A 144,179-nucleotide genomic window follows, 5' to 3' on the forward strand; every position below is an offset into this window, starting at 1 on the left:
AAAGTTGTGGCTCATCTTTTGATTTGTCTAAGCCTGAAGGCTCCCTGGTGCTAAGCTCTCTTGGTTTTGTGTAACTATAGACAGATTGTAAATGCTGGGTGCCTTTAAGTTGGATATCAAGCATAAACATAAAAAAATGCATTTGTGATTATCATTTCCTCATGATGTAGTTATCTTAAAGATTTCTTGGTAGCAAGCAGAGAGTATACTGACATACACTGCTAAAGTAATTCACAAGCTGACAAGTACTATCTCCCTATGTCTCCTCATTAGAGGATTTTTAAGACTAGGAAAATCTGACTTAACATGCTATGGAATCCATCGTTCCTATTACACAAGTGAGTTCTTTGTGCTAGTGCAAATGTGCTACTTTAACTAACCAATGCCTGCTGATACACATATTTTTGGAACAGCTACTGCTCTGCCCTAGATACATACTGGGTAAATACAAAGCACTTAGGAATCTCACTTGGGCACTCTAAATTTATCTGTTGTACACACAGATGTTCTCCATTGAACGGTGAATTAAGATTCTAACTTATTTCCTCTTAAATATGTATTGTTTAGGTACCTACTGGAACTGATGTGAATACTTTTCTTCCAGTAAATAAATTTCTGAAGTATATATGTATCCCTCACTACTGTGGCAACTGGGACTTTGCAATCATGGGAATCACATACCACAGAGAACACATTTTGCACATGCTATACTGGGAATGTGTATTTCTTTTTGTCAATAAGTGGAGGGTCCTGATTAACCTAGGAAGAATAAGAAAAGTGGGAGATGGAAAGTTGATGTTTTCAAATATGCCTGAGTAATTCAAAAGCCTAAGGATTATTTTCAAGAGTAGATAAATTGGATTTTGAAAATTTCAAAACTATTTTCTATTTGGAATTGGAGTGGGAGGAAGGGAGAATTTACCAGTCCTGATACACAACATTCACACAAACTAGTGTGAAATTTTGAAAAGAAAGAAACTTATGCTACTTTACAATGTCATCTTTTTTTCTCAAAAACAGAAAATGGACTTAAGAAGTTGAATATTTTATGTACATTAAAAACTAGAACCCCAAGGGCTAGAAAATAGGGAAGCTACAATTTTATAACACATCCACTTAATTTACCTTTTCACCAGCCCAAATGTGGTCATAGTAGGCAACTTCACTCCTAGTTCCCTGCACTTCAGTGTTAGCTGAATTTAGACTATATCTAGTGTAGATGAAGGGATGTGCCATGTGTTCAAAAATCACCTTTTATTTTTCAAAACATTTCAAGAAAAACATTTTCATCAATTGCACTGAGTGCCCGGCCCTTCCCTCTGTTGAAACATATGTGGGGAAGAATAGGCAATGCTCTTCTCGTGTGACAGCCAAATCAACAGTTCGGTTGGAAGAAGACAAGGATATTGACACCCAAGCAGGTATCTAAATGAGAATTGGATGGATTGCCCTCTGGCAGGGCCAGCCTCTCTTCACAGAATATAGAGGAAGCTAGGATAACCAGCTTAGGGTATATGCCTAATGCTTACATGGCTGAAATTAAATGAGATGGCTAATTCTTGCCAGTTTGTGGCAACTAGATCATTGTTAAGAAAACACAGCTCTGTCAAACTTCATTCCCTGGCTTGCTTCATAGCCTAGAATCAGTTTAGCAGCTACATTTCGACTTTTAATGTTTGCATTGGTAGGATTTCCATAATGAAAAGTATTTCCTATTTTGTTTTCATACTCAGATGAAGAAATCTTTTTGATTTTTCTGATAGTGAAAATTATAGTTAACTTGAATTACATCAACTTGAATTACCTTTACTGTCATAGACAGTTATTTTCACACCTTTTTTTTTTTAATTATATCTTTAGAGTACCATATTCTGTGAAGGGATAATGGAAGATGGTATGAACAGAAAAATAGTGTAATATTGTGCTTTGTGATATATATTTGCATATATCTGGAGATATTTATTGATAATTACTCACAGAAGAAGGAAAAATTTCAGCAGTAACTGATGTTATGGTTACTCCTAATCTTAACAATACCTACAAAATATCCATTAATTCACAAGGCCTGACATTTTAGGGGTATATGGCCCTGATTCTTTGTCTAACATTTCTTCTAGCCTGAAATTATAACCACTGTAACATGTGCTTTAGTTGTCATGCAGAAAAAGCTCTGAGGCTTGTATTCTCTTCCTTTTCCATACTATATCTCTGCAAGGTGGAAAAGTAGACTGTAGTTATGATGATAATAATTAAATATACTATGAAAAACACTACACTAAGATGTAAGTATTACTTACCAGATATGTTCAGAAACAAGCAAAGTTAAGGGATGAAAAATTTAATTCAGTAAACATTATCTTTGTTTTGTAGATTAAAAGCTCTTTTCTCAGAGAAACAGTCTGCTTATGGTTACTGTGGAATAAATGTTTTCCATATAGACACTAGAACTATTATTAGTTCCTGTTCTTAACTACTAAGAAAAATAATTATGTGATCTTATTAAAAATTAATTGTATATCTAAATATGGAGATATCAAGGACTTACTTTAAACAGGCATGAAATTAAAAAGCTCAAGCAGCATATTCCTTTGATTTCCTTCTGTGCTCGGTGTTGCACTGCCTTATGTGCCTTAGGTCTATAGTTGCTGTACTGCAGGCTTCAGCGGCAGCAATGCAGCCTCTAACAACTTCTGTCAGTTATGGAAGGGTATGGCTGAGGTTTAAGTTATTGCAAAAAAGTTATGTGACAGAAATGCATGAACAGCACATGCACCATGCTGCCTAAAGTTATTGCCTGAGACCAGAAGGCTATATTTACTCTGCAAAGTGGAGGGCACAAGAAACTTCATAATCAATCTCCTTCCTTCTCCCTTTTTGTTTTTGAGCTTGTTAGTTGACTTGTAGTTGATGCAGAAAGCAGCCATGCTCCGCTTCGGCAAAGGCGAGCACGGGATATGTGCTTGTGGCCTGAGCTTTGTCCTTCACTGACACTTAAAACCAAGATAAAAAGTTTTCCTAAAAGACATGCTCCCATGCAAACATGAATAAGTCAGAGAAACGCCACGGCCTTATTATACAAGAACAACTGATCGCATAACTTCCCAAACGATTCACATATGTGAAAAAGAGGCAGATGCACAAAGGACCTTTTCTACAGCAGCCCAATGCAAGGAACCCTAGAAAGTTTGCAGAATTTTCTAGAAGGGGCCTTTCTAGATTTACAAATGTTAATGTCAAAAAGACTCATTTTAATCATCTAGCCCAACCTCAGACCAGAGATGCCTGATGTTCACACAGAAACTTCTGGATAACTTGTGGTTGCATTAAGCATTCTTGCTGTCTGGGGTACCAATATGCTGTGGTACCAATATGCTGTGGTAACTTTGCTTTTGAGCACTATCTATTGCAAGAGCTCAACCTAATCCAAAGCCCACTCGGAGCAGGGATAACAAATGCGATGTCTACCACATAAATGTCTACATCTGAGCTACTTATTTTACCGCCTCCATAGTTAGTGAGCATAAATAGACACTGAGGACAGTTTATTTAGATATCTAAAAAAAATCTATAAGAATCACACCTAGAAGTGCTGCTTTCTTTTCATCAGCTATAAAGGAAGCTTCAGATTAATAGTTCAGATAAACACATCTGCACTCTACACATCTAAAGGCAGGTGAAATGAAACTATAACTGAATGTGGTTCAATTGCATTGTTATTGCATATGAGAGGACTTAGCAACACGACAAACACTGCAATAATTCTTCATAGAGAGAAAATACAAAAAGTTCACCTGAAACTATAGAAGTTTGATGGGTTTTGCTGCAGATAACTTTTGAAATTAAAAAAAATCACTTGTATGATAGCATCATAGCATTCTTCTGTGAAAATACTGGCTAAAATAACCTTACAAATCTGTTTCAGTGAAGAACTGATAACAAATGCATAGTATGAAATCTGAACAAAATCTGCTGATTTGTAGCAAGTTACAATATATTAACTGATCTTTTACAGGCTACAAAATATTTGTGCTTATGATAGCAGGATGTTTTGAGTCAATATTTAGTATCCTGGAAGAAACAGAAATAAAACTATAAAAGACATATAGATAAATCATAACTGTAACATTTCAAAGTCCTGTGTTTAAGTAATCTGCACATGCAACTTCTCTAAACTGGAATGTTTTTAATTTCTTCAACATACTGACTATAAATGTTATGTGAGATTGATGACATTTTAGTCAATGGCCTACACTGGAGATAAAAAGCATGCTGATATGGCATTCTGCTCAAGAAATTTTCATTTTCATCTCCCTGGTGTTATCAAAAACTTGACATGCTTTAAAAACTGTTAAAATTAACTGCAGTGCTTCCTTTGTGTACAGACATCTTCATAATTTACAGTCTATCTGCTGAACTGAGAAAGTCATTTCATATCAGGTCTAGCTTGTCTAGATGTGAAAAACAATCTCATCTGGCTTTATTATATAAAAAAGCTTGTGCAAGACATTCAGTTAAAATGAAGTAAAGAATGTGGAGTTTCAGAGTAATGATAATAATGTCAGCTATCTATATTTATCGACTGGATGAAAAATCATTATTCTATTTCAAAACTGCAGAGGAATGAATTTTCTTAAATCTCAGAGCTGTATTTTTTATGAGTACTTTATGTGGCTAACGGCAATACTGCTAGATTTAATAGGAATGTTATGCTCAGTATTTCTAAGAACTTAAATCAACAATATTAATCCGATAATGTTAATTACAGAGCTACTTTTCAAACTCTCATAATTATTCAGGATCAAGATTTAGTTACACCACAGTAAGTAATTTATTCTTCTGTCCTTTTTTTAAATAATTTTGAAAGGATCACCGTAATATAAAATGGCCTTCGTAACTGTTAAGCAAGTATGTTGATCCAGGGTAAAAAAATCCTATTTTTAAGAATGAATTAGGAATTTAGGAGTAAGAAACCCGTTCACAGTTAGTGAGATTTACCGAGGCTTATTAGTTCCAGTTCAACACTGCAGTAATGTAGCTATACAACTTCTGCACCAGAGCTGGCTTGCATCCAGCCAGCTCAGAGCACAGCAAAAGCAGGAGCGTCTGCTGCAGTCCGCAGACATGCACCATTCGGCACTCAGCTTTTAAAGGCTGCATTCAGGCCGCCCACCTCAGCACCAAGGGTGGATGCTGGCTCCTGCCATAGCATGCACATTCAGAGCAGACATTAGCAGTTTGCGCTGCGCTATTGGTTGGTCTGTCAAGTCCTTTACACATTCTTTCTCAGCCTTTTTGGGAAGACCACATGCAATACAGTGTGTTCCCCTATGTTTGGTGTTTGCAGAAATAGGGCTTATACTTAAAATACTTAGCATGCAGCTCAATAAATGTTAATTTTTTTTTTTTAGAACACCATAATTTTACTGTTAAAAAGAGGATATGTAAAACATGCAAATCACTGGTACTTAAATATCAATGCTTCCACTAAGATTTCCTCTGGTAAACACAGTCCGGATCCTGGGTTTCCCTTCAGTGGACAGCTTTGAATGGAGAAAGCTTACTTTCAGATGACGAGTGCCCCACTCTGGTAGCATCCCTACCATTCCCATTTGCCCCCCGTGTGGCCCTGGACTGGAGGCAGCCTGAATTGCTCACTGGTGTCTTAAACAGAGATGCCTCAGCAAGCATGAAGGCAATTAGCTGAATGTGACCATAAATTATTTTTGAAATTTGGTTGCCTAAAGATGCAGACCAGCATCTACAGGGGTTTTCAAAAGCATGAAGAGATCATTAGACCATTAATTCCACTTAGGCAATTCTGAAAATCATATATTAGGTTTTTTACTTAGCATTAAAATAAATTGATAGAAAGGCTAAACACTTGGAAACAAAAGCAAACCCAGTGTGAAGGGTTTATCCACCTATACCATAGTTCCAAGAAGAAATGAGAAACCATTGGAAAAGAAGAAATGTTTGGAGGCTGAATTTCACTGTAGTTTAACTATATGAGGCTTTTCCTCCATATGAAGCAAATATATTTTTCTGTAATGGCAGGATAAAACCTGCTTTTCTATCTTTCTTCGAAGGTATTGAAACATGCTGCTTCAAAATGAAATGAATTAGTTGCAAAAAAGTTGAATTTACCACAACTGAGGATCTGGATTAGCCTTTTGGAGAATTAACCAACTCCATTTTTTGCTTCCGCTATGCTGGGAAGTCTCTCTTCTGTACTGTAAATCAGTAGAGAAAATATTATTTTTACTGCACATGTAAAATATGAAATATTTGAGGCCAGTTCCTGCTATCCCCAAATGATAAGAGAAAATTTCCTGAAATATTTAGAGCCTGATCTGTGCAGAAAGAATACTAATTCACAGCCACAGAACAGATATTTGAAAGATAGCTCATACTCAGGGAGAACACAGAGGATTTTTTAAATTATAAGTAACAAAAATTATTTTAATCACCAATATACCAGTATGTTGGTGTGGTGATCTGTCGTAAGCTGGCAGTATTAGTGTTTAAGAGGAAAAAAGTGGCAAAATCAGTACTCTTGGAACCTAGAAGATGGACTCTCATGGCTGGAGTCTTTAAAACTATGCTATAATCCAATTAGCAGGGATGAAATAAGCAAGTGTCTGGTACCTACCATCAAAGGTGCAATTCCTTTCTCTGGGTAAAAGAAAACTCCATCCAAGGCTTTTGAATGTTGATGCAATATTGATCTAACTGATATAGTACAAGGTAAGTTTTATGTACAAGTCAAATGTAAATTCCAATCAAATTAGAGAATAGATGAGTGACACGTTAAGTGTCTATCATCTGCAGTGTAGAGAAAAAAGAGATTGCATTAAAATGGGACACATAAATATGAGGCCATACCTCTGGCCATGCCAGAAGCTCTTCCCAGTACTAGTATTATTTATTTGGAGTTTCTACAGATTGTTGATAGCTATTTTCAACCACCAAGGTGAAAGAATGCAATGAGAGAGCTCATTCTGATAGGGAAAGGTGAGCCAAACTACAGCCAATGATCCAGACCAGCTTGTATCAGTACTGTCCTAAAAAAATATTTCCATCTGAAACACAGGAACAGGTTACCCATGATGTATGAGGATCAGTTTCTGAGGAGTAAAGAGCTCAAAATAACAGGTCTAGTGAGTAGGGAGGGAATCCATGGAGGAACCAGATTTTCCCACTGCAAATCTGAGATTCAAAAAATTCCTCTTTTCTCAAGGAAACTCTGTTTCTGTGTTGTTTACAGCCATTCCCAGCAATAAAACACAAATTATTCCTTATTTGGTAAAAAGTAATGGAAGAGCAATCCTATGTTAGGAAATGAATACACCAATGACACTGCAGCCTAATATTTTAGTAGAACATTAGTTATCATGGTCAATTGTTCGTGGTCTAAAATGCTATGACAGTTCAAAAAATAGCAGAACGTATTAAAATAATGACAATATTTCTCATTTAAAATGCACGTTACTTTCATAGTGCACTAGAAAGTCATCATCCCTGCTGTGATCATAGATTACAAAAAATAGAGGATGTGGACTGTTATGCTTCATTGATTACATTTTTTTTGCATTTAATGTTATTTAAATGATTGCAGGGAATACTTGAAAAATAGGTGCTGCATACTTGCCCAGAACACCTAATGAAAGGCTATGACTAGAGCAGTGAAATATTCTAAAGGCTATCCAGTTATTGGCTTCAAGATCACACTTCTTTTTTCTATTATTATTGTTGTCACTTTCAACTGGTAATTTTTAGGCACAGTTTATATAAAAAATGAAATAAAAATAATGTTGCATAAATCTTTTCTTTTTCTTTCCTCAAATGAAATAAAACCCCTATTTTATAATGTGAATCTGTGAGTATGGAAGATAAAATGTAATATAATCTTTGCTACAGACTGTTTGGATTTTTCAGACCTGCCCTTCTTCATGTGAAATAATAGTAAGAAATGGCTACACTTTTTAATGGGCACAGGTAATCAAAAGAAAAAAAGACCTTTATAGTCAGTCACCTTTTACTAACCAGAATAAAGCCTCCTGGAGGGCACAGAAGGCCTGAAGGATTTCATTGGTTTTTGCTTTACAAAGTTTAGGTAGCCATGAAAGGAAAACCAAAAGATCAGAGAGGCTGTGAGAAAAGACAGCAAGGAAACCAATGCCTAGATTTGCATTTTGTTATGTTTGCATGAAAAAGGAATGACATCTAGTGGCTGATTAAATCAGTTACTACTCTGCAGTAGTAGTAAGGGACACTGTAAGGAAATCCATTTGATTGCAGCTGTATGGATTAAATGGAGTAAATCTGCTCCTTGTAACATTTATCAACATGATTAATTTTGCTCCTATCAGTGCAATTACTGACCAGGTCTCTTCTTTTGGCAAAATTAAGGGTGCATCTATAGGACTAGGTCTATGGGGAAATAAAATATAAAAGGGCTATAATCTTGAAAGAAAATATTTAAATTACATTAGCAAATATGACTGTAGGCAAAAACGAACATAAAATATTTGTCTTTGTACATGCAAAACTACCACCAGTCCAAGAAATTCCCTATCTGCAATTTTTGCTTGCTTATGTTGCTTTTAGTTTAGCCCAGGCTCCCTTTTTTAAGACAGAATAACTGGGAATGTTTTCTGGATTCATGTTGCTATTTTTTCAAAAGAAGGCAACATCTTCCCAATACCATTGCCCAATCTAAATATATCACCTGAGGAAACTGCTACTTTTATATTATCACTTGGGGGGGGGGGGGGTTAATAGGTACAACTAAAAAAAAAAAAAAAAAAAAAAAAGCATCCACAGATATTGGCCACTTCTGAAAATTTAGATCAGAACATTGAAGAAATCAGGTCTGCTACAAACCTGATGTTTTTGGAAAGTACACATTCTCTTAATGAAACAGCATTTATGGTCCACTCTGGAATATTCAGTAATTCCCTTGGCAGGTCTTATGTTATGATAGTAAAAGTAGGTTACTGGGCCACTGCCATTTCAGGTGGGAGAAGGAAAAGCAAAGGAAGATTTGGTGTAGTGTAAAACCACAAGTAAATTTATCAGTTGAGATTCTGTTGATTTCTTCTTTGATTGTTTTCAGAAAGCTGGAGTATTAATAGGTAGAAACCAGTGTCTTCAGTTGACGCTGAATGAAACATGCTCTGAATAGAGATGAGAGCCCCTCAAACCTCATTTATTGCCAGAACTTGACTGGTGTTGCAGCTTTGATAAATTACAGCAATTTCCAAATGCATGATTGGGATTCAGGGAGATATGGCATGTATTATCCTGACTGATATACAGCTGAGGACTTTCAGGAAAATGTAAATCCATAAATGCATTATTTTTAGTTCTTGACTTGGTTCCTATGTAGAATATTGGCAGGTATATTTTGCTTGTCATTTTAATCTCTACTTTTATAAATAAGAAATTTTATGAATGGTTTTTTCATACTTTGGAAAAAAAAAAAAAACTAATCAAGGCACAATGACAAGCCTTCCAATAAGACTAGCTGACAAAAAATATGTTTGCTGTCCGTTTTATCTAAACATTATTAAACTTTTACATTGATGTTGTCATTTCATCTGTGAAGGATCCAACTTCATAAAACAGCTTGGATGAAAACTAACAACTGACTGGTCAAAGACTGCTCCAATCCTAATGGTCAATCTGCAGACTAGAACAATAAATTCTCTACATCCCTCATACAAGTGTCCCACTCCATAGATAAATCAGTTCAAAATTACCAGAATGGGCACAGGGCTCACAAAAGCTCAGTGAGGGGTTGCAAAAGCTTGGTAACTAACTTTAAACCTTCTTACTACCTGCAAGTGAAAATCCCCATTTCTCCAGACGGCTGCAATATGAATGCCTAAGTGGGGAGACTTGCTAACACCAAGTGATCATGAATAATACATTCACAGCAATAGCTCTCCAATAGAAGCTCTCCTTAACAAGTTTGGAACTATCATTTTTAAGCTCCATTTCATAAATAACTGAAAAGTTTTACTTAAAATTTAACCCACAGTCTTTCCTCAGGTGTAAGAGTTCTTGATGTCACCTCTGCATAAGGCAAAGCAGTTCTCTGTAGAAGCAGTCGTAACTTCATCACCACCCATTGTCACAGCTGCTGTTACAACTCTTACAGGTAGGGCAAACTGAATGTCGGTTTCTCTAAACAGAAGAACCAGAAAATGGAATTATATTCTTCAGGTCCTTACACCCTAATACATTATTTTCACTCTAAGCCCCTTTCCCATCTAGCTTCATTAGTTCTTTCACATCTTCAGTTCTCTGCTTTTGTCCCCTCATCCTCTTCCTCCACCAAATGCTGATTCAATTCTGGCCTTTATGCCTGCCCTCCATTTCTCCTCTCATCACATCAGTTTGAATCTGAAAATTGTTCTCAGACAGTGCATCAGATTTTTAGGTGCTTCTGAAGTCTATTTGTTATCTGAGATCTATTAACCTGGAATGCTGAGGGCATAGCACCTATTTAGGCAAGTCATTACCAGGCTCCCATGTATCCCATTATTGATCTGATGAGCCTCATATGGCAAAACAGCTTAATTCTCTTCTGAAATGAGAAAAAGGAATACAGATTTTAAAAGATGAAGTCTTATATTAATAGATTAATATCTTCACAGTCTGAAATCAGAAACACACTATCTAAAGGTTTGATCCTCTCCAGCCGAAGTTAATGTCAAATCTTCTCCAAAATTTATTGAGAGAAGACTAGGCTTCAAATTTCAAATGAGGTCTTCATCACAGATGCACAGATGAGAGAATTAATCAGCAATGTCCTTGATTTTTATTTTTCCTATCTCTTTTAATTTATTGCAGCAATTAGCCATTTCACCACAGCAGATGTATGCAAGTGAGATATTTTGCTCTAAACCTTTGGTTTCAGGTTACTACTGATAAAGCTTACATTGCACAACAGTGCTAGACAAACATTTAGTATACCGGCACAGATGTTTGATGCAAGTTAATCGCACACGTCTTTTATTGTGAATTTCTTACAATAGATTAAGCATTACACAAGCTACATCAGAAATGTACAAGTAGCCCACACCCCAACTTTGTAGAAGTAACTGCCTCCACATTTTCCCCCAATTTCCAAATGCTAGAACAGCAACACTTACTTAATTCGAACCCACTGACAGAAGGCAACTGACAGCCAGACATGACAGAAATAAAAACAGTTATACAATGAATAGCATGGACTTCCAAATGCTGCTTCGATGATAGCAATCACTAACACACGTTTTTTAACTGACTTCAAACAATTACTTCTGTTCCAAATAAGCAGGAAACTGCTACATGCATCTTTCCCTGCCCTCCTTTTTTTTGATTTCAGGTGAAGATATAGACAACAGCTGGAAAACAACTCTTTTCTTGTTATTCACAACTACTGTGCTAAGTGGTGAGAAACAATTTCCACTACTCCATTTTTTCATGTTCCAAAGAGGCTGACTTTCAAACATCTAAATAGATACATAACCTTTTCACCTTAGAGGTAAGACGTGTTCTGGATGCAATTATTCTGAATCTTAATGATGTATCTAAAGGAAGATGTAAGCAGCTTATTTTTGTAGTAGTTGGCATATTAAAAGGGCACAGACAAAATTCTTTCCTGCAATGTTTCTGGGGTTACTACACTATTTTACACTCAGAGTGAACCAGGCACAGTAAGAAAGGCCACAAGAATATTTTTGGCTGGAGGTAATGCCACATGAGAACTATCTTCACAGGAACCAAGAAAGCAATGAGATCTATGGGATAGCAAAGTGGACCAGGTGCCAAAAGACCTGGCTATTATTCTTGGCTGCTGCTCCTTACTCAGCTGCTTGCCTTCAGCCAGGTTACATCTCAACATTGTGTCCTGACCCACCTCTCTTGGTAATCTGTTTTTCAGATGGTCTAGAGGGATGAGATTCTGGGATGCAAGAAATAAAAATCACCTTTGCCATACATGCACCATAAGAGTACTGTAACACTTGAATGAAGGAAGTTTAGTCATGCTTCTAGACTTCTCATTTCCCATCAGCTAGCTATAAGGCAACTCACTTCTCCACGTTTTGGCTTCAGAGACAGGTCTTCAAAGACATCTAACTTTCTGTATTACGGAGCCTGTGCATCATAACTTCCATTCTGTATATCAACCAGGTGTCTCACTGCTCAGTGTTGCAACACATAAGCTGCAGGCTCCTTAAAGAGGTGCCCAAAATCTCTCCCTTAATTACATGAGAAGTAGCTAATTCTACTTTTGGTGCTTGCCTGCTGGTGACTGAGTCCTGCTTACGGTCCTGGCTCTGTACTCATTCAACAAAAATTAAATGTTTGTCCCGTTTGCAAAGCTTAGTTGACTTCTTGAATGAGGCTTCTGGTATCAAGCCACTTACTGAGTCTGTCAAAAGATCTGTAAGTCAACACTCACAAGTTATTCTATTGGCTGCTGTCATCTGTGCCCTTGCAGATTGCTACAGGCATATTCCAACATGTGGGCTTGTTCCACGTTCTCCAGAAACCTGTGGTAAACTCTTTGTCCTTCTCCTGCAAATGATGTATGGATATTCAGCTGGAGATCCCTGTCCTAAAACACAGTAATCCAAAAATAATGTAATGGCTCCATCTGAGTTTTATAGTTTATTAGCTACGTGCATATTCTATGTAGAGACTTTTAAAAAACACATTATTTATCTAATAGACTATAATGACTCCTTCCGTGCCTTTATAGTAGAGTATATAATTTCTTCTTACTTCATGGATCATTGACATGATAGATATATTCTCCTTTCACTCTCCTGCAGGCACATAACTTCCATTATCATTAATGAGACTTACAAACACATACTGAGAAGAGAATATATCCCTTATTGGTATTTGTTACCCAAAGCACCACATTTGAATTAACCTCTCTGCTACAAAGCAGCCAAGGACAGACACTAACAATCTGATCGTTCCATGATATTCACTATCCATTGTGTGTTTAGTTTGTTATTTATTATCACCATCATACTTGAAAAAATGAATAGTGAAAGAATCATTAGAGCACAGGGCAATTAATTTCTAATTCCATCTCTAGAACTAAATTGCTGTGTGACTTTCAGCAAGTCGGAACCTCTTTATTATTTGTATAACAAGGATAACATTACTTACCATATCTGCCTCAAAGGGGCCCTCTGATGCTTAATTAATATATGTTTGGAAAACTCTATTAGATCTTTAAACAGAAGGCAATATCTGTGTGGTAAAAGAGCTCCTCATAGGCATCTTCATAATATGAATACAAAGAAATGATGATTTAAAAAAGCATTGCTGCCTGTGTTAAAGCTTTTAATAGCCTAAACAGAAAGTGAGTTGTTGAAGAGGTTTGCTATTAATATACAGAGATAAATAGAGCTAAATGTAGGATAGTATGCAGTGGTTAACCTTTGACGTAGAAGAGGTCAAATGCTTTCATTAATGAAGTAACAAAACTTTCAGTGTATTAATTCATTAGATTAATATATGTAGCACATATAGAGTTGTTTAAGCACTTGAAGTCTTCAAAACATATATCTGAAGCTTGGCTTTGTTGATATAAAAGCAATGAAAGGTATGTGCAAAGTTAAACACTCATAAAGCTGCTGCTAATGTTAAAGTGATATAAATATGATATTAACAAATACAGTTAGGTATCCTAAGTAGATTATGGTGCACGTAGCTCACAGGCAAATAAATAAATTGGATGAATTAGGAAGGGACATGGAGGTTTTGTCCTGGAGCTGTTTTCCCAAATTTCACAGCTATTATTATTCATTTTGGTTCTACAAGATCAAAGAGCCTGTTAGTACCAGAAGAACATGCTATAGACGTTATTTTATTAGAATGGCAACTTGATTTTTCAATAACTTCTGTGAATCTTATTTGTTTGGGTTTTTTTCTGATGTGCAAGTTAACCTTCAAAAAGTAAAAGTGAGGTTAATTTGCTTATGGAAATTTGATATTGCTATTTTATCAAATCCAGGGGCAGTTATAGCCCTTCTCATTTAAAATGTGAATAAATCACATAAATTCTCTCTTCCTGTTCCAAAGCAGAAAGAGTGTTTTTTTCAACTTCTTCAGTAACATATAAGAGAAGGAAACAGAACACTTAAAAAGTCAAAAATAATGTATGATGCTCCTACTATTGCCCTATTTCTCTTTGCTCAGGTTTCTGGTGACATACATTAAACCTGAAATAGAATCTCACCTCACTGTTGTCTTATAAGTAATGCACTGCTTGAACTGTACAAATAACGCTGCAGTAGTCAGCTGTTGCATTAAACAGGTCATCTGGGTATAACGGGGTTCTTGATTCACAACCATGTGTCAGGGATCTCCACAAGAAATCAAAAGCAAAAAAAGTTGAAAAAATAAAGCAAAAAATAAAACTGGGGTTTTTTTCTCCTGATTATGCTGGGGAAAGGATGCAATAATAGAACCACTTACACTGTAATAAAAATCAGTCCAGGTGGCTTTTTCTGGCTCCTAAGTACACATGGTCGTCTTGGGAAGTCAGGGAAGCAGAAGGCATACAGGATGATATTACCTACTTGATCTCATGTTGTCACACTAACTTCAGATTCAAACATAACTTCTGAAATGTGGTTCAAAATTTCCACGGGAATCCACAGCATGCAAATATATTTGTAGGCAACTTTTAAAATGCACAAATTCATTAAAGTAAATAGATTCACAAATAATAGCTGAGGCCCAAATGTATCACTAGTTTAATAACATATCTAAGTACTCTAGTGATGCTGATTGACAAAGAATACCTGTAACTCAGTGGGAAGAAGTAGCACTTTAACCTTTGTATAAGCTTTACAAGAAAAAGAGTATGGAAGTCAGGCAAAATCAGATGAAATCAGTTTCAGAGAACTGAAGATATTAAAGGGCAAGAATGCGTCCTTTGCCAGAATTCTTGACGGGGACTAGGCAAACCCTCACTAAAAATGTTCCAAAGGGTGGCTGTAAACAAAGCATGAACATTACTGGATAGTATGAAAAATTAAGAAACAAGATACCATCTTCTGAATGCTGAAATATTATGCTTGTAACAAGCAGTCTGAAGTTAGTTTAGGGGATAGAATAATGTGTTTACATGTGGTCGACTGCCCCTTGGTTCTCCTTCAAAGCAGCTGGGTGAGAAAGTACAGCTAAAGGTCTCTCTTGTCCCTCCCCAAACGGCAGGTCTATCTAGCCTCTGGGACCAAGAGCGTGCACAATGATCTTCATTTGCTCTCCCCTTCTCCCTCCAGTTCATGCACACGCAGGGAATGTCCACAGTCTTATCGGCAGTGAAGAGGGAAAAACTGTGTTTCGTAAGCTTCGACATTTGTGCAAGATCCAAGAAGTTAAAATGCCCAAGTTTCCCCATCAGGGAAACAGCACAATCAGTTTCAAGGCATCTAGTATACACTCCTGTTTCTGCTGAGTCTTTGGTAAGATACCTATTAAAATTACATTGGTCTAAAAGTGATATTGCTAGGCATGTCTAAGATTCAAATAGATTGATATTTAATTGGATGGGACAGCCTGACACCCATGCTATTTTCCTGAAAGACTGAGAGAGAAAATATCATTACCACTGCAGATCCATCTCCCAAGGAAGGAACACGACTAATATAAAACATCCTCAGCTCTCCTTTGAAGTGCCAGTGACACAGAATAATCCAGGAGTGTTGTGTGTCTGTGACCAGGCTGAAAAGTCTGCTCATTTACAGTGAAATACTCATCACATGATCATCCATCTTATACCCATATTCAGAATTAAAAAACGAAGTTGTTAATGCTGTGGGAACGAGCAGAAACATAGATGGATTTCCCTGATTAATGGGAGCAGCTGCATTGCCTCACTTGTTCCCTAAGCACAGCTACTCTACATAATGCCTAGTTTTCCATCACAGCACATTTGTTGCATTTATGTTAGCTTTCTATATGTATCTATCTAAATGGATTAAGCATCATTTATATTTTACTACTCTACTTAGACATACAGACAAGGTCTTGTATTTTCACTTATATTTATCCAGCAGCTTTCAAGCAATTTTTTTCCTTAATAATAAGCAAGATTAGTCTTAGATGGCTCTGACATTTTATGTAGGCAGAAAATGGAACATCTTTATTACCTCCTCAGGGATGTAGCTTTCTTCACTTATGTTCATCTACCTCCCATTAACTTTAATGGAATTTCCTTTTGGCAATGTGCGTGAGAACAGGACAAATATATATCTCATATATGTAATCCTACATTCAAGGGTATTCAGTGGGCCACAAGCTTTAAAATCATTTATTCTGAAGGGCTTCCTGCATTTAAGGCTATACAGTAGTAAATCCTTCAGGTCTAAACATACATGTTTTGCCTCCTTCTTTTTGCCTTTGTTGAATTACCCTGAGGAGATATATGATCAAATTGATGGCAAAAAAAAAATTACATTAATACATACATTAAGAGCTAATCTACAAAACATTCCAGAAATGAAAGGGGAACTAATGGTGTAAATCTACCCCTTTTCCTCACTACAGTATTGCTCACTACAGTATTGCTCACTGTGCCTTTCTCCATAAGGAGTCAAAATGAAATCAATGAGATGCATCAAAGCACTAACATGGAAATTGGTAGAAATTTGCCATAGTTCCTCATAATTATTTTTAAAACTGATGACAATAATGATTAGTTCTCATCTAGAATCTTACATCCAATGACTCTAAACATTAATGCATTAATTCTCACAGCCCATCACTGAAGCTGGTATCAGCATCCTCATTTTATAGAGGAAACAAGGTTATGCTATTCCCCTCTAGAGTTATCTAAAAAGGGCATCTGAGTATTGAAAGCTCCCATGGGGATTCACTCGTATGCCTTTCCACTGATTCTTCTCCTGGAGTAAGGCCTGCATCTGCAGAATTGCTTCTACCTTCAGCAAAATGGTAAGACCTGTAGAGTTTTCCCTGACAGCCTTAGAATCAAAGTGAAGGTGGATTTTCTTTATGCAGGATAACGTGCTTCCAAAGAGCATTATCCTGCAGTGTAAGGGAGCTGTTGTGCCAATGATGAGGCACAAGAGAACAAAATAAGTACTTATCCCAAACTGTGCGGTTTTCTTTTTTTTAACACATTTAGGAATCACTAAGGGAATGACACCTTTTTTTCTTTTTATATAGATTGGCTAAATACCATGAGATTTTTATACTAACACTACTACAGAAAAACTGAACACTAATATTTTTAATGTAGTCTTCTCAGACTTATTTAAAAGGAACAGTTACTTTGTTATCTAAGAAGTAGAAATAAGGGGTACAATCAGAATGCCCTCTTTCAAGGATTGTTATCTAATTTACAATTGCATGACAGGAAGGATAATTCTATTATAGATAAAACATAGCTTTATAAAATAAATCTATAACCTTTTTATAGACCCATATAATCTATAGACTCTTTCTTTTCTTCCTTCTGACAAGAAACAGAAATTTCACAACTGCAAAACTGTAGCAAGCTAGACAAGATAACTCTCTAAAATCAAATATACTTTTAGCTATTATCAAAAATCCAACTTAAAACTTATTTTTATTTCTAAAGAAGACAGAGCTTCTTAAACAAACTGTACTCTTCCAGATAAACACTAGTGATATTTCCGAAAGTATTTGTATAGTATAAAACCACAAGTCTCATAGATATGTTTGCCAGTCCATCCCTAGTCACTACAAATACCAATATAGACTTGAGAATCCATCCTGCATGTACACAAGTTCTGAAAATATTTCTAGTCCTTGTACTTAGCCTGAGAAGCATTTCTCAGGTATCTCAATAGTCACAAATAACAAAACTTTTGAAGTTCTTCTGAGTAAAAATAAATATATTCATATGACTGCTGTCTCAACAGTGCATTACTATTCATAAGAACACTTGCGGCATGTTGCGGCATTGTGCTTAAAGCCAGATTACATCCATGGCACTTTTCTGGAATTTAAGCATTTTTTCCTTAGCTGTTTTCTGAACCAAAGTCAGAGTCAGAGTTTCTGAAAGACTACTAATAACTGATTTTTTTAAATATGTTTTCTATTGTTATTCCGCAATAGCCACTTACAATCAGTTGTTCCCAGGAATGTAACTGCCACTAAACTTACTTGAAGCATTATTTAGGATGCACATAAAGGATTTCAAATACAATCACTGTGAATCTCTGTTTTTAATACTAGAACTGCATTCATGCACAAGGAAAATAAAAATGAGAGTCACAGACTGAATTGATTTTTATGAATGCAATAGCATCAAGGAGCGGAGAAAAGCATATCGTCATGGCTTGATGAGCCTACACAGCAGGTGTTTTGAAGCACAACATGCTTTTCAGTTCTGCACCTGTGCAATGACAAGAACTCAACAGTATAATGTTAATGAGGCCAGTCATACTGGCATCAGAAAAGAACTTATAGACCAATCAAAGCAATTTTGCACAGTGATACGTGCTAAGTCCTCTAAATTCAGACTATAGCTCCACTGTTGAAAATATCAACATGTAGATAACCACTGAAAATTATATTACTTAAGTTGTATGCCTTGGTATTACTGTTCCCAGGGAGTTCTTTTTAATTTGTTGTCATATATGCAAATTTAGACATAATAATTGGAAAAAATGGTAGCAGCTGAACTACTGAAAACTAGTTCTGGTGGAAAATTTCCATCTAAATTACTCTTTGACTAAAAATACATTTTCCACCAAATTCAATTTGGTTTCCTATTGCTGAATCAAATACTAGGTGTGAGAAATCTCAGGAAAATATTTTTTTTCTGCATCATACTGCATTTAAATGTTGCATTTTAGGTTTCTTCTGTCTTAATCTGCTCTTTTCTGATCTGCTGTAGTGCTCCAGGGGAAGTACATTTTGGTTTTGTCATCACTTCAGTCTCCTTTAAAAGTAAAGATCTCTGTCTAGATTTATATGCCTCTCAGTGTACTGCCATTTTCTTCAGTCTGCACTGAATTTGCTATGTGATTACCCATCATGGACAACAGAGGTTGCCCTGATAGCCCAGTCCACAAAGAGTCGTATCATGAGATATTCAAAGAAAAAATTGTATGAGGCAAAACTGCAGCAAAACACATAAAAACATAGTTCGAATCAAAGGAAGACAAGAAGCCAGAAAAAGCATCTTAATTTGGGAATAGTTAAATGTTTCTATTCATTAATATATAGTGCAAAATGAAAATAAATCTGAATTCAACATGTTTCAGAATTTTCCAGTCTGTGAAAATTTTCAAAATTTATCTTTTTTCCAAATTAGAGAAGAGACGATCTTCGAAATATCAAATTGTCCTGCAGAATACACATTCCAATTTTTGATCTTCACTCTTAAGAACCAAATAAATTCCAAGTTCAGGTCATTAAAGAAGCACTCTCAGAAGTTGTGGTAAAACACCTTTAAGGGGCAGTAAGTCTAAGCTCTGAGTGCTAAGTTCTAAATGCCTCTTCTAAGTAAAGAGAGACTCAGTGTTGTCAGTGTTGTAGTTTCCCCATCATATTAGTCACTGCCTCAAAATGACCACATGAGAATATATTTGACACAGAAGAAATCATTGAAAGCTGTGAATAGCAGATGTTTGGACAGCTGTGGTTTGAATATATTGTTCCAGAAATACTGTTTTGAAATAAATTCTTAAAAAGTAAATCTCATAGTTTTAGGAAAATTGAACTCAAGGTAGCACAATGGCTACCACATGAGTGTACAGAACCGGTACGAAATGCGGTTTTGTCTCGACATTGCTGCTGCTGCTGCAGATCTGCCGCCGCCAAGGTGCATCAGGCAATGCTGCACCAGCGCCCCCGGGAGCTGTCCGCGGGGTAAACAACCTCGTGCACCTGCACGGGGGAAAAAGGGCGCGAAAAGGGCAGAAGGTCATCTCTAGGGGAACAGCACATCTGGCACGAACCGCACATGCTCATTTGCCATCTGCGCATGAGCAGGAGACCCCCAGCTGCCCCCAGCCCGTTTCTGGAAGGTTCCGAGAGGGCGGACTGCGCATGACAGCTAATCTGCATGGGGAGTGAGGAAGCACCTCCCAGAGGCGGGGCAAGAACCTATAAAAACTGCAGACTGGGGGAGGGGGGGGAATGGGGGGCTTGTTTGCGACGACTGGAGATCTTGGGCGGAGGCAGCGGAACACCATCGGACTCAGAGTGGCGATAGCTAGTTTCGCTTCTCCTTTTCCAACTTTCTCTATCTTTTCCCCTTACCCTTGTTCCCCTCTCCCCTTCGCCTTTCCCCACCTTTTCTCCCCACTCTGTTGAAAATAAAGTTAAAAGGTTATACAATATTTGACCGGTTTTAGGGTCTTAATCTCGCCCTTGGGATCGTAACGAAACCTTCCCAATATTGGATCGGGACAATGAGTTCTCTCAGAAATGTGTGTGCTGGATAGGCACTCGTCCCATGTTAAGTGAGCACCCAAGCTTCTGTCCCATCACATGCCATGGCTCCTCCAGAGGCTGGGCTGGTGATCCTAGGCAACGCCACCTCTCCATCTTCCACTGTCCGAACCAGGCAGGAGAGCGGGATGTCAATATTCCAGCAACAATTTGAATCAACCAGCATCAGCCTGGACAAACAGCAAACATGGCTCTCTGTGAGCTGTGCCTCACTGGAGCGGGTGGAGTGTTTCTAGGAGATGATCCTGGGGTAGAAAATCTTGCTAGCGCAGTACCTGTCAACTGCTAGAATTTATATATTTTCATTTTAAATAAGTCAATTATGCTCCTTATTAGCATTTCAACGTGGTATATTAGCATCAGTTTTAAGAATCTATCTAGAGAAATTAATACAGCTTTTAACTACTGTTGCGAAGAAAATTTTTAAATATTTGGAAAACTTTAGCCTACCTTCTCAGTTTTCCCGTGTTTTTTTGCTAACATATCCTCAGTTAGCTAAGGGATGTGTTTGCTGTTATTCTAACATCCCATCTTTTGTGTACAGACTATCTGTAAGATATGAAATTGGTTTGCCAGGAAATTCAGGAAGTGAGAGGAAAGAGGCATTATCAGGATCCATAATAATGATGTGTATTGAGAAGACATTTTAGCCCGCAGCTCAAGAATTTTTATAGGAGGTGACTCCCGGAGCAGAAGGAAAGGGAACATAATACTACTTCTGCACATATGACACATTGAACCCAACAGTACAGATCTAATAGGAAACACTGTCAAGTCAGATAACTGTTTCATAAAGGCTAACATCATCCTGTGGAAAATGATGGACAGCTATTCACACTTCCAAGTTCCCACATTCAGATGCTGTGTTCAGTAAAGACGATATTCCAAAGCCTCAGCAAATGTGAATTATCATATGTCTATTGATTTTAATGGCAATGTATACCAGTTGAGAATGTCTTGTATTGTCCTTAAATTCATGTTTTCTGTAATATAGAAAATTGCAACATTAAGCTTGATATTAAGCGTGGTAGATTACACAGGTATGACAATTGAGAACCCTGTTAGAGATAAAGAGCTGGAACTCTTTTAATAACTGTGGTAGTACTAGTAATGCATAGTCTCACCTCAAGTCTCAATTTGAACTTTTGAATGATGTGCAAAGTCAGATATCCCATGAATTTCTTTAGAGACATTTCACCCTTTAAGTTTGAACATTAATGACTTTTCTTTTGTGCAATGTCGATACATTCTCTAAGACATATGTTTCAGCATTATTGCTCTATAGCAACGATTATGGATAGCCACATTTTCTCTGAATTAAACAGAAATCTGTAACTGAAACATTTGAAATAATAAAAATATTAGGTTTTTCTAGTCTGTCGTCCCAGGGGGTTTTAAAAAGTCAGATGGAGAAACACAGCTAGCTTAAGGCAATAACACTGTGCTTTTGACAGCATTAATGTCTCGATTGCAAGTTTTCACCTGACAAAAACATCTAAAGACAGAAAATACGTTCATTGCATTTGTTCTTTAAATCTGGATGGGGATTCAGTTCATTCAGTCTGGAAAAAGGGAGCAACTCCTTTCAAGGCTGGCCAAGAAAGTAAGAGAGAGAAAAATGTGACTTGAACAACTACACAGACTCTGGCACACAAGTTTGGCAGTGTCCACACCTTGAGGTGAGGCAGCTGAACCTTGTTCCTGCAGCCCAAACTCTTTCTCACATTTTGACTATCAATGGCAAGGGGAGAGCAGAGATTTTTCCGTGGTAACACTGGCTATGGGTCTGTTTCATCTTCATTCAGGGCCTACACAAACCTCAGATGGCTGAACATCTTCTAAAAAAGTCCTCTGATGTGGTAATCCCAAATAAAGCACGTTCTTTGCATCTTACCCATCCTCCTACATATCCAAGACAATGTTAGGTAACCACTGAAGCATTCTGCAATCAATTTATCTATGACTTATACTATATATAACAGAAGTAAAATACTATAACATAGTTAATGAATTCTAGCTAAAGAAGACAACTGCTTAATATGAGAACTTCAATTAAAATAGTGTAATTAATAGTGTACTTCATTGCTTCTAGTTGTCAGAGATGTTTTGGAAATGCAGTTCTTGCCTCCTCTACTTAATGTAACAATAGTATATCCTGATTCAACAGAGCATTAAACATTCTCACTCTTATGAGGAATGGACTACTTCAGTTATGCTTAAAAGAGCTCCTGGTAATCATGAATGATCCTCCTTCACAGAGAGAGTTACTATTTTCCTTTACTGCCTTTTCAAAAGAAGTTTATTCCATACAAGAGTGAATTTGAATATGCCAATGGGCTGGGAATAACAATAAACCCTTGTCTGTTTTATGCAGATTTTATCTTAGAAAGAGATGATGTCCTAAAAAATGCTTAAAAAAAAGTTTTCCTTTGTCACTTGTTAAAGTATTAGGGAAGGAGCTTTATAAGAGCACAGAAGTTATTTCTATCAACAGTAAAGGAAGGCCTGAGGCTAAACAACCAGTTTTTCTTAAATAAATTTTGCAATGGGTTTGAAATGAAAAAAATGTTTGTCTGGATTGCCTTTGTACAGCCAGACCCATTTATCCTTTCTTTTTCCCCTTCAACTGCGCTGAGATTTCCCCGCAGTTTATTGCCTTCTGTGGGTAAATGCCTATAATATCTCACTACCTTTACAGAGTTTCATATATGTTCATTAACTGCTCCACTTTTATGAACAAAAGAGAGGATACGTGCAAGTTCAGATGGAATTCTCCTCAATATACTCCACTTTGCTTACAGTCAGTTTTCAGACTGAGATTAGCTGACTATAAGCCATTCTATTCCAGAAAATAGGGACACAAAGTTTATATTTAACATTATTTAAAGTAAAACAATGAGAAAATAATTTAAATAATCATTTAAAATAAATTCTAAAAATTATGTTGGTTCAATACTATGTATAGACAAGGTCATCTGAACACAGCAAAAAGAAGAAAAAAAATGTTAATAGGTATGTCATGTAATGAAACAGAATGATGTATTCCCATGTAATAAAGTACTTTTATCTCATTAATTACAATTAAATTAATAAATCCTGAATTTTCTTTCATTAACAAAATCTAATAAACAGTTTTTCTTAATCTGAAGGATGAGCTAAACTAAGAATCACAGGTATTAGAAAAGGTCAAAAAGCTGTCTGAATCTGTACTGCTGTTTTTAAACCACTCTGAACACCAAGAATGTTCTTATGAACATAAAAAAGGAAATTTTATACTTCAGAACAGTAAACAGGACAGATCACACGTTAACCCTAAATTTGTCTCTCACATGGCCAATCATGCATTTTGACAAAGGATGCAAGCAAGAGCACATTCAGGGAAGACAACATAATTAATGCAAATCTATGTGGTTTTATGGAAAACAGAGCTTCTCAAACAAACTTTTTTTTTATAAAAAGATCCCAGAGTTGATAGAAGAAAGTATCTGTAACACAGTTTACATCTGGAAATTTCAGAAACTGCAAACATATGGAGGATTTTATGAGAAACTACTAGCTTTGCATGCAACTGACCATGATTCACATGCAACCCCCAGATTTATCTCTTCTCTTCTTAAAAAGACAGCCAGGATATCTCACAGATTCAATGTTAGCGACTCCCTTCCCAGCCTCTCCTTCTTCAGCTCCTTGGTTTCATCATCACTTGGGTTGCCATGTGAGAAGAGAGGAGGCACCTTGTCTATGCACCACCAGCAGGAGTCTTCCAGGCAGATGCTTCCAATGAGAGACAAGTGAGCAAGTTTTGAGAGATGCCCTTGGACATCAGAAGATTTGGCATCTTGGGATCTGCATATCTTTCCAACTTGTGATCAGATGAATTCTTTGTATTCTTTGCAGCTGGAAAGAGCCCTTCCAGATAATAAAAATAATCCAGCAAAGGATCTGGCAGAGAAAGCAGAGCAAATCAGGTTTTGGAAAGTATGACAAAATTTTGCTGCACAAAAAGGGGTGCTAGGCACAGGCCTGCATTCTCAAAAGACTGTTTGAGCATGCTTCCAGGCATGAACTCACCTGCAGCACTCACTCACACCTTGTCCTGATGGCTCAGGTCTACTGCCTGCAGTGAGCGCCTTCAGCAGCACAGGAAAAGCCAGATACCTCTCTGCCAAGTGTTTTGCATAGCTTCTGGACGATAACAAGGTGATGTGGTCATAAGAGTATTGTGCTTTGAACAAAGCCTTTTGTTTGTCCAAGACCACTGCAAATGAGACAAGCAAAGACAATTGGTTAGTGAAGGTATTTGGTTTTTGCTAGAAATAAACTGAAGGACAGCTACTCTCTTGTTAGTTGACTTAGTGTCCTAGGAAACGGCCTTAGCCTAATTCTATACATCTTTAACTCAGGAAGGGTCTTCTTCCAGGTTTGTTGACCTGTGCTACATAACTGGGTAACTTTGGGCCAGGTGTACGGGAGAGGGCGGTGGAGATGCTAACGTCATACCCTGAGGACAGGACAGGGATACTCCTAGCTCTGATCTAGCCATGCAGCCTTGAGTGAAGGAGGTGATTACCTTCTCCAGGCGATCATGTACACCAAGCCTGGTTCATGTGAGTGGTCTAACGCGGGCTTGCAAGGAGCACTGAAAGCCAAGCAGCCCGTGTCCGGCTGCTGGGCTCCCTGAGTAGATACAGGACCCAGGTCAGGCAGGCAAATTTAGGGATATGGCGAGCGCTGGGAGGGCCTGGTGAGGTGCCCTGGAGTGCGCCCACAGGCTATGCAACTTCTTCTCGCCCACTTTCAAAGAAAGGACTTTGCTTTTCCTCAAGGATTCTGGTGGAACAGAGAGAAGAGTGAGAGCAACTAAACAGTTCAAAGTATTTTAAGGGATACAAGCTCATTTCCATGTGTTACAAATCTAATACAACTATGCAAACTATATGTCACAGAAGCACCTCATGCTGTCAGTTTTCATCAGGGAAATTACAGTTATTGGCACTCGAATAGATTAATAAGGACATTTTCTCTTTTCCTTCTAACTTTTATTAAGACCCTATATAACACTTATATAAGATGTCAGATTTTCTTCAAAATATTAATGCTTCCCTAGATAATAGTCAAAATGAAGTTTATAAAGACTTTTCCTATTATCTTTTTAATTACATTCTTTGTGATTGGCTGCATATTCCTGCAGTTAAACTCAGTACTATACATCAAGAAAGAAAAAAGTAAATTATAATGAAAAACATATAAAGAAAAAACCTAAAACTATTAATATTTACATCAGCAAAATCCAATTAAAAATGTTCTTGAAAACTGCTTTTCATAGAAAATTGCATTTTGGCTTATAGCTTTTATTTTATTTTTTCCAAGAAGTATCCAGAAAGACTGCGTTTCCATGACCAAGAGATGATAAGCTGATAGGGAAAGCCATTGCACAAAGGCTAGTCAGAAGCGGTGAGGGCAGCTGGGTAGTTAAAATCTTTTCTTCAGGCAACTGAATATTGATCAAAAGATATGTATGAAACATACAGGCACTGTTCAAGGCTTAAGTTATTACATTTTTAAGACGGAAAAAAACCTTGTTCATTAAAGGTAAGAGGGGCATCCACTGTCTACCTCGGGATTAATATTGTCTGAAGGAAAATCCTTAAGTTGTATAATTGTTATTGATTAAAATAGCCAAAGACTCTTCCTAGAGTCTCAGCTTTACTGTATGTTGAACTTTTGCCCACCTTATACATCAAGATTCAGTATTCTAGGTAATTAAGTTACTAAGGGTCCACTGTTTCTCCATACCAAAATGTCCTACATTTTAATATATCATCCTCTCTCAGAAGAATACAATCGGTGTAAGGGGAAGTAATGCCTTTCGCATCTGAGCAATTCAGAGCCTAGCAGCTAAGAAGAAGAAATCTATTAGTACTTCACAGCACAAACTCTTTAGTAGGGAAGGCTTCCGGGGAGAAGCTATCTTTTATTAGACTAACCAACACAAAAGGGAGCACAATATCAGTAAAAGACAGTGTCTTTCATTTCAAACCTTGCGGTGTTTATAGACAATCACAGCTGCCCTAACAATGCTCTGACTTGCTTAAGAAAAATCATTTAGCAGGCCTGCCTGTTGGGGGCTGCTGAAGGCTCTGAAAGGACATTACCACGCACAACAGAGCTCCCTCCCAACTGGAATATTTGGATCCAGGGGCAGAGCACAGCGTCCCTGTCTCTCTCTTCAGCCTTTCTAGACTAATGTCTCACCAGTAGAAATACATGCCGAGTTCTTCCTGGAGGGAGGTACCATATAAAGAGTGTTAAAAATATATATATATTTTAAAGATGTAATTGGAAGATTAATAACCCTTGTACTATATCTCCCTTCGTTGCTCCAGCTGAACTGATTCCCCATTTGCTTAGTGAGGGGTTAGTACAAATTTCTCAACAAGGTTTCAATTATTTCTCCTGTCCCAAAAGTTGATCTAACAGGGTGGTTAGCCTGGTTAGCCAAACAGAAATAAATGTTGCACGGAGTTTAGGGAGGAAATCCTTATTTCTAACAATAGTGGTAAATGAGGAGAGGGTTGCATCTTTTCATACTTATCTAGGAATCTCAAGATAGCCTCAATAAAGGAATTTCTTTTTAAGCATTTTGGCCTGAGTTTCTCTCTTATTCATCAGCCATTTAAGAAATCCATTTCCTCATAATATTTTCTCTCCATTTTAATCCACAGTTTTGAATAAGCTTTCAAACTGTTTCAGAACATCCTTCACCCAAATTGCACAATAATATGCCACGGTGTTGGAAGTTGCAATACCTCCTATCTTGGAAAGCCTATTTAATACAGATATGCAAATCCTTGTACTCTGTTTTCAGAGGAGCACCGTGCTGAGTCTTTGTAGTGTCGCCTGTGATAAAAATTCATGTGAACATAGAAATAGAAAATGAAATTTGGGGAGCATATGCATTTTAATAGTAACCATTCTACCCACTAAAAAGTCTCTGTACTTTCCCATTTTAAGATCTTTCGGTTTTTTTAGACTAGATGAACATATAATTTGCCTTTAAAATCCTCATGATCTTCTGTGGGATTCATATCCATTTCTTTATCATTTATTTCACTTTTAACCCACTTAAGTTAATAGCATGTTTTATAGTCCAACTGGCTTTTCTCAGAAATTAGGATACCCAGCAACTGAAATTTAGCTATTTATTTCCCAGCATGGCACAAAGTCCACATGTTTGGAATACTATTATTTTTAACTGGGAAATTGTGCAAAACTCTGCTCATCAGAGGACTGCCAAATGTTCTGTGCCTGCTCTCAGCTTTATTCCTTTCATTTGAGGGTCCTCGGGCAGCCAGCAATCCTTGGCTGTAGTAGGCAAAGCAGTGGGACATGAACATCCCTGCCAGGGACCCCTTGCTCGGTGCTGGGTTCCCCTCGGGGACCGAGCGCAGCGCAGGGCAGCGCCCACCCAGCGCACTGAAGACTGAAGCACACTGTAAAGAGTAGGAATGGGAATAGCTCAGCCTCCTCCAGAAGTGTCTGATCACTCACCAGTCACCATTCTGATTTAGGCAATTGCTACCTCAAAAGGTAGTTAGGCTTTAAGCGTCTTTAGGAGTGCTGGGGATCTTTGAATCTTACTTTGTTAGCCTGGAATAAATCTGGATTAACTTGAATGTTCTTGTCTAAATAGACTCCCGAGTCTGCCAGCGCTTTGGCAAGGACTTTTGCATCAATGTTTATCACTGAAATGCGTCTCTATAATGAGCAGTTTATTCACTTGCTTTAGGTATCACAATTTTCTTTCCTTCCTTCCAAGAAAAGGAAATCTCCTTCTTGCATGATCTTATTAAATGTCTACCATTGAGTAGTATAAAATGCTCCATAAAATTGTCTGAAACTCTCATATTTCTTCCAACTAGTTATCTTTTGTCCTTTTCTATTGCCAATTGGTGGGTTTGCTAAAATACCTATTTTCTCTTAAGCTTTTTAGCTAGAAGCATATCTGCCTTGGTGCCCTTTTCAAAGTACTTTGTCATACTTATCTTAGAGTTTATTCTGCTTTACTGACTTGTCATAGATCCAGTTAATCTCAGAACTTTTAAATTGTTGTATACATTTCTTGAAAGTATCAACTTATGTTTGAATACCAAGCCTAAAAAGATACTGTCAGATACTGTTCATCCATGGCTCTTAGGTTTTTTGGGGGGCAGGGGACTTGCTCTAGTTTTTATAGCTTGGGAACTTTTTTAAAACAATACTCTTCATCACTTTCCTTCATTCCGTTTATCTTTTTGATCTTTCATATTTTCTTTAAAATGTTTTTCAAAATTCAGGCATACTTCTATTCTTAAGGGACCACTGACCAACATTCTAGCATGTCTCCACAAGAACTGCATGCTTTGATTCCAAATGTTTTAACATTAAATATGCTATCATGTATTCAGACCAGCCGACTACTCCTATGGACATTAAGGTAACTTGATTTTCTGGAATTTTGGAGTTACAGGATAGAATCCTAGAATAGGTCCAGGTAAATCAACCCTTGAAGCTGAGTCATGACACAGACTAGTACATACAGTCCGTAAATTTCAAATATCATTTAGATCTTCACCTCTGCTTCAACCAAGATATATTTCTTGTCTCAACATTTCTCAAGAATCCTAAAAAAAACCTATAGAACAAGAAACTTAAAAGAGAGACAAAATTGTAAATGTAGGGTTAGGATAGCTATTGCTAATAACTTTCACTATGAATGATACTGCATTAGAATGTCTCTTCATCCATCCATCTCTTCAACAGAATAGATTTGTATAACTAATAAAGCTGCTATTTGACTGGCTTGCAGAACAGTATGGTTGGTGCCTGACTCTGTTATGCTCAGGCAGGTTTTATCACCATCCCACATACGGCTTTTTCGTAACAGCACAGTGCAACATTCATCTTTCTTTACTGCTTGTAAAAAACTTTCTTTTCACAGGGACATTCAAACCTTTTAATGTTTATAGGATATTTTTTATTGGATCACCCATTCCATTATAGTTTAATAGCTTGTATCCTTCTATTATTCTTCTTTGGGGAATATAACTCCATTCCTACAAACATATGTCCTGTCAATATTTTTATGAACTGTTAAGTATTTATCACCACTCATAATAACAGGTACATTTGTTAAAACTTTCTTGACCTTTCTTGATTTTTATATATATACATACGAAACTCACCTGATCCTCTTTATGCAGATTCAGCTCTGTATCTCACCAGTGTAACATAGTACAGAAATAAGGTCTAGCAGTATCCAGAAGAGAATGGCTTTTTAACAAAGATCTTATTTTCCCAGGGAAATATGTTTCGTAACATTCAGTTTCATATGTTTCTGTTTCAGAAATTTCTGACTACGTCTTGATTCTGCAAAGGTGCAAGGTGACTTCATGCGTAGCTGAAAAACACAAGTAATGCCACTTTTCTTTCCAATTAATGAATTTATCTTTTTACCTTTTATATTATACTATTTTACTACCTAGTATGCTGCATAAAAATTAAAGTTAAATCCTGGACAATGCTTCAGTATGCCTTACAAAACTTTTCTGGCTAAGATGTGGTTTTCCAAAGCCAAAAAAAGCAATGATTTGGCATTATTATTTTTATCTAAGCCATTGTGTTTACAGTCTGAACAGAGCGGTATTCCATTATAAAGATCTGGTGTTTGTCCAGTTTCTATAGTAAGTAAGACGATCTGGACCATATGACTTTTTGTAAAAGAATATTCCAATATTATATCTAGGTTTCATTTCCCAAACTGTCGTGTGTTAGGGAGGTGAATGGACTGTTTCAGATAACATTTGCAGATTTGTACATAGGATAGTTTTATTACTGAATTATCCCCATCTTGTCCCTATCTTCTAAAACATAACTCTTTTTTCTAACCCCCAAGCCATACAAGTCAAAGAGTGAATTCACATTGCCTAACCTATCTTGATTTCAACACCTAATGCTATTATTCAAACAAATATTTTTCATAATCTGTTAAAAACGTAGTTGTATTAGAAGTTAAAATAGAACTCCCTCTGCCAATGCTCTTAACACAGGTTCCAGCCATTTCACTGTCATAAATGCACCTTAAGTATATAAAATTATGGGAAGTCCTCTATCTACTGTACAAGTAACCCTTCATTTGAAATGTTGTAACAACCTATAGTGGTGTTACAAGAAGTCAGAAAATTTAAAAGTTTTTTGTTTTGTTTTGTTTCCAGTGGCTATCTTGTTTACATTATTAGTAGACTGCTCAAAGACGATCACCACCAGCCATTGTGGTTGTTTTGAGCTACCCCATAGATTTTAGAACTGGCATATCCAGAACACAGAAAAGTATTAATGGTGTAGCTGGAGTTATATTAGTCTTTGTCTAACAGTGATTATATTTGACAAAAGAATTTGTACAAAGTTGTACCCTATGTTGTATCCATCTACCCCCCTATGCAAAGAAAATAAGTTAAGCAGAAAGCAGTAATAGTGTAAAGAATTTCCTCACTTTCAGGATCAGGAAACTATATGCATGTGATCTATTTTAGAATAAAAGTGTGCTATTCCCTCTTGCTTTTTCCATGCTAAGTTTTTTTCAGAAGCTTTTATGTATTACATATATTCTGTTTATAGAAAATCTTGCCATCCACTTTCTTCAAATCCCTGTAGAATTTAGTTTTAAAAATGATAACACTCTATATATTGCCTATCAGTAACTGTGTTACTGTTCTGTTTCTGAAAACAGTACCAGTTTTCATTTCTAACATCTGTTAGAAAATAGTTCTGTTAGCTCTATTCTACATGAACTCGCAGTATCTGTCAAATTTCATTGTTTGATACAGCATGCATTAATACACATTGTTTTCCATAATCCTGAATTGTCATTTAGTTAATCCTCTTTTGTGATTAGTAACTTATTCATGAATTTATCCTTATGTTTTAGTATGTTTAAATTTCTTGTTTACCAGTTTAGGAATTCTCTGCACATAATTTTGCTGTCACTGATCACATAAGTTACATGATATTGGCACTGCACTCTGATGGAAATAAAGATGGAGTCGTAAACATGGAATGTAACAGATAACGTTTGCTGATTTGTACATAGGATAGTTTTATTACTAGTATCTCTGCTATTAGTTTTATTACAACAATGGAATGTAAACATAAGAATAATGAATAAGGAAAATACATAACTGATACAGATTTTCTTTCTAAACATGTAATGATTCTAGGATATATAACCAACTCAGCTGAGATCACCAATATTTATGATGGGCCTCAGAGTCACAGGAAATCAAATTTTGCAACTATATTCCTTTTTCCTTATAGAATACAAGAAAAGAGGATTTATTGCTTTTGTAAGCTTTCTCAAACTGATCCCTTTTCAAGGGAAAACATTTTATGTGTTACTAGACATTGATCCTGAAGAGGCTCTTTAGACATCACTCAGCCCACTAATAAACCAGATGGTATTCCACCCTTCTGAACGTGCTACGCAAAATACGGAGCCTTCAAAGACCGTAGGTTTTACTGTGAGGCTGAACTATCTATTGACATTTGTCTTTTAGAAAGCTAAGCAGTGTCAGAAGTAAGTATAACAAATTATATATAGCTCTCTTTTTTCCTCCCTTCATGCTGCATGATTCTAACTCATTTATTGTTTATTCCAGTAATTTCAGTTCTTTGATTAGAAAAGATTATTATCTTCTCTGCACACTAATACTAGCTCTCCTTTCTGAGAAGCTGAAGTCTTTTGATAGAACTGACCTGCTTCAAACTTCCGTTTATGTTCATAGTTTGGTGTGGAAAGCAGCAACATTCATTAGTATGCTTAATGTGCAAGACCTTTTATCATGGCATTTATATAATGGCATCAAGACAGATCTCATTAAAATTTTAAATGTCTCTTGTAAATACCCTTCTTGTTTCGCTTCTGTTTTCCAATTTTTTTGCTTCAACTGTAGTGATTGGCATTAAGAGGAATATATTGATCTATCAAAGTGCACGAGGTGTACTACTTAGCACAATTTAAAATAGTGTTAAATTTTACATGCTTAGGGTTTGGAGAATTTTTTTTTTTCCTGTGGTAATTTCTGTTCTTCCGGTAGAGAAGACTCAGATGTCTAACAGCTCCATTTTGCAGTCCGACTGTTCATCATCATTTTCTACCTTTGATCCAGACATCATGAGAATATTTCTTTCCCTACACTAATGCAAAGTAAGTCTTGTTGTCAGTTAAATAAATTCAGATTTTGTTATTGCCGTACTGTCAAAGTGGTGGATAGAAAGACATGGATCAATATTCATCTTTGCCAGTTAAACTCGGAAAAAATTAAGGTGCCTATGATTGTTTCTCACTATGAGCTCAGAGAGTACTTGGTTTTGATTGATATATAGAGCATGAGAGAGGTTCATTAACTAAAAGTCTGAGTACAATCTGACTCCAAAATGTAGTTTGAACAGCAAATTTGGCAGATTATTAAGAATACGCATTATCCTTTCAAAAGTGCTGGCAGCCCCTAGAAATGTTTATCTTTGTCTGATATTTGAGAAGCCTCTTCATGCTTTTATCTCCTGTAGGCAAGATATGTTCTCCAGTGTTCTCGGGCAGACTGCATTCTGAACAGCTTCACCATATGAAACCATGCTGTCAAACAACTTTATTACTGTGTGAAGAAATGTACATACTAGATTCTTCCAAGTTAGGTTAGTAGGACTACTAAACAGTAAAACACAAATCATTTTAAGAATTCTGAGATAACTGCAGAAATTTGTCACTTGCCAGAGACCTTATTAAAAATGGTATTTAGTTTTAGAGAATATTCCTTTCAGGCTTCTTTACTACTATCCTTCACTAAGGATGCCCCCTACAACATTTACTGTTACAAGATATCTTAGTAGAAGTGGTTAGATTAACATCAAAGCAGAAATGTTTAGCAAAGAATGCAGCAGCCAAAAATCAAGCAAACATAAGAAATTACAAACATGAAAATTAATGGTTCAGGGAAAACAGACTTTATGTCTTGACAATTCATACAATATTTGAGAGAAAGGAAATCACATTGTACAATTCAAAACAATCTTAAGCCCCAAGCCAAAAGTCTTCTAGAAAAACAATCATAAATCTCTCTCAAAATTCAGACTGTAAATGTACACTCTCTCATCTGTTCATTTCTCATCTTTCCTACGTATCTTTAGAGTATAGCCAGCCCCAGACCCGAAAGGCAGGCAGATCTTCGCTGTGAACTGGAAACATCATTGTTTCCTTGTATGCTTAGAGTGGAGACTTCGGCTTTATCAGCCCAGAATATCTAGAGGATGAATTAGCCCACGTCTCGAGCAGTTTCCACTTATGAGCCATTACTATGTCCTGGTCCACGTGTCAAGACACAAAACTCAAAGGCTGACTGCAAAACTCTCTTGGGAGATCCTTTTATTCCTCAGGTTTATAAACACCACTTAGATAATCTGCCACAACAGGACAACTTAGATAATCAAGCAGTTGCAAATAGACTGTCACCCAGACCTTTTCCCTAACTGCTCATGTCCATCAAGTTTCTGTCTCTCCCATCAGCTTTTCTTCTTGCTGATATTTAACAATCCCACTTGCTCTGGCAATTGAGATAGGTGATCCTCTTTGCCACAGAGGGTATTAAGGTAATTTTGGCAGGTGTCATCTTTGCACTTTTTTTCACAGATATTTGAAAGAAATAGTAATAACATAAAACTCTTCAATTTTTGTGGGAAAAAAAATCTGTCTTTCAGAGTAACTCTAGAGCTTTTTTCTGACTAATTTTCAAAATTTAAGTTTGAAAGCAACATAAAATAGAGCTTAAAAATAGTCTTGCAGTCTTAACAATGGAACCATGACAAGGACTTCATTAAAAATACAGTGGTAAAATGTGTGTCATTGTAGTCCAAAATTACTGAGTGTGATGCTCTCATTTTCTTCAGAACTAAAGAACACATCTGTTTTCACATCTCATTTGAGAACATATTCCCCTCTATTGCATTTTATTAAATCTTGTCATTGTGTTGTTGAGTAGTGAGACTATGATGCAAAGATGCCACACAAAACAGAGCTGCTTTGCTCTGCTGTGAAGCAGATGTCAGATTTAGCTTGCCTCTTGACAAATTCTTTATTTTCCCCTCTTTTGAGAAAACCAAAACACATACATTGCTGCAGTAGAATTCTACTCATACAGAAATAAGGAAGCATTAGGATGTTTAGTGATAATCTGTTTTGTTTTTATAAAAGAAAACTAAGGACTACCATGGGGAACAGGATGGAGTGAGACTATTTTTATAGTGGTATGAAAAAAATGATGGAATGTCAGTTTTAATTAGAGTTTAATTCCATTTTCCAGTGTTGATCTCACTTACACCAGTATTACTTCATTGACTCCAGTGATTCTCTTTATTGAAGAGTTGATTTAGCCCACTATATATATTCAGCTTGGTCTGTCTATTTAAGCATGCTCTCATCGAATAGTCATTGGGATCCAAACGTGAGCTTAAACTACTCTACTGAATAGGGACATGCACATCTATATGCTCTCTGGAATTGAAGCTTTATGCAGTGGGGAAAGAGCAGAGAGGCAGAGAGACAGGAGAGAGAGAAAGATCACAGTAAGGCCTATGAATAGTGACATTAGTGACAAAGAAAAATCCTAACTTTTTCCTCAGAGTTCATTTCCAGTCAAAAAAACAGCACAATTTTTCAGAGCATAACAATGAAAAGAAAAAAAAATTCTCATCTCTGTCACATAGTGTCACATCTGACTTTTCATGAGATATATTTTTTTCTTATAGTTTCTTCCCATCTTGTGGATGTGCTAAGAGCCTACCCACAGCTTTCAGCCAGAGCTCTAGCAGTTGTCTCTCAGCAAGATACAGCCATTGCACTTCAGGGAGTAGGCGGTTTCTCTTTCACTGGGAGTTTCAGGATTCCAAAAAATTGTTCAACTTGAATGCCGACACAGCCAAAACCTTTGGAAATAGGAGACAGAAAAACAGCCTGCTTACCGCAGAACAGCTGCGAGCCAGCCTAGCTATCTGGAATGGAGGAGACCAATATTCAAGTCCCAGCTCTGCATAACCCAGACCGAGGATATGGACACTGATGATATAGGTGAATGGCTGCTCTGTCTCTACCCGGCCTAATTAACATTGATAAAGAATGGACAGTGACACTGAGATCAAGAGACTGGCTTGATTGCCCACAGTCAGGTCTCTCACTCAGAATATATGAGTTCAAGAAATCAGTCTCAGTCTAAGAAACAACAGACCTGAATCTGCTTTCTGTATTCTGGTTTTCTCTATCACACTTTAGTATTATGTTAGTGGCCACTCTGTTTATACAAGCTCTCCATCTGATGACAAATCCCATCCATCCATTCAAAAATCTGCACAACTTGACACAGAAACTTTCCATCTTGGACTTTTGTTGCCTGATTTTCACTTGAAAACTCCCACTTAGTAATGTCTACTGCCTCAAGTAAACATATCATTTGCCTCACAGGTCTCCTGCTTGAAAATTCAGCCCGTATATTACTTCACCATTTTCCACGCTACCATACACACAGCTTCCATAAACATGGATATCACACAGGCTAAATAGACCTGTCACTACTTTATACAAACAGTCATGCAGAAACATGGATCTTACATTCCACATTAATGTTAAAGTTTTTTTGACAGTGGCACTTTCTACAGAAACTTCTGATTTCTCAACAGCTTTTCAGAAATCCTGTATCAGTTGACTTTCTAAGTTAGGCAAACTATTACTGCCAAAGCAGAGTCTTGAATGTATCTAATTTCATTCTTCTTTGTCATTCTTCCAAAAGTCATTAATTAAGGACATTATTCTGAAGCACTGGTGCCTGAGTACACCAATGAAAATTCATTTAAATGACTCAGCTTCTCAGAACAAATTTATTTCTTTTTAAACAACGAAGCACTAGGCCTTCATGACTGCAGAAAAGCAAAAGGTTTAGAACAATCTGTTCCAATTTTGTGAGCTACTTCTAAGCTTTGTTTGCTGCCAGTTAATCTGTGGCTTTCCCAATCTGCTGAAAGCGAAGTGTAAGTCAAACTCTTCTGCTTTTTTTATCCTGAGAAGTTCATAAATCACAGCTTTACTGATGGTCCCTGCCACAGTAGCAAACTAACTCACTAGAGCACTAATTGATTCTGATCTTCCTATGGAATACTTACATTTTCAGGAAAAAAAAAAAAGAACAGAAACTTTTAGAGGTGGTGTCATTTCCATGTAAGTAGAAAATATAGCTAGAACAAACCATTAGACAAGCTTTGTAACAACTGCCTCCGTGGCAGGAACATAAGGAAAACAGATTAGGTCCACAAAGCACATCTCTTGTAGCTGTCTGCAGAGTCTAAAGAGAATGGATTGTTTCATTTCCTGGATTCATGGATCCCTAATGAAGTATAATTGTATATCCATGATGGCTTCATGCTAATTGAAGGAGACTACAGAGGAAGCCAGCTTCTGAAAGGGATTTTTTACAATGGGTTGTTAGCATAAGTCTTTTTTCAAGGTAGTTACAGCTATTCTTCTCACCACCTTTTCTACCCTCAGTCTCATCTTTTCAGAGAATAATGAGAACTGAGAATATCTAGCCCATAATATATATTTATAATATAGAAATATTAAACTGTTAATATCTTCTTGCAAACAAGTCATGTTTTTAATTGGATTAAAATTTTTCTTTAGCTTTCCTACACTGGTATAAAGTCAGCCTCGCATTTTGATGCTATAAATTTCTATGTCATATTTCCTATATCATCTCTTTTTTCTTTTCATGCTGAGTCTTAACACAATAACTTAAGGTCCATTTATTATTTCTACTTCTGACTTCTTTTTTCATTCCAGAATTGCTAATTGCAGATACAGAAAATAAAGCCAGGCCTTTTCTGGCTATTTTTCTCTCATCTCCTCAGACAGACTAATTATTCTGAGTTCAAAGTTACACCACAGAAATTTTGGGACTCAAAAGAAGGAGCTGCAAAGCAAAGGTGGTGTACACTCAGTTATTTTCTTTATGACAGTCGCAGGTTAAGATCTCACCCACTCACTCGCTTCACTTACTGTGGCTCAGACACTGAGCAGCATCTTGTTATTCTGTGACAGCTTAATCCATTTTCATTGCATCACCATAACCTCGGGCCCCCCTTTATACTTCTCAGGCAACATGAATTAGCCTGAAAGTGTCTGTATATGGAATTCACAGCTATTCTGAGCTCCCTTTACTTGGCCATAAAGTATAAGGAGACCCTAATATAACCAGAGTCGAGCCTGAGCTCTTCTAACTGCACCCCTTGTTTTTCTCTGTGGAGGAAGAGCTCCAACAGTATTTTGAATAAACACAAATCCCTCCCTCGTCCTTGGCAGAAAGCCAGGCTAGCCACTGTCCTTCCTGTTTTACCTCCCTTTTGCCAAGCCGAACTGAACAGCCTCAGTGAGCCACATTCAGCAGCTTGTGGAAAGGAGAAACTTTAAAAAATCTGAAATTCGATGACTAATTATTTATCACAGAAAATCACAAACACATTTAGAAAAACGCTATATTTAGTAGTTGTTACTAGTTACTGTGCCCAAGTATGAGATAGTATCATCCCTCTAGTCCTGAAAAACAGCTCCCTTCTCCCATCACAGTAAATATTTTCTCATTTACCACTTCCTAGGAGCTAGATCATCAGGAAGCCATTTTAGGATCACAGCAAATGTATAGCGCTACATACCTAAGAAAAAAGTTACATGTTCTTAGATGATATTTTTCATGTCACATATTCCAACGTATGCACATCCATAACTCTTATATACAAACCTCCCATACATCATCCCAATACAGAATAAATGACCATAAGAAAAAATACCCTTACATCCCCCCACTGTGTCTTTGGATTTTTCCCTGGAGTGATTGCCTTTGAATACATAAAAGTACTGAGCACAAAGCATCATCACTCTGGCAACTTCCATAAAAATACATTTGCTTAAGAAACAGTCAGACTCCTTTAAAATCTTTTTTCTTATGCAGCTATGCCAGATGACTGGTTATATTGAAATTCTCCCATGTACATGAAAAAAACCTGTACTTTTTTATACATCATTCTGTTACACCAACTTTTACATTTACTCTTTCAAAAGAATGAAATTTTAGTTGTATGGAAAAAAAATGTGCACACTAGCCATTCTGTTCTTTACAATACCCATTTTAAAAGTATAGCTTGCCTAAGCCTCCCCAATTAACTCTCTAGCAAAGTTCAACTTCACTCCTTTTCAAACACTTTTGAGATTTCCTTATTTTTGTAGAGAATTACAGAGGTGTCTCTGACTGAATTGAATTATGCTCCAAAAGCTTTTGAAAAGAAGTTCAGTCTCTCCAGGCATGCAGAATTCTCTTCCACAGGCTGAAAAAGCTGAAGCAAAGGTTTAATCAGGTTTGATCAAAGGACCTCTCTTCCAGTATCCAGATTTCCTTGCATACAGTAGAACTGGAATAATGAACATTAACATAGTCTGTACCGTGTATACATTTAAAAGGAAAATAACTCTAGGTATTTTTATTGTGTCATAAAATGTGTGTATAATCTATACTTCTAAATTTGCACATACAGTTCAATGTCACTATACATCATAAAATCATCTAATGTTTCTATAAACCAGTACAATTTCAATAAAATGTCACATTTAGGATTTACAATTCAGAGATGTAAAATGGAAAAATAATAAAAGCAGACATCATAACCAACTCAGACAGTAAAAATTAGCACTGGTGTTGAAGGGAAAATAAACACCATAACTGTTTCATTATGGATGGTAATTTGTGCATTTCAATTTGTGTTGATTCAGATGTTTTCAGCATTCCTGGAAAAGCTATTTTACTTAATCAGCTCCTGATTCTACCATTAAGATCCTGACCCTGAAAGCACAGGACCCCACTGAAGTCAACACGGCTCTTCCTGGGCACCGGAGCTCAGCTCTACATCATCAGCTTGATGGGTTAGTACCTCCTCGGCTGCTTAGTCGTACAAAGCAATTCCATTTTCTGTGGGAAAACACTTCTCAGGAGTGTGGTGGCTGGAATTATTACTAAAGAGTAGATTGATTAACAAGGGGAAGTTTTATTTTTAAGGCTCCAGAAATGTCTGGAAAAAAAATTTCTAAAAATTTTCAATTACATTTTTAACTATGCATTCCTTAATACGATCAAAAACATTAACATCTTTAGGTTCAGGGTTTTTATGTTTAAACCACTGATATACCATCAAGCAAAGCTTCCACTGCAATTCTTCTATTTTTCCCACTGAAAGATCACCGTAGCTAAGTCCCAGCTACATTCATCTCTCCTCAGTCCTGCAGTCCTGTCAATTCATATCTATGCCACTGCAACAGTTATTTGCATTGGGGTACTCATTTCCAAAGAGCCCATGCATTTATGTGCTCGGATTCCCTTTCAGAGCAAGATCTCTGTGGTTAGTTATGTGAAATGTCTCCACTTTTAGCTATCCCATTTTAGATCAGCCCGAGCAAAGCAGAGAACCAAAAACTTTATTTTGAGTCACTGTGGACGGTAAGTTTTCAAACAAATTCCAAAATTAGATCCAATGTATTTCAAGGTGTGCCTCCAAACCATAGCTACCAAACTGGTATCCATTCCATTAGCGTGTTATTGACACTATTCTTACGGAGATAAAATATTCTCTGCCTGCCTTTCCAAACCAATGGGAACATAAAACAAGCCTGACAAGCAACTTTGAAGTAAGGCTATAGTATTAGTGTTATGCTGGTCTTGGTTCTACACATAAAGTTGCTTGCTCTAAAAGGAAGCTCTTTTGGCATTTAACATCCCCATCCAAAATAGCAAGAAACTTCAACTACACTTAGGGATTGTAGAATACATCATATTTTTATCTAGCCATACAATGTAAAATTATAGGGCTTACTTACAATCTTGATCTCTTTGTTTCAGCAGAAGCAACTGATTTCACAGTTTTTCAAGCTCTTTCTCACCTGACTAGATCTTAATCATTTAAGTAACACCAACAACTTACTTGTGGTGGGGAAAAAAATTCAAACACTGGAATGAGGTTGTTCCAGCAGTGCTGGAATGCGGCTCAGATGGAGTTTGGGCTGATGACACAGGTCTCAGCAAAGCACTGCTCAAATTTGCTTTTGGCAGTCAGAAGACACAAGAACAAGGGAAAAGAATAAATGCATTGGCAGCTGAAAGCTTATCTACAGCAGGGCTCCAGTAACACTTTTTCTGTGGATGGGTTGTTGGAAGTCTGGGGCCTAAGTGAGTAGTTTTTTCCCACGTGGCTGTTCGTTGTACATTGTCTGATGGCTTAAGCAATAGTTTTTCTTTTTTTTTTTTTTTTTTTAACATTCAGGATGCTTTGTCGGTGATATGCAATAACTTTATCTACTAGGCTTCATCTACTACACTTCCATTAATCACCGAAGGTACCTGAGACTTTTAAAGTAGCCACAGGAGGGTTCTCCCATCTCCTCTTTTTCACAACTGAAAAACATCAAAAATTTTAATGAAAATATTTCCTGAAGGAGAACAATGTGGCCTACCAAATATTCCATAATTCCTATTAATTATTTCTTGCCAAAAACACTGTGCATACAGAGGTGCATGCAAATCAAATATAATCTATCTTCTGTGCAAAAAAAAGAGGAAGAGCGTTATGCTCTTTTATTTTCACTCTTCTGTAAGTAAAACATCTGTTAAAACTGTTTTTGTGTAACTGAAAAATGTTCTAATAGTTAATGTTTTAGGATTAAAATCATCCCTTAATTTGCAGCTTTATGAATATTCTCTTATGGGAATAACACTCTTCCCCTAACTACAACTTAAATACTTAACATGGCTCTGGGTTCCCCTTTCATATACCAGGGTCCTGTTGGTAAACTTTCTCATGGTCCTACTGCATATTTTGTTCAGCTGATAATCAAATCCCAGAAGCTCAAGGCAGTCTGGAAACCTGAAGACAGCTCCCAAATTGAAGAAACTCTAGGTTTAAATAAGTGAAAGACCTTGCCTTACTCAGCGTAATGTTTATCCCAGGTAATGGCAGAATTTTCCACAGTTGCCCATGACTAGGAGCTTACTCAAACACTCTATGAAACCAGAGCAAATGCATCACTGCTTTGGATTCCAAGTTTGGATTTTTATCATTGTTTCAAAAATTATTTTCCAGGGTAGGAAATACTGCCAGCCATAAGAGTCTTTGGGCTGTTTTGTGATGGAGCTGCAGGGAGGGAACTAAACGTGGTATTTCCCTCTGGACAGGGGAGCTCGAGCGGCACATGACTGGTTTGGTCGGGCACCGCACGATCTGAAAGATCATCCGTGAAGAGAAATTGGATGGGAGAATGGGTGGTGTACAGTGAGGTACAGTTTACAGTGAAATGTGGGTGACAGAAGTCACATGAGGAAATGTGTATGGAAGTGCCAGTTACTGCCTCACACTTTTGTTTACAAAAATAATTCACAGATATACTGAGTGTGGGTTGCAGCTATTCTATGAAATTGCTTAACTGCATGGCGTTCCTCCCGCTTGAAATTCAGCGGCGAGGTCTGAGCTGTGGGAAAAGGGCAGGGGCAATGGTGGCCAGGGTAACTTTACAGTTATTCACCTCGTTACATTGGCCCAGGCCCTCCACACACAGATGTGGCATCAGCGTGCAAACTTGCTTTTCAGTGCTATTGAAAATAACCAGAATAAGCTATAGGACAGAAGACAAGACATATAAGCTCACCAGAGCATTAAATCTGTTTAAAGGCACACAGACATGAACTGTTTAGTCCTGGGAAAGCAGAGGCAGTCCTACACAAACATCCTTATCCAGCGCCTGATTGGATTAGTAAGCCTATCTGTTCATCATCTCTTATACTTTATGGTAGGTAAGAATACTGTGCATTATCTTATTATATATCCCCCAAAGTTATTGCGTCAGCTGCATTTATCTACTATTGTATAAGTACATATAGACATATATACATAATACGAGTATAAATTCCTATTTGTCCATAAATTATTAGCAATTCAGATGTATCTGAAATATTTATAGTTACACATAATATTTCATGAAAGCTTTCTGCAACTCAGAAATTCTTAACTACTGAATGCAACTAATTTTTGCATTTGATTCAGTTTGCATTGCAGCTGACTTTGCTAGTGATTCCTTAAATTAACATTAAATATTAAACTTTCCGGATTTTTTAAAGATTCTGTTCTGGATCTTATAGTCATGATACTTAATTTTGTTTGCTATTAAATTAGCATGAGAGGCTTAATAATTTCAACTATATTGTCCTCTGATACATAAAAAAATAAGTCCTTTTTAATGGAAATGGTAGATTATGAATCATGAAAAGGTTTGGGCTTGCCAGAGCTATATCCAGCTCCTATTCAGCTCATACACATAACTTGCTCCTGCAACACCAGGTGAGATATTTTCTGCATGCTTGCCTGTTTCCTTGCAAACATTTGTATGTGGCAAAAGTGTTGCAATGTTAATATGCTTTTTCTTTTTAGTAAAGCTCCTTTCTGGCAAATGGGCCTAAGAATTCCTTTAGATTTTTAAGTGGTCCTCCCCTCACATATTTTCCAGTTAATATTAGAAATTATATATGACATTAAGCTATGTGAGATTTATTAACTCTTTTTTTCAGCTGAAACCTGAGTAAGGAAGCGACAGTCGTTGGAACTGCAAAAAGCAGAGTGCAGTGACGACCACTGGACACAAAAAGCAGTCACGTATATTATAGGCTTGCAAGAACATAAAGTCCATCTAAAGGCAGGTGGGGATGAGATGTCTAGCTCTGGGAAGGCAGAGGCGGATATCCTCAAAGATATCCTCATCCAAAGCTAACTCAGTTACCACATGTTTCTCTTTATCTGCTACTATTGTTTATAAAAATACTATGTGTTCTTGTATCTTTATCATTGGATATGTACAATAAAGGTGTTTTATATGTGTTTAAATATATAAAATTTGGGTAAATATCCAGTAAAGATGCTGTAGCTTACTTGAGCCTAGATCTTGATCCTGTTGGTAGGATCTCTTTACTGTTAACAGTAGTTTAGCTATATAGAGAATAATGAGGAAAAATAAAACTTACGATGATTATCGTTACTGATCATAGTGATAGGATATTGGTCCAGAATATGAATGTTTGTGTTTATTTTAATCCAAGAGATCCTGGTATATTTGAGGTAAACCACAGAACATATTTTAATGGCAGGGAAGGTGAGGAAAGTTTTGACATTAGCTCTGCAAGGCAAAAGCCCATCAGGCAGTCATGACAATACACATATTTCTATTTTCTGACTTGCTACATTTGCTGAAGAAGGAAGTTTTCAAAAGAAGCTAGACATCTAAATCCAGTGAAGTTAGATGCTCAGTTCCCTTAGACTCTGGAAAATTCTACCCACAAGCATAAATATTTTAATACAAGCATACTGACTTTATATTACGAAAATCAGATGATAAGTTGAATCTTCACTGATAGTAGCTAGTATAATTTTTCTTCTCTTTCTACAGATGATCAGTTCTCCTGATTATTCTTTAAAAAAGTTAAAACTGAACATTCATAGATTTAGTAAGACTTGTCATGACCATAGAAAGCAATCAATGAAGCAGGGGAATGAGCTGCTTACAAATGCATCCAAAAGATCAGGAAACAAAGATTTCATTTGAAAAAAACAATCCCTGCTTTTCATTTTTGAGCAAAAAAAAAAAAAAAAAAAAAAAAATCAGTGTGGCTGAACTGTCAGGCTTTAATTGTTCGAAAAGTCTAACGACAAAGGGAGAGAAGTGCCAGAAATTCACATGATTTATTATCTTCCTACACTTCAATTTCTAGCAAATGTACAATCCCAGAGGGATTCTCAACCACTTCCTGACAGCCCTCAGCAGTGAATTAATACACAAGGTAAAAGAAAATTTAATGTAGAGTATCAGAACTGATTAATGGAAGTCATGTCAGCTGTCAGTCCTCTGCAAACTAATTAGGCAAAGCACTCAGGAAATCTTGGTGCTGCATATTAAACTTACCAGAAACTTAAGTGGGATCATAAAAATAACAGTAGGTGATAAAAAAAAAAAAAATCCTTGGAAAATGTTCCTTTGATGTTTAATATGTATTTATTTGACCAACTGTCGGATTTGTGTAAAGAAGATAGATATTAGTCCTCCCAAAATTTGTTCTAATGATTTCTGTTTGAGTTTTCTAATCATTGGCATAAATTTTACTTCAAGCTCTTTGCTTGTTTGTACAATGGATTACTAAAATATTGCTGAAGTAATAAAGCCCAAACAATTCATCCAGAGTGTTAGAATTCTTGTCAGCATGGAACTATTTTACCAGAATACTGAACACTGAATTACTCTGTCTTGAAAGATCCCTCCCTAAAAGCATGTTCAAAATCAAACTCTGTAGCCACAGCCACCACCACCATGCTGGAGGTGTCATGTGACAGGACATAATATGCAAGGGAAAATCTTGTAGTTGCTACATACAGGACAATCCAGAACATCTTCCTGGTCTGGATGACCCAGGAACCCAAGGAACATCTAGGTCTGAAGCTGCCTGCTTTTGCCATTGCCTGTCCTATAAAGCAGCACAGAATATTCTGCATCATCAAAGCCTTAGGTCACAACCCAGGACCTTCATGAATGTTATTCTGTGAAAAAAGTTGGGAAAACAGTCCAGCCCTTTCATTTACTGGACAGACCGAGCTATTACACCAGTACTGAGTACTTCCAGAGAGTAACATCCCCTCTAGTACAGAACAATATCAGCTGTGAAATTTTCTGTAGAGAGAGCATGTCCATGTGGAAATGTCAGAAGTTAGTGCTCACTGCAGTCCCACAGCTGTGAGCAGAACTGACATGCCTACCACATCCATGCTGTTTTGTTTTGGTATGTACATTCTGCATATAATCCTACAGGGAGCCCCTGCTGCAGCACTGGAGACCAAAACCCAAGCCCATGGTATCCAGGCAACCTGTACCCTTTTTTATACCATGTTTCTCAGAGGAAAATGGTTGAAGCTCATGGGCATATTGAGCTAGTGAAGCAGGCAGTCACAGGCCACTGGCCTGACTCTGAAAATGTTTCTTTGTCTGCTTAATAATTGCACTGCCTGGGGTTGGGTCAGTTCAGACCTTAAATAGCTGAATCTGTAAGTTTCCTAATGTCGTCCACTCCTACGCAGAGCTATTCCCAGGATTTCTCGTAGCAGCTTCATCAGCCCATTTCCAGTCCTCGTTCATCAGTCAGGTTCCAGAGGAGACAATGCTGCAGGCATGTAAGAAACTGCACATGACCCTGCTATACTTAGGCACAGCGAGGGACTTCATTTCGCACAGAAGTTTCACCACAAACACCCTTCTCACCCTGTTTCTTGCACGGTATGCCAAGTTCCATTTCTGCTTAAACATCCCTTGAATTGGTACCTTGTAGTACATATCTAGAGAGCACAAAAGCTATAAACATAGAGAAAAGGACTCAATGAATGAGAAGATTTTCTTGTAGCTGGTTTTGACACACCCTTTCTCCATCCCCAGATCTTAGTCCCTTGCACGTCCTTTTTCTCCTTCTTAAAGAGACCACTAGAGCACCTCTCAAAGCTAATGTTTGCAAATTCTTCTGTTCCAGGACACCTTAGACTCAAAATCACTGGGGATGCCACACTGGAGTGAAAGAGAGGCTCGTGTAACAAGTTTGCCCTTCTGGGTTTTCCAAGCACATTTCTCCAGTGGAAGGGGCAAGACAAAGCTATCACATTCAAAGAGAGGGATCTCGTGGACATGTCCCTTCTGCCTGTAGATATTTCAGTCCATTGTGAGAGTCCGAGGATGACTGATTAAGTGTTTGCTGTGTTTAGTATCCACATGTCTGAAAAAAGAGCTGGAGAAGTGTCGCCCTTTAATAGTCTTTTCTTTGGCCATGGTCTCTGTAACTGAAGGGAGGAAAGTCCCAGATGGTAAGGTTTGGGGCAAGTGCCATAATTAAGTCTGAGGCATCTAATGATGTTATGTTCTTGGAAAGTAACAGATTCAAATTCACCCATACACACCCAAGTTAAGGAACAACATCCAAGCCAGCCAGTGCCATATCCATGAGTGCTGGCATGCTCTATACCAGTATTAAAATGTGCCAGGCTGATAGGGGCAGGTGCTTTACTTCATCTGCCTTGTAGGTGAAGAGATAGGTCCTGCATGAGCAGTGGAGAAAGGTGGTAACTGAGATGTCATGGTGCCACAGCCCCAACTTTAAACCCTCTTCTGTTTCTCTGTTTGTGCTCCCCCAGCTGTTCCCTGGGAGAAGAGGAGCTGGTAGATAATTGTCCCTGATTTAGGACTGCAGAGGGGGGCATGCATGATAGAGGTAAGCTTGGTATGGCTGGATAGTTAGAAGCAGTTAGGGGCTTCAGAAGTCTAGGCATGGCCAAGGCATCTCACAGGTCATAAAATGTGGACGTGACCAGAGTACGCTGAGGTCACCCGCAGCCCCCAGTGATCAAATGACTTAACAGGTGCCAAAAAAACCTTCAAGAGCTTAGATCTACAGTAAACTTAATTAATTCCCTTAAACTTTTTTTCTAATGCCTCACATGTTTGTGGCAACAAATGTAAAACTGTAGCCAAAATGCACTCTAAAAAAAAAAGCTACCTAGCATAGTCACAAACACGTCAGCTTGAAATAATTAACTGAAACAGCAGAGTAGCTATTAGTTATATTTTTCCATCTGCCAATGGATTATTCTTCATTAATATTAAATATAAAAATGTCTTGGAGTTACAGGCAAGCCCTGCCCTCTCGCCCCAGTTGTCGTATTTTGCCTGCACCACTTGACCCCTTTATAGCTCTCCTTGGCTGTCCTTCAGAGCAAAAGTGACAGAGAGAAACAGCACAGCCACCAGGGGCTATGGCCTGTTCAGACTCCTTTCCTATTTTACAGTTGATTGACATTAAGTTTCCTGGAGAAGAATCTGAGATCAATGCTCAGAAGAGAGTCCCACAAATCACGTCTGCAGAGGTAACTTGGCAACCATAGAGAGGCTGTTTCTGACCGCAGGCATCCTGGTGAAGCTCCATCCTGCTAAGCCGTGAGGGCCAAACTTCAGCCTGCAGCTGTCAGCATGCAAAAACTCAGCACAACACCTTCCTTAAACTCAGTGAAAGGTTCATATTCCCTTTGTATAAGGGAAGCTGCTGTCACCATAACAGTTCCTTGGTCATGCCCACTGATGGCCCAGGGTGCAGGACAACAGATGTGTGACCACCATGTTCTTGCGCCTTGGGCCTGGGGATGGCCACGACAACTGGTTAAAATGGTAGCAGCTTTTAAACCGTTCTAATTTCCAAGAGCAAAACTGAAGTCCCACCCTAAATATTCTGCCAGACTTGTACTTGCACGTTCAGGCATGTTATATTCTTCATCCAGCACGTCAGATGCTGTCAGAGGGATTATGTCGGTGAAGCTGCGCAAACACATCACACTAGGATGAACGCACCCAGGCGATCCTTATTAGGCAATTGCCAGTGGATGAATATTTCACACAGAATAATCATTGTATTTCTAATCCCCAGCCCAGTAGTCTAGGGAAAACTCACAAAATACCTTCCAAAAATGAGCATGGGAGGTAAAATTCACAACTCTACTGGAAACAAAAAAGAGGGACTCCACAGAGCTATCAGTTATACAGTATATTATAAAGCCCCTCCCTCCAGTAAAGCAAGTGACAGTCTGTTAACTGTGTTCCTCCCTCTCCTTCAAAGGTATGAGTATCTTTCCATTTTCTCCCTCTACCCTTTCTTTCCAGGATGGTCTACCTGCTACATACCTAACTAAACTCCAAACAGGTGTTCCCAAAACATGTTTCATTTTCAAATCTTCTGCCTTTATTCGAGACCTGAAGTGTGCCCAAGTGTTTGTCTAATTTTGCAGATGATAAAAGAAATTAGCCTCTACTGACAAACCCTGCCCAGTGTCCACCATCCATCCTATTAATAATATTTTAGCTTCCCTTCAATTAAATGTAGGAGTCTATACAGGCTGGAAAGCAACAGTAAAAGGCCCAGTAGACTTCTATCACTGTAAAGCCATTGCAATAGCAAAATGGACTACATAGACTGTTCCTTTGACAACAGGGTAGGAAGGGGCATTCACAGTCACAAATATTTTCTGAAGTAATATAGTCATGAGCTCTGCAGGCATTTAATTGCCTAACAGGCTGCATCCTTGTAATTACTTTACCTTGATAACAGGCTGTTAACTTAAAGCAATATATCAAAGAACTCACTATCAATTTTTTTCCTCTGTTGCATTGGTGGAAAAATTTCCACACTGACTATTTTGAAGGAAGATTGGATTTTTGACTAAATATTTTTTTCCAAAAAAAGGGGGTGGAGAGGTGACTGCTTTCCTTGCAAAATGTCAGTTTCCAAAAAAAACATCTTCGAAGCTTTCCAGGTAAAAACTTTTCAAGCAAGAAGCAACAAAATTCAGCCTGTGGAGTGGTCCTTCTTTTTTATAAACATCTGAAATTCCTTTGGGCAAAACACTCCAAGCGTATCGATTTCTGATCGCGTCCATTTTGTGAGCTTGTACCACACTGTGAAGGAATACCTAACAAGTTGTGTAATTTTAAGATATCCTTGCAAGCCAGTGAAAGGGCATAAATACCTTTTACACAGCTGACCTGCAAAAAATGAGTATGTTACAGAACTGCGGACGCATTTGGCAGCATGAATCTCAGTCAATATAAAAAGCTCGAGAGTGCCTAATAAGCTGTATGAGAACAAGACTTGAGGGGACATGTTAACTAGCAATATCAGCTATGACTCTGCGGCCGGGGTTGACAGAGACAAGTCTGTGGTTGGTGCCCAGCTGACTGCTACCCTGCTGGCTGCTGCAGCCATCTCTTCATGGGGGTTTGGAGCCAGGGGTCAGCATGTAAGGTAATAATTAGAGATAGCTGCAGCGCTTTCACGGCTAACACCCAGCACCCCTCTCTTCCCTTCCTATATATAGGGAGAACGTCTGGCAGCCCCAGGGCCTGCTGGCCTGAATCTTTTGCCTCTCCTGAGCTTAATAGGCACTTCATTCCACCCTTGACAGTAAGAGACCTCCAGCAGAGTTTTAATTTTATCATCTGCCTATTTGCCACTTAGGAGGTTTAACCCTCCCGCATCTCCTAATGCAGCTGACTAAACCAGACCGCAGCAATCACAGCACTAAGCAAAATGTGTATTTTCAAGCAGGATCTGTAAAATACTTCTTTTTTTTTTCTGTTTTCTTTTTTGCTCAAAAAAAACAGTGAGATTGCAGGTCTCTGAAATTAAGTAAAGGCACAGAATATAGGTGTTGAATGAATGCCAAATGAGGTCTGAAATACTCTCAGCTACTTTGGATTTTGCTAAGCATTGGCTCCAGCAAAACTGATGAGTTGGATAGGACAGCCTGCGAAGCAGGAAATGAAATGGAATTTCAATTAATTTTATTTCATCATCTGCAGCAGATGGTCATGTGCTTTGCTGTAGGGATTCATGCAAAGATGTTTAAAAGGCACGTACTATTACCTTTCAGCTCATCACAGCAGTCCACTGTTCACAATGGCAGCTAAAGGTGCTAATATGTGCCTAAATAAAAAGATCAAAACAGCCAAAAGAACGTAGTAACTAAATCATTCTCTCTTGATTAGTGAGATGTCACTACCAGCCCAGCATTTTATCTCAACTCATCTCAGTCTTATTTTAACTCCTTTTCTCTTAGTTACCAGACAACAGGAGTGTATTTCTTTCAGAAACTTTTTATGCAACTACAAAAATATCCATAAAGAACAACAGAGACAGGATTCTTGCTCAGAGATCACCTAACAAAAGTTATAGTACTATGCTATTAGTGGAAATAGGAGCAGAATTTGATTCCAGAGATGACCCTATTCATTAGGTACCGGTATAGCCACCAAAACATAGCACATCTATAATACACAGTATTATGATATCTAAAATTACATATTAAAGCACATATAAATGTGTTCCAGGGTAAATAAACTTGGAGCATCTGTAAATTTCTTTTATATTCTCTGAAGGGGTATTTTAATATCTTACATCGAGCTCTGAAACAAGCTAAATTTTTTGACCTAAAGCAAACCAGAAATATCATCTTTTGCTTTCAGTTCCTTTCCTACTTTAAAACCATTTACAGCAAACTCTTCTATCTGATCTGCCTCGAACAACTCAACACTGCTGGGAGTTCAGCATATTCGGGAAGAACAGAATGTCAGTCAAAATTGGCTACGCGGGCCTCAAAGGAGGATTCTGACCAGAAACAGTAATTACAAAGTTTTGCTAGCTGGTTATTTTTACTGCTACTCAGTGTGTTACAGAAGATCAGGTCAGAGAAGACAGCTCGGGTCATTTAGTCTAGCCTCTGCACTTTACTGAGCTTTTCCCTACCTCATTCTCACTAATGCCTTGTTACCCTGCATCAGTAGTGGCCCTGGCGGTGCTGCAGTCATTCCCATTATCAATTATAATTCTTCCTTAATGCACCGCTTTAATGCCGGGCTGCAGGGAGGGGGACACTCACAGCCTTTACCATACCTACTACCCTGCGAGTCCCATGCAGGGGCAGGCTGCAAAGGAGACAGTTGTCTGCTGTGGAGCTCTGTGGTTTGATCCTGCCACCCCCAGGGAGGCAATGCCCAGCCCCTTTTGCCATCTGCCACCTTCTCAGGAGTTCAGTTTCCTGCTCATGCATACACTCTTCCCTCCTATTCTCACCAAGCTTTATGGTAGAAAAGACACAAAAAAAGAACACTGTGTATTTTTTTAAATAAACTGAACACTTATATTTCTGATACAATGACTAATATGAAAATAGTATGAAAAATATGAAGAATTCATAATAATATGGAATAGTGTAAAAGTTCTATTGGCCCTCAACTAGAACAAAATTATGGTTTGATGATAGCTAATGATTGTTCTTTAATGCTAAAGAGGTCTGGAAGGGTCCTCCAGAGGTCATCTAGTGCATGTCCCTGCCAAAGCAAGATTAGCAATGCCTAATATTTCTAACTCATGTTTGCATGGAAGGATGTGGTGGTCAGTCTCTTCTTAATACTAAGTAATTTGAACAGGCCCATTGCTGAACTAGGCTTATTATTAGAAACTATTTCCTCATGTATAGACAGAATCACCCTTGCTACAATTTAAAACTCCATCTCTCTTCTTCATACTACATAAATACTTCTACATACCCTTCTTCAGACATGGGGACAATTCTTTCCTTTTTTCTTTGCAGCTTCCTTTGCATAGCTGAAGAGTGTTATCATGCCCCCATCTCTTCTCAGCCTTCTCCAGTCTCCCCTCACAGGCCATGTTTTCTGTTCTTATTGGTCTGTCCCAGATTTGGGGGCATTTGTCCACATCGAGTCACATCAGTTGGTTTTTTTCAGGCCATTTATCCAATCTGCTAGTTATTCTGAATTCTAAATCCTGCCGATCAAAGTCCAACTCCTTCCAGTTTACCATCTATACATGAAATAAATGTACTCTTTAATAGCATCATCAATGAAAACTGTGACTGGCACCAGAAAATCCATTTAGAAATCCATTTAGATCATTTGAAATTTTTTGCCATTTTTCTGGTATTTGTTTTGTGAGCACAGTTCTCCATTCCTTTTTTTTCATATCACAAGAATTCCCTGCAGACAGATTTTGCCTAAGCTTTTATAGGAGAAAACGAGCTATGACAAAGAGCCAAACAGGTTACTGAAGTCAGTTTAGTTCTCTATCTGAAAAGCCTTCTTTGGCTTCTTTGTAGAAAAAAATTCAGTTGGCATGACATGATTTTTTTCCCAAAATATCTGTTCAGGCTGTTATTTGTCATTTAGTTGTTTTCCAAGCATTCTGATTATTTCTTCTATAACCATTCTAGACATTAAAGTTAATCTGACTGGTCTGTAATTTCCTTTTTCTTTTTACCATGTTTAAAAACAGGTAATATGTTTGCCCTTTCTGGAACGTCATCCTTTCTGAATAAGTTTACAGAAAATTGTTAATGGATCTGACGCTGTTTCAGTCTGTTCCTGAAGTACTCTTGAAAAAGTTTTAAGTCCAGTAAAGACACTAACGTATCTAAATATTTGGCTTTATTCTTTTGCCAGTCTGCTATTCTGGGCTCCTTGTCCCTGATGTAAATGATATTAACCATCTGATCAATGCACACTTGTAGTGAGGGCCTAAACAAGCTTTATGTTTAAAACTCTTTCCACCTTTTTAGCATGCTCTCCTGCCAGCTTTTTTTTTTTATCCTTTTGAGTAATTTCTTTTCTTGGTTTTCCCAGTACTATTAGTGTACTCCTAAAATGTTTCCATGTTACATTTTGCCCCCCTTGCTAGATATGTCTCAGTTGGTGCCCTCCCAGGGCTGTGGATACAAAGTCTTCTCATCCCCAGTCAGCTCAACTTGCCGGGCAGGTCAGCATTTCGCTCAGGTCCAGCAAGCATTCATGATTTAGTGAAGTCATTTTCTTATCTTTCCTTTGCACAGACATTGTACACACCTTTTCCTTTCAGAGGCTTTCCTGAAAACTTTGTTCCTTGACCTTCTTCCTGTAGAATGGCTGACTTTTTTTTTTTTAATCTGTGCATTGCCTTTATTCTGCTCTCCTTCCTTCCAAAAAAATCATGCACTTCACCTTTACATTCCCTGGAATTCATAATCAAGAATAAGTAGTTTTTAACTACTTTTTTTTTTAACTTCCTGTATCAAGAAATTGCCTCCAGCACACTGCAATAGTTTTTTATACAGTTTGGCTACATCCATGACTCAGCAAATAAGCTTCTGGTGCTTGTACAGCCTGTGATCTCATTACATATTTCCTTGGAGCGAAGAACGGCCTTCTAGCTGGTGGCTGGAGGTCCTCCTAGGTCCCAGGAAAGCCTGTCTGATGGTATGCATCACATGACACCATTGCAAGGACTTGTGCAGTATAAGAAATTACTCTGCTCCAGGATACTCCAGGTTTTCCCCGGGAGTATCTACTGTGCCATCTCAGAGCTGCCTGCTTCAAATAATTTACAGCAAACTTGGCCTCTCACCCAGTCTGGAAGCCTCTCCTGCCCAGCAGTGTGGAAGCAACATCCATTTCTCATGCTCTCCTTCACCAGGAGATGTGAAACTCTTATTGTTGGATGAAGGTTCATTGTAGAGAAAAAAGCACCCTCTGCTTTACCTATGTAAACTGATCATCACAGGTGACCCTTGCAAAGGGCTGTCTTTCCTCCTCTCATTGCCAGCAGAGGCTTTCCATGGGTGTGTGTTCAGGCCTGTGTCTCCTCTTCCTCTCCATATTCTCAGTGTCAGACCAATATACTTTTCTCTTTTTTATCAGGCCAGACTTCTTGAACTGGCTGTACCCCTGTATATAAATATTGCAGTCATGTGAGTCATTCCCTAGAGCCTGTGTTGTGCCAATTTAGTAATGATTTTGATTATGTGCTGAGATTTCTATTCTTGCTCTTCCTAGAGACACATATTAGACACATGCATCAATCAGTAAAGCTGTCTGTTAATTCTTACAACAATTTAGCTTTTCTATATTTATTACCTTTTGCATTGTCCTTGCCTAGATAGTATACTTCTGTTCCATGCACTCATTGGTCTGTTTGAGCCCTCTAAATGTCCCTGAATAAGAAAACTATATTGTTAATTGATAAGAGTTATATTTTAAATTGAAGAATGCAGTTAGCATATATTTTAAAGATATGCCCCAATAGTTTTAATATTTGCTATAAATAACAGTGCACAGACTCATATAGAAATATCAGAGAATTTTGCTTATGCAACATGAATGGCTGCACATTTACTTTAGTACAGCAGTCCTTCCAAATGTTAAATTCAGTTTCTTGATCAAGAAGAAAAAATACACCTTTGAGAGACCAAGGGGGAAGGGAAGATGATGCTCAGTTTGTTCTATTTCTCGATGACTTTCAAAGTGCTAGAGCAACTTACACCAGTTCAGTTTCTCTTCCTGGATTGCTGTTGTCTTCTTTGTATCCAATTTCCAGCTAGTCAGACATAAGTGGTTTAGGCATAAGATATACCTTAGGCAGCATTCTTTTTGGTCTCCACTAGTGCCTGAATAATGTTGCAGGATAGGACCCTCTTATAATTGCATTTTACTTCTTTTTATTCAATTTTTGCAAGAAAAGGCTCTTGATAAAGGCAGTTTCTCCACACGTTTTGTCTTTAGATTTTAGCTGTGAGATTTTCATTTGAAATGAACCCGTATTCTATAAAGGAAAGTTCTGTAAGTTGTAGCTACAGATGATACGCGGCAAATGGCAGTAAATGTACAGAATACCTAGGGCCAAATTCTGCTGTCAGTTCTTTCCAATTTCTTTGTATCAGTACACTGAAAAAAGATTTACAACCTCAGGACATGTATCAAAAAAGGGTTACTAAAATGTCAAATTGAAAAAGCTAAACAAAAAGATGAAGCAGGGTTTGATGTTTCTGAAATGGTATCTAAAGCATTATTGAAGTCATTAAAGTCATTGGGGTTGTAAGGGTGCTACTGAGGGAAGTGCAAGTTAATAGTAATGTATTGCATAGACTGCTCTGCCAACGTTTCTTACACGAAAATGTATATTCAAGTTATGTTTACTTATGTGTCTTCTACACAGATTCTTATTGAACCTTATAAGAAGTCTTCTGCTTCAAACTAACAACCTCATCCTGCTCTTCTAACTCTTTGTCTTAATAAATCATGCAATTTATAATAACTCATATTTTCATAAAGCAGAAGAATGATCTTCTTAGCTGATTCTCCACAGGGATTATTTATCCAGCTTTCTTTTCCAGGTCTGGAAATAATATAGACAGTAAACTTTTTTCCATTTCTCTTCCACTGAAAAGAAAGTTACTTTTTAATCAAGTGACACTGATCACAGAGAAGTCCTTTTAAAGAATGTTTGTTATTTTTTTAAAGAATGTTTGTTATTTATTCAATTTTCTCATGCGGCACACATATAAGGTATTAATTGTGTTACTTTATACTGACGAATCCCTTTTAGGAGTTCTCTAATCTGCACAGTCATTAAGTATCATAGGATGTACCTCAACAAAAATCTAACACTAGGAAAAAAGTACATGTGGTAAATCCTATTATAGCTAGAAAGATGGGTTACCTTCCCCTGTTTATTTTTTTAATCATCCTTTGGCAGGGACAACAAATTTTCATTTTTTTTTCTTGATTTTCATTTTTACTTTTACCACTTGAAAAGTGTGAAGGGTGAACATCAGGGTTATCAGGACTTGGCTGAACGTCAAGTCCTGCACCTGGATCAGAACAACCTCATGCCCAGTACAGGCTGGGGGCCAACCTGCTGGAAAGCAGCTTTGTCCTGGTGGACAACAATTTGACCACGAGCCAGCAATGTGCCCTTAAGGCAAAGATGGACAAAAGCCTCCTGGGCCGCACCAGGAGCAGCATTGCCAGCAGCGCGAGGGAGGGGATCCTGCCCCTCTCCTCACCACTGGGGAGGCCACAGCTGCAGTGCTGGGCCCAGGGCTGGGCTCCCCAGGGCAGAAGAGACATGGACCTACTGAAGCCAGTTCAGCAAAGGGCCACAAAGAAGCTGAAGGGACTGGAGCATCTCTCTTTGTATGAGAGACTGAGAGCTGGGGCTGTTCAGCCTGAAAAGAAGGCTCTGGGGGATCTTATCAAGGTGTATAAATATCTGAGGGGGGCCAGGGTAAAGAAGGCGGAAGCAGACTCTTCTCAGTGAGTCCAGGGAAGGGACAAGAGGCAACAGGCACAAACTGAAATACAGAAAATTCCTTTTAGACATAAGAAAAGAACTCTTTTACTGTGAGGGTGATCAAACCTGGAACAGGTTGAAACCTTGGAACAGGTTGTCCAGAGAGATTGTGGAGGCTGCATCCTTGGAAATATTTAAAACCTGACCGGACACAGCCCTGAGCAACCTGCTCTAGTGGATGTTACTTTGAGCAGGTGGCTTGGATCAGACAGTCTCCATAGGTGCCTACAAAACTCAGCTTCTCCACAATTCTGTAAATCCCTCATTTAGTTGCCTACAAATCTAACATGAATTACTAGAATAGAATCTCATTCTGTATCACTAATTTCAAGAAAAACAAAGCAATCAGATCCTGTTTCCTTACTTAAAGAACATATTCAGCAGATTTTTCAACTGTCTACCTTACTCAAAGTCAGGTTCATTTTTATTAGAAAACAAAGTCTCCAATATTGATGTCTTCTGTTCCATTACTGCTGCTATAAAAAAAACAACAACAACAGAGCACTTGAAAAAGAATTATGAACTTGTGGCATGAATCAAATACAGGTTATTAGAATGTCAAATCAGAGCAGCTTAACAGACAGATGAAGTGGGTTTGATGTTTCCAAGGCACCATCTCGAATGTTGTTCACTGAAATGAAAAGCAACATGCAAAAAAAGATGGAGAGGCTTCGAAGTTCACCTCATGCTAATTAATGGCAATTTTACACTTTTTTTTTTAATGCTGGCATATTACCTCAACCAATGGACAAAATTACTGTCTCTTGGAAGGGCGGGAAAATGAATTCTTTGTGGTGTCATCCAAAAGTAAGAAATTCCAAGCCTGGCTTCAATAGAAAGCGACACTTAATTGGGCAGCTTCTGTTCTAAGGAACCCAAGAGAATAAAATATAACATGAGACATACAGCTGAAACTCAAACAGGATGAAATTCACTTTGTTGACACATCATGAGGGGTCCAGGTCTTTGGCACTGAATATAATCCTCATTTTCTAGTTTTGCAGTTATCTTCTATCAAAGTGTGCTGTCTTACAAACGAATTCTTAGTTTTTGGCATATGTTCCTGGAAACACCACTTACTCTAGATAGGTAAACAGCAAATATTGTGTAATTTTCATTTCAGTACTTTTTGTTGTTTCTTTGGCTCATATAAAATTTAATCTTAGTGTTACTAAACTTTACTGTTCTGTAGAGGACCAGTTCTCTACATGTGGTTTTGTCTCGACATTGCTGCTGCTGCTGCAAAGCCGCTGCTGCCAAGGCGCGTGGGGCAGTGCCGCGCCGACGCCCCCGGGAGCTGTCCGCGAGGTAAACAACCTCGTGCATCTGCACGAGGTAAAAAGGGTGCGAAAAGGGCAGAAGGTCATCTCTAGGGCACAAACTGCACGTACTCATTTGCCATCTGCGCATGAGCAGGAGACCCCCAGATGCCCCAGCCCGTTTCTGGAAGGTTCCGAGAGGGCGGACTGCGCATGACAGCTAATCTGCATGGGAAGCGAGGAAGCACCTCCCAGAGGCGGGGCAAGAACCTATAAAAACTGCAGACTGTGTGAATAGGAGGGGGGCTTGCTTGCGACGACTGAGGAACTGGAGCGGAGTCAGCGGAACCAGACGGGAGCTTCCCGCTGCTGCCCCCTCCGCCACAGAGACTCCCAAGAGAAGAGGACCAACGGGACGCCGCTGGATCCACGGGTGGTGATACCTATCTTTCTCTCTCTCTCTGTCTTCTCCTTTTCCTCTTTTTTCCCTAAACGTGTGACGCGGGACGTGTCTAGTTAGTTGATTCCTTAATAAATCTTAAAATTGGTTGGCTGGTGTCGTTTCACCTTAATTCAGTCCAAGGGCATCACGAACTTGGTCGTTTGGCCCCAAGGGGAGGGAGGTCGTCCTGAACAACTCCCTTCGGGCCGCGACACTGTTCCTAACTGTGTTTTTAGCTAGTTTTCAAAAGTAGCCTTTATTCATCATGTACATACGATCACATATGATAGCTTGCCTATAGCTTAACTTACCATACAGATAAAGCTTTTATATGGAAATATCTGATCTAGAAACCTTCACAAAAGTTGCCTCTGTAAAAATTAAATTAGCTAAAACTTTGGTATAATAATCAGTAACTGTTTTTTAGAATGATTTTTTTGAGAAGAAATTAATGGAAAATGAAATGCATGCATGAATAGTAGATATAGATGACTTTAGAAATAACTTGTCTTGCAGAAGAAATCACTGGGACTGTTAGAGTAGAAATTACTATTTATATGCAGTACCATAGAATCAGGAGGAAAAAAGCAGGCTTTGGCTCCACACTCAGTAAAACCAGAGACTAAATACCGCTGGTCAGCCTACTCATCCTACTTGCTTCTGAGTAATGTGTCAGCTTCTCCTTAGTCCTTGCAAGCTGAGGAGCCAAAAAGTTGAACCAACAAAGTCCAACAGAAAAAAAGTCCAGCAAACAAACCAAACAATGAGTCCAGCAAGTTGGACTCTCTCTTCTCCATTTGGCAAAGGCTCTTGTTGAGTTCAGAGCTCAGGAAGTCCCTCCCCAGGAGGACTGGGGCTTACTGGAGTCTCTGCCTCACAGCACAGCTAAGCCTAGCTCTCAGATCTCCATCTACTATGCCCACACCAAGAGCAGGAATGGCCACGTATCTCGATCTTAAACCAGGCCATTTTGGCATACCAAAATTTTCAAATGGCCAAGACCATCCAGGCACTTATCATACACCCTGGAAGCTATGGGGAGGGAAATACCACGAGCTGCAAACAGGTGAGGATGACAGCCACTCCCTGGAGGTCCCACATGCCCATTTCAGGACAGGGCTGGGTGTGCAGTAGGGTGGCCTCAGCGACCCCTTCAGTTTACTCTAACAGAAAAGCTCTAATGTCAGCTCCATGGTGGTAGGCACTCTACAGAGATTTTAAAAGGGACATCTTGCCCTATTCTTAGCATGTAATAAGACACAACAAATAAATAGAACAAAGGAGGTAAGACAAGGCAAAAATAAAATAGATGCAATTAGAATAATGAACAGAAGGAAACTATGGCTTTCTCTCCACATAGTTCTCCTACCCTACATTATTAGATCCTGCACAGAAATGATAAAACCAAATAATCCTGTCTGCAGCTTTACATGGGAACCCTTCCTGATACATTTTAAGGTACCAGTTTAATAGCATACACATTCTCCACTGAGGACTATAACCTCTTGTTGCAATGGGAATGAACTCTCTCTAATTGTTTTTTCCATGCCTAGTTATTACACTCTGTGTGTCCATGACCCACTAAAGTATAATAGCCATTGAGAGGAAGCTGCAGTATATGTATCTAGAGAGAATGTGTATACATACACATACATATTTGTATATTCACACACAGTCCATACACTCATATGTACATGCACGTATTATTTTTTACAGTATATATTATATAATGGGATCCCAATGCAGTCCATAGGAAGACTAGCTTTTTGCAAATTAGATTTAAAATTATTTATTATTTGCTTTTTAAACTGGAACCAGAGACACCATAGGAATTTATGGGTACAATTTATACTGCAAGCCTCAGTGGGGTACTTGGATTCTCCAAAATTAGCACTAACACCTGCAGATTGGAATTTTAATCCCTACTCTGTAAAGAAAAGTTACTGAATTAAAAGCTGGGTTACTGTTATTTAGGAATCCATTTCACAAGATAATGGCATGGAAAATACAATGCAAAAGAAAGCAAGGTGAGGTGAAAAGAAGCAGCATTCCCTAAGGCACTATTCTGTTCTACTTCTGTTGTTAGTTTGGTAAATTAGGAAGTTTTTCTTTTAATTGTATTCTCCGTATGTAGCTGTCCGCTGATGAGCTATGTGGTTTTGGTTAATTGTAACATTAGCAGAATGGAATGCTTTATTTTGTGTATGGCATTTGATGGTTACTTAAACGTAGTTTTTAACTAGTGACTCATTTCTGAGTGGGCTTCGCCATGAGTGGGCTCTGTCAGAGAAAGATACGGTGTCATCATCTCTGAAAAGATCATCTTATCATCCTAGGACTCTGTTTGAATACAAGCCAACATGCCTGGGCAGGGGCAGAATGACTTGTGAGCTTGCTGGTTTAACTCCTCTTCCTGCATCAGAAACCCACGTTGCTACTATGGAAGGAACTTCTCCTCCTTTATAATGATACCTCCACAATTTTCAGTGACATGTGGAAACAATGCTACAAACAGTTTGGGGTTATTTAACTGCACTATTCAGCAAATAGCATTCAGTAGCTCTTGCATTCATGAGATATTTTTCCCCTTTTAGCTGTCATTACCTTTCCTTAGCAGACAGCTTATGCAGAGAAGGGGATATTTAAGATGGCCACCATTATCCTCAGTCTGATCCCTGTCTTGGTGATTCCAGAGCCAAGTCCTGTGTGCTGAGCACACGCCACTCCTCCCTCCTGTTCCCTTAGTGCTATTAACCACCCAACCCCACTGAACAGAAATAATTGCTAATAAATATGCTGTGCAGCTGCCTTGTGGATGGGGCTGTTCCCGAGCATCATACTCTTATGCAGACTGTCCTTCTCTCCATTTGCCAAACCCCAGGAGGGGGCAATGACAACTAGAGAACAGGCAGTGTCACAGTTTCCTGTCACCTATGCAGCCTCCAGTGGAGCAGAGAAAATAATAAGGAAATAAGCTGCACCCCACTGAGGGAGAAGCTGCATGTCCAAGGAGCCAGGCAACATTCTGCCTTTAATACTTGTGTAACCAGATTCAGGTCTTTGCGACTTCTTTTTAACGGTTAACTAGGGACCCAGTGGAGTTTATGGGTACTGATGCATTTGCTCACCTCAGCAGTATGTTAACTTCCTTTAAAATTAAGTGTCCCATAATAGAGTTCCAGAGCCTGCAACAGAAAGCTTGTTCCTACTCTGGGGATTTCCCTGCAGGGTACTACACCACAGCACTACCTATTAACACCCTGGTGGTCTGCAGGGTCCTAGCCCAAAGCAGTCACAGACATTCACACCGGGAACTTTTGTTTGACCGTGCCATGAACAGAACAACGTTTCCATCCACCTTCTCTCCTCAGAAGGCAGGTTTCTGCATCTCACAGAGCTGCATGTTCCACAGAGATGCCACCTTTCACTCGAGGGGCACTGAGCTGCAGGCACATAGATTTTAACAGCATGTGTCAGTATTGAAGGAATGCAACTTAAAGAAGAAATGTGATTAGGTCCCACTGGCAGGAAAAAAAAATTGAGTATCATCCAGGAAAAATGGATGTAAGAAAGGAAATTTCATACGATAATGAAATGTAAAAAAATAACGCAAGCAAATAGGGTGTCAATAGAAATCCAACTTTGCACAAGATGTGTCAACATTAGTACTTTGTATAATTTTAGATACAACAGGAGAAATGCCCTATGTGCATTTTATATAAGAATAGAAGCCATTTAATAGATTCATGAAACAGGATGGGAATTTACTATGAACCAGACTGAAGCACTTTCAAGTAAACTTTATGTGTTTTGAATATATACTGTTCTTCACAGTTCAAGATCTATTTCTGAGTTAATTTTAAATCTTTTACTTTAAGGGAATCAAGTGTACTTTCAGTGACCGCCCTTGAAAAAAAAAAATCCCACCTGCTGCTTTGGGTTGTATGCCTTCAACACTGCCACCTGCCTCCTTACAAAATAATATCTGTGTGTGACTGTGTTCATAAACTGACACTCACCTTCTTTTAAGATGAAAGTTTTCATACAAAGTTTCAGAAAGACTTTAATGACATTTTCGTGTAAAACTTCCAAATCAGAGAAAAAGTGATTCTTGGAAGAATATTTTCGCAGTTTGAGAATCCACAGTAGCTATGTCCAATTCAAGGGACAATGAGCTCATATATCACTTTGGAGGTTCATGATCAATCCAAAATTTCTTACTTAAGCTTTGGGATGATTCTAAAACTGAGACAGGAAAGAAAGTTCACAAGCGCTTGAAAAGTACACTCCTGATCCAAATTAAAACAAAAACATATATTCACCCTTTGTGTAGTAAAACTGGATTCTCAGGGATAGTCAGAGAACTATCTTACTTTTGGGGCATCTAGATTCATCATTAGAGGTGAATAGTCACGGAGGTTCTCAAGAATGCCCTCCAAATCAGGTAGGCCACTGAGAACGGTGGGCTGGTAGTTGTCCATATGCTCCAGGATTTAGTCTGCAAACTCATGATATCCTAACTGCCCATACACACAAATGCATCCTAGGCGCTAAGAAAACCTGTGGTTAGCTTTCTGTGTGAAAATTTGTACTTTTTTTTATATCACCAAAAGCAGAGGTTTTCCTGTTTGACATGGCAAGCCTCTTTATCAGTCTGGCATGCTGCCTCATTGAGACTGTTCACAAGTGGATGGAATGGAACAACCACAGATCTCCTGACAGATCTCTTTACGGCTGTGGCCTAAGTCATTCGTCAAGTGGAGTGGTCATTTAATGAGACTGGAAGGCTTTTCACGATTGACAGAGCTGTGCCAGGCTGGAGGAAGCATAAGCTGGTGAGGAACCAGACACGACTGATTTGAAAACACACACTACAGATTAGTAGATTATGATGCTAGACAATTTTCTCCTTCTCCTCGAGCAGTCACTGGCATTTCTGAATCAGAAGAAAGAGCAGTGAATGGCAGGTTACCACTGTTTTATAGACATGACTCCTGATCTCCCTTATGAGGAGGGAGAGTTTCATAGGCCCGTCTGTGGCACTGCTCAGAGCCCTAACCTGGCATGAGGCTATTACCTGTACCAATCCTGCACATAATTTTTCCAATGTATCTACCTCATGCCTATGCTCATCAACACTTTAAGCACGTTCTCCTGATGTTCCTGGCCTGCCTCTCTTTCCATTTCCAATTTCTAAATCCAGGCTGTTAACTCCATCCAGTAAATCTTCCTGCTCCCATTTCAAGCACATGAGAAGATTTTGGTGTTCAACATATCTCTGCAGAGGGCTTCTCTCCTCTGAAACAAAGTCCCCTGATGGAAGCCACAGTGCTTCATAATTTCACACTGACTAGACATATAACGGCATATCCCTTCCCTGGCCCACTCCCATGTTAGAGCTTCCCTCAAAAACAGTAACAAGGATAGTGGATAGGAGCACTGTTTGGTTCCCTGTACTCTAGGACAACTGCAAGTCAAAGCGCTCCTGCAATACAGTAAGGAAAAGTTTATTTTCTATATTCACCTCAGTTTATGAACAGCATACCAGGATGAATAAGATGAGGTGGGTATATATCCAACAGCTGAGCAGAGGAATGAGTAAATAACACAGCATGTGCTTGCAAACATCCATCTGTCACTGCAAATATACCCTACCTGCAGAAGGTCAGCACCCTCTCATGTCTAAATACTCTGCCTTTCTCTGTAGTAGTTTAGGACTCTGCTCATGTGAGTGATCAGCTTTCTTACCTCAGCACTGGACTTTTCTCCTGTATTCCCTAAGGGATCCTGGATGTTGAAATTAGGCAGAAAATTTTACCCAGGAGTAGGACACCTAAATACCTTTAAGGATCTAGCCTTGAAGACCTAGTTCAAACTCAACTACAGACAAAGGAATTACACTCAAAATCTTGATTTAAGAGAAACTGAAGAAATTTTCATATAAATTCATCTATAGATGATCTAACAGATATTGTATTTGGGGAACAAAAGTGACATCACTGTGTACATCAGCAGCTGTGACACACACTTACTATCAAACTTCCCTCCTCATTCCCTTGCTCCAAAGAGCTTCACTCCACTGACTACTATGCAGTATCAGATTTGTCTGAAAATACATTTCCCAACCATAACAAGCAGGTATATGAACAATCAGCTTCAGTGAATATTACTTTCTTTGTTGCTTCTCTTAGTTGTGAAAATTCTCAGTTTTTAATTTCTATACAGACTCTGTGACCTGGACACAGAGGAGAGATGATAATGGAGCAGGTCAGCTTTTCTGATGGTTGCTTTAAAAAAAAAAAAAAAGGTTCTAGTGCTCACTGAACTAATGAACTGTGGTTGCCTATGTTTTTTTGTCTTGTGGTTGATTGCAAACTCTGATTAAAACTTCTCCCAGGACAGGGGCACTTATAAGAGCTCTCTCCAGAATGGGCTCTCTAATATACAAGCTCACACTTCAGCCTTTCCGTTACTCAGGGCACTTCAAGAGTCTCCAATCTATCCAGTTGCCTATTTCCACAAAATTTATAAGAATGCCATTATCTTTGAGTTAATTTAATTTGTCTTTAATTCATCACCCAAATTTCAAAAGTTACTGCCGGCAACAGAAAAGCATAGTGTGATTACATAACAGGCTAGGCTAAAAATCACCAGGGTCCGTCCCTCCTTCCCTCTCTCTCTCATGTGTGCACACTGCACACACACTCAGAGAAAACAAAATACATGAAAATACCAAAATATATGAGAATACCTTAACATATGTGAAGACAGAAACAACCTTCAGCTGAGCAGGATCTCTCCTGCCCATGCTCTCGCCCCCTGAGCTGCAGCCCTTCCCTCTGAAGACCTTCCTACCTCAAGTCAGTGGAGACCCCCGCCCCGCTGATGGCAGCCCCTCTCTGAACATCAGGTGGGGGAAGGAGGTGAGAAGAGGAGAGCAGTGGAGCTGGGTGGCAACTTTGTCCATTCCTGTGCAAATATGCACAGACATGCACAAGCAAGTCGATGGGGGGTTGCTTCTGCTGCTGGCTCCCACCCAGTGGTTTCCTCCCTGCTCTCCTCCAGTGAGGGAAGCGTCTCCATGGCAGACAAGACATCTCACAGCAACCATTACTGGAACAACCTGAATTGTCATGAGCAGCATCGAGCCCTCAAAGCCAGACCCACAAAGCTGAAAGATCCTGTTGTCAATGAACCTGTCAGGAGGGTTTGACAAGCAGGTAAAAATATACTGTGACCTGAGGAAGCAAAAGGACGATGCTAGAAACCTTCACTTTATCTTCTTTTGTTTCTTGCTGGTGTGTGTCATCACAGCTTTTTGTGTGTGTAGAGAGGAGTGCAATTAATTTTTTTTAACTAAATTGCTTCTTTCCTCAGTGTGAAAATAGGTCAAGCACAAATCTAAGGGATGTGCCTTCAATATATTTTCTGCCAGAAATCTAGCTGCTGTTCCACTGTTTGTTGCTGCAGTGTGTACTAATCTATTCAATCTCTTTATCATAAGGGATTTCATTACAGTCCCATTGGTAATTGCTCACAAGTTTTAGAGTGCTGTCTCCATCCAGTGGTATAACTTTAAAATTGCTGCTTTCCTGGAGTTTCAGTTTTTCAGACTACTTGTTAAGCATGATATATGCTAGCACTAAAGTGCTGACCTTAAATTGCACAACTATTAATTGAATAACTACATTAAAACATCATATATGAGACCTAAACATGCACATGCCAGCCGTAAAAAAATGGCATCTTTTTATTATGATAATCTCAACAGCAAATGTTGTGTGTTTAAATTCTTATCCTCCTTCTGTTTTCAACTTTCACTGTGAAAGCAAATATTCTTCTGCCAATATAGCCATGTCTGGTGATAAGGAAACAGGGACTCACTACCTGCCTGTCCTGTCCCTCCTCCAGGTTAGTACAGCTACCTCAGTAACCTCTTCTTTGCTAAGGTAACAGAAGAGCGCTTCTGGCAGCTCACATTTTCTGGAGCTGTGGCTGAACTGTGCCAGCAAAAGAACTGCTACAGACTGTGCTATGTTAGATGAACTAATGCGGTTTCACCAGCAGAGACTGTAATTAGTCAAGCTCCTGCTTCACTGCCTTTCTTATGCTGTGTTGATTTTAGCTGCCACAGACAAAAAAGAGAAGAAAATGCAGACAGAGTCGGCTATGAGAACCCAAAGGAATGCCAGTCTTTTTCCTTGCTGCAGCAGCCTGTGCCTTAAGCCTTTTAGAGACAAGATGCCCCTGCTTGACTCTTTGGGGCATACGCTCTTGTTTTCCCTTCTCTTTGTTTTTGGCACGGCCTGAGCAAACATTTGGTCCCACATTCCCTTCACAGGAAAGAAAAAAAGCTGCTGAGTAGGACAACAGCAACTTTATCAAAAAATGGTGCGAAAGGTTAATTCAGACGATAAATGGTCCGTGCCAGACTCTCAGTGCTGTTACATTGACCTGCTTTTGGTTTTGTTTTGTTTCCCCTAATTGCTCTCCAATATGCCAGGGTCTGGCTGATCTCCAGAAAGCAGGAGCAGAGAACAGCGTAACTCCCTTTCTAACCCCTCTCCTTGGAGTTCCCTCAAGGCAGTGCTGGCACAGTTCAGGCTGTGGGCCTTTATATTCTGAGGACGCTGGTGAAGTCTGTAAAGATGCACTGTATGTCCCGTGTATGTATAAAGCTGCAGTAGGGGACCTGGGGAGAAATCAATTTTTCGAATGTTAGCTTTCAGCATTTTAAATCCAGGTATGGTGCCTTGTCTTTTGATAGTATCATAGCTTTGAAGTTGATAAAAAGAATTGGCGGCATATCTGTGCCTAAGAGTTTTAAAGAAAGAGTTTGCTACTTAATGCTCAGTTGCTATTCCCATCGGCTGCCAGGTCATACCCTTGATTCCAGAAAGTTTTGAAATTAGTCTTGCCAGAAAGTTCAGGAGAATGTAGACCACTTCCTTGTTTTGGATCTGTTCCTAAGTTGGAGCCTTAGAAAACAACTTTATGCATTCAAATGGTCCTTCTAAACTGAACAGGATTGGCAAGCCACTAGGAACACATGCAGTTATGTACAAAAATATGCTTAGAATCTAGTTTTAATCTCTCAGTAGGCCAGAATGCAAACCTGGAAGTAATGAGGGTATTTCTCCTTTTATTGTTGAAGTGCTAAGGAAAACTATTAACTTATAAAGAAGGAAACCTACCTCCCTCAGAGAAAGTGCTAGTTTATAATAAAACTCAGAATTAAAAGATCTTCCTTTTAATTTCACACAGATTTCTTTAAAACAAAGAATCCAATTCTCTGAAAAGACATGACCTTTTGGACAAATTTTCTCCAAACTTCTGAGACCTTCTCAGATGTCTTCCTGGCCAGCTGGCTGTGCAACTCTCCATTATCTTTAGGTTTAAATTTGCACTTTTATTTTGGGAGAAGTTCCCTTTCTCATGATTCCAGCTTCATGGGATGAAACCTGTTGGGTTTTCGCTTAGCACTAGATCCTATAAGGCTATGCTTTCTGATGAGACACACTCAAAAAGATCAAGACAGTTTGCAGCTTTCACCTTTCTCAATGACATGGTACCTCCTATTGCAGTCTCCCTTTAGGAGAGGAGACCTGCTCACGGACTAAATTACAGTGCAAGATAGGAGGGTACAGCTACCCTTAGCACAGTCACTTAACTCCCCACCCCACTCTGAAGAACCCACAAATCGCACATTAGCTCTCCTGTGCCCCAGCATTTTGCAGAGAGAGGAGCATCTCCAGACAGAAGAGCATACCCTGTACCCAACCCTTTTCAGAGTATTAGAGAAGAAAGGCTGTGCATATCATTGCTTTGGCTCTGAAGTAAAGGCTGATTGGAGAAGAGGCTGATCCACAAGGCAGTGCAGATTGTGGCTCATGAATATTGCTTTGCTTAGACATTATTGGTACCTAATCATTTTGATATTATCTGGTTTCCAGTTATATGAAAGTGCTATACTGCCCAAATATGAATAATTCAGGTATATGAAATGTAATAAGGTTTTCAGAGATTTCTCTTAATACTTTTCCAACTGTTGGAACAAGTGGCTTTACACATTATCAATTAGATCTTTAGTACAGGATGCTGCTTTGCTCTGTAATGGGCAGGAGCCAGGCACATCTAAGCTGCTTGAGGAAAAAAAGATTCTATACTTTCAACAAAGCAGTTTCTTTATGGCCTTGTTGATAAGGAACTAGAATTTGGAAAGACAATGATCTTTATTTTTAGATTTCAGTTTTAGATTTCTGTAAGTTTCTGTACACTTCTCGAGAGGTACAAGACCTCTCAAGGTCAAAGACCTACACCCATGCTGTCAAGGCTGAAGGGGCCCTGAGTACCCAAGGTACTGGGTGCTGGTAACTAAGCAAACTAGCAAGGCAGACTGTGGAAAGGAAAGCATTCGGGATGGAATGGGCTGTTGCTGGCTCTTTGACAAAGACGGTAGAGGGTGAAGGACATCTGCGCACCTTGAACAGCCAGATGAGGGCAGCTGAGAGCAGTAACCTCTGTTCAGGAGTTTGGAAATAAGTATGTCCAGCACTGAAACAAACCCACCCTTAGACTTTACTATTATTTAAATATGCCGCATATGAACTGTACTACCCCAAAAGTATGTTTATTTTTCACTTAGAGATAATCAGAAGGGATACAATTTTACTATCCTTATAATTAAGGGAGAAAAGCATGCTGCCAAGGAGATGGTTTAATTATTAATTAATCTTGGAACTACAGACTGCAGAATCATTTCTAAATAGTTTGTATCGAGTGGGGAGGTGACACCAGGCCATAATCCCTACTCATCACATTACTGGCCCCCTCCCTCCTCCATTTTTCATGTTCTTTAACAGACGCATTCTCCTAAACCATTGCGATAAAGAGAACCCTACAATCACCTACCTACATTTCCAGACAATTACAGTGCTTATAAAGGCATATACTCCTGTAGATGAGACAGAGGCTGACTATGAGAGTTAGCTGATTTATCAGTTCACAACCTTGCTGCCTGTGATTCACAAATCTCCTTGCCCTGTCAGCCTGCAATGACCTAAGAATCATTGCAATGACCATACCTTCCATGGAAGCAATTCTGGACAATTTACAATGCCCTTGAGAAAAGGCCCTGAACTGCCCAAACTTTCTAATAAATCATTCACTGTATTTAAGTCCTCCAGTACATGGAATTACACCTTCTCATCTAGATGGGGAAGCCCCATAGCATGTACCCTTTGTCCAAAGAAAGAAAACTTCAGATCACAGAATTCCTTTCAAGGAAAACTTTCCTTTTCTATTAAAACAAAACAAGTCAAGGCAGGTATCATTAGCCTCCTCACTCAACAGTGTGCACAGCTTTTACTGAAGAGTTTCCAATTTCCCACATCTACTTATAGGGCTATGACCAACTCTGTAGGGCTTTTCAACCACACCAGGAATCAGCATCAGATTTCTCCCTCATACTGCACATCCTTCATGTCACAGTCCCACTGAAATCCTTCCTCTCTGAGCTCCTGGTAGGTCTGATCAATCCTCCTCACCTGGCTAAGTTCTGAGGTGACCGCACTCATGTGAAATTGCATGAATCCCTTTCTATGCTCCTGAATGTGCAAAGTGCTGATGATTTTATACATAGGTAAAATTGGTCAGAAAGCAAGATTTCAGAGGGATAGCTACACCCTAGCTGGTTTGTAGCACCAGCTCTCACATCATACCAGTTTTGTTCTGAGTAACCAGAAGAACCAGCAGTCACCATGAGTCACTGGATCCTTGCGTAGTTTTGTTTCGGAATTCTCTCTCTTCCTCATTCTTGTAAATAGCTCTGGGCTCAAGGATAAGCAGAGTTGAAGAGTTTATTTACCTACCCCAGCATTCAGAGATGGGGCGACTTCCCTGTTCTTTCCAGCCAACCTCCTAATCCCTGCTAGGGAGTGCCTTAAAATCCACTGCCTTTTTTCCCAGTCCAGACAGTGACTTAGAGGGTAACAGCCTCTTAAATAGGCAGTAGAGGGTAGGGAATAGGAACCCTGAGTGACCTTCCAAAGAACTCCTCCCCTGGAGTTGGCTGCAATTCAAAAGCCAAGTTTACTGTCTGTCTTCCAGGCCTGCACTGCTGTCAACGGAGCTGTTCTCTGCTAAGTGAAAATACTTTGGGCCTTTCTGATATATCATTAGCTACAGGAGCTGGTAAACATTGACTTCCTTCTTATGCCTAGGAGATTAAAATCTTACAATTACAGTCCATGATAAATAAATGGAACTTGAGGGAGAAAAGAAAAAAAAAAATCAGTTTCTTGTCAGAAATCCTTTCTGACATATCATTATTGCACTGGGAGCTGGGACTTCTCCACCTCTATTCCAGCATTCCGCAGTTAGGACATATTTGTTTCTTTGAAAATATCTTACTAATACATTAACTGAGGAGGCTAAAGTTCATCTTGGCTGCTAACCTCTGCAAATTAGCAGAAGTCATTTTAGATAAGTAAGAGTCCATTGACCAAACCTTCTTAACAACAGTCTAATTTCACAAGCCAGGACTCAGCGTCAAATGACATGTGATATATAACAAATCTCTGTTCCTGATTTTCTGTCCTCCTGCACAAACATTTTCATAGCAAACTGTAAAAATATGAGGAATAGAAATAAGACTCAAAGTTTTGTATTATTTCTGTATATACGTCTGTCTGAAATTCTGATTTTATCATTCAGATTGTATTACTTCCAGTTAGCCACAATTTTTATAATTTTGTTCTCAAAAGATTAGGCGTAGTAGTCAGATCATAACAGATTACCACCATGGGTGAAAAAGAAGAACAAGACTGAAGTTATTTCTTCTAATGAAAAATAACATCAAGTGTGCAGTCAGGATTTACCTTAGAAAGTAACAGTACTGAAAGATAACTAGGAGCAATAGTAGACAGAAATGAAATCTGAATTTATATCATGAAGCTGTAAGAAATGACCATCACAATTGTTTCTGCATAGAGAACATCACATCTAGTTGAGTTACAAATGCATCTGCAAGAGTACATTTGTATTTTCTGTTCAAGGAATTCCCAAGTCTGAAGAGGTTTATCTGTTTATTAACCCCAACAGAAATCTCTTCCAAGACTTGCGCAGTCTCAGTTCAAATCTGCCTCAAAATCTAGTGTTCATCCTATTCTTTGGCAACTTCTACATGACTACCAACCCTTACATGAAGAACTGCTTTTTTTCTTTTTCTCATTACTACTTACGGTCCTGTAGGTCTCCATCATATCCCTACCTGGTCTACTGAATCATTCCTCATATGATTCCATTTGATTCTTCCATTTGATTATACTTACCATCATTTTCTGAATCCTTTCCCTGACCATAGCATTCAAGGGGCAGGTGAACCATGGATTTATATGGTGGCATAACTATGGTCTTTTCGTTGCTTACTCTTTCCTAATGTTTCCTTTGCTTTTCTGATTGCTCCTGAGCACAGAGCTGATGTGCCTAGACCCACGTCCTGTCTCCCAGATCTTGTTCTTGAGTGGTAATGGCCAACTCTAGGCCCATCATTTTATGCATTTTTGCCCTATAAGCATCACTTGATATTTACCTACTTTGAATTCCATCTGCCAGTTTACTACCCACTTATTCAGGCTTCTCAATCAGAATTACTTGTCATGTAATAAAAAAAGTTAACACTGACACAGCATCACTGATGCTATTGGTTTCAATGCATGCTATAAAAGATACAATTCAGAATCACGGGCAAGGAAACAATTCATATAAATTTTCCACAGTTGTATGTGCTTCAAATTACGTTTTTACTCTTACAAGCTTTTAACATTATGTCCACTTCTGCTTCATAGACCTTTACAGATCAGCTGAAAAAATACGACAGGTTTTGCTTCCTGAGACATTGTTATATTCACAGGAAGCTAAGCTTTCCTAGAGTTACAATATTCACTGGAAGGATTGCTAACTTACTGTGTAAGAAATAACTGTGAAATAGTCACTCCCACTGAAGGAACTATTCTTTCATGTTTTCACTTCAGCCAAAATTTGAGATTTTTTTTTTAATTTATTAACTGTTTATTAAAATGGTTTCAGCAAGAGAAAATGTAGTCTCTATATAAAGAGGAGTCTTCCCAAAGCAGAAAATTTGAAATTTGAAAAGAAATAAAATCTTCAAAAATGTTCTGTAGGAAACAAAGCCTGTATTTCTAGAATGTGTTGGGTGAATTATATCTTTTTGCTGCCTAATTTGTGTATTTATTTGTCTTGAGGAAACAACTGCATAGATTCAAAAAACACACCAAAGGATGGCTTGCTATTTATTTTGCAGGGAAGTACTGCTGTGTGATGTAGCATTTCTGTGGTCTTTAGGTTTCATGGACCGCAAGTAATCAGATTTATGGTATTGTTAGAATAGACTGTTGTTCTCATGAGATGTGACAGCTGTTATTTTATAGTACTTAAGTTAGTGTGAAGTGACAGTCAGCCACCTACCGGAAATAATACCTACAGGCATAAATAATGTGTATCCACATGATTCCTGCAGCAGGTAAGCATAATAATGAAGTCATACTCCTCCTTTCAAATTCCATCTCCTTTGCATATCAAGATTGCTTATTGGGTAGCCATGATGTTCCAGGACAAATTGCCTATTTTTCACACTCTTCCATTCTTTACCACGGAACCAATCCTTTTTCAAATGTACACTCTTGTTGCACTTGCAGCACAGTACACAGAGTGATTGAATTACTGGTAAATCCACATATGTGAGAGTGACCACCTGTTTCTTCTCTGAAAAAGATCTGCATATGGAAAAGCAAAGCTTCACATTATTATGAACATGTAACTGGCATAGCTCCCAATCTACCTTCACCACCAGTTAAGAAAGGTACTCCAGGAGACAGCAGAAGCACTGCATACAAGGGGCACACTTTTCTAACAAAGCCAAAAATCATCATCTGATGCAGCATGTTAATTTGACTGTCATTCAGGCAGTATGTGATTGTAACAAACACACAGAGTAAGGCAAGAATAACCCTATGATAAAAGCAAAACGTCGGGAGCCAAGAAACCTTGCCTCTCCTCCTGGCTCTCTCACAGATTATTTGTGTAACCATGGGTAACTCAGTTCAGGGCTCAGACACATGATTGAATTATGAGCATTTAATAAGTTACTGTGTCTATGCAGTGATAACTCATGATAACTATTTGCATTCTCATAGCCAGTGAAGGACATTTAAGCTCATCCAAATACCTTGGAACAGAGCAGACATAAGACAGCACTTAGAAACAGTTAATTCAAATCAGCTGACCAGGGGATAACATAAGCAACATGTGGCACTTCATGAAGTTAGGTATCCACAAATTGAAATAAATCATTGTTTTTAAGCAAGCAACAAACTGTGGAGTTTTAAATGTTTTAGCCACTTAATTCCAGAATCTCTTACAGAAACCCATTTATCTATCGCATTAAAAAAAAAAAAAAAAAGTTTCCCTGCACACAGAAGAAATTATGTAACAGAAAAGTTGCCTCGCTCAAGTTAGCCTAGACATTAAGGTTTTTTTCCCCCTCAAGGTTATCATGTAAAGTGCTCATCTGAAAAACTCATTCTGCCAGGTCAATTTTTTTTTTCCAAAAATTTTGATAGGTTAAATATATACCAGCAGATTTTATGGACGATATCTTATGTCAACATCTGTCTAGCTTCACACAAGATGAGGTATCATTTTTCTTGCCAAAGATGGAATAAAAACAGAAAACCTGGATAAAACACAAAGCTGAGTATTTGGCTTACTCAACAGGACATGAGGAAAGAGAAAGGAGAAAATTAGAGAGGTTGCACTGAAATGGTTTGTACCATTTCAAAAAGTGTCATGGAGTTGCAAAGTATTTCTCATATGTGCAGAGGAAAGTAAACTGATGCAGATTTGCAAAGCAAATAGAAACATAGTAACTATGGCCATTGCCACATAAGGAAAATAGACTGGAGGCAGTGTAGAGCCCACCACCTCTAAAGAGGAAAGAGGTGTGAGGGGAGAGGAAGAGACAATGTCTGTTTCTTGTTTGATAACATTTAACCACAAGCTCTGCATACAGTTCCTAGCAGAAGCAATTCAGCAGCATCTGCCTCCAGAAGCAGTGAATCAAGGTAAAAGCTGTATATATGCTCCATCCGCATAGCTATTTATTTACATCTGCATGCTTAACTGACTCCAGCAACGCACCCTGCACTCCCTCCTCGCTGCCTACCTGCCCGTCGCCACGTTTGAACTACCAAAAGGTAGTAGAGCTGACAACCTGTATGTGGGTTTAACAGACCAAAGATGCACATTATTTTAGAATGACTCCCATGTGACCAATTTCTAAATTAAAGCAGAATGACTGAATCAAAGTCATTGTTCAGATTCATTAAGTAATTTGGGCCAAGGAGAGAATATCTTCATTCTCAGTTGGAACTCCGTGTATTTAGTATTAGCATGGTGGCATTGTAACAGGTTCCTGAGCTTCAGCCAGGCAGAGTCTGGAGAAAACTGCCCCAAGACAGGCATTTCAATCCACCTTGTAATTTAATAGTTCTGTCATGCAACAATAAGTACTTTACGAAGAAGAGAAACGTATGTTACTCTTGCCCCGTGAGCATAAAACACTTTACATTAGATTAGTACCTAAAATTCTGTACATCAAAAGCTAACACCTGGCACTTGCAAGATTTTTAAAGTTAAATGGATTAAAATCAGTGGGACTCCTCAGACAAGGCTCACTTCATCTTTCTTCTTTCCTGTTTAGCGTACTCACCCCTGAGCCAGTGGGAGATGAAGAACAGATGATGGCAGTGTCATCAGCAAGTAACCACCTACAACATATTTGCTTTCCTTCTCATCTCCAGAAGAAATTCTGCTAACAAGAGTGGTGCCTGCAGAGAGGGTTTCACACAAAACTGAAAACTACAGATTCAGAAGACAGCAACAGAGTCGTGGGTCAGTTGCTGTGGGACTGACTCACAGCCATACCATTCAGTATTCTGCACCTCTGGGGCAGATTGACCTCATCCACCCTGAATAGCAGATGTTTTAGACTCTGACAAAACATTTGTCCCTCCATCCCCCTCAGGGCTGAGAATACCATCCTGCAAGTGCATCTATACCCTGCAGCACATCAGTGACATCTCTGAAGTCACCCTGACCTTCAGCTGGCAGGACTCATCTCCACACACTGCCCCCCATACAGTTCACCTTATTGAAACAATTCTCCATTTTGCATTGCATGAGATTCACATGTGGGAAGACAAACTGCAGGAGCAGTTTGTACCAACTGGGTCTTCCACAATTTCTAGTCTTTCTCTGGAACCAGGCCAACATTTCCCCTCCCCGCAGGGCTCCAATGAAATCAGACTGACTGTGTGTGTATCAGGGAAAACTGCACACTCCCTAGTTAGGCAGCCATACCCAGAGAAATGAGACACACAGGAACGCTTCATCTGAGTTTTGGCCAGCAATCAAAGCCAAACACGTATGCAACAACAGACCCATGAAACGAGCTGTTGACAGAGGTTTTCTCTACACATAACTCAAAGAGCACTTGTTTTCCTCTCCCCCTTCTTGCCACTCTGGCTTCCTTGACAGAGTCCTCCACCTGTTAAAAAATAAATAAATAACAAGATCCATTTTCCCTAAGCATTCATGAACTTAGTCCCTTGATTGCATTTGCAAGTCAAAGGGGCCAGGAGTAGTATTCAGAAAGCCCCGGCAGACCTATGCAATGGAAAGCCCCATCTAAGTTAGCAGATGGAATTGCTTCTGCTGCTGCTCACACACGCTCACATACACGCACTTCTCTGTCCCCTAGATCCAAGTCCTGAAGGCAACTTGTACTTTTTTATTGTATATAATGTAGAACTCTACCCAGTTCCCCATCTAAGTTGTCAGATGGAACTGTTTCTACTGCTGCTTGCACACACTCACATGCAGACTTATCTGTCCCCTAGATCTGAGTCCTGAAGGCAACTTGTACTTCTTTACTGTATATAATATAGAACTTTGTCCAGTTCCCCACCTCCACCACCAAAAAACCAAACAAGACACACAGGTGCCTGCACTACAGAAGCCTCTCGTACGGTTGTATGAATCCATGCTTGAGGGCAGACCAGTCAGGTTTAATCCATGTCAGTGACCAAAGCCAAATAATCCACTACACAGAGCTCTATGCTGAAGTGCATCCCATACATTGAACAGTCAAGATACTCTATATAATAAAGTTTTTTATTGCACAGTCAAACTCTTAATAGACATTCCTGACACAGATCTGCCATTAGGTCTAACATATTTAGTACACAAAATTTGTTTTTGCATTGTTAAGATGGAAAATTTGCTTAGGTTCCAGGAAAGCAGGTTCTAATGACAGACAATCTGATGAAGAGACATACTGAATCCTGACACTTTCAGATTCTCCTCCTTCTTAGGAGGAGCAAGAAGTTACCAGCAGAGTCATAAGGTCAACTCTTGAATCAGCACGGCAACATCCAAACCTTGACTTCAGAATCTGCACTTTCCAGTGGGAATCCAAACCAATTACTGTTAGTCACACTGCTGTTACACACCTTAGAGGGGTAGACAGAGCACAGGCAGCAAGGAGAAATGCAGCAGTTCCCAAGGCCTTTATGCACAGACTTTTTTTGGCTGCTTAGTTTATATGCATAATCCCTAAACTCCAACTGATTCCTCATGTCTCTTTCTCTGTTAAGAGACCAGGGAAAATTAATTTATTCTTTTTCAACTCCACTCCTGTCTTCCCCCTCTCCATAATCCCATAGATTCTTCCAGGGAAAATGTGGTGGTCTATAAAATACAAGTGCTTGAGACCACCTTAAAAAATAATAAAATAAAATGAAACATGAACATTTTCACAGATTTAATGTAATGGCACCCTAATTAAGTTTACAGTAGTTTCATCTCTACTAGATATCAACTGTTTCAAAAGTAAAAATGGAAAAAACCCAACATGTAAGTAAAGCACTCATCTTTCATGAAGTTTTAGGAATTCAAGCATTTGAGTTATGTATGCATACATATCTTTCAAGAAATTAGAAAGAATTGTATTTTCCACCCTCCAATAAAAAAATAGCTTCTGCTGGGTCTTTTCACAAGATATGGAAATCAAGGATGACAAGATTCAACCCAAAAACCTGAGAAACTTCAGAAGTCGGGGTGTCATATGGTTGTATCAGGACTTCCGTTAAAGAGCCTGTCATGAAGCACACACAATAAACAGGAAAAGAATGTGCAAGAGCTCTGAATAAGCAAGAAGTGCAACATGTTTTGCAAGCTTGTATTCTGATGGAATTAAAAAACGCTGACGGCAAATAGCTGCCTGCATTCCTTCAGCTAAAAGTCAATTAGCTAGAAAACAAGCAATCCTGTCATTTTATTCATAGTTTCATACTTTAACTTTAAAAAGGAAAACAAGCATACTTTGTATTAATAAAGTTTTGGACATCCTTAATGAGAAGCTAACCTAGAAGCAGCCAAGGACCCTGATCTTCACCTAAAATTAACTCTGAAAGTCAATGCACTCACTCACCCACTAAAAATGGACTTAAATTTGGGGGGTGGTTGTGTTTTTTGCAATTTTTAGAACTCATTTTAGTTCCTATTCCTCTAATTCAGGATTATGCACATAGACTTCTCTTGCAGAAAAGACCCAAGTTCACAACGAGAGAAAACTACCCTTAGGGGAGATGAGTAGCTTGTTTCTAGTAAGGACTATAAATCTTCCTTCACCCACGCTTAAGAATGGCTCCAACTCTGTTGTTTCTGGAGAATTTTTTTTTAACAGTTAAAACATTCCCCAGACTAAGAGATTAATATTTTACCTTCCCATCCTGCTTGTAGGGTTGCCTTGCACTTCTAAGTTTCAGCACTTATCATCTCTAAAGATGACTCACTGATACTCTTGCGTTTAATATTAAAGGCCACATCCTTCCATGGTAAGTCTTTACTTATCAGTGTGAACAATTTTTCTCAAATGGATACTGAAGCCTCCTCTTAACCAAAAGAAAAAAAAATTGATTTTTGTGAGATAAAGTAATTCAGAGCTTGAAGATAATAATTTGTTCACTTGGATGCCCATGTGGTATGAATCAGGCAGACTGATTCATGCATGGGACTGATAGAGCACATTAAAGAAAAAATTGCAGAAATCTACATGAATTATATGTTTAAGTTGAGTCATATATTAATTATATGCAAGAAACTAAAATCTTGACTTGCACTGAAAATAGGTGGAAACAAGAAACATACACATACCCCAGCACTTTTCCCACTATAAGAATATTGCACATTCCGATAATGTTGCACAAATTATTGGCTTTTTATAAAGACCACATATGAGGTATTAGTCTATTAATAAATAAAGAAGAACATGGAAAGGAAAAGCACTTAATATAATGCAACAATCCATTCTAAGTATTTAGTGAGTGAAAACTGAACAAGTAATAATACATACCCTTGTGGGGAAGGTTAAAGTTACTAACAAACAGGCAGCTTTCAATATCAGTCTGAGAGGTAAAGGGTTAAATCTCTTTCTGATAAAGATTTTAAGAAATCAAAGCCTATTGAAAACACTGCTGTTTAAGATGCTCATTTTGCTCATGCAATCCATTTGAAAGGTAAACTCTTACCTCTGAATTCTGCAGGGAAATCCCTGTTTGAGGGTGATAGCAATCTTATTGAAAGAAACCAGTTTAATATACTAGACCTATATTACTAGTTAAGAAATAAAGCAGAACTTTCAGATTGACATCAATTAAAATATCACTTTTTTCATCTCTTTTAAGTAGTTTATACTGGCTATGGATTTCCACAGTTCCAAAATTGTTACCCATTAGTATTATCTCTATTATCAAATTCCAGTACCACAAAGAATTAGATGAATACAATTGTAGTTTTCAGTTTTACTCTGTATTTACACTAAGAGCTTACCTTTCAAATTACAAAGCTGAAAAATTCCTGCTGACGGGTAATAAGTCTGTCATTCTAAACACAATATATTTATTCCTTATTTAGAAACTTCCAGAAACACTATGCATCTGGAGCTAAGCTTATCTTGTTTAAGTTCACCAGAGCACTGAGGAGTATTTAAGTTCAATAAACTGAGCTATGGAAAATACATTTCACATGTGGTAATATAATAAGCATAAAACAAGAGTATATTCAGTCTGCTCTTTCAAATTTGGTTAAAAAGAAATTTGTATTAAGGAAAAAAAAAAAGAAGATGAAAGGAAAGACCTTGTGTGCATGCAAACTTGCATCCATGAATAGCCTTAAAGTATTCAAGTGCTATTCACATCCTAAAATCTTTAGAAGCCTATGTAAGGCTACCTGGAAATATAAGCGACTACTACAGTACTTTCTAGGTGAAGCACAATCTTAACATACTCCCTCTTATTACTACCCAATTTTTAAAAAAATGGGTTTTATTTTTAACACGTTTGCAACACTGGACAGAGTATTCAAATTGAGACCCACACAAGTCACACTTCCACTTCTATTTTGTGCAAATTAAGATAAGTCACACAGTAAGCCCATATCAGGTGAAAACTGCAAGTGAGAACTTAGAAATACATTTAAAAAAAAAGCAACACTTCAGAATAAAGCAACTCCTTTCTCCTCTGCTGAAATTCATGCACCACTAACTCAAACAGTCCTGAATTGGCATATATAAGTAAAAGAGTTTATATTACATTTCTAAAATTAAAAATGTATCATGTGTTGAAGTTCAAATTTACGGAAAGTGTTTACTAAACTGAAATATATATATTTATTTTCTGTCACATGAGATCACTTCTCTCCCCTTCCCATTCTAAGTAGCTTTCAAGACATTTATTTCCCAACTGCATGTTGTTTCCATTAGAAGAATTAGTTTTATCTAAAATTTCTTTATACTAGTAATGTTAAGTGTTTTTTTTAGAACGGACAGCTTAAAGAAATTTCTCCATATTAGCACAAAACCAAGATTATGAAGATGTTGAAATGAGAAGAGAGGAAAACAGAAAAGAAACATTATTGTCCTGAACAGTCCGTATAAGTAGTAACCATGTTTCCTCGTCGCTGAGTGACAGTCCTACAGTGCTTGCTAGATCCATGAAACCTGTTATCAGTTCGCACTGCATGTCGGTGTGCATTTTCAAAGTCACTAAAAGAAAACATTTTTTCCATATTTTCAAACACATCATCAAACAGTCCACTTCCAAAGGAGAATTCCTGGAAAGAACGTCTTTGTCGATTGTGAGCTTCCCGATGACTTCGGAAGTGACTTTCAAAGTGCTTTTTTGACCGTGAGTTTTGACTAAATAGGTCAAAGTCTTTGAACAAATCGTCAAAGTTGAAATTAAATGACTGATGGAAAGGGCTTCCATTACTTCCCTGTCCTCCGTGACGGCCAAACTGATCATATTCTCTTCGTTTATTCTCATCTGATAATGTTTCATATGCTATTTCCATTAAAAAAAAAGTTAAAAAATTATTATTTACATTCCCATTTAAAAAAAAGAAAATCACACCCAAGTGTAAGCCCAATTAAACTTAATTGTTTAACATTCTAAAATCCAGAATAAGCTGTCTCAAAAGAAATCTAGCTGAACTATCGGGACAGATTACATTCTCAAAATATTAACTTCACATTATATATACAATACAGTTAATAAACCAGCAGTAAAGATTAGTACTTATATTTGAAAGAAAAGAGCAATGACACATGGCCATCAGAAAGATGGAAGCAGGGAGGAAGGGAGCTCTCCCTAACAAAATGAGCTGCCTACTGTATTCCTTTCACAGGAATGCTGCGCAACCTCCTGCTCAAAGTAGGGTCAGCTATGAGATTGGACCAGGTTATTCAGGGCTTTATCCAATCATTCCTGAAAGCCTCCAAGGGTGGAGGTACAGCCTCTCTGGGCAACCTGTTCCAGTGCCTGCCTGTCCTCAATGATAAAAGAGTTTTTCCTTATAGCCAGTCTGAGCCTCTTGTGCCTTTTGTTTCTTGTACCACGTGCCACCGAAGAGCTTGCCTGTGGTTTCTTGATAACCTCCCTACAGGTACTGGAAAGCTGTTGTTAGGTCTCTCTGAGGCCCTGATAATCCTAGTAATCCTGAGCTGGATCTTACTGGACAAGTCAAAAGATAAGAGTAATATTTGAAACAGCCTCCTAGTGCTAAGGAAAGGACTTTGGCCTACTGCCAAGAAAATCTGTGCTGAGACATAAGCCAAAAAGCCCAATAGGCGGGAACGCCTAAACTGTGTAAAAGGCTTGCCTATGCAGGAGGACACAGAAATGAGTTAGATATTGATACTGTACATTTGACACCACAGAAGCAGAAACGAGGGAAAAAAAAAAAAAAAACACACACACTTTTCACCTCTTGCCCAGTAAAAGCAGAGCATACTTAAATTACTGCATTTGTTCACAGATACAAGCCATGTATCTAGTTATTATGACTACAGTTAGTATATATTACCTTCAGCAATTTCTCTAAATTTTGCTTCTGCACCAGGACTCTTATTTTTGTCTGGGTGGTATTTCATAGCCAGCTTGTGAAATGCCTTCTTGATCTGGCGGTCAGATGCATTTTTTGGAACTCCTAGGATATCATAATAGCTCTCTGTAGCCAGTATTAATTCAGTTATCATTAAAATGCAGAGAGCAAATGTGAAGACAGACTGCGTAGTTGCCATGTCTGTGGTTCCTAGAAAGAAAAAGAAACATACTTGAAGAACAAGGTCTTTTAGGTTTCACAACTTAAAGAAAAAGTACAACTATAAGCTATAAGAGGAAGACCTGTACATTTTAGGAGTCACTCGGCGACAGAGATGAAAGTATGTAGAGTTTCGTGTGTGTTAATGAACTTAGTTTTATAGTCACTGAGTAAGAGATGAATCAAGACTCTACAAATTCCTATTTTACCTGCATCGCAAGTGCACTTCAGTATATTTCATCTTTGTTTTACACTTACCCTTACCAGTACACTCCCCTCACAGTCCTGTTTCCAGCTGTTGAAGTTAATATACAATACATTTCACTGCAGCAAACAGTTCATGCTGGCATACCTGAACTAGCTTGAAACTAAAGTCCTGAGTTCTAGGACCACAGCCATGACAGCTCTAAATTAAGTGCAGGCTGCAAAACCAATTCAAAATACTAGGTGAACAATTCAGTCATTAACCTGCGCAACAGTAAGAGTCTGAAAACATAACTGGCCTAAAAACTGTTTGTGAGGTGCAGGACAGTAAGACTTAAGACACTCATGCTCAGCATACAAAGGTCATTTAACTGACCTAAAGTGAACACAACAGAGTAAAACACTCAGAGTACAGAGTTCAGTCAAGTAGGGCATATTTTTCTTTACAAGGGGCTGGGCTGAACACACTTTCATAACAGACTGTGTTTATAATAAAAACAACCACCATATATCTTTTATATCAAAGAATTTATCTGATAAATATCACTGTATGTGAGGGTTTACAAATGCAACTCTGTCTGAATTGACCTCAGAAAAGAAAGTCTTCTATACAAGACAAACGTAGCTTCAACAATGTAATTAAGAGTTTTTAGCTATTTGACAAATGCAATGCTGATGAAAAGAAGTCATTTAAAAACAAGCTGATGCTAGAAGTCAGGGTAAAAGAGGCACAAACAGCAGTCATAAGAAAATCAGCTCCACAGAGCCACACCATCTTTCATGATTTATATAAAGGACAAAAAGTGGGCTCTTCATATCAGAAGAGGAGACCAAATGCTATTTGAACGCCTCTGCGTATTAAAAGCAGTATTTCAAAACACACAGTATAGAAACATGAATGTTCAAAGACAGAATGCTGACTGTCACCCGAACAGCAGAATGTCTGACAATGCCCTGAAAATATGAAAAGTAACATGCCCCCTGCACCAGATTACTCTGATTTGAGAGTATCAGAAGCATAACTCAAGGAAAAAAAAAATCTAAGACAAACTATCATACTAGTATCCTGATGAAGTCATTCTGTGAAAATTGAATAAACTAATATTGTTGTCTGAGCAGCATTAAAGTTAGAGTACTTTCAGCTAGTATGTGGCAATAAGACAATTATGCATTTAGCAGAAAGTCCGTAACCTCTAAAGAAAATTAACATCCAAGCATTAAAAAGAAAAAAACCCCACCACTCTTCTAAAGGGTAATTCAGGGACTAAAATGAATGTTGTGACATCAGAGCATAGAGCTCATAGAAGATTAACATACCCATGCCCTCTTAGGTATTTGTTTGGCTGGCAGCCTGCATGATATCAAGTGTTAAGGGATAGCAGTTGAAACAAACCGTATTTTGATCAGCATATTTAGCTACCAAATGGACAATTCTTTTCAGTACTCTTCTTGCATGACACCAAGAACATCTTTAGTACAAGAAGTTTTCCATGTAGTCCCTCCCACCAGTTCACTAATCTCAAGCATTGCCACTTTGGCACTACTCACTCATACAACCTTTCATTCCTTTTGTGCTTTCTTCTTCTTGGCACTTTGAAGATATAGACTTACATCTTAATCTCACACCAGAGACTTTTTATTTTATTTGCTCTCCCCACAACTGTATTCTGCTTACATAATTACCTGTTCCTTTTTCCTATGACTAACCTCTCTGCTTCTACTATTTAACACTCTTTTTAGCATCTTTTCAACTTTTATTTCCTTCACTAAGAGCCAAAACCTCTTCTGTAACTCCCAAGATCATCAGCACCCAAGACCACAAAGTCACTCCTCTAAAGTTTTCTGCTCTGCCCAAGCTTCTCAACTTCTGTTACTCTGACAATGAATTCTACGTAAGTTTTCTTATTTCTGTAGTTTTACATTAGGGTTCTGGTAATGGAATTCTGTGCTCTATTGCCTCTAGTTTTATCTGGAATTCTAAAGCATTTTTAATGAACCTGTACTGAAGAATTTTTAAATAAACTAGATACAAATGATAATGGAGATATTTCTTATTTCTTCACACTTTAAAAAGAAATTCCTGAGAACCTCTTCATCAAATCAGTCAAGCTTTATGCAAATGAGCCTTCAGAATGTAGACAATTTAACACTGCCCTTAAACAACTCAATAAAACTCAAATATAAGAATAAATTGAAAAAAAATCAAATGAAGTGAAATATAAATGAAACTCAAATAGAAGCATTTTAAGCAGATAAAGGTTAGCAAAAAGAACTAGCAAGTCTTATATTTAGGCATTATCATCAATTATTGATTTTTTTAAATCTATTTTACTTATTGTCAGTATCTCAGCATTGCTACTAAAATGCTAAAGGCCAGATCTCTCCCACACAGATACCACTCCCAGCTCTTTTTATAATCATTTTAAAAATAAAAAGTCTCTTTTAATCACTTACTCAGCATACCTCTCCTCTCCTTCAGTTTCCAGATCAGAAAGAGACAGCTAAGTTTCATTTTCAAGGCCTTAAACACTGATTATTTATGACATTTTCTGTTCCAGAACTCTTAAGTTCTGTGTATACCTTGACACTAAGCTCATATTACAAAACTGCCCCTGAAAAGAATTATTTTTAAGAAATACTGTAAGAACCTACTCTCCACATTTTACTTGGGTTCATCTAGCAATAAAGTTGGAGATTTCAGTAACAGATTAATTATTCAACTGTGTTGGATAAGTAGATACAGATCTTAACTACTACAAGGCTTGGTATAAAAAGCACGCTGTCTAATCTTTATCAAAAGTATTAAAGATGTGATAACACTAATTCTCAGTTCTTCATCAGTTTATCAAAATATATCAATTACCACACAGAGTGAAGATTAAAGCATGCTATATATGGATTAAGATACACACAGAAAATAAGCAGTTACTTCCATTTTGAATGTCAATACGCTATTCCATCCCTCTTTGAAAGGGGCTAACAAAGACCTTAGTCAAAGGCTTACACACAAGAAGTCTCACATACTCCAAAAATCCACAACAGCATCATTGCTGTGATTACATAAGATGTGATGAACCACACATAGTGATGACTTTCACATAGTTATTTTCACAGATACTTTATTATTCGCAACAAAGTCACAAAAGTTTTCCTCGGTTCTTGCATCACAACCAACCCAATGAGTAAGCAAGTCTCCTTTACCACAACTAGCTACAAAAAAGCCTGACAAACTCCAGGGCTTGTACTTTCCCTGACCTCTCCTATACTGACCAGAAAGTAAAACCAGGAGCGGAAGGGTGCTGTTTCTTCCTCTCGAGAGTAGTGAAATGAGACAGAGCCTCCCCTGACATCTTCCCTCGCCAGACCCCAACCGAGCCTCACTCCAGCTGTATCCCAAAGCGATACCGAGCACAAGCTGGATCCGGGACGCACTAAGCGACACCGTCCCACCGCCACATCGGCCACGCTAAGGAAGATCCCAGAAGGGCCTGGAGAGAAGGGAGAGGCTGGAGCCGCCCCGAGGGCGCATAAACCCGCCAGACTTCTCCCGCTGCCCGCCCCCCCACCTCCATAGCAGCCCAAGGCCTCCCCTCCCCAGGCTCCCCGTGCCTCCCCTAATCTCCTCGACCCCCCCGCCCTGCCCCCAGCCGCCTCAGCGCCCCATGTCCCCCCCCCCCCCCAAGCCCTCCGCCACAGCCCTCCCCCCGCCGGGGGAAGACGCCGCACCCCGTCAGCGCCGCCGCAGCCCCTTACCCGACCCGACCCGCCGCCGCCGAGGCCGCCTCCCCTCAGCGCTCCACTCGCGCCGCTCCCTCCCAACGGCCACAAGCGCGCAGGCCCCCACAGCCAACGGCGATTCCTACACGAAGCGCTGCGCCATTGGCCCGCCAGCCCCCACGTGACGCAGCGGCCGGGGCGCACGCGGACGACTGTTGTTGCCGCTGGCGCGCTAACGTCACCGCCGGGCGGGGAGGGAGGGGGCGTGGCTTCGGCTGCAGCCGGGGGCGGAAGGAGGAGGGCGGTGGCTGCCGCTTGTCCCCGAAAATCCTGCCCCCCTGCACACTCCATCCTTCGCTGCTGCCGTGCGGATGGTTCCGCTTCGCGGCCGGGCCGCTCTGCCATGCCGCGCTACTGCGCGGCCTCCCGCTGCAAGAACCGCGGAGGCCAAAGCGCCCGGGACCAGCGCAAGCTCAGCTTTTACCCGTAAGCGACTGGGCTGGGGACGGGTGGTGGCGGGGTGGGGGGGGCGGGCCTCGGTCAGGGTCCCCTCCCCCGGCCCCGGAGATGGCGGTCGCCATCTCTGGGGCCGGGTTGGGGGGGGGGCAGCCCTGACTGAGGTGCGGCCTTCCTCGGCCCCCTCAGGAGCCGAGGGGCGAAAAGGGGGCAGTTGTGGCCGAAAAAATTAACTTTGGGGAGGAGGCGAGAAGGAGGCAGCCCCGCGGGGTTGAAGCCGTGCCCGGTCTGGCGTAGCTGGAGGGAAATGCACTTTTTTGGGAGGGGGAGTGTGGAAAAAGAGCTGCAGAGGTGAGTGTTTAAGGGCCCAGAAGGCTGTCTGTGCTTCCCGAGAGGGAGTTTCCCTGGGAGGAATAGGGGAATATCAGAGAGCTCCTCAGCAGGCATAAAGGGGACAAATAAAATTGAAACCAGAGGGAGTCTAATAAGACATAAAATTTATGCTTGTAGGCGTGAGGCTGGCTAGCTGTTAGAGCTAACTAGCAAGGGTGATGGTTACCCTGGTTTTTTCAAGCCTGGCTGCCTTTCTGGAAAGGGTGTTTTAGCCAGACTAGCGCCTCTGCTTAATGGTGGATTAGCTGAGTGCAACTTCTGTATCTGTCAGGTTGCCAACTAAGGGCTTAATAAAGTGAAAATGTAAATATGTGCTGATTTTCCAAAATAATAATGTTCTCACTTAAATTAATATCTTGCCTACGCTGTGGGCAGAAGCATTACTAGTTTGTATGGAGGCATTTGAGCTAGTCATAAGCTAACTAGCTTGGTTACTAAAAATCAGTTGATGGCAGCTGCAGAGTACTAAGCACTGACAGGCCACCTGATTAATTATTCACCATCCCAGGCCCACGCTAACCTCTGTACTGTTGCAGTTATGTGGCTGACCACTCTCACAGTCATGATTTTAAAAGTGTTTCTCAACCCTGAGAGGAGCACAGTGTAGGTACCTACATGCTGAGGTATTTCTGTTGAAGAAAAGCACAATATCATTTGTCAGTGGAAAGAATTTCATAGCATTTAAGAAACATTTCAGGAAAAAACTTCATAATAAAGCTCAAAGGGAAAATTTATTTTGGTAAAACTTATACTGTAAGCTGCAAGTTTAATTCAATTGCTGAGTAGTAATTGCTGTTCCAGGATGAGGAAGGCTGTATAGGAAGACTCTGAGGAAGACCACTGCTTTGAAAGGGATTTTTGTTTGGACTGAAGGAAACCTCTTTACCCCAGCATAAATACGTCTGCCTCTTAACATCCCAAAGAAATCCTCTGCTGCGTTGTGGTCTTGGGTCCGAGTCCCTTAACTTAATTCCCTGTGTCCTAATTTCAGCTGGCCTAACTGGCCTTCTTTGCTATCTTTCTTCATCTCTCTGACTTCTGTGGTGGTGGCTCCCAAATAAATTCTATATAGTCCTTCTTTCCATTTTTCTTTTTTTATCTCCTTTACAACAGAGAACAGATTCTAATGATGAATAAGAGAATATGAGAGGAGGAGCAGGTTCTGGCAAACTCGCTCTTTAACTAAAATAAAGAATTTGCCTACCAGACATTGTCTCTTGCTACAGATTTCTGTGTTTCCTAGTCTGAAGCAGACTAACTGTGACAAAGGCAGTGAAGGCTGTGTTGCAAGAGTAATGGCAGTGGAGGCAAATGCTCTCAAGACTTTCGTGAAGAGGAAAGTGCAATTGCTGGCATGGCCTTCAGTTTGTGAAAAGCCCACAGTGTAGACAAGATATTAATTTAAGTGAGAACATTATTATTTTGGAAAATTTGGCCTCTCGCTGAGAGGCCTCTTCAGAGCTATGTAGTTACATCCCAGGCTAAGCTCTGCTGTTCATGGGATGTGCGGTATCATACTTGCAACGCTGCTATTGGGTGAATGCTATCTAAGTAGGCAGGATTTGAAAGGCTGAACTCCTAACCTGTCCTTGAGAGGTTATTTTGTTCTCTCCAGCGTTACTCTTTGCATTCCTACGTATACTTGGAGCAAGTTGCATCAAATGTTTGTTCTATTCCCTTAGTACTTGAAAGCTTAAATGGCAAAATATTCAGAAGATCAGGGAAGGGGGAAGAAATGCACATTTACCTATGAATTTCAGGTATCATGATCCAAGTTTGCAGTTTTGGAATACTGTAGGCCTGCAGGAGAGAGTCATTGCCATGTGCAGCTGTTTGGAGGAAAGCTGCAGAATTGGGGGGCTGAGGGTGAGATGTAGGGCTCGCCGTCAAGTTGCCCGACTCGCAGGTGCCGTTTGTAGAATCCAGGCAACGCACAGCTCCTTCGTGTGCCAGGCTCTCTGCCCAACTTCCGCTATATGAGAATACATCAGCACAGAGCCAAATTTTATGTGTGTTGCAGGCCTATAAATGTTATCGTGGTCTATTAATGTTCATTGATGTATGGTAGTAACTTATCAAAAGAATTGATTGTTAATTAAAAAAGAGCTAAGGGAAGAGGAATGGGGTTAGGAACATCTGTTCATGTTTAGGGAGTAGATGGAAATGGCTCTTGTAAATAGGCTGTAGGCAATTGTTCACTTCTGGATATTTCTGATCACCATATAAATCTGTCTCCAAGCATTTCATATAGACAACAGCTTTTTATCATTGCACATGATTCTAAGGAATATCACTTTCTTAACAGTGGTCATGTAACACTATTCAGAATTCAAATTGCAGTTTATGTACCCTATGTTGTTACATGCTAGAGTTGGAAGAAACAGAGACATCAGTAAGTGCATTCAGATACTCTGATGCCTGTCTAGTAAGAGGTGAGAGCTGAGAGTGGTCTGAATGTTGATGTTGCCATTACCATAACTGACTGTGCATGTATCATACTGAGCCTTTAATCTCTCTTTAATTTGTATGTATGATGATTCGTTAAGTAAATTACATGTCTTTGCTTGCCTTTTTTAAATTTAGTTCTCTCTCTTATGTGATTTGTCTGACCATTTGCATTAACTTTTAAAATCTTTTCTTTTTTTTTAATGTTTATGCTCTTCATTTTCCTTTTCAAGTAGGTTAGCTCGTTGAAAAGTTGCGGATTACACAATATTGTTTTTTGGGTTTTCAACACTGTAAGAAAGCTGGAATACAAAATCTAGAAATGCTTTGCATCTCATGCATTTACTTCTTGAACAAAGTTTAAATTCTGCACTGGATTTATTATTCACATTTCTGAGTTAGCAGATAATCAGAAGTATGACACACATTAAGAGACATTTTGTTAAACAAAAGTTAATAACAAAAATTGTGTTACTAATTTTGCCTAGTGAGACAAAAAAGCCCAACAAATACTATTTCTAAAACATTTTTTGACATTTTTTAATGAAATATTACCTGTGACTTCTGTAGAACTGTTTTCTGAGCAAGTGTTGGAGGATCAAGCCTTTTTAAAGACCTTATGTGAAAGTCTTGGCCTGAAGAAATGAATAGAACTTCTGGTGTTGAACTCTGGCACTAGAAATAATTTGGATGTTTACTGGATTAACATGTATGCAGCATAACAATAAGCATTTTATATTAGAAAAAAGAAGAGAGAGAGAGAAAGAAAGGGATCATTTGAATCCTTTTGTAAGGAAAGACTTCCTTGTACAGAAGAATAGGGTATCCTTTATTTAAAAAAATAAATAAAAACCAGTATTGTCTTTTTTTTTCTTTTCCAACTGTTTTAAACAAGGTTTCCACTTCATGATAAAGAGAGACTTGAGAAATGGCTGCGGAATATGAAACGAGACGCATGGACTCCAAGTAAGCACCAGCTTCTCTGCAGTGATCATTTTACCCCTGATTCCCTTGATGTGCGATGGGGCATACGCTACTTGAAGCATACTGCTGTACCAACAATTTTCTCTTCCCCAGGTGATGAGGTAACGTGGAGGGGACGGGTTGTTTGTATTGTTTGGTTTTTGTTCTTTATTGTAGGATAAAGGTAACCAACTATTTATGTAATACAGCTGTTTATTTAACTGTAATATATTCATACTTTATTTTAACAATAGAATTCTGGTCCATCAAAATACTTTGTCAGCAGGACTGACACAAAATGAATATGTGATTGCATAGTGTAAAGACGGTGAGAAGGAAGAACAACTTTCCATTCTTTGATTGGTTCAATATTTTTTTTAAACTAGCAATTACAGAAGCATTTCTCATAAGTTTATTTCCTGTGAGAATATTATTATTCCACATAGTTTTTTCCCTGTGCAGGTATTCTTAATTAATAATCTAATGTTCTTTTAAGTCCTTCTATTAACTATACCTAAATACTGGCTTTAGAATGTTTCAGTTTTAAACTACGGATTTCTCTTTCCTGTCTCTAACCTCTCTAATACCCAAGTGCTCAGGAGTATAGGCTGCAATGGGTGTGTCAAGAAGACTATTCTGTCTTGTCTTGTACAGAGTTTTACAGTTGGTTACATAAAAAGCACTGTTCAACACAGGCACCTAATTTTCATCAAAACTGTGCTAATTTTCTTGTGGCACATAGCTATCTTCCACTAGATCATCAAGAAGAGAACAATATTGGAGGTGGGAGAAATGCAAGGACTGAAGTCTCTAAATTACTGAAACTGAAATTTATGGCTCATTAATTTACCAAAATAATCTATTTTTAGTCATAAAGCTCTGTCTCCTTGGATAGCTGCATATGTTACACAGACTGCTTTTGACTGTCTAGAGTGAAAAGTTAATTTTGAAGAATTTCTCAAAAAACAAAAAATAGAAAAATCTTGCAATTTATGACAGCAGTAACATAGCAATAAATACCACCATTTTCTATCACCAGACGTAACGTTGTCACTGTAACAGGGAGCCGTAGTTTTGGAACTGGACTTCATGCACTGCGTTCTGTGATATCACAGAGAAAAAGAATGTGATTTCTGCCCAAAGGAAAGTAGACTTTCCCCTGTCTCTTCATTCTGTCTCATTTTGACTGTGTCCATACTCCATTCGTAGTATACTTACAAAGATCTTACATGGATAATTTTGAGTTATGAAGTTAAGCATTTAATGCAATGATGTTGCCAAGAAAATGCCAATGACCTCTCTAAATTATTTTTGCATGGGTAAAGCAAATGAATTCATTTTTTGGTATACATTTCTCAGTCCTTTAAGACTGGAGTTTCCTATAAAATCAAATTACAGATATAATGTATTAAGGATACTTCAGCCGCTGCTAAAAGTTTCATCACCTCAGAGCACGATGAGGAAAATGCAGAGCGCTCTAGAAGATCCTGACTGTGCGTGCTTTTATGAACATACACTGAAATTGTCTTTTTCCATCATAATCTGTTTCCTCAGTCTGTCCTGTTGTTTTTCTTTAATGTTGTTATTTGCCTATCTTATATTTAGGTAGCAAAGTTAAAGTTGCTTCTTGTTCTGTTTGAGGGTTCATTTTGTTTTGTTTTGGGTTTTTTGTTGTTGTTTTTCTTAGTCCACTGGTCTAACATAGCGACAAGCTATGGTCTCTTCCTAATCAAGCCTACTGGAAACTAAAGCTACTCAATGTTACTGTATTTTTGTGTTAGTGACTGACATATCAAAAAGCTTGCTTGGATACTGATCTTTAATCATGTGGCAATGCTGTTTATATAGAGGAGGGGAAAAGAAAGTGGCTAAAAAAAGATAAGTTTCAAATTATCCCACCTGTAGTAACACCTTAAATTTAAAGTCCCGCTAAAATTCTGTCCTTCTGTCAAAATGCTATCCACTCAGAAAACTATTCCATTTTCATAAATTGCAGAGTTTAGCTGTTGTAATTCTTGCTTGCATGTTTAAAAATCTGCATATGTGATTGTACATGAATATGTATACCACTCATATATTTCCATTTTCTTCAAGCCTGTGTTCATAATCTTTTTTTTTTATTGTTGTCAGTTCTCTTTGGGGTGAACCACCTGACTGAAGATTTGCTGTAACTTGCTAAACCAACTTTAGTGCATGTTTAATGCAAAAGTCTTATACCATGTATATTTAATACACATATATTTGATACAGTGTTTCAGGTTGTAATAGGAGATGCTAACCAGTTAGATTTGAATAGCTGCTTCTCCTCATTGCTTTTTAAATTATTATGACTCATGTAAATCAATAAAGTTCCTTAGAGCTTGAAAAAGAAAAGGATAGTGTTACTGTCTTCTGAATAATGTTTAAGCATGTAGGACCTGTAACAAAGTTATGGAAGACAGTTATGTGATTTATCAAGTTTCTGGTTTGATTTTTATGCACTGCTCATCCAAATTATTAGTTACCCAGTACCATGCCATAGAATGAGGGTTGTGCTTTTTTTTTTCCATTATTATGTTCAAGTGATTTTTAAGTTACAATATGTCTTTTTTTTTTTTCCTCTCTCTCTCTCCAGGAAAAAGACTCTTCTCAGCACAACCCACAAGAGGTAAAGAGAGAAGACCAGGAAGAAGCAAGTGGAAATGTAGAGTCAGATCAAGTACCTCTATCTCTTGAACCTTGTACACCAAAGAAAAACCTTGTAATTGCAGAAAATACAGATGAAAAAGCAGAAGCAGTCTGCTCAACTGTATTGAGTAAACCTCTGCAAATGGGAAAACTACAACTTCAAAACAGAGAATACTTTCAAGCAGACAGTGTAATTCTTAATAATTCATCTAAATGGCATATACATCAACCTACACCCATTTTAATGGCAGCAGCAGTCCAGAACATGGAATCTACCAGTGTTCATAATTCTGTAGAGAATTCAGTAGGTTGTACAGCTACAGTCTTGCAACTTACAGACCCTGACTATCTAAATTCAACTCTGAAATTGAAAAATGCTTTAGGTTCAATTACTGACTATCCAACTGAAAATCCTAGCTCTCATATTGCAGGCTGTTCTGTTGAAGTACAGCCAGCAAGTGAAAATGCCATTTTAGTCAGTACAATCACACAAACTATTGAACAGTTTAATGGAAGTGAAGAATCTGTCATTGCTATCATTGTACCAGCTGAGAGTCCTAAAAAGCCTGAAATAGCAAACAGCTCTTTCCTGCCTATTAAGCAAGAGTTTCTTGACATGGAAGAAACAGAAACAGAAAAATCTGCCTATATGAATGCATATAGTGAAATTGAAGTATTGCAAACTGAACATTCATACTGCAAACAAGATATAGACAGAGATCACCTTTGGCAAAAAATTTCGAAGCTCCACTCTAAGATAACTCTACTTGAAATGCAGGAGATAAAAACTTTGGGGAGACTCAGATCCTTGGAAGCTCTCATCGGACAACTGAAACAAGAAAACTTGCTTTCTGAAGAAAAGCTCAAGATTGTAGAAAACTGCTTCACAACACTTGAAGTGACTATGATACAGTAAAGGCTTTAAATAACTGTTCTGAAATATCTTTATTTCGCCTCTCTGATTGTCCTTTTGTACAAATTAACTTTTGTTTCAGTGATGGTATTTTAAATATCTAATGCAAATTGTGTGAATAACAAACATTCTTAAAAATCAACCAGTACCAAAGCTAGGTGGTAGAATATTGCCCTTAAAACATGACTTGCAAGTAAGCTTTAAAAAAAAAAAAAACTTAAAGTTTTGTTACAGTATATAAAGTGGATAAATAACAAGAAGTTAAACATTTCCAGGTGCAAGCTTCCTGAAGCACGTGAGCCTGGTATTCAGTGCAGGTGCCGAAGGGGTAGCATAACTGTGTAGAGTGAATGATTATAAAGCAATTGTAAAATACTGTGTTCCAGTTCTCTCAAATGAGGGAGGAAGTATGTAATACACATTGTCCAGTGAGGCCACAATTGCTCCTTAATCTTCATTTAGCATTCATTCTGGTACCTTTTTGTACACTTTGACCTTATTAAAATTGTTTCTGCAATAAAAGGGGTGTCCTTTTATTTAGTTAAAAAATAATTTTTGTCTTGCTGACTATTACAATGAGCAGGTCTATTCCCTGTCTTTAGCCTGATGGAATATTCAGCTCAAATGGCAAGAACTGTCTTAAACAGTGATATTTTTGCTGGTTAGTAAAAGGGAAAGTTCTAATTATTCAGTGAGTGCTATCTGCTCAAAAGCATGTTTGATCCTTATACAACTTATGCCTGGATAGTGCATTCCCCCCCCCCCCCAATAGTACGTTGAAGAAAAAACAACTCTTTGCAGAGTAAGTTTTTTGTAAAAGTAGCAAAATCTGGCTCACTATTCTCTGTAGCTTACTCCTCAAGAAACAGAATTATGAGATTGGAAATCCTCTTCGTTATACTGGTTTTATTAACTGTTTCTAGTGCCCAGGATGTCCCTACGTTGGAAAGATTAGAAAGATACTGACAATTCATTTTGAGGGAAATGAACTGACGGGCTTAAGTACTGTGTTTACATCGTTTGCATCCTACCCCTTCCATCTAGATCTGTCTGTACAGTGATTAGATTGCTAGCGGGACTTGCTTGTATCTCCCTTTACTCCCCAAATTCAGTATAGGACTGGAACAAATGGGTTCCCTTAGAGTCTCTTTTCTGTACTGTTCATCAGTCACATTCTGAACTGTTCTGTGGAATTTTTGATAAGGGATTGGGGATGAAGCAACACTGATTGCAAAGTTGACCTCCAACTAAATAAGAAAAAATTGCAGGGAATGTTTGAGAATCACAGAGTAGCTGCTTGGAACTTGGTCTACTGAAGTACAGTGTTGTAAGAGATTAGTTGTTTTCTGAGTTCAGGAACCACCTTGATAGGCTTGTTTTACCCTCAAGGAGTATCTTTCAATAGTTAACTTTCTTTAGTCTTTAGGCATAGGATGTGATTAGAAAAATTCCCAAAGAAGAAAGAGGTCAGTTATGATGAATTTTTTACTTGGACTCCATGACCCACACGTTTTTTCCTCTTCAGAGTCCCATCCCTGTAACAGAGGAAGTCATGCAAGGGGTGTCCCAGTCTCTGAAACATTGCTGTTACACAAGGTCCAAACTTGTGTAGGTTGTCCAGATGGCCTCTTTGAATAGTATATTTTGTAATTTTTATTAAGTAAGAGATCTTTCAAAACAATCTACAAAATGCTATATGAGATTGCTAAATGATTTGGCAATTTTAGGAGTTTCGTGAATGTCCTTTTATTAATCTGCTAACACTTTATATTTTAAGACTTGCCTGCCCAGTTCAAAAGTCTAAGGCAGATCTCAAATGGCAGTGAGAGTTAAGACATTGCAAAAGAGTTTTTGAAATCCATTAACTTTAGTTCACCTACATAATACCCCTTACAACACTTCAAGCTGCTGTCCCAGCAAAGTTCCTTGACTGTTCCTTAAGAAAATACCTTTTTACCATGGTATTTAAAGTCCTGATATATTTTTGTTTTTATTGACAATTCACAGTGTTAATACAGAGAACAGTATTTGTGACATAGATGGCTTTAAACTTGGGGGGGAGGGGATGTTCAATTTTCCTTTTCTTATTAGAGTTTCATGGCAATATAGCACAAAAACTCAAGTAATACCTCTACAAGCATGTCACCAAGCCTAGAGATTTCCCTCCTATAGGGGTGATTTGGGCAAATGGGACTAGTGTAGATTTTAAAGGCCTGCAGTGGTCAGCATCACTTCAAGCAAAACAAAAAAAAAAAAGCGAAAGATTGTCTGAAAGCAGATGACCCTATATGCCGCCTTTCTCAGGGCCAGTCTCGTAGAGATGATGAGCTTCAGTTAGCTTCAATGATACCCTGATGCTGAATTACTCAAGCTAATCGTTATGAGTAAGGAAAAAAACTATCCTGAAAATTGCCACACCCCCTGAATTTGAGGTTGCATGTATGTGGCGCTCTCAGTGTTTCCTGATCATAACTGTGTATAGCTTTTGCACACAATTTTATTTCCTGAAATTTTATGGACTCTCAAAGATGCTATATTACTCACTGAGATCCAATCCACAAACTGTTCTTGCACCATTGCAGCCTAGCATCAAAATAGCACATTGAATCATTATTCTTCTGCATTTTGTCAAGCTTACCTCAATCATAGTTATATTTCTTACTTAATTTTTCTATAATTTTGCATTTGTATCAACAATTTTTTTAACTTTTGACCTTACCTGTTTTCACTGATCTCCTTAATCATTTAAATGCTTTCCAGATTCAACCAATGTCAGCTGTTTTCTTAATTCACCTTTTCTATTTTCAGTTGAATTTCATTTCCCTGGCTACTGTAGGGATTCGGTCAAATAGCTTTCACATGGATCTTCATTTAAATTCCAGCAATTTTATGCCTTTGGAATAAACTGGTGCCCACTTCCCTTTGCTTTTCCTCTTTACAAGGTTGGCTGTGAAGTTCTATTTAACTGATTCCGAATGCTGGAGCAGATACAGTCGATTTTTTCTTTCTGTCAGGCTAATAAGTATCCAGGACTTTGTTCTATCAGGGTGCCAATACTGACTGCCTTCTCACATTCTTCACAAGCATTCGTTAGCAGTCTGTCTACATCTCTCATTAGTCATCTTCGATCTTTTGTTACTCTCCTTTATTTCAGAGAAGTTCTAATTATTCTTCCTTTCCACTTCAATCCTCTCCTACTCCAAGACTTACTCCTACATTAGAAAAACTAGCAACAGATGTGGGCTCAGTTAAAATGCCATCTTTGTTAATAATGCATTTTCTTTGTCCTCTTCTGCTTCGCCTGCTTTGGCCCCAAACCAGTGTACACAGACTGGTGCTGTGAGCCGCTGCTGTGGGGTCTAGCCGCGCACAGCAAGGCCATGGGCCATCATCTGAACCGCTTTCCGCAAAGTGAATTGTGGAGACCCAGCCTGACTGTGATGTTGCTGGACCCTGAATGACACAGCTCATAAATGGCACAGAAGGTCACGCTAGATGCTGTCTTCCTGTCAGTACGTTTTAAGTCTCAGGCTGTAAAAGATTACACTTTCCTCCAGCTCCCAACTTCTGTAATAGTCCATTTCTCATAATAACTAACCCCAGTGTTCAAACTGCTTGTTTACAGCTTGAAGCCTCCCCTCACTTGATAATATTGGTTTACTAGTTAAAGTCACGCAAGCAGATCCTCACTCCTGCACGTCAGCCAGCAGCCAGCGCTGGCTTGGCCCAGCGGTAAGCACGGCTAGCCCAGCCCTTCCCTGTCCCGGGGACATGGGCTGCAGCTCCTGGAGCCTCTTGCATTGCTCGGTGAGTGCTCGCACGCACGTGGGTGACCTGCGTTCTCTGCATCCCTATTTCCTATTTAATTGTGTCAATGACACTGGTAGACTTTGCTTGGTAGGATGAATTGTTTCTAAACCCATTGAGGTAAAGACTGAAATTCCCTTAGTCCTAGATGTTTAAGACTTCATAATGATGGTAGGGCAATGAAACCTAGAGCCTGCTTTTGTGAGAAATCATATCCACCTAATAAAAGATACCAGGAAACACCCACACGATCTCTGGGCAAACCCAGAAGACACAGTGAGCAGCGGTCTGCAAATTTCCTAACTGCCCAGGCAGAGCTAGAAAAGGTCCGTATCCAGCCTCAAGGAACGGCACAAGACACAGCAGTCTTGAATGACTCAGGTCTCTCGCCTTCCATAAATCCCACAAGTGAGAAGCCGTGTGCTGTAGCGTAACGCTGGAAAGGAAACGTCACCTGCCCACCAGGGCCTTGGGAGGGCTGCTCGGGCTCGTGCATGGCCATGGGGACGAAGGAGGGGGCTTTGGCACATCGAGTGGCTGTCCAGGGACCAGGCCCCTTCTTTAGGATCCCACATGCCTGGCACAGCCCAAAGCTACCGGGAAAACTCAGCAATGTGCTGGACACGCATGAAATACCAGCACCAGTGTTTTTTTTGTTTTTTTTTTGTTTTTTTTTTTTTTTTTTGCTCATTTGCAGTGAATTTTTTGACATTCCAACACAAGCTGATTTACATTTCTGCCAACTCCACTGGATCTCAGGAAATGCTTTAGAGTTTTATTCACACTAAATAATATAAAAATATCACTGCTCTATTTTCTCCTTCACTGAAATCAGCATAATGATTTTCTAATTTGCTGCTTCAGTGAAGATGTGAGTTTTTGCTAAAATACTTCCCACAAATACGACATTGAGATTCAGACCTCTAAACAGACTTCTTTCCAGTAACTACACCTCTTGGCATTATTAAACATTATGAGGCATGGTGCAGAAAGTCTGTTGCTGTTTTAATATCTACCTTTCCTGCACAGAACACTTAGAATAGCATATCTGAAAGCATAAAAGCAATTTAGAAGCCCATGTCTCATCCCTTCTAAAAGAGATTAAACTTTATAGGTGCTATTGAAATACAGAGGGATATATATAACAGCAGTGTTTCATGTAAACAGCAGGTGGTGCTACTGGATTGCTCTGTAGAAGTCAAAATAAAGAGCCTCATTTTATTTTCATTCTGTTGGCCTCTGAAACATATGCAAACAGATTATAGATTAACCAAGCAGTTTTTCCTTGTATTTCAAATGTAGCTGAAAAAAGGAGTATCTGAATAAAACAGCACGACCAATTTTCCTCAAACTTACAGAAGTAAAGCTTCAGACAAGAACTCATTTATATTCTGAGCATAAAACATGAAATTCAAGAGCCTTCTGCTCAAGTGAGTGGTGTAAAAAGATATATTCATTGTCCTCACATGTAGCATGATTGCATCCCTTATTTCTTGAAGTGGGTCAGTGATTAAAGTTTCAATCCCATAAACAGTTTAGTATTGCTTATTTGCATATTAATCAGGCTAATGGTATGAGTGTTTAATCATACCCTTCATCAAGAATGTGAGCTTTGCTACGCAAGTATTGCAGACGTTTTTGAAACTGGGAAGACAGTGCAGAATAGCTTTATTCATGGCATAGTGCCCTCTTAAAATGCTGTGGGAGAGACTTGGAGATTATGCAGCTTCAAATGATACCAACAGCACTGGAATACAGGAGCGCTTTTGAAAGTGCTGGAGGGAAAAATTCTGGAGGGAATTCTGTTTACTCAGGCATACAAGCACCAAGTTTAGATGCTTTATTTATATAGTTGCACTCTTTTTCTGAAGACTTTGAAAGCCACTTTGCATATAGGAAATTTGGACAAGTAGGAAAACCGATTCACCAGATGCCTAAATTAGACAGAGTGGATCCTAGCCACAATCCTCAGTACTGCTGAGCATCTTCATATGGTACATATCAGACATTAAGAGCTCTGTAATACTGCATAAGTAACATAAATTGATAGTACTCAGGTACTTTTACCCTTTTCCAGCCCCTTGGGATCATAAGCAACCTTGCGGCTGCTATAGCCTGACCCTGGAGTAGTAGCTAACAACATAAAAAGGTCTTTCTCAGCGATATCTGTTTGGGTCAAGCACATTATAGTTCATAAATACCAGTAGCCTGACCTTCAGTCTGAGTCAATAGACAATGAGGCCACATAAGAACAGGCTTCAGGGGCTTTAAACGACCAGAATATTTGGAGATGGGGGGACAATAAATATACGAGGGATGTAGTTTCACAGCATGCAAAATGCATCAAGCCTTTTGGAGCTTATACTTACCAGCAGATGTTATTAAACTTTCATCAAAGCTCTTCATTCAGTGTTTCACGTGATCAGAAACCCTCTACAGTGTCAAACTGGCTTTGGCCACAGAGCAGAGCACAGACCCCGTATCGCCTCAACTCCTATTGACCAACTATGAGTACTCTTAAAATTCCTTAGCATCGGCATCCGCCAGGGCTGGCTTTGGCAGACTGACCATTAGTTTTCAGGAAGTAGCTGGTGTTCTGCTGTATCAGATATCTGCATATACCACAAGATAAAGGTGAGTACAACAGCTTATTGTCTTTTCAAGTCAGAGCCCCAACCTACATCTTTCGAAAGGCATTCACACATGCTACCACTACCGCAGCCTCACTCTGCAACTCAGTTATCTGTATAGTCCCTTAAAAAGGGGGGCAATCGGCTTTTCACAAATATAGCACAAAACCAGACAAAATCTGGCAGTTCCTACTCTGTCTTGGTTCTGACGCAGAGAAAGGCCAGGGGTTGAACGAGAAGTATGTCTGATTGATGCCGGAGGGACTATTTGCTGCCTTATGAAATCATCAGCCTCACATATGTGCTGTGAAGTTTGCAGTCAGCAGCTACCAGGGGCGCAGGCAGCCCGTCCCTGCACCGTGACCGCGGGTGCAAGGAGCCTCGCCTCAGCATAGCTCCACACGTCAGCTGGTACAGAAACACTGCATTTTCCCACTGCCGGGAGAGCAAATATGCAGGGTTTGGCTGGCACAAAGGACATCAGCTTTGAATTCAATCATAGCTCGGGCTTCCAGCAGGGACTCAAGGAAGAAGCAAAATGTGGACTGATGCCAGCTTTTATCCTCCTTTTCCTCCCCCTTTGGTTTACTTAGTGTAGTAAAAGACGGACTAATAAACCAAGCTCCTAAGACTCGCTGGGGTGAGAAAAAGCTGCAAGAAGAAAAACATGCAGATAATGAGCAGAGAACTGCATTTCATTTAAGGAGATTAATTAGAAGCAATAACAAATCCCAATTAGATTTTTAATTAAAAATATATTAGAAACTGACACTGAGATAAGAGTTGCTACAGAAACATGAGCTCCACCGCGATTGTATTTGAGTGGACTAATTTCACAACTTTTAAACATATCATTCACCATAATGAGATCACAGTCATAAATCCAAATGAAATTGCATTTCACGTCTTTGGCATTAACACCATCAATTCATTTCTTTAAGTATCCATTTTGTGAGATCTCAATAAAAATATTTATACATTTTGCTTTGTAAAAATTCAGGCATTTTATTTTGTTCTTAGCATCTGAAATGAATTTGCAGCTCTACCCACAGTTTTCAAAGAGTACCATTGTCCTAGCTTCTCATAGTACAAGAAAGCCTCAGTCTCACCAATTAGATGAATCCTTCGTTCAGAGAGACTCCACAATGGGTGATTGCAGACACTCTTTGCTTGTCTTTATTAAAGCACAATAGTTAAAAAAAGGCAGAGCCATAATTTTGTTGTTGTTCACCTATTACACTAATCTTATTTCAGGACTACAAAACACAGCTTCCTACTGAATATCCCTACCCAAACTGCTAGGCGCCGGCTGCTTGTACCAGGCACTGCTTTTCAGCCTATATGTCTTTGTCTAACCTCAACTTACTCATTAAAATCATGGGGTAAGGACATGCACATGCCTTATTACTCTGAAATCCTCAGCTCCCCTTGACTGCACTGTGGCTGGAAAGGGGAATTATCTTCCACCGGCTAATGTAAATAGATTAGGGCTTGTCTTTTCTAATGAACAGGGTATCTTTTTAACCTACTTCATTTAAAAGGAACTACCTGTCCTGTCTGAAAGGATTTTACTAGTAGTAATCTGCCACTATCTGTTCAGTGCAGCTCCAGTTCCTGCATGGTGTACAGCAGATAACATGTGGGAATGGCAGAATAAAAGGGAAAAAAAAAAGAAAAAAAATTACTGCTTTTTTTGATTGATTTGATCTGCTTCCTTGACAAATGACAGTTTCAAAACTTGACACGCCTTCCCTTCTCCCTTAACAGCTGCAGAAATAGGGTAACAGTGAAGCCCTTGCTCTAGTCCCCCAGCATAAGAGACATAAAAGCCAGAAAGATTTTTGCAGCTGTTGTGAGAACTGCCTGTTTTAGAAGTAAGGCTCTACTTGAAGCATAGCCTTTAGTTACTTCAAAATTTGACAGGAGTGATAGCCTTCTGGGAAATTCTCTCTTTACTGCATTCTAATCAGCAAAACTGATGGCTTTTGGTACAGAAAAAAGTTATCTTTCAGACAAACTATAGTTGTGAATTCCCAATCTGAAGTTAATATCGACACCTGTTCACCAGTCCATGTTTCTGCAGTACTCTAGGGAGAAAGCAGAAGCCAATAGTAGTTAAGAACTACAGGGATATGAAAAGCATTGAGTGCTCGTTCGTTTCCCTTCACAGAAGATTTGTGGCTTTCAAGGGAACTGAGGACTATAAGCAACAGTAGTGTCATGAGTTTTTTAAGTTTAAATCAACCTTGGCATTTTCCATTTACCACACAGAGAACTGCCTGTTCTCTGCAGTAGAAGCTGTGAGAGAAATTCCGTGGGTAAAGCTGAGGAATATGGCGGTATGCTGGATCAGGCAAGCAATGAGATGACGCATGGGAGAACAAGCAGGCAGCATGAAACTCCTGGCTACTTTCTAACGCATGGCCTTGCAAAATCTCCCAGTTGCAAAATAAGGACAACGCATTTCCCCCATCCCTTCCTCCAGCCCCCTTGCAGAGAATAAGATAGAGGTAACACCAGACATTGAACCTATAGCTTTTCATATTGTTGCCCTTTCCTCAAATATTTATACTTCTCAAGAAGAAGCTAAAGATTGAAGGTCTGATTTTTGAAGGTATTTAGATGTGTAGGTGTTACACATCAAACTGTGTTTATGAATCAGGCCACTGATCTTTTCTATGCACAGATGATCTGAGATGCTTGGCCAGAGGCTGGGCCTCCTGTGCCAAGGCCGGAGGTCTGTGGCTATGGCCTGGAGGCTGCTGCTTTTGGGGGAAGCCCCCCAGGCATGCCTTGTGCCACACACTCCTGCCCCCATGGGCAGAGCAAGAGCTGCTAAGAGAAGGTAACACAATTTGTACAGCCTCAGGGCCGGGCAGACTCTGCAGACACCAAAAAAACGAGCTGGTACCTTTGTCACTTCACACAATTTATCATCAAAGCACTCAAGCACTAAACAAATGAAAATCTTATGTAGGTCTGGAAAAACAAGAGAACAGCAAACTGGCCTGCATATATTCAGTGTTTCCTCTGAAAAACACCACTTCTGTCCTCCCAGAAACAAAATTTCCCCTTCCACTTTAATGGGAAGTCCTTATGCAGCAGAAGCTGCCTCTGAGCCTATGGGGATCCCTGCAGAGCTTGTTCCAAGGGGCTACAGAGCAACCCCAACAAAGGACAAATATTTGCACTCTGCTGAACTTAGTGTCACATCTGCTCTTGAAAGGAAGTTGCTGTAAAGCAGCTCCTAAAGGCAGAAAAGCAAACCTTCCCTTACACAGTGAAAGCATTTTATTCATTTGAGAGGTGAGAGCTGTTCTTTTTGGAATACCATGTACAACACCCAGCTCTACAAAAACAAGAATACTGACAAAGATAATCACCCAGTTTTTCACCATTGACAAACCACCTTAATCCCTTATTGCAAATTGCTTCCTTTAAGAGCAGTTCCACAAGAATACATGTACAAGTATTTTGGCATTTCCTTTTTACTTTGTCTTTTTCGTAAGTTTCTACATGGAAAATATTTTTTGTACATGTGATCATTAATAATAAATATTCAGATGATTTCATTTCATGTATAAAGCATTTCTGCTCAAAATGATTGATGCACAGGGAAACAATATTCTAAAACCTGATGGAAAAAATTGTAACTAAAAAGATTTACTTTAAACTTGAGCCAATGAAATAAATCTAAGACAAAAACATAAGATAAGAAGAGGAACCAACTCACTGTCATCCTAAAGGGACTATGAAATATACTATAAAAATCGTTTGAAAGGGGTTAAGAAAGAGTGAGGGCCAAAGTAACACAAAATACCAAGCTTTGATCCAAATTCCATCTCTTATGACTCATCATAACAAGGCCAGAATTGCCTGCTGGCTTCATTTTTATTACCGTTATGAAGGGAACATGTGCCTTAGGGGAGACGGGCCCCAAAACATACCCAGTAATGAATCCAACAGAAAAAGCAACCAGCTAGTAAAAGAAATATGATGTTACCATCCCCATTCTATAGATCTCGAGCCACACAGGGAGGTGGATCTCCTTGGGAAAGATGGGCACAGACTCCAGAGCTTCCAAAGGCCAATCTGGTGTCTTGGTCACAAATCACAGAACCACAAAAGCTCAGAAATATTGGTTATACAAAGCCTCTGGAGACCACATAGTCCAATTTCCCTCTCAGAGCGGATCCATCCATCCTACAGCTGCAGCCCTGGATGCAACTGGGCTTTCCGAGCTGGGCATCTCCCCATCAGGATCAGAGAGAAGGAAGGGGCCCCAGGTACTGGCATGGCCTGCAGTACCATGCTGAAATGCTCTCTGTTTTACAGACAAACACTGCATAAAATAAAAGGCAGGTGTTCCTAGTCATAATTTCTGAATACAATATAGGTGCTAAGATGTGTTTGCATTTACAAGACTGGGCAGAGTAGGTAACCACTATTTTTGGTGGAATATTTTTAAATGGCTCATTTTTAATACCTCCCTGTTTTGGGGGATGAGTGAGACTATATTCAACGGGAAGGAAAATAACATGGAACACAAATGGCAATGGCTTTCAGTAATACCCCAGCTCTATTAATTTAAGACTGAAAAAAGTTATTTTAAAATGGCAGAGAGAGCTCCTATTCTGCTGGGTGAGGTTATGATACTTTCCTCAAAAACCATCAGAATCGATGGAAAGACTCCCATGCACTGCACTGTAGCAGCTCCAGCTGGCAGAAAATGTAAATAAAAAGTGTGTTCTATCCTTTGACACAATTTCACAGAATTAGTACAAATATCTTGTCACTAGCAGTTTGTTTTTTCCGTCACATATTTACTTCTGACTTTATATATTTTTACAGTTCTTTTATAAACCTTCACATGGCCACATGTAGTAAGAAAAAAAATAAAACTAAGTCAAAGGATGGAGAACAAGGGGGCAGTAGCATCTCTTGCTTAGAGGGCTTAAAACATGCAGGCTTTGAACTTATGATGGCATTAGAGACATCCCGGTATGATTAAGGGAAAACTAGGAACATCCATTTGAATCGGTGGCAGTGGAATGGCATAATCCCACCATACTAAGCCCCGCTTTGTTTTCAGGCTGCCCTGCTGATCCAGAATCAGTTGATGCTCTTTGGGGTAAACAGTGTGATGTCTACTTCTGATAGCATCCCCCCAGGCTGAAAATTGCTTCTAAACCCTGCCTTTATCTCTCAGTTTCTTAGTGCGGTCTCAGAAATCAATTGCCAAAAGCTCAGCAGATGGTTTATAAATAGATCTGCATATATGTTTATGTACAGGTTGCAGGTTTTTTTCCTACAAAGTAAAAATGCAAAAAAAAATGAAAACAAAAAGCCAGCCTGCCACTTCCATGGAGATCATATGAAGGCAATGCCATCACTTTCCGAGCTTTATTATGTATTTTGACATACTCCTCTGATTTGAGGCAGTCTCAGCATATTCTGATTATAAGTATGAAAACATGTTCTCAGGGTAAGAAAAAAAAGAAGGTCAAATCCTTTCCCCAGGGAAACTGAAACTAATTAGCACTGTATTTGCCCAGAAATTACTGAGACATACCAGAGACCTTAAATGATGGAAAGAAAGAAAGATCCCATCATTGATAAATCCACTTATTTCTCATATGCCATTCCACTTATTTCATTGGGTCACACACCCACAAATATGAATAACTCTTGTGTATCTGAACACTGGATTTTAAAGGAAACCTCTGATTTTAGCAGCATGGATGTTATAATATGCAAGCTGTTCTGTTCAACAAATTGAGTAACCCTTACTAAGTCTGGTAGGCTGCCAATAGATGCTATTTTCAACACAGAGACAAAAGCTGCCTTTCTGCTTGAGCAGCTCTTCTCAGATGTCACCACCAGCAGCACAACATGATTTCCAAGTCAGCAGCTGCCAAGCTCATCAATAAGACATGGATTTAATACTCAGGCATGAGGAGCAGACAGTAGTTTCCCACCTCCATCAGACTCAGGGATCTGTGCTGGGATGATGCAGCTAGAGCTTAGCTTTTGACAATTTGCAAGCCCATAAGAAATGATGCTTCAGTGGGAACTAATTATTAGGACTCTCTCGGTTTGAGTTTTCACTGAGAATAAATTGCCTTGCAGATATGTTTTCCCCTTCTGTAAGCTTTCACTTATTTTCTAGGGTTTTTTTTCTATCCTTTGCTATTAATATTTAAGTGTAAATAAACTTTACACCACGATGGAGGTTTCCTAGGAAATACCATTGGGACACTTTTTCCTCCACCATCTCCAACATGTTTTCCAGGATCAAATAGGGGTTGCCAACTTGCTAAATCTTATGACTACTACGTTTTCAACTAATCTTCTTATTTGGTTTCCCCAGCTGTCGTCATACTCAATGGGATTTAATTTTTGTAGCAACTTGCTTATCTTTGAAGTCAGTGTTATCCCTTCACAAAATCCTTTGTGTGTCAAAGCTCAGAGGAGCCACTCTTTAGCAGGCTCAGCTTTTGCAGCTCTTACAGCAAACCCAGATACTCCTTGCTAACCACTGTAGCTAGGATGATGTTAATTCTGCTCTGGAGATCAAATATGCCATTCAGCAGGCCAGCTTAGCTGGGAAGGCTAAAATGAAACCAGTTTTGGACACTGCTGACAGACAGCTATATTTTTCAGAATTGAGAGGAAATGAAGATCCCTTTTGACTGAATGGGCTGAAATACCCATGCATTACTACTCAGGCCATTCTGATCACATCCAACAGTCTGAACTAATTTACTTATTTGTCTTAAAGTTTCCCCCCCAAAAGTCCATTAAATTCAGAGAACACATTTCACCATTATGGGGCCTTATATAAGGCACTTGTTTTAGACTGACATACTTGTCTAGAAAATAAAGTGGAATAGACATTAGAATGAAAGTAACACATCAAATAAACTAAGGGCAGACTTGGTGTTGAAAGAGTTACTTTACGTTATAGGGAGTCTATCAGTCTGGCTTACAACGAAACAGTTTGATAGCTTCTAATCAGACTAGAATAGCTGTCATCTTCAGCAGAACATTTGTATGTCAGGATGATCGCCACTTTCTTTGTAACTTCCCAGGCAGCAAACTAAAGTACAGCTCCAGAGGCTACCAAGTCCATACCTCTTGCTTCGGAATCTCATGGCCAAAGAATAACAACAGTTCATATACATTTTGAAATGAGAGTTTTTAAATCTATCGTGCTATCCACCTACAAGGTGTTCATTTACAACCTTTCTATTAATTCCAGTACCCAAGTTTCCTTCATGCCAGGGGAGCCACAGCGCCAGCTGGGCAGCAGCACCTGCAAGGCAGAAGCCTTGGGAGGGACCCAGCCTTTTGCAGCTGCATGAGGAAGTGCAAACAGCAACGGAGACCTGTGGCATACAATGACACAGACCTGAGGTAGGGTAGTGCAAAAGATCCTTTATTGAAAACACAATGGCTGGTTATATAGCAATCAAGCTCAGCCACTCCTCCAAGTATCTCCTAGGCATTGTGGCATCTTGTGATAGGTAGGAAGACATATTCTGATACCTGGCAGGCGGGCAGGACAGTCCAGCAGGACAGGCCCACCACAGCTGATGGCACGTAGGCAGGAAGGCACACCGTGACTGCTGGCACGTAGGCAAGAAGGCACATGATCACTAGCAACTCACGTGCACACATTCTGGCCACAAATCATAGTTACCACATCATCACTTTCTGTCTTAAAGATTCTCTGCTGTCTTACACAGTGCCAATAGAGACCCACTCCAGGTGGTGTTATAAACCATATGGTTTATTTCCCACATGGCTCAAGCCTTGCTCTTGAGTTTAACCAGGCCCACTGTTTCCCCCGCTAAAATCTAGGAGCTGCTCAGATATTATGTTGACCATGGAGGTACATATTGGATTGGTTTGTTCTGCAGTGTATGGTAAGTTTCAGTCTTGCAGGTGTCATGCCTTCAACAGGGATTACAGCAAACAAATACATAGACATATAATATAGAGGAAAATAGTATATTGTAAACATTTTTGATTAAATTATCTGGAGGGCAGCCATTCTTTTCCACATCTCTCATATATGTAGAACAACCAAAAGAAGGTAGTTCTTCATGTAGTTGGTAGAAACATTTTGGAACAGGGAGTTTTTTGAAACTTGGCCAGAGAAACTGTGGATGCAAATAGTCCACCTGGACTCAAGAGGAGACTGAACAATGAATTGGAAAGAGCCCCACTAGGAGTTACTAAGTAGGCACATTACATCTGGGAGAGTAGGAGTGATGTGTCACATATTTTTGCCCTGTTCTCACACTCATTACTATTGCTGGAGACAGAATACCAGGCTAGGTGGACATTTGGTCTGAGCTGCTACAACCATTATAATGTTCTGATATTAATTTATGATAATTACTACAGTAGTTTTTAAATTATTATTCAAATGAAATGCATTTGAAAGGGCTTTGTGTACATTAAAATACTAACGCTTGGTTAATGACATTTAAGAATGACTTCAATGGGACCATCTGTGACAGTACATACTACCATTGCAAGAATATTTGCAGGATCAAAGCCTTATTTTGGGCATCTTTTATGTCTTCCAAACTTTAATGAAAAAACTAATTTGTTTTATACGTGTCGTGTAATAGCAATAATTTTGAAGCTGCTTTGTTAAGGAGTCATCAAGCATATCTTTCTTTCTCCCAGCAATAGAAATTCAGTCTTCATCTAGCTTCCTTAAAATATGGGGAAAGAGAGTGGCGTGCACAGATCTGAACCCAATGTACTGTCTTAAAGCCTTTTCAAACCATCAGCACAAATATCTCCTGAAACTTAAATCAAACCAGCAGCAGAGAAAAAAAGTAATGCCATGAAATTGAGCGTTAATAAGCTCATAGCTATATGGTCTGCATCAGCACTCTCCATGGAACTTCAGCTGATGCACATCCACTAGGATTAAGATTTTCTCTCTCCCATAGGGTACATTATTGTCAATTTTCCATTTAGATTTTGCTGACAGGGAACAAACTCAGTGAACTAAAGTAGAATTTTAACAGTTTCCTATAGTCACTTTTAAATTCTAAGTTGCCTTTTTACTTTGCTTTGTTAATAGTCTATCATGAGATTGGAAGATATTAAAGACCATCAGTTAATCAAAACTCATTCTCTTATAAAAATCAGTTTCCCCAGGACAAAAGCACAGTGTTTCTTACAAAGCCTGCAACACTGCTAAATTCATGTATTCAATGAATTCATAATTCTTGGTGAAGAATGTAGCCCGTAATATCTGCTTTGGCCCATTCCTTTTCTAGTTTTCATTTTATGCTGACAGGAGTCTTGAAGCTCTCTATTACAGAGACAAAGAAAGTGAACTGATTCTCAGACAAATAGAACTGCCACCTTCTTTCACCTTCCAACCCTAGAAAACAAAGCAGCAAAGCTTGCACTGTCACCAGTAGGCATAACTCAAATACCCACTTCCCACTGCAGCCAGCTACACAGAGCACGGAGGAGATTGGCAGTGTCAGATTGCCTTCAAACCCTTCATTTTACCTAAACCACTTCATCATCTAGATGCATCTTTCACCAACAAATTGCCTTGCTCCCTCCTGCATGCAGCTCTCTTCATGTGTTCCTCATCGGCAGGATGCAGCATGGCGCACAGTGACGCAATGTAGTTCTGGGTAGCCCAGTGCGCAGACAGCATATCTTCTGCGCCACCTAAATTTAACCTCCCAGGGATTCTCCACTGCCCTGCACCAGTCCATGTCTCTTCCATAGTTGGTTAAATGTCTTTTCTTCATTATTTACTTTAAATATGTTTTTTTAAAGGTCCTTACAAAAAAAAGTTTATTCAGCCAAAGCAAAATTGGATGATAACTCTTCGACTCAATTTATTATTCTCTTCATTTCTTTCAGTCTGATCATTCACTATCACTTTTTGCGATTTACAGGCAAAGGTTGGGTTTTTGCTTTGAATCTTAATTTCTTACATCATCTTTAAGTTTCTAGCAATTAATTTATACAAAATAATATTTTATTGAAGACACCTTTCAAAGACTTTTCTTTGGCCGTAAAATGCAATCTTTTAATAAAATGTTCTATGTTGTCATGTCTAGGAGTCTGGGTAAGTATTTTTCAGGTTCAAAGTGAGTATTCATCTCAAGCTGTGGAAGCCATACAGACATATGGCCAAAGACTGTAGTTTCAGTAAACAATATAGTCGATGATCTGAAGTGATGATAGGTGCTGAGAAGGTGTTATCTTTGATCTATCATCCTTGAAAGGGTGGCACACCTGACACTTCTTATTCAAGAAAGTCACTCTTTGCTCAGTAGTTAAACAGTAGCAGCCACCACCCAAGTGGCTGGCAGACAAGCTTTGGTTGGCTAAAATAGAAGGTGAGTCAAGTAGGTAAAGATGTTTCTAGTCGATTGTCTGTAAAAAAGCTGGAGCTGTGGCACTTATTAGTGCCTTCAGTCTTGGCACATCAGAAATATGAACTAAGGAAGAGAGCCACTGGGGTATGGATAGTGCCATCCTAAGAGAAGCCAACAGAGATCTTTTCTGGGACACAGGTTTGGTGGGGAAGAATCTCTGATTTCTGAAATAGAAAACTGTCTCCTGCTGCTTGTCCCGTCTGTGCTCCAGGAAATGCAGTGCTGACTGCTACAAATACCCACAGGGAAATGAAATATCAAATTCTACAGGAGAATTCAAAGAATTGGGAGCACAAGATATGCTTGGCCTACATTCTAGTTCCTCCTATTTTCACACAATTAATGCCAAAGTGATTTGGTAGTGATTCTCTTAACGTGACCATCTGGATCTTTTGGACCTAAAGGAAATGTATACCAAGCAGGACAAAGGCCAAAGATTACAGAGGGAAGGAATCAAATACAGTGGTTAATAATGATGTTATCTTATATATTCATTTGCTTGTTTTCTTAGAATTTGTAAAAATGTTAAGGAGGGTTTTTATGGAGAAAATCTTGATTATTAGAATCCTCTAAAATAAAAAGTATCTTAAAAAATTCTATTCTTCCTGCTGTTGCTTTGCCCCTAGATATAGTAGAGTTCAGAAGATTTTAGGCATGGAAACCAGCTTGTCCTGCCCACTGTGCGTGGGCATCTGCCAGGGAAAAGGAACCTGAGGAAAACTACAAATTACCAAGAGTCCTGTCTTGCAGGTCCTAGGTTCCTAAAGGACATTGGTGTGCTTCCTTTGATGAAGCTCAAAAATATGAGAGAGAAATCCATCAGGGAAAATGCAACAGGAGCTTCACAGATGTCCTCATTTCTGAGTTACTTTCTTTCTTTTGCTTTCCACTTGCTTTCTTTGTCTGCTAAAAGTAGAACTTAACCTGCTATGTTACAGTTATATCGAACGAATCATTCTTTCTAAATTGTTATAAGAGAACATATCACTCTCCCAAAACCAGAGCGTGGGTCTAATTAGAGTGAACAGCAAATCTCTGCAAAGGAGATTTCCTTGTTTCCCACCACAAACGGTCTTGAATTTCTGGGACATAATTCAGCTGTTGGACATGTGAACGCAGCTTAGCATTCACCTTGGGAATTCCAGTATTTGATTTCTGTAGGGAGGCCGATTTTGCCAACGCAAACCTGCACATTAGAATGAGAAAAAAGGCTGGTTCAAAACACCTCTCCAGACTGTAGTGGATTTTTCTTTTAAGCATGCTCACACAGAGGTCTGAAGCCAACATGTTTAAAGTCACCTGAATTAAATAGGCATTATCAGCATTTACTAATCTGTTTCACTCAATACAATTTTTTGCTCCTACTCACAGATTTTAACACCCTTCCAATCAACACTTACAGTTCAACTTTTGGGAAATGTATTATGTTCCCCTCATTAACCCAGTGTATTTTAATATTTTTTCAATTTTTTTGAACAGTTTTCCTCCAAAATCTTAGCTTGCAAAATACCAGCAGCTACTAATAAATGTAGTTAGCTGATTAAATGAAATTCTGTTCTTTGCACTTTCAGATCTCTAATCATCTAGAGGCAAATCAAGAGCCATATTCAGAGCCTAGATGTATTCTTTCACCAAACAGAGCCCAGCAACATACTGTTCCTTAATATATCTATTCAGTGGTAGCATACAGACAGTGCTTTAAGTTGTATAGGAAGTTAATGTAGTACGCCATGTGCCCTGGCCTTATGTTTGACAATTTTTCATCAAAACAAATTGCTGCAAATACCCTAAAAACATTTTATATAAAAAAGCATTTGAACAGATTTGTATCCAGGCAACAGTTGTAAGCTTTAGAAAAAATGCCTATTACACATTGCTTGTAAATTAGTTGCAGCTAATTTCCCTTAGCAAACGAGGTCTGCAGAGCCCTGATAACGGAAATTGATGAAAGCGGGTTTTAGGAAAGCTGGCAGAACAGGTATTGTTTTACTAGATCCTAGGCCCTTCTTTTCCTGTGGATTACAAACCCCAGAAAGACCCCAGTGAGATTATTAGCAATGTGGCACACATATGCAGATTCTGATTATTGTCGAGTTATTGAGGAGGCTGCATGTTTCTTCTTTGTAGATGAAATGCTGACTATTATTTGCACTCCTAGGAATTTTAATGATAATATAAGTGAAACATAAACCAGTGAAAAAGCATCAAAATAGAAAACAAGTAACAAGATGAGCTCAAGCTCTCAGGGCCTCTGTGACTGCAGGAAGACCTGCCTGGGTGACTCTGAGCCCTGCAACTGGCTACGTGCAGGCTGGGCTAAGGCGCAGCACAAAGGCAGGCAACAGCAGAGCTGGGCTTTGCCATAAACTGACCACAGTTATCTCTAACTTCAGCATCTGGTCTGTGGCACATGCCTTCAGAAGTTAATATAATCCACAGTAGTTTAGAAACCACTGCTTCACTTACAGATCAGTCTCCCAGTGGCTTGCTGGACTGTGGTCACATCTGTATTGGTGGGTAAAATGGGCTGGGAGCCCTTGCCTGGTTCTGAGACCAAAGGGTATGACAGAGCACAGCTAAACTCTCTTACCACCCAAAACAAGGCAGCTATACTAAAAACTGCTGTTTGGGAAAGGTCTTTGGCTTGTGCTAAGCCCATAAGCATGCCCAGAAATTGTTTGGGGAGCACTAGCTGACCAAGGCCAAAACCAAGCCAGAGTCTGCACAAACAGTTTAACAGACGGAGAGCACCTACCAGGGCTCAGACATGTGACCTGGCCCTGTAAATTTGCTGATATACACAAAGCCTATAATGCCCTCTTGCCTTAGACAAATGCCTCATAGAAGGCAGATTTTCAGTTTAATTCTGTTGGATCAGCACAGCTTTCAGGAGACCAGCAACCGACCAAGGAAGACACATTTCCTGGACCTGTGGGTTTGGAAAGAGAGGCAGAAGACAGGCTTCTCGGTCACCCATACAACAGTTCTGGGCAGCAAACAGTGTGAATGACCTCAGGAGCGAAATATGGTATGTCTCCTGCACTCCATTCATAGGGAAAGCAGGTGTGAGGCTGCTTGCCCCATTGCTAAGTTTGAAACCCAGCCACTGCCTTACTTGTGGAGACCAGATCAGGAAACCACATAGCAGACAGACAACAGTTTGAAATCAGAATCTTTTTGTCTGGAGCTGGTGGACATGTATTTGACACTATTATCATTTCAAAAGACCCAGAAAGGAGCAATGTAGTGTTTCTGCATGTTTTCAGTCTTTTCTTCTCCTGTGCTTACATGCTTTGAAGTGTAAGCCCCCCAGGCGGACCTTTTTTATATTGAAGAACACTCATCTGTAGGAACTTTTGGAAGAAAAAACAAACTTCTTTCTTTGACAACAAATCCACTTCAATCTACAGTAAAATGAAATCATGCAAGATGGCAAGAATAAGTGTCCTTAAGAGAGGAAATCTATTTAGCTCTTTCCTCCCCTCTCTTGAATTAATATACATTAGTATTCACAATGTATTCTCACAGTATATGCTTTCTCTACCTTCAAACATTTGCCCCTTGCAATTATTCAGGTATAAATCATTTAGAAGTACAAATCTAAATGTAAATCTATGCCTAGAATCCCAGCTAAAAACTATAATACAGGAACTGAAAAGTCTTTAAACTGTTAAAATACAGAAAAACTATCCACTTGCACAGACATGCACACACATGTTATTGTCCCACAATAGCTCTGATTATAATTAAGACCTTTTGGTGTTTCGTTAGTGTGACCTGATTTTTAAAGGCCTTATTTTCTTTCAACCCTCTAGGTGTTTCACATTTCTTTGCCTTCTGCTAATAGTTTTGTAGAGGGCTGTAGTAGAAAAAGTCTTGACTTCTATAATGTCACTCTTAAATATACCCAAGGTCTTGATCCTGAATGTGAGTTGATTTATTCATGCTCTTCCAGTACAATCTTATTGGTTATGCAATAGACGTTTACATCTAAGTGCTCCAGTCAGAAGTATTTCCGTTGACTTTAGTAGGAGTTGGATCAAGGTTTAAGTCAGAAGACAAGAACAGATTTTCTATATAAATTGTTTCTTCTCTTCATAATTCTATGCTGACCCAACGAAGACATGCGTAAGAGAACCAGTTCACCTATGCCCTTGCCATTGATCGTTAATAAGCACAAGAATGTCATTGGGCCACTGCTAATGGGGAGGTGTATTCTAGACAGGGGGAATATAAACACATGCCAACAGAGAGAGATAGATTCAAAAAAGAGTGCATAATTCACTTTTAACAGTATACCACAGTATGCTTTTTGTAGTTGGCCATATGTCCTGAGTACAGCTAGCATCCTCTTCCAAGGCTTGCATAGCAGTGCAGAAGGGATAAAAGGTGATGTTTGGCTTCTTATTATTTCTCTGGAAAATTCTGGAAGGTTTTCAGTCTTCTCATGCCATGAAGATGTGGATATAAGGTGCGCAACCCGCTGAAAGGCTTGGTCATTAGGACATGAGGAAGGAGTGAATGCTGGCAGCTGGCTGCACAGGAGGCCTCATTTGGTTCTGTGTATCAAAACCCCTTTTAGCCACCCTTTGCCAGGATCCCTGAGGCATTGTTCTCCTTAGGGTTGACATGAAAAATGCCTCCATGCTGAGTAATCCCAATCTTCTATTTGTTTTAATCAGAGACTAGCTTTTCACTAGGTTTTTGAAAGTGAAGACAAGCCAGGAATGAACTATTTAAGCTATTACTTATAGAGAGATGAGGTTTAGACCATGTTTTGTAGACAGTTATTCAGCAAGGTTTCACTAAAATGAGGCCCTTTTAGGTGTCCTGTCTGCCTAACTAAATGTTCTGTCCAACCCACAGAAGAAATTCTTGGACATCTGAACAAACATGAAACTAAATTTAATGAAACTGATATTGATTGCAATTTTTAAAATTACTAAAATTGCCCAAACTAACCACTTAACCTAGAGTAATGAATGACTGTTAAATGGAATTATTACTAATGATTAAGCAACAACTATGGAAAGTTCATTATCACTACTAGACTAAATTGGTCTCACTTGGAAGACAACCCAATATATCAGTTGTCTTGGCTAAGCCAGTTACAATTAAGTGTAAAAATGGCACCTTTGAATAAATACAGAAAGTGAATTAAGGGTAGCCTCTATGTGGGAGCTGTACCTTTAAGGGCTCTTGTAGAAGACATTCGGGTGAATTAAGGATGTTGAATGAAGCAGACTCCTGTCAAACTTCTGGCTTTAAGTGATCACTGAACCCATGATCAGAAGTGTCAGGCATATAACAGGAATAAAACCAAGATAATTCCCTAAGTGGAAGAATAGTAACAACCAAAAGCTTTAGCAGAACCAAAGCTTTCCACTATACAGAAGACATTTAAAGAAGGCTTCAAGGGTCATTCAAAAAAATGACAGTAAAAATGCTTGAGAAGCCAATGAAGTTTTCGCCATTCTTTATTCACTCAGAAGGAAGAAACTAAACACAAATCCTTCACATCTGAGTAGTTTGATGCATGTGGCACAGCATCCACAACAGTGTCTGGGCCTAGAGTAGGCTAGGGTGGGGAAGCGGGAGTTGTAACGCTAGCAATATGTGTTAAACACAGTATTTCACTAAAAACATAAGGCAGGGTACTAAAGAGAACAAGATTCAGGATATCTATTAAAGAATAGGGGTTCTTCAAGAGGAGTTAAGGCATTCTCAGCAAAGTACAGAGCAAATCCAAAAGGGCCCACAGTCAGCCATAAACTGTGTTTCATTCCCCTTGCCATAAAACAGAGTCTAGAAGAAGAGCTGAATAAGTTAACTGCTCAGTAAGTTGCAGAGTAATTCTTTTTTCTTCACTGGAAAATTCCTTTTTCTTTGAGTAGAATGACCCGCAGTTTTTTCCCTGAACAAAATTAGTACTGGTAACAGTACTAGTAACTAGGAGCATTTCTACTGTTCATGTACTCATCTATCTGTTCCAGTAATATCAGCACACATACGCATACATTAGAAAAGGTCCTTTGTGGCCACTTACCTACCCTGCTGAACTCTACAACAGAACTTTGAGTAAATTCACTAAAACTTTCGACAGAAAAAATGGACCCCAATGTGCACAGGGTCATTCTCTATGCAGTGTGATTTGTGAGGCTGAAGCCTCACAAGCTGAGCGGAAAACTGAACATAAATCTCCCACCTCCTGGACAAGTATTCTTACCATTAGACTATAACTTAAGAATCAGACACCACTAATGGCCCACCAAATGGGCAGCCTTTGGCCCACTTGAAGAAGAAGCAAACTAAATATCAGTTCAGTTTTCTGGGAAAACAACTGAGGGCAATCAGCCCCAATGGCAGACTCAGCTTTGGAGTCAAAGTTGAAGGAAGCCTCTATCTTCTCCTTTGTCTGAGGCACCTAATTTTTGCAGAGGAGAATTTCAGGCCTACCTGAAAAACCCTTCTAGGGTATTTGCTTGTTGGCTTGTGTGGGCTTTGACACCTGTCCTCTTGCTCTCTGCAGGGTCCATGCACCTCACACCAGAGCTTTAGGGTCCATGCTGCATTCAACCGCCTAACTCTTGGCTAGGTGTGCAAGGTCCCTCAGCGGTTCTTGCTCTTACTTCCCACTCTTCTTGTATATTCAGTTTGCTAATTTTAGTACATTTGTGCAGCCATAAAAAACAGACTAGACAATGAAATTGCAGTAATTCCTGCTGACATAAAATACAGAGATGATGTTCAATCTTCCTGAAACCATTTAGTTATATATCATTTCTTCCAACCATCCTTCGGTATATTTGTCAGGTCTTTTTTATACTGTCCACGTTAAAAAGCATTCATTACAGAAATGAATTATACCATCTGGTCTAGATGACAAAAACCTTTTTAGATAAGAGCATTTTCCATCTAATGGATACTAAAAGACCAAACTCTGAGATAGTTTATTGTCAAAATGGCATCAAAGTTTACAAAGTGTTGAAGCAAATGTGAAAACAAAATGATGTACGTTGTGCAGTTCAACTCCTTTTGTACCTGTGAATGAAATCATGTCTTCTTATCCATTCTAAGCAGCAAGAGGAACAGATGAATTCAGATGAATTACTGATCCTAGGACACACTTCAGCACAGGGCAAGATTCCCACTGCTTTTCTAGGGTGGAGTTGAGCTTGTTCCCAAGTCGAAATTTGCTTCTCACCACCTGTTTGCTGATCAGAGAGTGATCAGAAGCATACTCACAGGGTGACAGGGACAGATGCCTCCTATCTTCCGAAATACAAGAAAAAACTGTCACCTCTCAAGGAGTGCTGCTGAGCATGCACATGAATTTTGAGAGCAGTCTGCAAGTCTCTAATGAATCTAACCAGATCATTCCAATGGGAAACACTACATTTACATCTCTGTATATCATCTGTCTATTAAAAATATCATGTAATGATACCACTGCATCCCTTCTAGAAGGACCCAACATTTATTGCAAGGATAGCTCATAGAATTTCTCAGCAAAGAGGTTAACATATGTAGGTTAACAGTTAGTATAAACAGAAGTATAAACTAATAAAAGAAAACAAGCTGTATTTCTCTGCTGATGAAATATAAAGGATGGTCAGAGATTATTTTTTAGCTCTATGTAATGGAAGGAAGATATATTTTGGAAATAAAATGTGTCACATTTGAAATGGCATCAGGAGATAGAAGGGAGACTATTTTAGTTCCTCTCCAGTAGTCTCTGTGCATGTATTATAAAGCTGATGCTCCTCATTTGAAAGTCTGTCTGCCTATGCCTGCCAAGGTACTGCTCCCCTCTGTTCAATGAGCCGTTGCGGAGAGCCATATCAAGGCTCTGGGATCAGAACGTTATCTCCAAGGCATGCAAGAGTTAGCAGAAACTCTATGTTGTCTCTCTCTCTCTCTCTCCTGTATTTTCATATTGGGCCCATGGACAAATCCCCTATAAATAACCCTAACCTAGACTGAATGTATAATATAACATAGTTTTATGTCAGAAGGCTTTTCTGTACATCATTTACGCATATATGTGGCAGAAGCTGTGAAGGAAAGTAGTGGGAAGTAAAAAACATCCTATGGTACAGTTTCCTTGTTTTCATGTAATCCCTTTTGTCCTGTTATTTCTTCAGCTACACTGAAGAACATACATCCTGAACTGTATCATTCTCTATATCACTCTGACTATACCTATTCCTAAAGCAATACAGTTAAAGCAGAAAAAAAAGGTGTGTACCTCAGCCCTATGAAAATATTTTCCAGCTTCTTTGACCTCTAAAAGATGCACAGTCAGCAATTCCTACATAAACTCACTTTTACTGAAGCAGCAAAAGATTAGATTCCAGTGCCTCGTGGTAAGTGCCATTTCAATAGGAGCATTAGTCAGGTGGTGTAAGAAATGAAGGACAAATTTCCAGTTTTCTATGTTCCATCTCCTATGCCTGAGACAGGCCTTCTGGCTCTTTAGGATTGACTTCTGTGATCCCAGTCCATTTAGGATAGCAATTAAATTGGCTTTGACAGCTATCCCAAAAAAGGAAGAGCTAAATACAGAATACATTAATTCTGCCTCAAATTAAAAGGGTTCCGGCACTAATTTCAGTACAGTTTCAAAACTAAAGCTATAAGGAGAGTTTTGCCAGCTCAGGTTTACCAACTGTGATTATATAATAAAGTGTTGCTAAGAAGGTATCTGGGTAGCACAGTAGTCAAGCTGTATATTGATATGTTGTAGAACGGGATGGGTGTAAAACCTGAAGCAGCATTTTTCTCAGTGCTTAAAGGTACAACCCCCTTTGAAGTACGGTGCAATGGCTCCCTACCAGTTCTGCCTCCTGGCATCCTCCTTTATGTCTGCTTTGTAAATTCAGCAAGTCATGTGTTGAATATGGACGGACATACACTGCGCAGTAGCTCTGAAGGGAGGAATAATATGCTCACTGTTCAGCATCTGTGTCCCTCTCCTCTGGGTGGGATGATTGCCTGCATTTTGGTTCCATTTGTCTCAAGAGAGCCTATCTTGCATTTGTCATAAATATCTCAAATAATTTCTTTGTCTTTTCCTTAATTGCATATTAGGATGCATATTAGAGCTGCATATTAGAATGAAAGGCAAAGAAAGAAATGGTTATTTATTTCTTGATCCGGCTCCTCTAGAAATAACCTTTTCAAATCCTTTAGAAATCCTCCAGACTTAGAAGGCTCCATTCTTTCCCTGCATTCACCCCTAACTTATTAACTTCTCAAAAACACAATTTGTTTTTCAAAAAAGGATGATGTAATAATTATACACCCTATCCTCAGACCTGCTCCATAGTTTTGCTCAGAGTCATTTCAGTGGTCCTCAGTAGCAAAACAAGCTTATTCTTATTCCTGTTCTTATTTACTGCAAAGTGGACAGAGCTATCTGAGAATGATCTGAATCTGACTGTATATCATTGTTTATTATCAACAAAATGGCTTATTCATGCCAAGATTCTGTGACAGGATGGCTTTACTTCTTCTTTTTCCTTTTCTTTTTCTTTTTCTTTAAACATCAACAATCAGATTTTCAAAAATGCCAGAAATGATAGCTGCTTTGTGCTGACTGCTTGGGAAAATGAGACTACCCAATTAAGGAACAAAATGAATTCTTGTGAGCTTTATCTTTAGGATCTCTTTCATCAGAACTCAGTTTTTCAGTTACTTCACAGTATCCATACTAATGATATCCTGTTGTATGTGAGCACACGGCTGGAAAACAGCAAGGTTCCTTGGCTGGACTAACAGAAGAACGCACCCTGCAGAAAGTTTCTGCAGCTGATGAGGAGGAGGAGGAGTAAGCAGGAGAGCATCCAGCTTATTTTCACATGTTCTGTCTTTAAAGTATTCATTCAAGCACATCTGTGTGCCTCTAAATGCACTACAATGTTGGATGACGAGTCTGTTGCTAGGCTACTAACAACATGTCCTTTTATATATCTAAAAATACATTTAACTTCTGTATTTAATGATGATACTTCCTCTGTATTCTAAAGCAAACAGGATTATTGCAGAGCACCTTGGGGCTTTAGAAGGATGAGTGTTTTATTGCCTGCTACATAGCCCTATTGTTAAGATTGCTACAGAACCTGGAATGGGGCACAAGTGTTCCTATTTCCTAATTCATATATTCTGTTCATTTCTTGGCAATCACAGTAAACAGAGCTGGAGAGGACTTTAAAGGTCATCTTGCTTATCTGTCTATATAAGACAGGATCATCTAAATAACTCCTGGCAGACATCTGTCAAACAAGATTTTGAAAGTTTCCAGTGATGGTGATTCTATAACCTCCCTAGGCAACCTAATCCAGTGCCTAAATATCCCCACTGGAAGGTGTTTTCCCCATTTTCCAAACTAGATTTCCCTAACTGCACCTTAAATTCATTACTGCTTTTACAACATGCAGTTCATGGAAGTTGCCTGACTAGACAGATTGAAAAAACACAGCCAGCAACAGCAAGATTAGGTACCAGGCCTTTTGCAGACTACAAAAATACAGTTATTTCCAATAAATAGAATAAAGGCAACTGTCACTCCTGTTTCAAACTGAGATACAAGTCTTTGAAACATTGTGAAAGAGGAAACTTCCGTAAGTTTAGAGTTCTGTATCTTGTTTCTTCTCTGCCTGTGGGAAAGAAACCCCAAAGAAGAGATCTGATTTGATTTTGAGGGATTATTGAGGGAGCTCAGACTAGAAGCTCTAATGGAAAGCTGCGTGCAGCCTTAACGCCCTACATTGCTCCAGTCTGCTTCAAAAAGATACCTGCACAAAGCCCAGGGACATGAAGAGGGTGACTGGAAGCTGGCAAGGCACTTCTGGTATATCACTATGAATAATCTATTCTGGGCAAAAAATTGGTATTTTGGCCTAGTTGCTGAACCAGAAGAAGAAAAGATCAGAAAATGAGGTAAAAATACAGAAAATAAAAAAACCACAAGCAGTGGTACCAGTGAAGCCTTTTTATATATAAATATATATAAATTTGTATCTTAAGGGCATGTATTCTCCACAGCCTTTCCATCAGGCCACTGAAAGGATCTTTCCTCTGTCAAGCTACCGATTTTCATGAAATGTGTCAGTCCCTATCCTGCTTTCAGATTTGGCCAGCCAAAAGTTATCTCCATGACAGACACAGATAGCTCACATACTCTGATCAGGCAGGCCTCTAAAATTAGGCCAATATTAAACACAAATGTTGCTCTGAAGTATACAATAAGCTGTACTTTGAAAATGTCACAATGAAATGGTATGACATTTTAAAAATGAGAATGACAATCACAGCCTCAGAACACATTAAAAATGCTAAACTGAGCCCTTATTAAAAAAATATTAAAATGAAAAAAAAAAAACCCTAATTAAAAAATGGCATCATCTAGCTCTTGGCAGACTGGCATCCCTGCCCTAGAAAGTGAGAAAAGATAGAGAAAACATGTACAGTACTAGAAAATCTGAGAGAGGATGAAAAAATATCACAAAAGAAAGAAATGTGATGGAGGATTTGAAGAGGTGATGTGATCTTTTGATGTGACTTACTGGATTTTTTCCTTTTGTTAGGTGCTCAAAGGAATCTATTCCTGAGAGGCCTCAGGATTAATTAGGGTTTTTACTCAGCGAAGACAGCTCTTGATGCAGAATTTTACTCAGTGACCTCTTCACTCTCAGCATAGTACAGATCTTATCAGCCTCTCAAAAACATCTTCATTCACACTCCCCCAGCCATGCTTTGCAGACAGAAAGCAATATAAACTCCAAGTAAGCAAAAACCCTTTTGCTTGTCAGCTAATTGCTCTTTATACAGTCATTTGAGCTTGAAATTTGCCTGTATTTGCCTACAAAAGCAAAACTCTCCTACAAGATACAGATTACTGGAGGTGCTAGAAAAAAGAACATTGGAAAGAAATGAAACTTCATGTTTCTTCTGTGTATTCTCCAAGGTGCTCATGTCAAAATCCCCTTCCATGACAAATGACATAGTAATTATTTCAGTAATAACAACCTCAGTAACTCTCCAATATAATTTTAATTAAGAATTCCTCCTGTTCCTTGGGCTGTAGCAAGAAGACACTATATATCAGTTGCAGCCTTTAGCTGTATGGCTGCACTAAGAAAAAGGACAGTGTCAGCTGGGAGGTATCATGAGAACATGATTCAGTCTCACTAACCAAGAGACCAGAGTCTCCCTACTTCAGTCCTCCAGTCAAACATCAAATTAGCGGCTGTGCTAAAGAAGCTGTGCATGCTCTTAGGGATGCCATGACCTTAAGCAAGCAACGTATTGCCATTGAATAAATTGTTTTCTCAGAGAAAGAAGTTTGCCAACTTCAGCTGGTGAATCACAAAAGCAGAATGACCAAAGAGAGGAGACATCGGAATGCCATCCATCCATCTGCTCCATATACTCAAGAAACCTCTTATCCCATGACCTGTTGATGCTGCTGTTGTTATAGAAAGGTATTGTTTTGCTAGTAACAGGCATATTTAATGTGTCACATTTGACTACACCCATGGTTTATTGATTGCATCAAAAGTAACATTAAGCAGCAGAGCCAATGCTTCCAATTTCCTGATTTAGTTTCAACATACTGCTTCAAAAAGTGTTATTGGTGCTTACCAGGTACAATTCGCTTCAAAGAAAAGTATATCATATATTTGAAAGATATTATTCATGTGCTGAACAGCACTACATGCCCACCAAGGCATGTTAGCAGTAACTTTGATGTCTAAATATTTTTCATTGACCCCTGTACTCAGCATGATGAAATTATTTTTCTTTTGATTGAGCAAATTCATCTTAATTTAATTCCTTCTTATCTAAGTTGCACTACGAACATAAATTTTAGAAGAATATGGCAATCGCTGGTAATAGACCAAGCTTGTCAAAGCTGCAAACAAACCAGCAACCTAACCTTTCCAACAGACTAGCAACATCACATATTAATTTGCAAAATAAATCAATTTTTATAATCCCTAAACATTTCTTTGCTTTACAGGAATTTGATTAAGATGAGAGCCATTCAGACAATGGTATGCACTTGGAATGCCATAGGATGCACTTATCAACGGTTTATTTGAGTGTAAATTAGCTGTGGGCCACAAGAAAACCTTGACTAAACCACTTACATTTTGGGGGGAGCTAAAATTCTAATGTCAACTTTTCCAATTCTAGTTTGGGAGGAGCTAAAATTAAAATGCACCAGAGCTTGGGCATCAGAATCAGATGGTGGAGATAAAAAATGCAGTTCTTTTTCCTTTTCAAAGTGTAAATTAATGGCAGCATGTTTCAACATTGACTGTCCTTCCAAAAATCATTTTACTTGTTCAGAGCAGTGTGGCAACATTTCAACAGCTGTGAGCTGTAATTCCCAAACAGATGACACCACCTTTGCTTGGGTGTTGAAGACAATATGAGACACAAACCTCTGAAAAAGAACTTCTCATTAGCGTTTAATTTTCTTTGTTTACTGCTTTCCACAAATGATGGTCATTGCTGGCATACCATACTCAGAAGTACATTCAAAGGCAGATTTCAGCTGTAGTAGAAGGGAAGACTATATTCAAGGAGGAAGGAAGGCAGGCAGGCAGGCAGGCAGGAAGGCTATGAAGGAAGGCAGGAAGGCAAGGAAGGAAGGAAGGAAAAACTGTCTCTTGGATTCATCTCAACCCATTTTTAGATGCCTAACTCTTGAGGTCACCATAGACTCACTTTATAATAATAATAGAGTCTTCCAAAGAGGTTTTTTCTCACTGGTCATAGACACATATTTTATGATGAGGTGAACTGCCTTTCGGAGGGGCTCATTGACTGGAAGAGAGATTAAAAGCAATCCAGTTCATTATGCCCTAACTTTCAGATGCCTAAATTGGGCATATCGTGTATTCCGTATTGCAACCTTAAGCATGTGAAAGAGGAATTACGGCCCTCCACACAAACTTGGTGATTGCCATCTTTTTGTCTAAAAGTTCCCTAGTTGCCTGTGGTTCAGCATTGCGCAAATGTCCAGAACTGCCTTGTTCGAGGAGCTAAGCACATAACCCCCATTGAAACTGTACTAGCTTCCAAAAATAAGTCCTCTGAAGGGACCAATCATTTTCTATTTCAACAGAGTACCCATAATATGGGGTGTCTCACTGGACAGTGTAAATGAGTCTTGGAAGGAGAAGAAGAATGTTCCCAGGAGTAGCAGTATTTCTCATACAATTTTGTGTCTAACTGATTTTAGCAGGCTGAAAACAGTTCCTGGGGTCAATGCATGGATTTTCTGGATTGCTTCCCTAAATCAGCTTTCAGTGCTGTACAAAAGCCCTGGTGTTACTGGGCTTTGCACTACACTCTGAGATCATATGTATATGTAATATATCATATGTAAGAACTGCCACAACTAACTTATACGAATTTATGGGAGGGATCGCAGGAGCTCTTTCAAATACACTTTACCTTTTGAAGAAGTGGATGTCCCCCACATATTTATTCCTGTCTTAGACTAGAGATTACTGCCGCGTGAGCAAGGCACTGGAATGGAGTGTGGATCCTTTTCAATGCGCACTTACTGAAGTTAACTTGAATCACCTTAAGCAGCGACTTAGCATACACTGGAACAGATCAGGCACCCTTATGCTGTCTTTAATAAAGTCTCGGATTAGTTGGCCAATACTTTCCAGCTGAAAGGAGCTATGCCCGGGGCAAAAAGCTGCCACAAGGGGTGCAGGTGAAGATTTACAGCCATACAGCCATGTTGCATCACTTGGAAAGCGTGAATTTCAGTGCATACGATGAGTAATGCTCCCCAGTTACCTATTCTCCCCAGTACTTCTCAGTAATAAACAGCTGGAGTTGGGGAGAAAGATGTAACATTTTCACCTCCTATAGTTGTTTCCAAAGTAATCATGCCCTTACTGTTATTTCAGATTGGGCTTTAAAACTGTGGAGCCAGATTCACATTTATGGAGCACTTTATCATTGAATGCTGCTGTTGCGCAAATGATGTTGAGACAGTTTCACATGTACAAAAGATTTAACAGTGGGGTCCCTAGCTGGTTGCGTACATCAACTCTAACAGTAAAAGTTACTTTTGAGGAAGATAAAAACCAAAAGAAAGAGAGAAAGGTAAAGGGAAGGAGGAAGGGGAAGGAAAATTCTCTTCAGTAGCTGTCTGGGAAGAGCAGTGACAGTCGCAGACAAGCTTCCTTCTCTGGACGCTCTCTCCATTGCAGCAGGTGGCAATAGTGAAGATAATGAGTATGATGATTTTTGGCATGCTTTTCCCCCTGGATTACGTACTTTTCATTGCAACTCACTCAAACTCCATACTATTTGTTCCTATTTATGACACTGTTAGCACTGATTGGAGTATGCCAATAAAGTGTAAGTGTTGCATATTGATTAGCTGCTAAGTTTCTGTGCACACACAGTATTGGGAAATATTTATCATATATTTAAATGACTGCTATCTACTTTGCTGTGCATTGTGTTTTTTCTCTGCTGTAAACTAAAAGCTGCAACACAAGAAGCAATGCAAAGAGGGGGGAAAGGGGGCAACTGTCATGCTGGTGGTAGTCACATCCCATGAGAACTCACCATAACAGCAATATCAAGGTTTGCAGGTGCAAGGCCATGAAACCAGAGGTCCCAAAATAACAGCAAGGGAAAAATACTGCCATAGGGGCTCTGGAGAAACATTGCCATGGCAACTCGGGAGAAAGGTTGCAGGGCTGCAAATAGCAGCCACCCAGCATTACTAAGGCTGAGACACTAAGGCACCTAAGGCACTGTGCAGCAGCACTGTGATACTGTCTTCTTCAAAGCAGAACAGGATTAACAGGGAGAGGACTGCTCTTCAATTTGTCAGGTGAGAAATTTTCACCTAATAATATGAAGACAACCCTAGAATGCAAATATAAAGTCAGCAGGCAGACCTGAACCAAGTATTTTCTTCTCTCATAAGTGAAAAAACAAGCAAAAAAGTAATAATAAATGTAGTCACTGGCATATATCTGTGAAGCGATGCAGATTAAATAGCATCTATGAGAAGCAATCATTAATATTTACAAAGAATCTCAGCAGCAGCTGCCAGAGCATGAAGGGAATCTTCAGAAAACTTCAGACTATCAATAAAAGAAGTTAGGGCGCTAAGAGTGGAGGGTTTGCATATTACAGCAAAATGTATCAGTTTACTGAAAGTTGTAATATGTGTTCCTCCACAATCTCAGTATTCCCATACCTAGAGAGATAAGATGTTTTTAAAACAAACCATTGCACTGACATGCAACAGGTTCTGGTGACTTGGGAAATCAGTACCGGTATTTTAATCATGTCCTTCAAGATATATGAAGAAATTCAATTCAAATATAGCCAAAAAGAGTCTGCAGACAAACTTTCAAAAGAGGAATTAATGACCTAGTGTAGGATTTGGTCCATATACTCTAGCAGTAAAAAATATTTTTCTGTGCCATCTTTCCTACAGAACTGCTTCTTGTTACAGACACAATTACTGAACACTCAGATAAGATTTCTGCAAGATAAGCAGCAGAGGGAATACTCCCCTCTATAAATTGCTACAAGTGGTAAACCTTATGTGTAGGAGTTTTATAAACCAAAAATGCCTAAAAACTTTTGACTTGTGAAATTAAGTGGAAAAAATGATCTACTGCAAAAGTCTGTAAAAGAGCAACAAAGGAAAGAAGTTAATAAAAAGACTTAAGAAAGGGTCACTTCATTTGCTGGTAGTAGCAGAGTGTGTCCATGCTAATGCATACTACACTTGAGTCTCAAGGGCCCTTTTATACATGAGAAATCCAGTTCTGTGTAAAAGGCTAGCACTTGTCCTATACAAAACTTTCATTTCCACTTAAACCCACATAACAATACATGTCACAAATCATGTATAGGCTTTTTGCCTTGGAGCCAAGCTAAGAACATTGACAGAAAAATGTGTTTTCATATTGCCTGACAATTTTCCTGCCTTACAAATTTACATACTTCATGTTCATACTGTTTGCTTCAGGCAGCCATGTTACTACCAAAAGACCATAGTTCTCATTTTGTTCTGTAGATGTGTTCTGCCCCCAGCATATCCCTTCCCCAGACACAGGCCGCATACTTCCCAGATGCCATTTGCCTGGATCGAGAAAGGGAGAATGCTGTCAAGGAGGTGACAGCACTTCTCATTCCCCTTCAGCAATGATGAATGATATCAGCACTGATGTCTGAGAGGAATAATACAGGTCCCTTCTTAAATCATATTTCTATTGGTCAAGCAGAAGCCAAATTAAATGGATTAATGTTACAAGAGCTACTTCAGTAATGAGTTGCTGTGACAATCTTTCCTTTGGAGTGATTTCAAGCAAAAATAATTTTCATGTCTGGCTGAAATGACTGTCCTGGGCAACACACAGTTTGTTTTGTTTCTGAGAGACCATGAACAGTACCCTAAATATCTTGGAAATAAACAGAAGCAGATACAGAATAAACGTGCAACTAAGAGTTACAGGTATAATTAAGCTCTTATCCCCACCAACAATGGTAGGAAATATGGCTTGTAATTGCAGTATTTTTAGACAGATGGGATTCATTTATTTCTCTGCAAATGGTGCACCTGAAATGCTTGAAAAAGAAAACATACTACCATCGTACTTTTTCAAGGTCACAAGCAAACAGCACCCAATGCACTGACACCCAAATGGTCAAATGGATGCATTAATGGTACAATGATAGGAGCAATGTAACTTTTGAAAGATTGGCAGGTGCAGTGTCAGAAAGACAAGAAAATGCTGTCCTATTCTTGACAGGCATCAATACGAAAAGATTTATATGTCTCTTCAGGATAAGATACAAACAAACATTTCATGCCTTCGTTAACAGATCTTAAGTTCCAATTCATTCATTTAATTTCCCTCACCTATAGAGGACATTTTCAAATCAGATCATGGAAATTCAGGTCTGTGGGTCAGTGTTAGTGAATACTTTGCTGATACACGCCCCTGTGCCATGCGAGAATGGCTACTCCAGTGCCAGTGGCTTGGAATCAACCATACTTGACCACAAAAAAATCTCCAAAAGAAGATACTATGAGTATCAGCTCAATACTCATGATCTGATGACTTTTTAATTTATTGAGATGGAAATACCCTATAAGAATCTTTGCTATGGCAATAATAATTGAAGTAAATGTAGATGAACTTTCTATAGCTGATAACAGAAAAGATACAAATTAGATAAAATACAACTATTATACAAGACAGAAAATCATCAAGCTATGAATATTGTCATTTGAAGAATAAACCACATTTGGCTAAGGATTCTGGTGATGATGAGAATGATCCTGTGCCTACAATACGGATACAATTTAATGTCTAATTTGCTATTTTTTCTATGAGATCCTTGTGTCATTTCATAGGGAAATAGAGTTCAAATAATTTCTTTTTTTTTGTTTGATGATCAGCTTAATGCTTTAGGTGTTGCATTGCAATCCCACTTTGCATTGATCATTGGAATTCCTCATGCATTTCTCCCATGCTATTCACCTTTTCAATATCTAAGCATTGCATAAGGACCAGTGTATTTTCACAGCATCCTGGTGAGATATCAGGTCCTATGATCCCTATTCTACATACGTAGAGCTGAGGTACAAGGAGAACAAACTAGAAATAGCCAACAATTTTTGGAGCCTGGTTTGAGCTGTATGTTGCTTGACTTTTCAGAGCTTTTACCCTTATACAGAAATTTGTATATACGAAACATACAGTACACTCCTTTTCATGCACCTGATATGACATAGCATATAGAGAGGGAAAGATAGTCCTCATCCTCAAGCTTCTGATGATCTTTCAGATTTGCTGGACTTAGACTTTTGAATGATATAAGAGCTGAAACTCTGAGCTCAGCTGCGGTAAGCTGGTGTAAAGAACTGAAGGCAGATCAGATGTGCCTATAGTAGCCTGTGCTGCTGAGGAACACACTGTCACATTCTGTACTATTTTTCTAAGAGCTGTAAATCTCTTGGCTAAATATATCCAAATATACTCTTGTTCCATGTTTCCCACTGTGCTTTAGCTGGGAAACGATTAAAAATAGATGCAAGTATTGAAAGATGGCCAGAAATCTGTATTTGACTGCAGTGTCTTCCTGTGGAACTTTTAATCAGAAATAAGTCTCAAATATGGTTTTACTGAATCACTAAAGAATAGCCAGAAAGTGAGATAAGTCTACAGTGATGTATATTCATTCGTGTGGTATATGAAGAGCAGAAGCCTTGCATTTCATCTAATTTCCAATATCATCATTAATGAGCTAAACAGTAAATTATATGAAACAAATTGGAATAATCACTTTTAAAACTGAAGATCATTAGATATTTTTCACTTTGCTTTTACATTCTGCAGGACCTTCCAATGATAATGGTGATAATCAGTGATAAAACGATGGTTAGTGCTGTAAGTGATTGGCTGCAAAACGGTGAGTATATAGGCAGGCCTTGCAGTCCTTTTGTGACTACATCTCATGACATACTGATGTTTTTACATTACGTAATGGAAAATTAAGCCCCAAATTAATTGGAATTAGTATAAATTTTGTTTATAGATTGATACTTTTAGAAAAATATGGAAAACTTACAGATTGCTGACTATCATAGCAATTATCATTGGGAGATCATTGAGCATTTTAATATATTTTTGTGTTTATTCAGTTGTGAATTCTCTTGTTTGTTTTAGAATGATTCCTTGAAAAAAAATTTTAAAAGATCTACTCATGCAGTATCTGACTTCTATTATCAACAACTTCTAACGAAATATTTACAGTCGTTCCTTTACAAAAGCAGATTTTAGTATTCACCAGGTCAATATGTATCAAGCAGGAAATACTTCCAGGCTATAACTGAAGCTGCCCATTCCTGTTAAATTCTGACAAATTCTATATCATATCTATGTTCTTCTCCATGTCAGTGGCACAAGCTAATAAATAATATATTTTAGGGAGTCTATTGCATTGGCCAAGTTAGGAACTTAGACAAGCTTCAATCTTTTAGTTTCCAGCTAAACCTAAGAAATGGACTTTTTCAGCTACTCAGCATCTATGCAATTTAGATATTCATGGAATGCTTTGAGGATGATTTTTTGATACAGGTGCTGTCTATGGGAGCTACTCTGCTTGATCTGCTACTCAGAAACAAGGAAGAACTGGTTGGGGATGTGATAGTCGATGGCAGCCTTGGTAGCAGTGACCATGATGTGGATCCTGAACAAAATAAGGAAGGTAAGTAGCAGAGTACTTAGTGGGAGGGGTATAGGGAAGATGGAGCCAGACTCTTCTTGAAGGTGCCCAGTAACAGGATGAGAGGCAAGGGTCACAAGCTGAAACATGGGAAATTCTGAGTAGATAGAAGGAATTTTCTTTTTTTCACCATGAGGGTGGTCAAAAACCTGAAGAGATTGCCTAGAAAACTTGCGGAATCTCTATCCTGAGCAACCTGAGGCAAGCTGGCCCTACCTTGAGCATAGGGTCTGACTCGATAACCTTTAGAGGTCCCTTCCAACCTAAATTATGCTATGTTTCTGTGACTAAAGAACCTGGACTTCAGGAAAGTGATGTTAGGCTTGTGCAGGTTCTACTCCACCAGTCCTCTTGGGAGGCTCTCCTGACAGGAAGAGATGCCCATGAGAGTTCCCTGATCTTCAAGAACAACCTCCCTGAAGTATAAGAAAAATTCATCCTAATTTTCAAGAAAATGGACAGACAGAGCAGAAGGCCTGCTTGGCTGAAGAGGAAGCTCCTCAGCTGGATAATGACTGGACTGATGACCAGAAAAAGACAAATGCTACACCCATGCTCAAAAAATGGCAAGAAAGAGGAACTACTACAGGTCTGACAGCCTAACCTCATTCCCAGGACAATTCTAGAGCAAATCTGCATGGAAGTCATTCTACATGGAGCCAAAGTGCTTTATTCAGAAATGCACGGACCACACTTGCATAGAGAACAGACTTAATACAGACTTCTTAATGGACAGCTCTAGACAACCATTAGATGCAAAAGGAGTGCTGAGCAGATAATGCAGCAGCTTGGCTGTATTATTTAATAGATGAGATGTTTCAGTTTCTAGTTTCTAGTCTGAATGTTATGCTGAATGATGAGCAGCCTGCTCACAGGCTTTGCTGTACTGAGGTATTAGCTGTATCCCTGTGAGGTTTGTGTATTACTGAGTTGCCAAGAGCACCTAGGAATTCCTTGTTTCACAAGCCTCAGTTTGTTGATTCAAGTCTTGTTCTTTGAATAGCATCAAACTATTTGCAGCCACAGGATGAGTCAGATCAACCAGCTCACCTGACAGAAAACTGACACGCCTCCCAAAATATATTCATTATTCCTGTTTTTTGTTTTGGGTTTTTTTTTTTTTTTTTTTTTGCATCAGGTCAGTTTGTAAACATGATTGATAGATCCAGCACAACACAGGGTAGGACACAGACAGCTAGGAACAAGTGAGAGGTCATGGTCCCACTTCTTCTGGAGGCAGCCTGCAATTATGCCATATTACATGCAAAAGTAAATTACTTCCTTCGGTTCAGAACTGACAGTAACAGAGCTGAACCAATTGGACAGTCAAATGCTGGCCCTCACCCTCAGCCATGGTCCCCCAGCCTCACCAACCATCTCCACCACCTCACTTGTCTGGCACCTGTCTTTTCTTATACCATAGTGAGCTCGTTCAGGAAACTGAATGAGTAGGAAACAAAAATAAAAGTAAATAGTTTTTTCATAATTTAACTTCCTGAACCAGCTCCCATCAGAGTCACTGTCAGCACAAGGGAGAGGCTGGGGATGTAAGACATAAGGATGTAAGATGTAAGGGGGATGTAAGATGTGAGGTCCGGGAGGGAACTGCTCTTTTCAGCAACCACAGCCTGGTAGATTAACTTGACAACTGTGCAAGAAAACCTTCAAAATAGATATGAAAGATAAAATGTGGAAGAAAGTAAAATTATTATTCCCCATTCACAAAAGGGAAACTGAGGCAACAAGTGATTAATGATAAAATTTCCAAACCTGCTGAGGGATGTAGATGCTCATTTCCCACTCATTCCCTTCCATTCAAAGCCATTAAAGAGCTTTGTAAATCCTAACCAGAATGGATTGACAAAAGCCTGCCTGAAAGTTAATGTATTTTCTTCTGTATATGCATTTGAAGTAGCACGTGTATATGCCTATTTCTGTATATGTTTGAGCACTCTCTGGCTTCTAACGAGCAGTCCGTTCAGCATACTTTTGCCTGAGCTGGATTTATTTGTACTGCTTCTTAGACTATCACATAATCCAATGTACAGAACAGTGTGTAAATACTTTGGGTAATGTACATGGTGAACAGTTTATCCTTTTATGCTTATCCAGACCTGGGCCCTCCTCTGCTTGTTCCACTGACTGAGTTTTCTAAATTTTATGGTCAGCTATTTTAGCCTTGCAGGACATCTCAGGCAAATTTTCCATACTGCTTTCAATGACAATGGTCTCTAAAGTAGTTCACTCTTTACAGGGTGTTGACCAAATAACAGGCTTAAGCAGACTCCACGCTATACAGTCACCTTCTAACCACTTGCTTGGCCACTGCACTCTTTTCTCTGGCCATCCCAGAATTACTGCCTGCCAAAGCTGCCCCCATCTAGACAGACTGTCCCTCACAAATATATGCAGTAGACTTAGAGTCACTAGAGAGCTTGCAATATGGTCTGGCTGGCCAGTAACCTTTGTTCACCCATCCCTCCCAGTCATGCCTGCAATCCATAAAAGATAGTTCTGGTTGGAATATGACTCACGTATCCACACAAATCCCAGTGAAGATTTTGCCTAACATTGGCAGTGAAATGAATATGCCTGATGTGTGCTGGAGATTAATTGGAGAGGAAGGAGACAGAGTGAGAAAAGAGATCCTAAAGATGGAAGAGCTTTCTGGGGAGATTCTGGAGTAGCAGTTAGGGTTTAGGCTGGGAATTAGAAGGGAGACAAGCAGATGGTAAAAGACACATAGGTATAAAAGAAGTTTATTGTAACTGGGTTAACTTTGACCTAATAAATTGAAGGAACCTTGGGTGGAAGGAGCAAGGGAGAACAAGAATCATAGCAGCTTTGTTCTCCTAAAGAAACAATAAGTGACTGAGGAGGTGGCTTCAGAACTGGATATCACAACCCTGTAGATATCCATCACACATTCTTCCCTTCTCAGCCTCACCAAGGAGGCAAGCTTAAGGTAGTATTAAATGAAAGCAGACACCCTCAATTTTCTGGAGGATCTGACATGACTTCACCTCAACTATTATGCTGACTGCTTTGTCCTGACAGGCACTTGACATGGGGAAAAACTGTTTAGTCCATATCATAGTTTAAATCAGATCATGATTAAGGCAGTTTATCAGTTTATTAACTACACATAATTAACTGGCAACCAATGAACTATACACTTAGGACCAACGCGAGCAATACAACAGATACACTAGCAAAACACTTACTATATGTTAATATATACCTACAAAATCCTAAACACTGTTCTACAACTAATACCAAAATGTTCTGCTCACCCCACACACACATCAGTACCCAAACACATGCAGGTGCACACACACACATATCCCATGCCCCTGGCAGTGTGGGTTACGTGCACCTTGCTCTCCTGGGAGTGCGGGTCCCTCCACTTGCACACCCCTCCTGATGCACGTGCGGGTGCTTCAGCTTTATGTGTACCCATACTGCTCTCTACAGCCTGCTAATTCGCACCTCAGGGAAACAGCACCCCATGAGGACACATACACACATCCAAGGTGTTGGTCCCCACTTGGTGCACTCTACACTGTCACTACGCTAGTCGGATGCAGGGTGCTCACCACATCCAACGGGGAGGATGTGCCAGCAGGCCTATGAGCAGGTCGTGATGCTGGCAGTGTCCAACCAAGGTTTTATTACTGCTTTGTTCCTACTCCAAGGTCTCTCCTCTCTGTTACAAATTTTCATGCTTCTCTTCTGCTTCTCTTCTTTTTTTGTTTCCAAAGACTCTTTGTAATTTCTCAGCTCCTGTTTAATCTGGCTGATAATTGTCCTCCCCTTCAGCACTGTCAGTTTGGACAAACACCCTCTCAGACAGTTTTTTTATGGGGTATTTTATTCACACAGACTGTACACGTTCACACTCCCATCACATCACTGGTTGCTGTGCAGGCCAGTCTGCCAAGGGTGGCTGGGCAGGCACCCCTGCAAGCACTGCTGACACAGCATCTGAGCTGCAAGATCATGCCACTGACTTGATGAGCATATGGCAGCCACCAGTCAGCCTCAGGGAAACCTTTGACAGGATGCCAGTAAAGTTGGTGGGGAAATACTTCACGTTGCCTGTGGAGCCTGAGCCCCAGATCCAGGCAAAGCAGTACTCCACAACCTCAGTCCAAGCATCAGGGTGTTGGGATTGTCCCTGGGGTGCCTGGCTGAACACCTCAATACATGGATCCCCAGAGATACGACTGTGCAGAGAAGACAGAGCTATCAGCTACAACTGCAGACCCACTCCCAGCAACTTCCTCAAGCAATAAACTCAAAAGAAACCCACTGATTCTACTTGTCCATCCTTAAGATATGTGCAAAGGTCAGTCATCAAGTTCACTCAGCTGTTTATTTCAAATAAACCAGAAAGCTATTTTATAACCAGACTTGGTTGTCATCAGTCTTCAGTGCTTTGTGATGACAGGTACAGTATAAATACCATGAATAAATAGAGAAGTAGGTCAAAATGATTGTTGTAGCATTGCTATCAAACAAGTTCTAAAAGATCCCACAATATTTTTTTATTTAAAGAGCCCATAAAGTTATATTCTTTCTTCCATTTCCTCAAAGTACTAGAAAAAGGAAATAGTTTAAAATGGCAAGATCTTAACATATAAATCACCAACCCTGTTAATATTTTATATTTAAACGAAATAAAGGTGTAAAATATTCATCACACTTCCTTTGTTCACAGATCTATCTCAAAGAAACAAGGACAAGGACAAGAAATAATCTGTCACTTGATGATTGTCACAAGGATTTTAGCCATTTGTGACTGCTCCATGTGTAAAAATCTAGCCTACTTGACAGTTACTGATAAATGAATCAGCTTTTAATGCAGTCTTCCCCTCTGTTGCAGAAAAAAAAATGTTTTATCTAACCTGTCAGGAACTTTTCTATCCACTGAACATTTAGCAAAACAAGAAGGTCCTGCTATCCAAAGCCCATTTTTTTTTATTACCTGCAGCATTAACTTTTCCCCTTGAGATGTTATGCCTGCTAATCCCTTACCTACCTTGCTGTTATTCTGGACATTTCTGAGACACATTTTCAAAGATTTATATCCCTCTGAGCGTGGATCAGAGACATAACAGAGGTAGCATTCACTGGGTAGTGCCCAGCTTTAAATACCTGTATTAGTCAGCTAACCTGCACAGGCTGTCTGAATAGTTAATAGAGGGAGCGATTCCTCTGGAGATGAGCTCTGAACATCTAAGAGAGGCTCTTGCTGTGAACTGCCCTCTGTAGGAACCCCCCACCCTCCCTAGACTATATGTGAAATCTCCTGGCTAGGTGTCCCATGCCATCCCCACTGCAGGGCCGGTACACCGTCATCATCCTGACTGTCCAGCCATCCAGACTGCGAAAGCATTGGAGTGCAGCATGATCCCTCTTCTTATTTATGGAAACCAGGTCAGTGGCATGGGGGCTAGGAAGGGTGAGGAGAGTACAGTGTGACTCCAGGTCTCCTCCCACCACCATGTTCAGATGTGGCTGAGCTCATACCTGAACCCAAACCAAGCACTCCCAGGTCAAAGAGTAGAGACATTGCCTGAATTAGATGTAGGCTTCTAAAATATGTACCAAAAACAAGACAGTGTGAACATGTTTGTGGGCCAGGCTCAGACAATCAGTCACAAAGGGTGACTCCAGAGACATGAAAGATCTTTTTCTCTCTAATCGCATAAACCTCCATTCCAGCAGTGTACTAGTGGTAGTTCAGCACTAATGATGAACTAGCTCTGAGAACACATATAGACTAATCCTCTCATCCTGTTTAAATCTATGCTGCCAAGAAACAGAAAAATAGAAATAGAAATAGAAATAGCATAAATTCTGATCTCAGAGGAAACAACAAAAAACAGATCAATATGTCTGAGGAATCCATAGAAGGTTTTTCATTATATTGTCAGAACTTCTCAGTCTTCCAAAACCATGTCATGTAACTCAAGTTCAGATGCAGAAGCAAAGATTAAGCTATGATGAAATCCAATACAGAAGCCTACTTCTTGGCTATTTACATATTAGCATAACTCAAGTATGCTTGGGAAACATAATACACGAGCATTATGGTATTTGAAAATTGACTGGAAAAAACAGTATAAATGAGCTTCCTTAAATTCTCCATCAGTAGGTCGTCTACTTACATGCACAGGGCTTTGAGCTAAAAGTAGAACTGATGACGTTTATAAGGCAGCATGATCTACCGGACAAGTACCTAAGCAACGTGGTCCAGTTAGACCTGTTTTGAGCAAAGGGTTGAACTACATGACCTCCAGAGGTCCATTCCAACCTAAATTATTGCATGATTCTATGATACTAATAATACATTTCATTTAAAGCTAATCCTACTACAATTTAGTTCAAATTCTTAATTTTAGGTGAATATGTTCTTCATAAAGACAGAGCATCAAATGTGATATTTAAACAAATTTGCAGAGGAAATGATTGCATGTTGTAATATAGGACTTGCCTCTCAGTGAGGTGTCTTTTAAATGAACCATGCCATTCCTGTAGGTAGCACTTCCTGTGGGGAAAATATCTTGCCATTTTCTTTACTATACTATGAAGTATGCATGTGCTAAAAATTGCTCGAACCCTCACTTCATACTGCTATTGTGCCATCTGCTATGGTAAGTTTCAAAATACAAAGCCATTACTTATATACTGAAGTTTTTTTATTACTATTGCATGAGACATTTATGATGCAACCATCGTGTTGCTCAGTTATTGCTTCCCTGTTCATTTCCATGTGAGTCTAAGCAGTTTCAGACAGTAATTCTTTTTCACATAATACTGGTTTTAATAGCTATACTGAAGAGCACTATGTCTAGCAGAAATATATTTCAGAAGCCCAGATGGCTGTATCAGCATAAAGGAAACACAAAATTAACATAGACATAAGGTTATATGGGGGTTATAACACTATATTTGCTGACTCCCACTCATCTGTATGGTCTTTTCGACAGATGGTATGAGGGCAGAGCTGTAACTACCCAGGCAATGATCTCAGAGCACTCTTCTGAAATTGGTGGCATACCGACTCCTTTCATATTTGGCAGCACATTGGGCCAGCAAATGTCCCAGAGATAAAGCTGTTCAAATAATGAATATTTCTGAAACTGGGGCATAGGCAATATTAAAATCCAGATCAATTCAAAGTGGAGAGATTATTTTCATTTGTTGAAACAGAAAATGGAAAACTTATTTCATTTTGCAAATTAATGAATACCTGTTTACTTCTTCATAAATTCTTAACTTTTAAAAATAAAACCAAATTTTCTGACATTTTGCAATTCTTTGTCTTCCACTTTTTTAGCTAAAACTGTTCACCCAACTTGAACCAAATTCTGTAGTTGATTTGAGTCTCTCAGACAAAACCAACAACCAAAGTTCTTGCCCATACTCAAAGGTGAGCTCTAACTGGCAGTACCTACACCTAGAGTATCAAATGAGGGATTCCCAGGAATTCTCATAAGTTCCTTTATTATGATAGCTATAAACTATGAAAAGTTCAAATACTTCATACACATTTCTCTGGCAATGTTAAAGGAAATATAAACCAACAATTCTTATCTCAAATCTCAGGAACAACCCAGTATGGAGAATGAAAGACAGCCCCTCTGACTCCATGAATGCTTACTCAAGCCTGCCCATTTTCCTTCAGGTAATCACGTGCTTGAACACAGAACCACTGCCAGCATTCAGTTCTGCTGTGCTTCTTGTTTGGATTAGTTGGCCTGATCCCATCTGCAGTCAAGTTCCAGAGATACACACTGCAGGTATCACTGCTTCCTTGCAAGCAGGAAGCTACTTCCTAGCTCACCTTTCTGCCCATCAGACAGCTCCAAGCTCCCCAGAAGCCATCTGTCAGGCTTCTCTGCCTTCCCAACACCTAATCCCTGAGCTGTCTTATAATTTCTAGCATTATTTCTTCCTCCTGTTTGGTGCTCTCCTTGGTGGTTGAACTGCAGCTAATACGGTATCCAATAGTAATCTAGCATATTCACAGTGAAATTCAGAGATAAAGCTATTTTGTGTAATTGGATTTTTATTAGTTTGAAGAACTTCAGTTGATGTGGCGGTCTGATTCACGGACTCCGATGTGCTGGATCAGAATCAACTTTATTCAAGCAAGCAAGCCCTTTATACAAGCTCTAGCCCGGATCGGTACTTTCTCGAAGGTCAAGTTCCCATCATCACTCCTTCTCATCCCATGCGGCTACTACCTTATCTACATACTGCTATTTATTCCTCCCAAGGCTTTTGGCTCCTTAATTCTATCTTGTCCAATCCCTCACTGTCTGCCCCTACAAGTTGACATTGAATAAGACAAGTATGGCATACTTAATGAAAACAGAGATGATATATCAGCACTTTTATTATTTAATACCTAGCTACTTTGATGTAGGCTGGCTTGTTAGGATATTGAAATTAGGAATGAGGCAACCTTACAAGCTTCAAATTTTTAAAAATTGTTGTAGTTCCTGTTGGAGAACACTTTATGAGAAAATTAATGTTGTTGCCATGAGATAAAATTCCTCAGAATAATCTACCAAAATGCTTTCTTAAATAGATTATGTCACACACATACAAAAATTAATGTGATGTAGAAGAAAGCTTATATCTGAAGCTGTCAAGCTAGGCTGAACTTCCGAGGAAGTGCATTTACTGGTATCCTTGGTAGAGTTTCTCTTTATTCTCCATGGTCATTGCATTCTCTTCTTTATTTACAGCAAACTTGTAAGGCTCTTACTCCATTCCTCCCTGTCTCATTTCTTTCTTTTCTTGCCCCTTTCAGCCCCACTATTTTCAAATTCAGCAAGACAAACACAAGTAGCTAGGAATGAGAGTATAGTATCACTGGCTTGTATTTAAAATTACATTTCTGAGTAGTCTCTGTTCTTTAAAAAAGAAGCCTTTATTTAAGAAACTAACATTTCAAAGGCTTCTTTTTGATAAGATCCCACATATCTTGGCCTCTTTAACCACATGAGTACCTAAAATATACATTGTATATCACGCTGAATTGTGACATGAAAACACAGAAGACCTTACATGATGTTATTTCTTCTACGGGAAGAACCTGATGAAGCAGAAAAAGATGCGCTCTTATTTACTTTCTGAAGTTAATTCCCAGTGCAGTGCTGCTCTTTGGTTTTGGTAGCTGGGCTGAGACTGCTGAAAGACAGGACAGCCCAGAAGCCTCTGTGTTCAACAGCTGATGTATCTAGTGCAAATAAAACAAGCTATGTTAGGAAAACATTCACACTTTCAGATTGCTGCAGGACTGAAAAGGACTCACGATTTATACCCTTGGTCAACTGCTAGTGTGTTTTGACTTAAATAAGGAGGCAAATGTTTTAGGGAAGTAATAGTGTTTTAGGGAAGGGATAGTGTTTATCTGCTTACACAGCACTCTATATAATCATCTTCAAAAGGTGATTTTAAAGGCCTTTTTCACAGCATAGATAATAAGGGGATAATGAAGAGAATAACAGGTGTACATCCTATTCTCTCCCTGCCTGATAAACAAATCAGTAAGAACCAGAAATCCAGTTATATGCCTAATGCCCCTTGCCTATGAATGCCCTCCTTCAAATGCCATGTAGGGGGTCTCAGAGAGCAGCCCCTGAGAACAGCCTATGAGGCTTCTTCCAGACCCTTACATTATCCTGAATCCTCATGCCTTCTGCCGGACCTAAGATAAGAAGTCCCAAAAGATGGCAGCTTTGTATCACCCACTTGATACTCCAAGCATGTCATCACCGATTTTGACAGCATGATTCAGACTTTACAAGTTTGTTTTCTAACAGAAAATTCACAAACTTTAGGAAAAGCAAGGTTCAGGAAGAAATGATTTGCCAGATTGTTCAAGCAGCAATCAAACTCAAACTGCAGATATTAAACAAAAAGAAAAGAAAAAAACATAAAAGGAGTTTAAAGTTTGAATTCTCCATATGCCAAAGAAAAAATTGCAAACTTTAATAGTTATTAAGCAGTCTGTAGATGTTCTCAGGGAGGCAGGAAAAAACTAGCACAACTGCTTCTGTAATTGTGTCATACAAATCAGCATTATTCACTGACCCTCAAACCTATATTTTCATGTCAGTTACAACTTGTTACAATTTGCTGTTCCAGAGCATAGGCATTGCAGAAAGCTTGCTTAGTAACCAGTTGTTTTCTACAGTCTATGCCACCTTAAATATATTAGCGAGATATTGATAGAGGCTGCAAATGTGCAAGTCAACTATACAGCAAACAGAAAAAAAATGGCAGGTCACATGACCATTATGTTAACATTGTGTTGTATGGAAATGGTTCTGACACTTTCATAAACATAGTTTTGCATATGTTACATATTAAGGTGTCTGAAAATAATGTTTTAAAAACTACCCAAGGAGAAATAGACCCATTTTCTCCACAAACCACATAGGGAGCAAAGGAAACCACAGGTTTTGATGTGAGACAGCCTTTTGCCAAACCTAACTTCAAACCAGAGAGATGTGATAAATCTGATCCTGATTAGGATGTTATGGGATTGGGCAACAATTATTTTTGCACTTTATTGGATTTTGAGGCACAGTAAGGTTGTAATAAGTAGTCTAGCCCTAAACAGCCTAGGACTTAAAGAAGCTTTAGAAGTACCTTCTTAGATTTGCTGTTATATTAAAAGCAGAATCGGCTTGTGGGTTTGAAGGTGTATGTGTGTGTGATACATTAAGCACTCTCATCTCCAGCTGGTCATGCAAATTCTGAGCATGCAGCATGCCTTGGGGAGCACACCGAGTGCAAAAGTTTGTGCCATTAATGAACACTCATCTAAATCACTTGCATCACCTTATACATCAGAGAGGTGAGACATTCCAAATAACTTGAATTAATAAAACTTACCAGTTTTTAGAGTTCTGGAGCATTCTGTAAAAAGTGGAATTTGAAGTAGCAGAACGTAAGAGAATTTTAAGAGTAGAATTTGAAGAAGTATTTCCATTCCTATTTTCCCATTCTCATTATTGAAGGGTAAATCATCATTTGACGATAACACAGTGCTCAAATACTAACTTTGGGGGTAAAGAAAAGGATGATTCTACCCTATTATATTGTGATAATTTCTCGTAGCTACATAACATATTCTTAATACATTTTCATAATCTTCAGTGTTAATGAAAATGCTTAAATTCCTAGGAAAAATAATACTGTTTACACAATTTCTTTCTCTTATAGATGCAGGAGGTTAATGAACAATTTGCATGCAGTTCAATACCGAGTTTGCTGTCTGAATCAGCTGTACATTTCCATCCAAGACAGAAATACATATGTATACTTGTAATTGGTTGAGGGCAGAGATGGTATTTCAGCTCTGGAGACCATTATGGAAAAAAACAGAGTATTACAACTTATGCAGTTTGTATCAAATCACAAAATTATATTTTAACATAGAAACACACCTATTTTTGACTTAGGTTTTTTATTATAAAAAGATAGAATTACATTAGAAATTGATTCATAAATGAGTATTGAAGAGCATTCTAAGGACAGCTCTTTTGTGCCTTCAGATATTTTACAGATAGCACACACAAAATACTATATTTCTTTTGATCAAAGTCTCAAGTTAATTCTTTGTCTGATATCAATGAACTAATTCCAGCAGCCTCACCGAAGCTTCGAATTCAATAGGATTAGCCTCATTTTACATTTATGATATTCCTCTCATCTGCTTTGATTTATAGAAAGGAATCTGTATTAAAGTAAAACCTGAATCTACTGAATTAATACATGTCAGGTATTCAGCCTGGTTCCTTCATTACAGTGTCTTAAAATGTATTTTTTATAGTGTCCCAGGGTAACTAAAAACAAAATTCAACACTTACAGACTCAAAGACAGTCCTTGCTTAAATTCCACTAAGATGAGCTTAATTATCTCATCCTCAGCTGAACAAGAACTCTATCATATTTTTACCCTCTTTTATTACAGAATCATTAGAGAGCTTCTGCTGGAAGTATCAGATTAAGGTAGCATTGTGGGGAAAAGGAGTCAAAACAGAAAGGCAGTAGCAGTAGAAAAAAATATGTTTGAAATGGATATTAATGAGGTATCTGTGCCATATTTCTAGTATGCAACATTGGATATTTGTGTGAATTTAGAGTTTCAAAAAGCAAGGTAGGAGACTGATTCCCTTTGCAGCACTTCATATTGACATTTTTGCAGTTAACTGATGCTTGCTTTGTGCTCTGTTGGCAAAAGGAAGGCAAAAGAAGTCTTTGCCAGCTGCTGTCTGAAAATATTTAGATCTCTTGAATATAAAAAACCCTGAGCCAGAGATACAAGCATGCAGCGTCTCCTCCTTTTAGCCCCATGGAACAACACAGGGGTCTAGGCAAGGAAGTCTTGGCCCATGCACCTCCACGCTGGGGCTCCTGGAACAGCCATTGGCGCCTCGGTGTGACTCGCCTGCAGAGAGACATCCACATGCACTAAGTGATGGGGTCCATCTCCAACACGCTAGTCGCTCACTTCACTGTGTTCCTGCCCCAGTGCACTGCTTCGTTAATAAAAGCACAAGAAGCAGCTAAGAACGTGCCTGTGCTAGTGCCTTCAATATGGATAGTTCCTGAGATACTTCTTGGTCACTTTGCAAGGTTGTGTATGCATATATGTCTGTGGGCAGACAGCCTTGTTAATAATACATATATTTCATTCTCATCATGTTACTATTACAGCTAGCAGTCTAAATAAAGACAATATGCTTTAGCCATCCAGCATGCACCTTAGTGCAGACTGAGGCGGCTTTTATGTAAGACGTCTTTCTCCTATTTCAGCTCACATACCCCCATTACAGACTCACCGTAGTTTGCAGGTAGATTCTCCAAAGATCATGTAAAGGCTGAGCATGCACCAGCCAGGATTTGCAGCAGCAGCAAGAAAACCCGCCTTATGGGGGGCTCCATGTGATTAAGCAGGGTGTTATAACACACACATTCATTATAGCACCCTGACATTCAGGCACTTCTGGAGCTCTGAGCATTTAACTTTCCACCGTATCAATCCTTTAATAACGGCTTTGGGTATAGGTGTTACACAATCCAGTATTACTACCCTGTGTGAATGGAAAAACAAATCAAGCCCAAATGCTACAGTGGAGCTTTTAATCTCCTCTTTTACAGCAAATGCATCATAACTCCAGATACCCAGATGCTTAGGAGAAAATGAGGATTCCTTTCCTGAAGTTTTGCTACCATATTTTTTGTGAACAGATAGTTACAGCTGAACACATGCCATCTCAGAAAAGAGTTTACGTCAGTCTTGTCAACAGAGAATCAAGAATATGAATCACATTACCAGCAGACTGGAATTTGTATTAAATGTATCAATAAGCGGTGTGTTCACATCATGACTGTGCTTGCCAGAAGG

The 144,179-nt window shown here is 39.0% G+C and overlaps 2 protein-coding genes and 1 long non-coding RNA gene across 7 annotated transcripts; 1 reads left to right on the forward strand and 2 right to left on the reverse strand.

Moving 5' to 3' along the window:
* Nucleotides 1-23,711: 23,711 nt before the first annotated feature.
* On the reverse strand, nucleotides 23,712-70,043 carry LOC112993784 (uncharacterized). 2 transcript variants are annotated; one of them, XR_003261781.2, is made up of 6 exons: nucleotides 69,944-70,043; nucleotides 35,340-35,481; nucleotides 29,694-29,908; nucleotides 25,040-25,299; nucleotides 24,541-24,727; nucleotides 23,712-24,411 (listed from the first exon to the last, which is right to left on the reverse strand). It is a non-coding gene; the product is annotated as an uncharacterized LOC112993784 (long non-coding RNA). The 2 variants fall into 2 exon arrangements; XR_010388041.1 differs by having other exon boundaries at nucleotides 69,794-70,035.
* A 6,268-nt stretch (nucleotides 70,044-76,311) lies between these two features.
* On the reverse strand, nucleotides 76,312-85,975 carry DNAJB9 (DnaJ heat shock protein family (Hsp40) member B9). 3 transcript variants are annotated; one of them, XM_064507840.1, is made up of 3 exons: nucleotides 85,880-85,975; nucleotides 81,576-81,803; nucleotides 76,312-80,554 (listed from the first exon to the last, which is right to left on the reverse strand). In XM_064507840.1, the coding sequence occupies exons 2-3, from the start codon at nucleotides 81,790-81,792 to the stop codon at nucleotides 80,124-80,126; spliced, it is 648 nt and encodes a 215-aa protein (XP_064363910.1). In that variant the 5' UTR covers nucleotides 81,793-81,803; nucleotides 85,880-85,975; the 3' UTR covers nucleotides 76,312-80,123. The 3 variants fall into 3 exon arrangements, with proteins under 3 accessions (XP_064363910.1, XP_025973499.1, XP_064363916.1); XM_026117714.2 differs by having other exon boundaries at nucleotides 85,770-85,950; XM_064507846.1 differs by lacking the exon at nucleotides 85,880-85,975 and adding an exon at nucleotides 85,287-85,467.
* THAP5 (THAP domain containing 5) lies at nucleotides 85,973-94,092 on the forward strand. 2 transcript variants are annotated; one of them, XM_026117756.2, is made up of 3 exons: nucleotides 85,973-86,219; nucleotides 89,923-90,112; nucleotides 92,605-94,092. In XM_026117756.2, exons 1-3 carry the CDS (start codon nucleotides 86,137-86,139, stop codon nucleotides 93,571-93,573), a joined length of 1,242 nt encoding a protein of 413 aa, XP_025973541.1. In that variant the 5' UTR covers nucleotides 85,973-86,136; the 3' UTR covers nucleotides 93,574-94,092. The 2 variants fall into 2 exon arrangements, with proteins under 2 accessions (XP_025973541.1, XP_025973542.1); XM_026117757.2 differs by lacking the exon at nucleotides 85,973-86,219 and adding an exon at nucleotides 86,327-86,540.
* The last annotated feature ends 50,087 nt before the right edge of the window (nucleotides 94,093-144,179 follow it).

This window comes from Dromaius novaehollandiae, chromosome 1 (assembly GCF_036370855.1).
Source record: "Dromaius novaehollandiae isolate bDroNov1 chromosome 1, bDroNov1.hap1, whole genome shotgun sequence".
In the NCBI taxonomy this organism is placed as follows: domain Eukaryota; kingdom Metazoa; phylum Chordata; class Aves; order Casuariiformes; family Dromaiidae; genus Dromaius; species Dromaius novaehollandiae.

Excerpts from the sequence above, each read along its gene's own strand:
- THAP5 (XM_026117756.2), top strand. The coding sequence starts at position 86,137 with ATGCCGCGCTACTGCGCGGCCTCCCGCTGCAAGAACCGCGGAGGCCAA. Across the intron at positions 86,220-89,922 it reads CGCAAGCTCAGCTTTTACCC|GTTTCCACTTCATGATAAAG; the intron begins GTAAGCGACTGG and ends GTTTTAAACAAG. Across the intron at positions 90,113-92,604 it reads TCTCTTCCCCAGGTGATGAG|GAAAAAGACTCTTCTCAGCA; the intron begins GTAACGTGGAGG and ends CTCTCTCTCCAG.
- DNAJB9 (XM_064507840.1), bottom strand. The coding sequence starts at position 81,792 with ATGGCAACTACGCAGTCTGTCTTCACATTTGCTCTCTGCATTTTAATG. Across the intron at positions 80,555-81,575 it reads ATTTAGAGAAATTGCTGAAG|CATATGAAACATTATCAGAT; the intron begins GTAATATATACT and ends TAATGGAAATAG.